Source organism: Wyeomyia smithii, chromosome 2, assembly GCF_029784165.1.
Source record: "Wyeomyia smithii strain HCP4-BCI-WySm-NY-G18 chromosome 2, ASM2978416v1, whole genome shotgun sequence".
Lineage (NCBI taxonomy): Eukaryota > Metazoa > Arthropoda > Insecta > Diptera > Culicidae > Wyeomyia > Wyeomyia smithii.
Window position 1 is genome coordinate 226,726,916 of NC_073695.1, and position 133,114 is coordinate 226,860,029.

Sequence of the window (133,114 nt, forward strand, 5' to 3'; positions counted from 1 at the left end):
AGAAGTGGCGCACCTAGCGGTCGAAAAGGTGACTAACGCTTCTGTCATTTTCAATTTGTCTTCATAATTTCACGTAAGTGAACTATATTGGTATTTAATATATTTGGGATTAGTGAGGTAAACCGGCTCTTCCAATTCTTGTATTCAGAAATTGCTCAAACCGTAAAGTCGGCTTATTCCCGAAGTCTCACGATGAAATAAAAGTTTTTTTTTGGAGCTAACAGAGGTAGAATGAATGCCAACAAAGCCTTACGATACGTTTTGTTAGACTTTTTTTTAATATGGCCTTTGAATAATTCAATAACCAAGGGGTCGAGTGTAGTATAAAACCAAATAAAATCTATATTTCATTATCTTTATTTTAAATCTGTATTATCATCATCTAAGCACTCGTCGAGCATATTAGTAATTGCACTCAATGCATTTTCAAAGAATGCATTTTTTCTTGTGGCTCTGGTATCAGCAAAAACCTTATGCAAATCAATGTTTGAGAATTGATTGATTCAGTATTACCAACCAATATTCATGACGTTCTCGTACATACATCAATGCTTTATCTTTACTAACTTGTATTAGCTCAAGCTTAAAAAAAGCAAAGCCTTGGTGCTACATTCCGATCCGGAACTCAACCTTCTGTTTATTTTATACAGACTGTCTGTATTAGCACAAGCTTATTTTGCCTTTATAACGTAGAAAAGTGGGCGAAAAACGATTTTATTGGTTCTACCGATAAATACATTTCCGTTTTGAATTGCCTAATTCCTGCAGAACGGTGTACTTTTGAAATCATTCCTTTATGAGCATCTTCCGGTGAAATTTTTTTCTAATGGTAATTTAATTCTCCAAAGGGCACATTAAAAAAAGGCTCAACAAAAAGTATCACGTGGCTTTGTTGACATTCCTTCATTCTCTTGTTGGCTCCAAAAAATAACCTCTCATTCCATCGTGTAACTTCGAATGAACGCCGAGAGTAATTATTTTACGATTTGAGCAGTTTCTAAATATAAGATTTTGAAGAGCCTGTTTACCCCACAAACCCCTTCTCCTTTCAAATTTTGCAAACTATTGCATTAGTGCATAAACAAACATAACCTGAAAATTAAAGCTCAATGAAAGAACAAGGACACAAAACGGAGTTTCGCTTCTCGCACAATGGGTTCGAAATGTTGGGTAATAACATGTTATAGAAAAAAATGGATTTTCTCAGGCATCTTTATAACGGCGCATTTTTTAAATATGTCTAATGAAAGCTCTTGATTTGCACTACAAAACGTATTATTTAGATTTTAATCCTAGATCTGTTGGCAAGAGAAAAACTGCTGTGAAAATCACCTTATTTTTTTTTAGAAAAATGCGAATATCTCATCATGTATTCTCGATAGCAACTTCCAATAACTCTCATTTTGTTGCCTTTATAGAGTAAAATAAACATGCCAATTTTCATGACAATCAATTCAGTTTACACAAAGTTATAACAATTTTACGTTTTTAGCATTTTTTGGACATCAATTTATGACGTGCTTTTTTACCCCACTTACCCCTTTTCAAAAAATCTGACATTATGCAAAACATTGTTCTATTATATAGATAAACAAACCACGAAAGTTTCAGTCCGTTCGGAGAACCTCGATACAACCTCCCTTGTAAAGGTGGTTGCGGTTCTCGCGAACTGGCTCTTAAGTATTCGACAGCAACTGATGTGCCTTATCTGCAGATTTGTTTGAATTGAAAAAGCGGAGCAACACTTTCAATCGAGAATAAGTTTATGATACGAGCAGATAACTAAAAATGTTCCTATGCAACAATATTGACAGATGTCCACGACTAATTTTAATCAATTCTGTTGAATTTGTATCGTTCAGCACTTACCCTTAGAGACATCTACTGGAAAACGGTGGAAAAAAAGTTGTACGTCTGATATATCAGAACATCTTTGCATTGGCATAACTGATTTGTATACGTGTTGTAACATACTTAATATCAATCAATATCAACAGAATCTGCAATTTTAAGTGAATAAGCTGGTGAGACACTACAAATTTGATTTCTTTAAAGGTAAATCAGTAAAAATAATGAACAGGTTTGTCTTTTCTTCCCAGAGAAACACTACCGTGTAGGAGTGCTCAGAGCACATGCTTAAAGAGAGCAGCGAATCTTGTGTGTGTTTTTGAGGACATTTTTGCCCTATAGGGAACAGAGACGTAGCATTCCTTGGGGGAGGGGGTGGGGGTTGCAGTTTTGTGATGAAATGTGACGAGGGGAGGGTAGGGGGATCAAGGCAAGCTACGTAGCAAATATGAAACTAAGAAAAAAAGTTGGGTTTGCTCTAGTTGTTCCTTTTAATTACTGTTTTGTCTGTTTAGGGTCATTTTTAAAACTTTCTTGTCGTTGCTTTTTCAATGATAATACAATGAATGTTCTTGATAATAAAATTTTGCAGAAAAAAATTTGTCCTGTGGAGAGGGGGAGGGGGGTGTTGTTATAATGCTACGTCATTATCCAGGGTGGTTCTGCTACGATGGGGCAGGGGGAGAGGAGATCCAAAAAAAAAAAGCTACGTCAATCAGGCATGCTCCCATAGGCGTTTTTTACATTTTTCTGACTACACCAAAACTATCAGGGATGCCGTATGTTTTTGGATATATTGCAAACACCAGCATTTTTTTACCAGTGTTTTTTTTTCCCCAAGCGAAGGAAGTTTTTCTAGTAGTACGAGCACGGTATTTACAATCAATCAAACGGTTCCTCCGGATGCACGTCACTTTCAATGCAAGTTCCGTTTTGATGACGATAGATGAGAGGAATACATCTTTTTTACGAATTTCAATACTCGGCGGTCATTCCTAAAATTAGTTTTATTTTCCACCCTCGTTTTTCTGATTTCTTCTGGCATTTACCACATTTTTTAACTATATTCAGTGAGCAGTCGATGGTTTTTGCTATTTTTTGAAAGTTTCACCTTCATTTTGTAGTTTTTGGTCAGTCGTTTTGTGTCAGGGCTGAAATGTTTACCGCGACCCTTTACCGTCAAACAAAAAGTAAAATTATAAACCCAACTTATAAAATATTAGTTTATCAGTATAGACTTACTGTTCTCACTTGCAGAATAATAAGAAAATTGTATTAACAGTCACGTCACGATGTATAGTCTACTTTAAACCTATTATATTTTCCACTTAAAACAATCCTCAATGACAGTTCTTTACGCTCACGGACAAAATACCATGAATTTTGGCAGATAACATTTTCCTATTCATTGCCTATAATGTAAGCGATCTCACACAGATATTGCGTTCAAATATGTCTTATACATTATAGGTTAAAACGCGGATAACTGTATAAGCAATGCTCACACCTATTATGGGTATTCATGTCGAGCTCGTAAACAAATACCCAGCCGTAAAAATACTCACCTCCATTGACGAGTAATGGAAGATTACGGCTGAGTATTCGTATACGAGCTAGATGTGAAGACCCCTATTATTTTTTCCCACCATTGTATATTCGTTGGGTTGCGTATTTGGAGAGCAAATGGAGTCGAGTGGTTGTCCAAGAACGTTTATGTTTTTTTGACGTAATGTGATAATATCCCATCTGGTAACAACACATACTCTTATCGGTATGGTTTTTTGGAACAAAGAGAATCATAGTTTCGTTCAAACATTCATTCTGGTATACATTTTGATTGACAGCCAAACCACTAGGCTTGAATCATGACTTAGACAAAAAGAAAAGTCCTTTTACTCTGACCGGTCTTCCACTACCTTCTTGGCGAATTTTTGTTGAGGTTTTCAGGAAATTATGCACAGCCGAAAGTGAAAGATTCTCGCTTCCAAAATGGTTTACCGTGACCTTTTCGCCAAAAATGTTTTGCAGGTCATAGCGAACTGTATAATGCGCTTGCGGAATGCTCCTTGTTTCGATACCATTTTCAACAGAACTAAGCATGCATAAACAAAGCAAGAAAAACTGGCATAAAGAGGAGAGAGAGCGCTTTCATATACTTACTCTCATTTCTCTCTGAGCGTGTTTGTTGTGAAATAAGACAGCCTCAAATAAATTCCTTGTAACTCACCAACCATAAGCACAACTGGCACTGTTTCTGATTGGGCGTACCTTAACACTTCGATAAGACTATCGAACTAGATTTAGTCTTCAGATGGCAACTGGCATCGTTGCCCTCTGGCCCATCTTAGGAGCACTTTGTAACGCGCAACGCGGTTATCGGATTTATCCGTAGTGAAATATCATAATTCGGCACAGCAAAGTACTTCATTTATTACTGAAAACTCTAGTTTATTATTTCTAACAACGTTAACTTTATTCTCGTCTATCTAGCGCCAGTTAGATAGGCCGAAGATTATTCATTGAAGATCGAACTAGAACTGACTCTGTGTACCAGCGGGGTACGGCATAATAAGCCACTAGTGGTGAATTCAGCACCCGACCTTGCACGATCGAATGTTGATTGCTATCCTTAGGGACCATCCATTAATAATGTCACGCAAAATTTGGAAAAAATTAACTCACCCTCTCCCCTTTGTCACAACTTCCTTGACCCCCCCCCCCTTACCCACTTAATTACGTCAGGTGTTTATAACCGCCCTCCCCTTCTTTGGTTATAATTAACTGAAAATTGAGAAATTTATAAAAAATGCATTTTTTTTCAATTAGAACGATTTTGCTAAAAGAAAAACTGAAACTAAAAGGAAAAAAAAATGCAAAAATTATTAACTGCAAATTGAGAAATTTGTAAAAAATGCATTTTTTTTTTAAATTAGAACGATTTTGCTGAAAGTAGAACTGAAAGTAAAAGGAAAAGAAGATTGAAATAATTACTAAAAAAGGCGTTGAATCGTTAGTTCAAGGATTCTGTTGATGGAGTCGCATATTGACGACATAGAAAGCCGAGGCAGTAACTGCAGCATCATTGCTGATTTCTGAAAGACCATCCATATTCAGTTCCTCTTCTTCAATCAACTCGCAACCCAAATCTTCTCCACATGCTAGAAGGATTGAGAGAGACTAAAAAATGAATGAAATTGCGCTGTAATTCATCACAAACATGCACGGTCAAACAGAACTAACGAACATTATGCTTTTTGAGCGAAAAAAAAAATGTGATTTATTTTAACCTAATCAAAGCTTAAACGATCTTAAACGGCATCGTAGAACTATGAATGATTGATGCAAGTATCATAAATAATTCTGAGTTGAACTCTGTGGTACAGGCATGTGTCTTCTTTATTTATTTTTTGAGTTGAAATGTTATGTCACACTCGAACTAACACCCCTTTCCCCATATGTCACAAAATATCACAATAATCGAAAAAACCTAAAACCTAAAAAAGCTACGTCATTTATGGATGTTCCCTTATCGAAGAACATATTTCAATCACCCTGAATCTTTAAAGCAGTTTGCATCTGTTTTGCAGGGCATTCTTTCAGCACCCAAATAACGCCTGAATAGCGGCAATTTTATTCATTTGATGGTTTTTCAAAGATTTTTCTGTGTTGAACGGTATTTTATGTATTCGTAAGACAGCTAGTAAATCAGAGTTTTCGTTATCATCATTGAAATTGTCGATATTGATCAAAATTTAGGAGATTGAGGCCCGTTTATTTCGACTGATTAAAATAGGCGCCACTGCATAAGCCGTTCCTCACCCTTATTTGCTATATGTACCTGTGTTAATTTTGCATGTTCGTGAAAAACCAAATTTAATTTCTACAGTTATTACAAATCAAGGTAACGAAAGATATGAGTTATTAACACCAGTGGATGTGAAAGTTAATAATCTATCTTTCATAAAAAAAAACGAAATCATTTGAAAAAATAGCTGAGCAACATCATTTCAAATCGCCTGGAAATACGCGAAAATTTAATCGACCATTTTTGATTTGAATGAAACTTTGCACACGTACGGCTTAGCAAACTGAGCATTTTTCACAGGTGGAGAGATTTTTTACACCCATGAGTTACATTCTAAAAGGGCGTATGCCTTTTGGCATAGGTTTTATTCAAAGCATTGTAGCCCAGAAACCGTTGATTGTATAGAAGAACTGTCTGAGAATGAGTTGTAGGGAATTGAAAATGCACCATAAAAAAAATATACACTGTACAAAAAAATTTTTTTATGACCAAAAATAATTAAAAATGAACATTAAATTTCAATTTAAAAAAAAAAGAGTTGAATTTTTTTTTATTTTTTTTTTTAAAGAAACTTGACGTTAATACGCAACTTTTAAAAAAAAGTCCAGGATGGAGAAATGAAAAATAATTTTTTATGGTAGATTATTTTTTTATAAAAATTCTAATTTAAACATTTTTCTAAATATTTGTATTCTGATGATTTTAAAAGATGCAGAGAGTCATTTTAAACCAAAAAGCTCTTGGTAGTAAACATTCTAAAGGCATTGGTTTTCGAGTTATTTCTAATTTAAGCTCGAAAAATTATAATTATTTAGGAAGATACACGTTTCTCTTAATTTGTCCTTAGTTCTCCAGCAAAAACCATACGTTCATTGGAATGCTTCATCAAAAATATACAATTCATTCTTTGACAACAAAACGATTGGGCGAACGGTTCTCAAGAAAAGAGTTAAATGTTCTAAGTGATATAAATATATATAAGAATCAAGTATTTATTTTCGAGTTTTATTATCTTAGGAACATTTTTTTTATGACATAGTTACTTTACAGTACTAGTTTCACCTTATATTTTATAATCATCATAAGTAAATCATCTTTTGAAAACAGCTTCGTTTGTATCTTATTTTCTGAAATCGGAACAAAAGAGTAATACTTTTGTGTGGCAGCTATTATTATAGATTTTTTGAAAATATTGCTCCATTCTGTTACTCCTTGTTCATATTCTTCATATGATACCCAACTAAATGACATTTTTGATGAATTTTTATTACAATCATACAATTCTTTCGCGCTTGTAATGGGATGTTCATGTTCTTTAGCTAAACTTGCATTTCCTGCCATTCGTTTTAATATGCCACCAATTGCATCGCATGGGCCTTTACCATGAGAAGTCGCAAAAAATGCCACTCTGCATCGACGTTATATTTTGTTGCAAAGTTTTTTCTATTTTTATATTGTGAGGCAGCTCCATCAGACATTAATATCGCTTTTTTCAACTCTATTGTTGTTTTCAAAAAACTCATCAATTTGGCAATGAACACCTGAACCGCAACAGTATCATGATGGAGTACTTCCGATTTTATGATGAAGCTGATATTCTTAAGTGTTCCAGATTCTGAATAGTAAACAACGAAGGGATGAATGGTGACTTGACTATCATTCCAATAACTACACGAATCACAAATTGATAAAGACGTATTAAAATGAGCTTGACTGTTCAATATTTTCAATTTTGCAATAACGTTTTCTTTTAATATGCGTAAGCTTGATGAGCACCGATGATCAGGAAAGGGTTTACAGCATTTGGGCTTGGTGTATTCCATTTTCACTTTGTTCATCTTCACAATATGCAAACTGTTACTAACATATCTGGAGTAGTGCAATCGTATTTATATACGAAAACAAATATTATAGGTGACTCAGTAGTTATTGGTTGCGTACTTCATAAACAGTTATTATTAGTAAACAAGTAGGTAGTGTTGCACGACAAACATATTATTTTATAAAACATTTTTATAAAACATTCGAACAAACTTATGATGTATATAAAATATAAGGTAAAACTAGTTCTGTAAAGTATCTATGTCATAAAAAAATATGTTCCTAAGCTAATAAAACTCGAAAACAAATATTTGATTCTTATATATATTTATATCACTAAGAACATTTAACTCTTTTCTTGAGAACCGTTCGCCCAATCGTTTTGTTGTCAAAGAATGAATTGTATATTTTTGATGAGGCATTCCAATGAACGTATGGTTTTTGCTGGAGAACCAAGGACAAATTAAAAAAAACGTGTATTTTCCGAAATATTAATAATTTATTGAGCTTAAATTTAAAATAACTCGCAAACCGATGCCTTTAGAATGTTTAATACCAAGAGCTTTTTGATTCAAAATTACTCTCTGCATCTTTTAAGGTCATCAGAATACAAATATTTTGGAAAATGTTTAAATTAGAATTTTTATAAAAAAATTAATCTACCATAAAAAAATATTTTTCATTTCTCCATCCTGGACTTTTTTTTAAAAGTTGCGTATTAACGTCAAGTTTCTTTAAAAAAAATAAAAAAAATTCAACTCTTTTTTTTAAATTGAAATTTAATGTTTATTTTTAATTTTTTTTTGTCAAAAAAAATTTTCTTTGTACAGTGTACATTTTTTTATGGTGCATTTTTAATTCTCTACAACTCATTCTCAGACAGTTTTTCTATACAACCAACGGTTTCTGGACTACAATGCTTCGAATAAAACCTATGCCAAAAGGCATACGCCCTTTTAGAATGTAACTCATGGGTGTGAAAAATCGCTCCATCTGTGGAAAATGCTCAGTTTGCTAAGCCAAATACGTGTGCAAAGTTTCATTCAAATCAAAAATGGTCGATATTCGACCATCGGTGATTTGGCGCGATCTTGCTCAGCTGCCTATGCCATTTAACTGATAGTTTCACTCGAATTGATACGATTCCTAAGAAAACAAATGCGAATTTTTATTATTGCAACCCTAGAACGTGATTCATGGTGCAAACAAATAACATGAACTTACACATCTCCGATTGAATAAGCACTGATTTCAGCTACTCACAGCTCGAATGAGTAACGCTTGAAAACTCAATTTAATGATAATGCTAACAGAATTGCGCAATGTGCATTCATCCCAATTGTAATACATAAATGTATTGAAAAAAAAAACCTAAATTAATCCACCTAGCGGTCAGACCCAGCCTTTCTCATTCAAACTTTTATTTGTAAAAATAGATTTACATTAACGCTTCAACCCAATAAATGTATATTAACTCTTTAGGTTCTTAAATATTGATGTTGTAATCTATACATATAAAATTCAAAAACTGCCGAACCGATTGACGTGAAAATTTGTGTGTAGGGGTTTTTGGTGCCGATAAAGGTTCCAACATAAATTTCTGCACAACTTAAGAACTAACCGAGTAAATGGAACAAAATTAGGCATGTGAATGTTTTTAGAGGAAACAAATATGTGCATAATGGTTTGACACCCCTCCCTCTTCTAGAAAGGAGGGGTTCCATACAAATGAAACACAAATTTCTGCACATCTCGAGAACTAACCAACTAAATGGATCCATATTTGGCAGGTAAATGTTTTTAACGGTAACAAATGATCGACCTCAGGCAACATTTTGGATTGTAAGATGGCAACTTCCGGTTTCTGGAAAACAGCCCAAATGGCCGATTTCCACCCAATATAATAATATTCGGATCTAGAATGTTACACAGGAGCTAAAATCGATCGAAATTGTCTTCAAATACCATTAAGAAATCCAAAATGGCGACTTTCGGTTTCGGAAAAACAGCGATAAACGACAAAATACCACCCAATATGGGTATTTCCGGAACCGTAATGATGCACTGGAGCCACAAATCGACTTCAGACAACATTTTGAACTGTAAGATGGCAACTTCCGGTTTCTGGAAAACAGCCTGAAATGGACGATTCCCATTAAATATGAGTATCTCCGGAACCCGAAAGATGGACAGAAGCTTAAAATTGATCACAGATACAATCAGATACAAACAGAATTTTAAGATGGTTACTTCCGGTGTCTGGCAAACAGCCGGAAATGACCAAATACCATTCAATATGAATGTTTTCGGAACCAGGATTACGCTCAGATGACAGAAATTGATTTCACAGGCGATTTAAAAGTCCAAAATGACGACTTTCGGTTTCTGAAAAACAGCCCAAAGTGACCAAATACCACCCAATATGAGTATCTCTGGAGCCAGAATGTTGCAAGAAGCTAAAAATTGACCTCAGATACTATTTTGAATTGTAGGATGGCAACTTCTGGTTTCTGGAAAACAGCCAAAAATGGCCGATTCCCGTCTAACATGAGTATCTCCGGATGATACACAGCAGCTGAAATCGACCACAGACCCCATTTTGGATTCTAGGTTGGCGACTACCGGTTCCTGGGAAACAACCGAAAATGATCGAATAACACCCAATATGGGTGTTTCTTCAACCAGAATGACGCATAGAGGCCAGAAATTATCTTAAATACCATTTTGAAATCCAAAATGGCGACTACCGGTTTGTGAAAAACAGCCTAAAATAAACAAATGCTATCCAATATGAGTATCTCTGGAACCAGAATGATGCGAGGAGCTAACAATTGACGTCAGGCACCATTTAAAAATAGTGTTTTCCGAAAAATGACTTTGCCGTGATCCTGATTGCGGGAAAACTACTGAACCGATTTCCTTCATCTTTTTTTTTTAAATCTTCGTTATTAAATTCGCCGGTCCTTGAACGATCGCTTTTTGAAACATACAGTTACATTTTGCCGCAAAATAATTTTTAACGCAATTTTTAGCGCTCAAAACGTGCATTTTTTGGGAAGAACGTTCCCGTTTGCACTGAAAACAAAATACTCATAAAAGCGATCGTTCAAGGACCCGGCACACTTCTAAACTAATGAAACAATTGAGTTTTTTGATTTCGGTTGACCCGCTGAGTCTCTATCAGGATCACCGCAAGCCTCTGCAAAAAATAACGTTTCGGGAACACGGCCATTAATCCAGTAATAAGTGGTATATCTCAAAATCAAATGTATTTTTTTGTTGTTGATAAACTGTACTTTCAGAAAAATACCCCTTTGATGCAATGAAAATGGTCCTATACACTTTAAAATAGATTCAAACTTCCCTCATTTTTCTCGACCAAAAAGGTATATAACCCCTTAAGTACGTCGTCATTATAAATATTTTCCAAACTTTCATCCAAAATAATGATTATTATTTTATTGTAATACTGTCTTGCTTACTATGCATTGAGTGTTATGAAATATGGAAAATATAACATAGTTATTGATCAAAGAGAACGTAAACAAAGAGAGTCTCTCAATGTTAGATAGGCCCTCTTGAAAAATTACGCGAGAATTACTTTTGAATGTTGTAGGATTCCTGTTGCTCGAATTTTCTGGATAATACAGTTGAAAATACATGGCCACTATTGAAAATAAACATCTTAGTTTCTCTAACTCTTGAATTTCTCTATAAAATTACCTAAACCAACATATCATTATAAAGGGACAAGATAGCGCCTTCTTTTGCAAGTATCAAAGTGGATGGTCGCGATATTGGATTTTGCCACCATTTTGTTTTCTTTCAAAAACATCGATTTTTGAATAGGTGCCCACCCACCTACCTCAAATTTTTTTCACTCCATTCGAAAGATCATTCTTTTTTACATAAAATATGTTAAATTAGAAATGCATGTTGCCCTAAAACAAAAAAATTGTAATTACCAAAACATGTTCGACTCGACCGTTTGGGTTTTCGTTCATTCTTACCTCACTAAAAATGCTGCAACATATAATATTTTCATAGAATATTTCCAACTAAGTGTATTTTTTTTGGAAAGACAAAATTACTATCTACAACTATGCCGAAGACGTCACACCGATCAAACAAACCGTTTTGCCCTAGAATTATTTGCAATCATCAATACCTTCCTAAAATAGCATTTTTCAATAGCTTCTCAAAAATGAGTCGTGTGCCGAAAAATTAAACCAATAGCAAAAAATGGCATCTTTTGCCTATAGAAACGTCTATGTAGAGTTTCAGCCAAATCAAAAATGACAATTTAAACAAAATAATAATACTGGGCCTGTTTTGGGGGACTGCCCACAGTGAAAAAATGAAATATTATAGCTTTCTAACTATCCTATGAATTGGTCCTGCCAAAAATAACTTTTTTCAGAGACTGAAATGATTTTTCCCGTGAGCAAACGTAGAAGCGACGAACCCGGCGAAAAATTACTTTGTGGCCTTTTGACAAACTTCTGCATTCACCCGGAGCACCAAAGTTCACAGGAATGATAAAAGAAGGTATGAACTTTTCAGGGAAACTTTCTGGACTCTTTTCGATTTTGACGAACAGTGTAATGTTCTAGAAATTGCTGATCGTGCCATTTAAGTTTTCGGTCGAAGGCGAATTTTTCTCCACCTGTGCTGTCTTTATCATAAATCATGCAACGCAAAGTCCCCGAATTTTATTGAATTCATAAGAAATAGTACCACCGTATCAGATAGGGTAAGAACCGCATGAATGACTGGTAAAGTTTTTTGGCCACTCGCCATCCACAAGCTATATCGTCAATGCATTTTGGCTGTTTATCAAATCTAAGTTCGGTCCTAGTCGTGTATGACGTACGTAATGAATTGTCACCATTTTAAAATCCGGCCCGCACGCCGCTACCCAGAACTCGAACTAGTGGTATTGCTGTGGCACCCGACGAATGCCAAAACGTTCCGAGATTAGTCATAGTCCTACTTGCTACAGCAGGTTGTTTTCTACGAAGGGACTCATGTTTTGAGAATAATTGCCACCTAGCATCAGACAACACAGTCGCCTTTTGTATGATCATGAATTACAGTACCTAATAGCTTTGCATCATTATTTTTTACGTCAATCACCATAAATTAATGGTGTCCTTTGGAATACTCATTAAGTAATGATTTGCTGTACCAACTGTCTGGACGCAGGCCGCCGCTGACCTCCAGACGGAATTTGTCAAATAAAAAGCGATTGGTACCAAGGAACGAGTAATACCGCTAACTACCGCTCCTGGATTTTGTATTGATGAGTGCTGCATTGTGTTTCTATAGCATATGAATAGTCAATAAACATCATTAGAAGAGGCCAAACATCGTGTGACTTTGAGGCCAACGGCGATGGCACGGCGCTGCGTTTTCATCATCGATGTCTGATCTATTTCCGTTAGAAGACATTTCAACCGTGCTGACGGTTAGTGTGGGAGGATACTTTCTTGAGCCGCCCGCCGTATAGGCGGCTCTAACCTGTGAACATATAAAAACACTCTGAAATATTGCAACATGCAGTGAATAGAGACATAAATCAGCGCGCTACCGAGCGCTGCACAAGTCGTCAGCTTTAGCTAAACTGTAGATTTTAAGCTGGTGGAAAAGTGACAAATTTTTGATTTTATTTTCCGCGATACTGACGGGCGGGACGCTGACCGAACGGAAACGACCAATTACAAATATAATGGGATTTTTCTTCGCGGTCAAAAATGTCGCACGAACGAAACTGGCACCTCGCCAGGGTGTCGATTCTGATGAATGAATTTACTATCAATGAATCGCTAACCCACAACCGGAAGGGTAATTTTGTGCATCCAAAGTAGTCACATTGTTCCAAAACGAAGCTTCAACAGTTCCGCCGTGATAAATTGTTGAATAAATCTGATTCGAAACAACCAAAAATAAGTAAAGACGCTTTAAACCTACGTTCAAACTACAACCATAGCTGCTGAGTAAAACTATTTGACCCACTTTTGCGTAATTAGCAACAGATTTACGGTTACAACCTATCTACTAAAAACAAACAAATATTCGAACAGTAGCGAACCAAGTGTGGCGAGATTAATCAAACTTCCGAAACAGTCAGTTGCTGGATCCTGCACACTTTGTCTCCACGCGGTTGAGTAATAAATATGATTGTTTTTCACAGTGGCCTCGAAACATACTCACCAACTATGCAGTTGAATTCGACAGACGTTTATGATTTTCAACTAGATCCAAACACAAGCTTTATCACTCTTTTTACTTTATTTTCAGTTACAACTGAAAAACAAGCCAAATCCATTGGAAAATACCACTCACCTGCTAACAAACATAATGTAAACTCTATGTAACTGATAACGACCAATGGGCTATGGGTAATTCATCACTCGGACAGGTGAACGAACGAAAAATGTCATGGTCAGGGCGTAAACAAAAACGATCGAAGATAAACAAATCCCAAGAATATTCCGCCTCAACGTTGAACACTATCACCGTTTACTGAGTAGAAAGAAACAACCGGACAAATAGTTACAAACTTCTTCCGCATTATTACGCACGCGAACCCGTAAGGTCATGTGGATGATCACTTACCGCTATCGTGAACGGGGACCTTGATGTAAGAAAAAATACTAGTTTGTTTTGCTAGGCGCGCTCCGTTATGTCCCTCCGTATGATTTCGGCAATTTAGTAGATGAAAACATTTGTGCCACTTCGAAGCATGGCTTTACGGACGAAGGAGTTGCTAGTTTGTTCTTACTCATGTAGTGTAAAACGATAAAAACGAGCGGGAGTTGAATGCGCTAATCAATTGTTCAAAGTAGCAATAACATACTACTACTGTATATAATAACACAGATTTACAGACGTGTCACTCGGTATCGAAGTCATCAACCCAATGTATAAATGGCTGTTATTATTTGAATTCAGTAGACCACTACGTTATCGGTATATTACCGAAATTCTGGCAGCACGATCACGTAATAAGTGCTATACAAAATAAAGCAATTTATGTGTAACAAATGCTGTAGTAAATAAGTGTATAAAATTTCCATTATCTAAAATTTAGTAACACGGTATCATTCCCACAAACGAATATACTTGAATATTACGAGACAGCCGTTGTACGTACATATTAATGATAGTTTTCTCCCCAGTAAGGGGATGATTCCTGACCTAATGTTTATTACTAAATGAGAATTTGCGTTGCTAGACTAAAAACTTGAAAGAAAAACTAAAGAACTGTAGACTTTGATACGTTTTTTCTCTGAAGAGCTCAAACGGAGATAGAACTGTTTCGTCCCACTAGATAAATAGAGGCATCCTAACTAAAATTCCATATGGGTCATTCCATACGAAGTGACCATGGAAAAGAATAAACTTGGACACGACCATCACGGATTTGGCTCAAAGCTGGGGGAATTATTCATCTAGGTTCACTATGAAAAAATCCCAATTTTGGTGCCGATTGGAATACCCCCGTTCTGTGGGACCCCCCTCTTTGTGACAAAGTCAGGCAATTTTTGTTCAAAATTCCGTTTTTCTTTTTCTTACAATTCATAGATGTAGGACGTCCGCAAAATACTGATAGATGATTTTTAAAGAAAATAAACCAAGGAATCCAAAAAAATATAATTTTTGACTGGAAGTATTGCCAGATATATTATTTTTGTATTTGAAAACTGAATTTAAATTTTTCGGCAAATGCAGCCATTTTTATTTTAAATTTGATAATTTCATCGTGTTCCTTGGAAAATTTCACGTAAGAAACAACTATCATCCCGGGGTAATATGAGCCAATCTCGAGATATAACATTTTTACGAAAGGAGTTGTAATTTTCGTAATTAATTTATTTTATAGTTTATAGCCGTAAGACACCCGAAAAATAGTGATAGGCGAATTTTGAAGAAAATAAACCAAGGAATCCAGAAAAAATATTATTTAGGACCGGAAGTGTTGCCAGATAGATTATTTTTGTATTTTAAAACTAAATTTGCATTTTTCGGCAAATGTAGCTGAGTTTATTTCAAATTTGAAGGTTTCATCGTGTTTCTCGGAAAATTTTACATAAGAAACACTTATCACCCCGTGTTTATATGAGCCAATCTCGAGATATAGCATTTTTACGAAAAACTAATTACGAAATTTAAAACCATTTTTGTTATGATACCCAAAAACAATTATTCTGGAGCTCTTTCCATTCCAATATCGACATTTTATGTTTTTCTAAGACTGATTTTGGGGCTATCTTGGACAATTTATTTTTGCCTTGAAAGGCTCAAACAAACTTTATTCAAGCGCAATTATTCTTTTTCTCTCTATTTACCTTCACACGCTCTGACGAAACTACCCTTGCAGCATCAATCGTAGTAACCTATGAGTCATTAGAAAAAGTTTGACAGCTCTATCATTTAAACTCTAACCGTGGTGGCGAAAACAATGAAGAAGTGATATGCATTCAAAAAACGGTACCCCTCCGCGTCGAAAACAGACATCGTGTGGCACTTTGTGGACGTCGGATATGCCCGTTCCGGCATCTTCAACTTCTTGGCACTATTGGGCAACAATCAGAGCATCGAGAGAAAGCCAGGTTCCGGACGGCCGCCGACCCTGAGATTTCTCTCAGCAGCTCCGAAGGATGCTGAAGAGGAAGTGCGAGGGAAAATATTTACATCGCTGCGTGCGCTTAGCCGGGAGATCGGTGCAACCGGCCAAACAGTGAAAAAGTAACGGGTGAACATGGACATACATGTCAGGAAGCGACAGTCCCATCCACTGGTTTCGGAGCTGCAAGCAATGAAGCAACGGCAGCGGTTGAATAAAATGGTCAAGTCAATCTTCCTGGCGAATCGCGACGTGGCGGTGAGGATGGATGATGAGATCTATCTCACCCTGGATGGCAACGACTAGCAAGACACTTTGTGTTTTACTTCCCCTGCAAAGGATGTGATGATGTGGTCCCCGTGCCGTAGTTCTGTGATTAGCGATTTCAGTCGGTTATCTCTCTCACACACGGTTGTGATGTCGGATTCGATTCCCGATTAATATATACCGAAAACAATATCGATAACGAATTCTCTCAACTAATCTAGTTGATCGAGACCGCTATTAGCCCTCCAGGCTAGCGTGCGATACTGTTTATTGCAAAGGAAGTGAGCTCTGATGTGAAGTTCGTTTCAAGTTCCCCAAGAAAGTGCTGCTGTGGCTGACAATAGCCGAGTAGAGGATGTGTCCGTAAACGGGAAAATTTATAGTGCGAAGTGCCTACCGGAAGTTGCGTCGTTCATCAAGAAATAGTATAAGGGCGAAGACGCGGTGTTCGGGCCAGATCCTGCGTCGGTCCACTACGCGAAGCGATTGCTGGAGTAGATGGAGCGTTTGAATACCGCACTGAAACAAGTCGACATATATTCTCTATTAAATTTGTCCAATGAAATTTACCGTACCAAAAGATCTCCTAATTATAATTGATTCCATTAGAAATCCATTTGTAAAAAAAAGTGTGATACAATAATTTTAACGAATCGCACAATGAAATAATAATTATCGGATTTTCACATCCATTTTATTTGAAAATTCATTTTCGTCTAACACGTGACGCAAAAATTTAAATTTACCGGCAATATTGCGGAATACATTTATAAAGTATGTAGATATATAAAACCGTCATGTATCGAAACCAACATATAAATCTTATTGATAAATCCAATAAAAAACACTCGTCGCCGTGACTTTGGACTTTTTGTCAGTTTACCTGTGAAGTTTCGTTCTGACGTTTGGATTTGGTTTCGAATCATCCAGATTCAAAATGGCTACACCACGAAAAGACGGCGTCTTATTGGGTGATTGGAAGAATATTTCCTAATCTCCAATACTAACTTTTATTTGATGTCAACATTTACTAGATTTGGGCAGATAATGTTCAAAAAATATATCATAACCACAGGTAAATCCAGTACTAAAGTCTACAGCGAAAGGTGGAATCGCAACTTTGGACAGTTCGGAAACACCAATTGTACAATACCAGAGGACAATACCAAGGGCACTAATGATGCCTATGGTAAACATAACTCAGGGTCAAACAATATTGGTCCCATTCTGGTCCAAAGGGGCAACTCACGCCCATCGTCAGACTCTGGAAAACCTGCAAACGCTGCTGGTCGATCAAAAAGCCCTGAAACTCCGGCTGGGGACATGATTCGAATAAGCACACATACATTTGGAAACCATTCCAATCAGAGGGATAAATTCAAGCCCCTGAAGAATGGAAATCAAAGTAACAATGCTGAAAAAAATAAAGTTTATTCAGGTGAACCTTCGCCACGCAAAAGGAGCTAGCAGCGTTCTTTGTAGAAGGTTCACCCGTGAAAATCTGGGCGTAGCTTTAATTCAAGAGCCTTGGTCCAACTACAATAGAGATAAAGGAATTTCTACACCAAATTGTAAGCTTATTTACGACAGTACACAAACTAGTCCTAGAGCAGCAATTCTAATACGGGAAAATTTAGCTTTTATCCCCGTTACTGAATTCATCAGTAGAGACGTCGTGGCAATTCAAATGGAGGTTCCAACGACCCGAGGGATAACGGAGATCATCGTCGCTTCGGCCTATTTCCCAGGAAATAACGTTGAGATTCCTCCCAAAGAAGTTGCCGCGCTTGTTCAACACTGCAAACTGAAAAACAAACAGCTCATCATAGGATGTGATGCGAATGCCCACCACACGGTCTGGGGTAGCAGTAACATTATGTTAGAGGTGATTGTTTACTTCACTACTTGATTTCACATAACATGAACATTTGTAATCAAGGTAATGATCCAACATTTGTTACCAGTATTAGACAAGAAGTTCTTGATCTAACGCTTTGTAGCTCAAAATTATTTGGTATGATTGAGATTTGGCATGTGTCAAAAGAACAATCATTATCGGATCATAAACAAATTTTGTTTAACTACGTTTCAGGTGAACTGGTGACTGAAAGATTCAGGAATCCAAGAAAAACAAATTGGAATAGCTATCATTCCACACTCTTAAACAAGAATTCTGTTTCAGTGGACGACATCTCTTCCACCGAGCAGCTTGAAACTGTTTCTTCATCTGTTCTAACCAATATAATAGAAGCCTTTAAAGAAAGTTGTCCGTTGAAACGGAAAACTTCTAGTAAGGACGTTTTTTGGTGGAACAATAAACTTGAAAGGCTTAGAAAATCATCCGGAAGGCTTTTCAACAAGGCCAAAACTACCGGCAATTGAACAGAGTATAAAAGCTGTCTAACAGAATACAATCGAGAGATCCGTAAATCAAAGAGAAGAGATTGGAAGCTTACATGTGAGCAAGTTGAAAACCTGCCTGTTGTAGCTAGACTCCATAAAGCCCTCTCTAAAGATCACACTAACGGACTTGGCCGCTTAAAGAACGAAAACGGTCAGTTCACAACAGATTCTCAGGAAACACTTAGTATAATAATGGATACACACTTCCCAGGCTCGACTCAATTGACTTCTGTAAACGCACAGGACTTCTATATAGCTCATCCTAGCTCAATTCATGACAAGGTTAAAGCTAAAGAATTAGCCAGTGTAATATTCACGACGTCAAGAGTTGGATGGGCAGTGGATTCCTTAAAGCCCTTTAAATCGCCAGGGCCAGATGGGATTTATCCAGTGCTTTTACAAAAAAGCAAGGATATTTTAGTCCCCTCTCTGGTGGAGATGTTCAGGGCTAGCATGGTACTAAGCTACATTCCTAGTAAATGGCGAGAAGTCCGCGTCATATTCATTCCTAAGGCTGGAAAACGTGACAGGACAAGTCCCAAAGCATACAGACCAATCAGTCTAACTTCTGTCATTTTGAAAATGATGGAAAAATCATCAATCTACATATCAAATTATCATATTTGAACAGTAGACCATTGAGCAAATTCCAGTTTGCCCACCAAGCTGGTAAATCAACTGAAACAGTGCTCCACACGTTGGTTTCAAAACTAGAGAAGTCTTTTGATGCTAAAGTAATCTCACTGGCAGCTTTTCTTGATATTGAGGGAGCATTTGACAACGCTTCCCATGAATCTATAAAGAAAGCTATGGGTTTAGGGTTTTACATGTGCATCTCGAACTGGATACTTGCTATGTTAGATAATCGGTTAATCACAGCCAATTTAGGAACATCAACTTTAACGACAAAACCAACAAGAGGTTGCCCGCAAGGAGGGGTTTTATCTCCTTTATTGTGGTCTCTTGTAGTCGATGATCTTCTTAACAACTTTTCAAACCTAGGATACGAAGTCATCGGGTTCGCTGATGACATTACTATTTTAGTTAGGGGTAAATGCGAGTCTACTATTACTGATAGAATGCAATCCGCCCTAAACTACACACTCAAATGGTGTAAGCTGGAAGGACTAAACGTCAATCCTTCCAAAACAGTCATAATCCCATTTACAAGAAAAAGAAAATATAATATTGCAACTCTTAAGTTGGGAGAAACACAGTTGGTGCTATCCAAGAGCACTAAGTACCTGATGTAATGCTCGACCAGAGGCTCAACTGGAACGACCATCTAGAGTATGCAATCTCAAAGGCAAACAACGCTCTTTGGGCTAGTAATACATTTGGCAAAAAGTGGGGACTCAAGCCGAGGATGATCCACTGGATATACTCAGCAATAGTGAGACCCAGAATAACATATGCTTCGCTAGTGTGGTGGCCCAATACTACGCAAATATCAGCTCAGAAGAAGCTAGATAAACTACAACGTCTGGCATGTCTGGGAGCAATGGCCAGTGCACCATCCAAAGCCTTAGAAGCTCTTTTATATCTTCTACCCTTGCATCAATATGTACAACTTGAAGCCGAAAAAGGTGCTCTTAGGCTCAAACGTGTTAAATTTTTTCAGGAAGGAGATCTACAGGGACATTTACGAATCCTCAAAAATTTCCAACTGAACACCTTAGTTACCATGAATGAAGATCGGATGGACTCTAGGACTAACTTCAGTGTTCCTTTCAAAGTGATTGAATCCAATTGCACCGAATGGGAAGAAGGAGGTCCTAAAATTCGTCCAGGATCAGTCAGTTTTTATACAGATGGCTCTAAAATGGGCGAGTCTACAGGCGCTGGGGTCACTGGACCAGGAATAAATGTATCAATTCCAATGGGACAGTGGCCCACAGTTTTTCAAGCCGAAATAAATGCTATTTTAACATGCACAAATATTTGCTTAGCTAGGAAATATAAATATGTCAATATCTGTATTTTCTCAGATAGTCAAGCAGCCCTCAATGCATTAAAAGCACACAGTAAAGAAAATTTACATTACGTTAAATGCACATAAATGGAGCATTGGAAACCACGTAATATTCCGTGTGGCATTATATTCACATGCAAAGTTAAAGAATATATTGTGAATTTGCATGCATATTTATATTCGAAGCTTTAAGTTTATATCAATTAACGTACAAATTTACATGTCTTAAAACGATTCTGTATTGTACATTATTTACGGTGTGGAATTGTATATGTTTTTCACTTTATGTACTAGAAATCGTTATGTGCTTTCATTTGTATTAGTTGTAAATTTCATTTTTTGGTACTGTGCATATACATGCCAGTCGAAGTTGGTATGGGATTGTATTCAATCCCTACGACAACTAACAGCAACAAACGTTTTTAATCTATACTGGGTGCCTGGTCACTGTGGTATAGAAGGTAATGGAAAAGCCGATCTCTTAGCAAGAATTGGTTCTTCAACTGCTTTCGTCGGGCCGGAGCCATTCTGTGGGGTATCTTCATCTTGTTTGAAATCTGAGCTCAGAGGCTGGGAATCAATGATGATTGATGCCAACTGGAAGGCTTATTCCAAAGCTAGACAATCTAAACTATTCATTACACCATGTAAAAGAATCACACGGAACCTACTCAGTATGAATAAAGCTGATCTGAGTACGTTAACTGGCCTACTGACTGGACACTGTCCGAGTAGGTATCACCTTAAAAAATAGGTAAACTGACAGATGACATATGTCGTTTCTGTAATTCTGAAGTAGAAACCTCGGAACACTTATTATGCCAGTGCAGCGCATTGATTCAGCGAAGACTGCGTATTCTTGAAAAAGGTGTCCTTACGCCTAAAGAGATATGGTCTGCTGAACTAACGAAGGTAAGGAACTTCATCAAAGAAGCCATACCTTGGGGTGAAATGCAAAGTCTTGGGGCGACTATCTTTGATACCCATAGTGATGGAACGAACTGACAGTGCTGAACTGAAAGTAACGCGGAGTATACCACAATATATCTAACTAATGGTAGCAGTGGTCATAGGCTCCTACAAGGGAAAAAAAAATCTCCAATAGGTAAGTTATTTTTCTATACTTCATTTGAGTTTAAACTAACCTAGATATTCACAACTATAGATCACACCGAAGAAATTGACACTTTTAAAATCGTATCATCGGGCAAACAACGAACAGACCATCAAGTGGCCAACGTTGAACCGGTAATTTCCTTTTTAATCATCATTTGTCAGGAAGTCGGTAGTGAAATCTCTCGAAAGTTGTGACCGCCACCGACCGACGTAGTTCATTTTTGCTTTAATTTATAGGATTGCTTTATTCCGATAAGAGATATACGGGCAACAATTTTTTCAAAATCAATATTATTTTTATAATGCTTGTATTTTTCATAAACAAACACTTCGATTTGTTTTCATGTACATATCATATGAAAGAAACAGTCCCTTTAGTGAAGTTATATCTATAAGATAATAACAAGGAATGCATGATATTTTCCTATGGAATTGTTATTGTATGTCAAGATATAAATTATGGCATTTCCAATGAGTCTAATCGATTATATGTTCTTTAGTTTTTAAACGATTTGCTTATCTATTTTAAAAGCTTGGTAATAATGTGAGTCTATCCTATATAGAGTCTAGATCCTATATATAATGCATGACACATTTTCGATCACATCGTTTTGATTGGAACTTCTAATAGTGTAAATTTATAACACTCCCATATAATCTGAACATGTGAGATTATTTCAGTGCGATGTGGTACTCAAGTCGGTAAGCCAGCCCAACCTCTGCGTCCCATCGATAATGTTTAGGTAAACCTGAAGTATAAGATCTATTCCAACAATGTTGTCGCGAAAAGTGAAATACACTGGATTCTCTTTTAGTAATTATCGGGGAATAACTCTTCTCAATACCGTGTACAAAATCCCGCATCATGTTCCATCGACTGAGGTCGTTGCAGGAAACCTTTGTTGGCGAATACCAATGAAGTTTCCGAAGAGAACGCTCCACTACGGACCGAATGTTCAGCTCTACTCGCAGACGCACCATCTATTCATAGATTTTAAAGAAACGTACGACTCAGTTAAGAGAAATGAGCTATGGTAAATTATGATCAAACATGGTTTTCTAACAAAACTACTCAGACTGATTCGTGCCACGCTTGAAGGGTAACAGGTGAGTTCAGCAGGCCGGCAGACTTATTGTTCAACATCGCATTGGAAGGTACTATAAGAAGGACTGGCATGTAGAGGGATGGCACTATCATGACGAAGTCTCACATGCTCCTAGGTTTTGCGGACGATATCGACATCATTGGTAGTAACTGTAGAGCCTTGGACTTCTGCATAAAAATCATAATCAAGAAAAATCCAGACTACTGGAAAAGTGGATTGCAAATATCAGTATCAGATGTGTATGATAATTTTACAGGATTTTTCTTGATAGTTACATCACAGACAAACAGACGTGCCACTCGATGATGATTTCATCGACCAGAAAAATAACGATTATTTTGAAATGTTGCTTAGTGGGCAATAATGCCGCTAGTGTCGCTATAGGCAAGCGTGCACATTAATTATCGAAGACAAAACCGGTTACATATACAAATTTAAAATGTAAAATTAGCTACTTTAAATAATAGTAATGTGTTCCTGTTCAATTTCGGTTAGATCATCAAGTTGTTTAAACATGGTATAAAATTTCGTATCTTTACCTTGGATGAAAAATTCTCATCGCCAAAATTGTTCCAAAGCGCAAATACACTAAACGACGCAGTACATCTCTCGATGGTAGGTACCTAACATGGTTCAACACGTGTTAAAACTAGTCTCTCAAATGTCGGAAGTATTTATTTTTCTTTCAGTCGATTACTGCACCGGTGATGATTACGGTGGCTACGACGACGGTGGTGAGTCAAGAGCGTACCACGCGCTACACTAACAGACGACTACAATTTATCGAATGCACGAGGGCAAACAACCACCTACACCGATGTTTACACTGTCCGGTTAACGGTTCATGGAAATGGTCAAGTCAAACAGCAACCGTATGGTATCAGCTGTTAATGGCTGTCAGTTCCAGTGCACTGGCATTTTGCAATCTGTTATACTCTTCCGGTGTTCGTGACGCGGTTCGTGACTTTTCTTAGGTAATTAGAACTTGAAATAATACTGATATTGCGAAAAGCTATCCAAGTCAATACTTTCTAAAACGTAGGAAAATAGTTGGAGTTCATACCGTGCTATTGAGAACACTGACTTATTTGTATTATTTCAAACATACCATTGTTACAAGCTAACCAGTTACAATTGCATGCCATTGCCATGAAGCATTGAACAACAGAAATTTCCAAAAAATTAACACGATCTCTTTTCAATTATCGCTTTTTTGCAAAACCTGTATCTAGATATTTTTGTGCGGATATCAATTGACAGTTCGGACTCATCCATCGTCTGCCTGGTGGATCGGTCCGTTAGTTGAAATTATACCTTCCTGTAGAATTCAGTTTGGGACAAGCTGGTCACGAAATTATTGCGTGACACAATTATGCATAATTCATTAAAGGAAATAAGAAGGAACTCTTCAAGGAACTTAATTTTTGCATCTATTATCCATTGTTTCAAGAGTACTCAAACTAACAAGAAATGTCTCAGTAACTAACGAGTACAGTAATAACTAGAGGAAGATCTAAATGACAGTCGTCAAGCGGCTATAACGCATCAGGTCAACGATTACTAGCGCGAAATACTGTTATCATCCGAACCATAATTTGATCGACAAATTGTATGAAGTGATACGTCTACTGGTCTGTGATCCAATTCAGGATTTTATTATTTTTCAAAACTAAATATCATAACACAAGCAAATTTGAAGCCACTTACTTTCATTTTAATTCATGAATGTTTTATCAAAGCAACAATTTTTATCAATAGTTCGTGATGACTCTCAAAAACTTTCTCAAGCCTAACATATACAGAAAAAGTTCTTGATTTATTTATGTTTTATTTCAAATTATTTGTGGTTTTATTGGTTGGACGATAATATTTGAATATTTCATATAGCAATATTTCATATTGCTATTCATTTTTATTTTTAATTATTAGTTTGGTGCATTTTACTATTTGCGCAGTTATGTCAATGTAGTCAAATCCTGTCTGTTTTTTTTTTTTTTATTTTACCAGAGTGAAGTGCTGCATTTTTGCTTTAGAATGATACCAAAAGAAGTGTAAGTGTATCAAATTTGAATTCGATTTTAATAATTATGTGAGCATACCACATTTGATTCTGTGGGGATATTCGAATTTTAATTGGCTTTATAACCCGTTCCCACTTCAGCGGATATCAAGTGATATCACCAATCTTGATATCAAATATCATACACCAAGTTTACCGTGAAAACTAGGTGTAATGGATTCTTCTATCAAAATACGCGATATCACAAGATATCCGCTTTAGTGTGAACAAGACATTATGTACTTTAACTTCTTGTTTATGTACTATTGAAAAAAACACGTCAACAATAATGTCCAAAGTATAAGCAAAATTTTAGCTGTTGATCAAAATATTGGTGCTTGGAATTCGTTCAGTTGCATAAGAGCAGCTTACTGTTAGGTGTTTATTTTGATCTAGTTCTACGATCCATCTAGAAATATTTCTATATAGCTTTGTCTACACTCTCTCCGGTTTCTTTGACTTTCGGTTGATAAATACTCACAGCTAAAACATTTTATTTCATACCCTTAAAAAATTGTTGATGTTAAAAAATTACTTTAGTTTTTCGATGTTTATGTCGAATCGCCAATTGATTTGTTTGTAAACAGCCCGTGAGTTGCTTTTTTACCGTCTCGTTTTATCATCATCTTTCTTCATAACTTAAAAAAGATAACCTCTGCGAATTCCGGTTCATAGCAGTTTATCAAACAACGAGTCAAGTTGCTGTTTGTAAACACTCGCTGTAAATTCGAAATACGGCGCTGCATTTGCGTTATTCAACCCGCAAAAGTTAATTGTGTTGACCATCGGTATTTTTTTTTTTTGCACGGCCCATCAGCTTACGCATATATTTGCGGTTCTACAAAGATAACTTTTTGTTTACTAAATACAATTTTGTGGTTTGTAATAAATAGCAACTGTTTGCTAAATACTTGCTGAAGAGGCAGAAAAGTGCAAACGGCGGAAATTCCCAAACGTAACACATAGCATACAACAATTTGTCATATCAGGCGATGATTTCGTTGAAAGAAATGCGGGGGCGCATCGCGAGTACCGGAACTTGTTCTCAAAAGTCGAATTCGAATTAGCATGAAGCGAATCATCAACACGATTTGGACTACGGTTGCGACTTAAGTGTCTAATTCCATTACCCAATTAATCACTTTTGACTGTTATAACCGACACAAGGTCGTCGTGAGGAATTGCGCAATATATACAATAGAAAGCACATGCGAGTAATTCGGTCCCTAGAAATCTACCACTTTATAGTTGCTTTTCTACTAGTGGAAGGTTGATTTTTTTGTGGTCCAAACATGTAGTTCTACAGTTTAAATAATTTTTATGCAAGACTTATGAGAGTAGCAATCACTCTTAATCTTACTGACGCAAAGTGAATCGTTCTATATCTACACAACCTATTGTCGACCTCGAAAAATAAAGACAAAAAACTAAAATAAAAATAGATAATAAAAACACTGAAATTTGTTCTTACAGAAACTAGACCTATGTACGTTAAATGCAATTCGAACACATACGAGCCGAAAACAGTACCCCATACTCCCGTGATCTTGGCCCGAAGACACTTTTGAATTTGTTTGCTATACACACAGCGGAACACGCGACAACAAAAACGAGACACAGTTATTACATCCACCGCAGGCGGCCGACTACGAGATTTAAAAATAACAATTCGTCCGAAAGAATAAACGATGAAACGTGAAAGTCAACTTTGGTTACGAAATTGCTGTTTTTATCTCGGTAACTTTTTTTTTTTAATTTCCCAACGTTCATCTTGATTATACTCGAAATTATACCTTGCTAGTTCCTAGTTCACAAATCCCTAGTCTAGGTAATTTATGAGATGAACAATACGCTGTTGAGCGCTGCTAATTGAAATTTTAAACATTGATGTTTACTGTTGGTTGCTTAAATGTTCCGTATAAAAACGACAAGAATTTTAAATAAAACACCATTTAACGAAATAGCTTTGCAATGATTCAAAATAGTAATACATACGGTCAACGCGAGTACCTATCTATAAAAGTAGAGCAATGCTATCAGCGCGGAATGTGCGGTTGTTAAAGGTTCTCTAGTACATGAATCAGTTATACCATAGCCATAATTTTACCTGACCGCTTTACTGCCTATAATCGCATAATTGTAACATTTGCAAAATTGGTTGTTCGAGCAAATGACACTTTTATATTTTGACCTTAAATGCATTGTTCCCAATATATTCTTGCAATTAGACACTTCAACTAAGCTTAGTATCATGAAGAAAGCACTACTTTACCCTATGTATTCATTGATCATCACTTTTGAAATCAAATTGGTTGGAATTTTCGCAATGATACTGTCATGCCATCACTTTCAAACAAACATTAGCATATTTTTTCAGATGTAAAAAGTACTTACTATTTTAAGTATTTTCCAATAAAAAGCGCGAATTTCATAAAATGTCGAATGTTACAATTATGCGATTACAGGCAGTTTTTATCCCTAATAAAATGCTAAAAGAATAGTGGCCAAGATGATACCTCGGTTTGCTCCAGGTTTTTTGCTCCAAACGTGATTGGTTGATTTTGACAGCACGCGTGTGTGACAATATTCAAAAGGGGTTCAGCTTGCCGTGTTGCTAAACAGCTGGTGTTCGACCCAATCATTGAGTAAGTAAAAGTGAAATATTGTGGACACAATTTTGTTTTCGTTGCGACAAAAAAAGCAAAAAAGAATTTGAATGAAGTGCCAAGAGTTTGGTCGTAAAATTTTATCGATTTCCCAAGAATGCAGAACCTTATCGACAGTGGCTAAAAATATGCGAAAAATCTGAAAGATATTCCAAATTTTAAAATCTCACGCAATAGTCGAAAATGCAGTGAAGGTATTTCTGTTTATTATTTTGTTATTTACTTAGTTGTTCGTGGTAACGTGAAATCAAGCTTTTCTTGAAAACAAGCAATTTTCCCCTTGATTTTGCAACAGGAATTAAGTGTTTCGCCAAATATTTTTCATTCTGCTCTCTATAAAAAGTCCGGAGAAGTCAGAAAAACAAAAAAAAAGTTTAGCAATGGTAGTATGATGATATAAGTATGGACGAAGTTTTGCTGTTTTGTTTTATATGTTGTTTGTAATCCAATTTTCATTGTTGTGTTTTTTGTTCAATAAAAATATCAAATAAATAAATTTTTCTGGTTGCACTGGATTTTGCGTATAGACCTTTTTACGTACGAATGTATTAGTGCACCTAGTTGAGGAAAGTATTTACAAATCGCCTTTTTGTTTGCTATGCTATGTTTTTGGCAGCTGGACAAATATTCAGTTGAATACTTATTATAAGTTCTAAACTCGTTTCTGAATGAATTTCTCATTCGTGATCATGAATCGGGGAAAGCTGCTTAACATTATCGACCAAAAATGGTAAAAAGTGATAAAAAGTCGGTGCAACGAGATGCGATGATTTACATTTTGGAGGAACAAAAGCAACTTTACATGAGTTTACACGTTCATTAGTGTGCGTAGGTGAAAAGTCACTTATCTCTATAGGCAGACGAAAATAATGTTCAACCGGGGATATGTTTCATAGCAAAGAAGAAGAGAAAGAAGCCACTTGGCCACTCTTCTCTTAGATAAAATGCACTCTTAAGGTGGAGAGCGACTATTAAGTCGAAACCCGGTAAACCGAATCGTCACATAAGAGAATCGAACGTTGCAAATAGTGCGCTATAATATTATACAGAGCAATGGCTCAAATATAAAATGGAAAATTCCGTGTAATTGATAAGACAGCCTTCTGTAATTTTCTGCAAATAACGTTCTGTACCTTAAGCACTCATTACAATTCACTTAGTTAACATTGAATAGATAACACACGGCTTCCAGGAAATCCATCGCAATATTTCTTGATTGTTCTTTATTTAAAAAAAAAATGATTAGGATGATAACAGTACTTCACGTCAGTAACACCATCTGCTGCCGTCTTCGCTCTTTCTTCTGATTTGACAGCAGCGCTAGACTGCCGTGAGATGACAAAGTGACGTAAGTGCCATTTTCTCGAATATGAGTTTTTCATGTCAATTTGTTCTTTATCCGAAGACCTATTTTTTGGTTTCTTCTTTTTCGTTGTTACTTATTTGTACGTTGCATAAAATCAAAAAAACAAAGTGACGTTGGCACACATTTCCATACAAAAGTGACGAGAAATTCTTTCGTTTTTGGGCCGTACTGACAAACTGATCACTTGGATCTACGTCACAATGTCATATCACGGCAGTAGAGCATACGTGCATGTGTCAAATTGGGAGCCGCGAAAAATGTAACGGCTTACGTAGCAGCGACTCACACGGTGTTGTCAAGCGACGACTTTTTTTCCTTTCTCGCTGTTTGGCGCAGACCGACCGGTCCATATCAGCGACAACTTTTATTGCTGGTCAAGTGGTAACCTAGAATACAGCGGAAAATAAGAATGACAACCGCAGCTACCAGATTGAAAACACTGATGGAAAATTCTATGGCAAGTACAATTCCTTCTGTCGAAACGCCTTTTTTATCATCTCCTCAGCAAACAATTTTGTTGATTCACAGCCTGTTAGGCTGTTATTGAGCGCCTAGCAAGTTATTGAGCCTAGCAAGCTGTTACTCACCAAAATTGCTTTTTAGGACTCACTGAAGAAGTGATTGACTACGCATGATACAAATTAATTCGTTTGTTCCTGTTACATTGTAAATAACTGTTATTCTTTTTTTGAATTGAAACCCTTACAACTATCTGCAACTCTTTTTAAAAAATCTCGCTAAACCTTTGTGAATGATAATATACAAAATATATCATTGAATAAATATCTCCATGAAATTAAAAGACCGAACGTTTGTTTTAAAACTATCAGCACGATTTACTCCAGTCATAACGAATGTGGCAGCTGCGGTTGTCTTTTGCGGATCTACCATTTCCGACAGATTTCTCGCCAAACGTGTGAAAAGGGCCCATGTGCCATATGTAAACAAGCCAAATTTTCTCGTTTTTTTGATCAATACAAGCGAAATCTGCTCTTACCAAAAAGATTTATTGATAAAAGAATTTACTCTTAATCAAACAATCTTATTTGTACGAGTAGATTAAGCTTGTATTCATTGAAAAACGTGAAATTGTGGCTTGTTTACATATGGCACTTGGGCCCTTTTCACATGTTCAGCGAGATTTTAATTTTTCACCGCTCTGGTAATATTGTCCTTTCACAAAAAATTAGAATGCAGGGTATTTTCAAGAAAAAGAAAAAGCAACACCCGCAACTGTCAGACATCTCAAACACTGGTAAAAAAGTGCTGTAAGAAATAGCAATCGATACACGTTCAATTGGGGATAGTAAAATGTTCGTAATTGAAATACAAAAATATCCGAATAAGTTTTATTCTCTACACCTCATTAGTTAATTAGAGTCTTCTTATTTGTTTCTTAAGCCTGTATTACACTCTTTGACCGAGCGTCAAATATTTGTCATTTTTTGACAGATGAAAATTTGGTCAAATATTATTGTTTGTCACTCTCCAATTTTAACATGGGGCAAACACGGGCAAACAACAATCATGATGTCAAATAAATTTGACCATTATGTCAGAAGGTCAAATATTTGACCATTTGACAAAGAGTGTACTACAGGCTTTAGGTTTTCGTTTGTCTTGATCGAGAAAAGAATATCATATTCATCATCAAAGGCATGTACGGTTTATTGCCATCAGCGATGGGCACCATTTCGCCTATTTTTACTGGTTTGTTAAAGTTCGCATGCTTTTGTCGATTTGATGTATTTATCACAACAATGCCATGTTATATAAAATAATAGTCGTGGGACAATTATGTCTAACATGTTATGATAGTAATAACGCTACATGTTATGATAGTAATAAAGCTTATTTTTGAAGAGTCAAGAAACAGACATAGAAACGATGCGCTGTACGCTTTTGCGGTACTGGAAAACATTTATGTTATCAAAGGAAATAAATTTCCAAAACAAGACTTTCTGGAGCTTAGGAATTCTCATGCTGGAGCCAATAGAAGTTATGGGGAAATTAGGCCTTCGAATTTCGTTTAGCGGTAGGGTTCAGAAGCTTCGGATTTTCGCTAGAAGTAAATGTTAAACATAAAAGAAGATGATGTTAACTGGTAATTTAAGTGATTTTAGTTCCGTGAACAGTGAAAAAATAATGTGGTATTCATAAGACTAATTTTTTTGGCCATGGGCCAAACGCCAAAGTTACGTGACAAGTTGGTTGACCTCGAAATTAGAGCGGAGGCAACGCCATGGGGATCATTAAATATCGAAACAGTATTTTGCAAACAGCTCCAAATGGCCGAACTATAACAATACTAACGAAGTCCGAAACTTCAATTCGTCGAAGCACGAAAGTTCATTTTTTGTGAAAACTATGTTATATTGCATACTGTTTAAGCAACATCAAATAATGGATTATAACTAGTTTTTATCATAGAACATTCTGATTGCAAACCATAATGCGGCTCTGCTGCATAGTCAAGGGCAAGAAATCAAGGCGGCACTAATAGCGATTTTTTTTATTCCACCAGCTCACCTCGTTTTGACCCGGAAGCGCACTAACTGCTGTCAAAACCCTTCTTTATTCGCTCGATTTTCACCCAGTTTTGTCCTGCCGTGCTGCCCGAAGCGCACTGTAAAATTTGTCAGCTTCAACCCACTTCCGCACGTGCTATGTTCGTAAACAGTTATCTGACATCTATATCTTACTTGCGTCTTAAATGGCGATGACGTTTTATTATTCCTCGGCAGTTTTGCCCGCACACAGTGGAATAAAGAAATTCGCTATAAGTCAATGCTATTCAATTTCAATTGAAGTAAATTAAGAGTGCATACGCTTTGACAAACAAGTTGTTGAGTCGCATTTTTATCGGTGCTGTCTGAGATTGTCGTTTTCAGTTGTCAGTTGCGGTTGTCAGTTAGAGCGCAAAATTCTAATTTTTCTCTGAAATCACAATATTTCACTGAAAATTTTAAATGATTGTTTTTTTTTCTAGCGATAGAGCTAGATTTCAGTGTTACGCTTGTTAGTATGTGCTATTATCTTAGGATAAATGACCGAATGGGAGTAATTTATTATGAGATCAACCATCAATGATTTAGAACGAATGTTAACGGGTGAACATGTGAACATTTACGCAAATGAGCAGGTTGAACACGAACGGAATTCATGAAAAAATTGTGAAATTGTGTTCGCGTTTAAGAGATAAATTACTTCGTTTCGGCAGTGATTATGGTGAGTCCAATTCTCACAGCTTCCCTTCTGAGAGCCGTAAAGACCTCTCCAACAGCTCTACGGTTAACACCATTGATATCGATGTTATCCGCGAAGCCCAGAAGCATGTAAGACTTCGTGATGATAATGCCGCTCTTCTGCACACCCACCCTTCGTATTACACCGAGAGCATGTCATTTTGTTTCAGACCATCTAACGTCCAAAACGCGTCTGAAAATTCGCCCGCTGTCCTGACGCTTGATGTGAAACCGTCAAGCGTCACACGTATCAGTATAATCAGTTTTGTTGGAAAACCAAGTTCAAGCATAATTTGCGACAGCTCGTTGCGTTTTATTGTATCGTACGCCGCCTTAAAGTCTATGAACAGATGATGTATTTGAAAATTGTGTTCTCGGAACATGTCGAGTATCTGTCTCAAAGTGTACATGTTAGCCTATGCTTGCTCAGGGGTAAGGGGGGGGGGGAAAGAAGGCTGGAATCAGATCCGATGTGAGCCTTAAGCTTCTTCGGTATCCACCACGCTAATTGTCTTTCTGCAACCAGAAACCTAAGGAGCACGAAACAACGAACGAACTTCGAACGAGGTGGAAAGCTTTGCCAGATATTCGTCTTTTCCGCGGGCTCAAAAGCTTCAACTTTGAACACTTTTTCTATGAGACTAACTAGCGACGAGGGCTGTTAACTCCGTTAAAGTACTTTAGATCGTAATTTTTTGTTGGGGGGTGTAAACTAGCGTAAATTTAAAAAATTGCCATTCTACAGTTAAATTACAATCTTTTGTATTCATAGTTTTTGTAAACAATATTATGCTTAACCTAGGTTATTTGCGCTTCGTTTTGCCAGTGTAGCGATAGATTTTCTCTCCCGAACTTCTGCGAGTTGGCCTCGCTGTAATTTCTCTCTGAGTTTTTGCTCCTGGGTTGGATACGGTGCTATCCTATCACTGATCGGGTTCCCGGGTTTATCTTCGCTCGTGCGCGCGCCTCAGGACAATGGCGTACTCAGGTCTCACGCCCCAACTGATGGTGGGTATTGTTGGCCCAAAATAGGATGGCCACCTGGCATGCACTTCGATGCACTCCGTGATCCAGCCTGTGAAGTATAGGTTCTGGTGGAAAACCAGGGTAAAACATAAAAAGGCCCCCAAGGACCTGTTCGGGGAGATTTAACATTGTTTCCGATTTTCTTAAACCTATGCTACACCAGCGCTTTATGGTATATAACCCTTTACCTTTTTTTCTTGTTGCACAAATAGTTTTTTTTATCTTTTACGACACAATTTTCTTCCAATAAATAATTTTGTTTCTTCTCCACTCGCATAAAAATAGTTTAAAAAAAATTAGAATAATTAGGCTATTTTTTTTACACCATACTTTTTCATACAATTAATTTTTAACTCCACTGACTCTCCCTTTTTGTTTAGGGACAATAACTTTTCTAAATACAATGACTACAATGAATTTTAGCCTTTTTGATTTTTCCGCTTTACAATTTACACTGCTTTACACCGTTTTGAAAACTCTTTGTTCTATTAAATATTATTACGCGCGCACTTCTAATTTCGCTGGTTAATCAACGTAAAAAAAATCGCTCAACAGTTCAGCTGAGCCTTATAAGCCTTCTTGAGCTACCCAAATTGTGACGTTTTTCTCATCTATACCTTGGCAACACTTTCCTAGGTCATTGGTGTTTAATGGCCCAAAACCCTTGTGGCAAAACATACCTAAGTATATCTGATCGCGGACCGGTATGAGCGACCCCTCCATCCCAGACGCAAAAGCACCAGACGTGGAGGGATATCACCCATACAGAGTGAAGTAGTCGTGGTTTTACCGAAAAAGCTTTCCTTTTGTGAGTGACCCCTCCGTCCCAGACGCTCAGCGCCAGACTTGGAGGGATATCACTCACCTAGCGGGCGTTATTTCCAAGATCGTACTAAGGGGGTCTGAGTCGCAATGGCTATTTCTACGGTTGGCAAAGTCAACACATTGCAATTGGAACTGAAGGTTACATACATCTGGTCCGTTGTAGATCATTCCGCTCGAAAACTACATTGATATTCTCCAACAAAGGCTTCCTGCAACGGCCTCAGTCGCTGGAACAGCATACGGTAGAGAATTTTATAAACGGAATTAAAGAGGGTTATGCGTATGCCTCGATAATTACTACAGCCAAGTCTTTGTCCTTTCTTGTAGATAGCGCATATGAGTTCTTCCACCGAGTCCGTAGAAAGCTATTCCTAAGACCGTGCCCTTCAGATAATCCGGTGAATTGCACTACACAGTCACTCGCTTTCGGTTTTGAAAAGCTCGGCCGGTGAGCCGTCCTCTTCAGCGGCCTTATGGTTCTCCAGCTCTGTGCAGGCATTCTTCACCTCGTCCAAAGTTAATAATAATCGCGAACAACAGCAATAAGTGTCTTGTCTGATCACTCGTCGTGTTCCGTCTGCGTTCGCGATTGTTGTGCTAGTTCTTACGTTAGCGTTAAATCATTGTAAAGTCCAAAGTTGATTATTTTTATTATTATTTATTGATTAATTCATCCGACAGTAGTCTAAATAAATAAATAATAAACTATATGGCAGGGAAAAACCACCTTGAAAGGCCGTGAATGCAACTTTCAAGCTGGCATAAAAACCCAAACCCAAACAATTCATAATATACAAAACATGACTAAAAATTAAAATTTGCGTAGTATCGATTGAAGAGCACGGCCATTCGACGAACAGGTTCATTCTGGCCGTAGTTCGTGCGGTGCGAACTCGTTTGCAATAGGCTCTGGCTTCGACGAGGACGAATGGGACAATACAACTGCAGCAACGTCAGGATGGCTGGACAATCATACCGGCTTGTCAAAATATTGTGAGTCATTCTAGCAATTATTTCCTTGCGGCGCTGTTCGAGAGGGGGATATAGAGGCTTTTGTAAGGTGGCAAATGATCTGAATCTCTTCATGGCAAAGTACGGTAGATTCTTCTAACAAAATTTTTTTGTAGGCGCTCAATTCACTGACTCTAAAATTCATAATGCGGGTCCCAAACAACTAGCGAACCTATACATTAGAGAAATGACAAGACACTCACCGTTAAGGCAACTGTCAACATCAAAACGGGCGAGTTGTATCATTTTGCATTGCCGTTATCCGTTTTGATGTTGACAGTTGCCTTAACGGTGAGTGTCTTGTCATTTCTCTAATGTATAGGTTCGCTACAAACAACGCAAGCAGTTTCCAGAAAAGAGCGCAATAATGAACATAGAGAGCCCGCATTATGGCACCATGCGGGCTTTCTATTGTTCATTATTCAACAAACAACAAACTCATTTCCAATTCTGAATATCAAACCAAGTTGACGATCAGCTTTGGTGATGATCATCGACAAATGCTGCCTGAATGTTAGTTGAGTGACTAACAAAACACCCAAGTCGGTGGCGACATTGGTACGTTGTAAACATGTCCCGGCAATGTGGTAATTGAGCAACTTAACGGCGATTTTACGATTACGCAAGTACGAGTCTAGCCATGCCATCATTCCAGTTGCAGTTCCGTTGCAGTCGCACTTGACACAAAGTAGGCCGTGATCAACACGATCGAAGGAAGCTTTTAGGTCCGTATAGACAGCGTCGATCTGAAGCCCCGATCCATGCCGCGTAGGCACAATGATGTAAACTCTAATAAATTAGTTGCAACAGATCTACCTATCTATCCTGTCCCCCCCCCCATCCTGTTGGGGGGGGGGTCAAAATAGTTTAAAACTCTCTGCAACAGCTCTTTCCGCTGATAACCTCTGGATGTCCATACGTATCTTCCTCGCCGATCTCGATTTTAATACATTGAACAGCCGGGCGCTTATTTTGCCTACCACGAGATAGTGATCCAGGTCGACGTTTGGCCCTCGAAAGGATCGCACATCTATGACGTCTGAAATGCGCCGGCCGTCGATCAGCATGTGGTCAATCTGGGAGCAGGCTCTCCATTGGGATGTCTCCATGTGTGCTTCCGAATGTTCAGACGTGCAAAATGGGCACTACAGATGCCCATTCCCCTAGCCGCGGCGAGGTTCACTAACCTCGAGCCGTTGTTACTGGTGGCAGCGTGAAGGCTTTCCCTATCAATAACTGGACAAAAGAAGGCTAAAGGTTACGTTTCCGAATGTTCAAGTAAGCCATCTTGTCCATCGTCGAATCTCCATAGTTTCCGTTCCATTGCCATTGAACCATACAACGGCAGATTGCCGCCACCGTGTTTAACCCTCTAGTGCCCAATGCCGCCATTTGACGGGCTTCAGTCGAAGTTCCGAAAAGCTTCAATAAATACTCAAAAAGTGTTTATAATGATTCCTAGTGATTTTACCGAAGCCCGTCTAGAAATTAACTTGGGCACTAGAGGGTTAACTATTTCAATAGTCAACCAAAGGCAGAAAAAATCACAGTATAAGCAACTTTAAATGTTGTCATTACAAACTGACAAAAAATTGTACGCTTTTTCTCAATGAGCATACTCGTGCATACTCTGATCTCCGGAGAACTCACCGATCGAATAAAATTCGTCGCCGCACCAACTTGGCTATCTACAAGATACTGATTAGTCATTCAAGGTCATAGTCTATAGCTTAGTGACAACCCGGAGAAGTTGGTGCTGTAAATCAATCCTACGTACCCTCCGTAGACTGCAGAGCTGGCAAACAGCAGCCATCGACCGGAATGGAATGGAGACGTTTATTACGTACAGCAAAGTTTATAAATCGTTTGGTAAGTTAAGTTTTTCGTAATGATGTTTCTTACAAGGTTGATTTATAATTCAATATATATCCAATTTATCAATATATTACACCTGGCCGAGCAGATTAATTTTCTAGCTGAAGTTTCGGATAATCGGCAACAAATAAATCAATTATAAATTTTGGCATTAAACAGTGCGACATAACGAATAAACAAGAAGTCAGATTTTCGGCTTCATCTGTACTTTCCCGCGAGCAATTTCATTAGTGGAACATACGTGTTATTATAGTGCAGCTAAATTTGTCTGTTTATTTGTCCTTTTGGATGTGGCATCTAGTAAGAGAACATACTTGACGTCTAGAGCAAGAAAACACTCGTCGCTTTTCGGCGGTCCGCGCTCGGTGCAATTATAGAATAGCATCAAATATATACCGAATTATACCACTTGCGATTCACAGTCCGTTTATTTATCATTCCTTTATTATTTTTGCATCCAAAAATACTGCACAACAGCAGCCACTGTAGCACGGATTGTTTCTTTTTTGGTGTGACTTCCTGGCGGACTCATCAAGAGAGCCTGTAACAGATGGCGATGCATTGCAGAATGTTTAAGCCGAAACATGTATTCTCATGACTCTAGACGAATATATCTTTTATTGCGAATAGTTTCTCTAATCTAATTTTGATCAGATGTGGCTCATTATAGAAAAAAAAATAAACAAGCGAAAAATATACTGAACCTACGCAACGCAGCGCCGTGCTCAGAAATAGAACCCTAAAAAAAAGTTGCGAACAGTTGTTAAAAACCAGCAATGTTAAGATAATGAATCATAGCATGATTTCATATTCCATTCATTCAACCAAAAACAGATACAGTATCCAATGTAACCGCTGCGTTGGTATTCAGCGTAAATTAAAGCGGTACCGACAAAGGTCAGAGAACCTGTTCGTCCAGACCCATTACTATGGATGGTCCGGCTTAAACCTTTTTTGTTTACTCTCTTTGCCGTCTGAATGATATGTCCTAGATACCGGGCGCTAGTGGGCGCAACATTATTCACCCATTTTCACCCATCTGCAGATGACGTCATTGTTTTCCATCGTTTACCCTTTGAACTTTGGAAAATTCTCCTTGATAGGTTTCCATTACAATTATAGCACCCGGTAGAACTGATTCCGTTTCATGTGTTTTGCATGCATAAAAAGCTCGTACAAACTGGTGCAATGCGCAGGTCAATATCAAAGATATAGAATAAAATTACAAACAAACAGGTGTGTTCTTGATTAGTTATCATAATGTTGATCATTTAACAAACAACTTTTTAACTTCAATTTAACGTGTTTCGTTAATAAAAATTCAAAGAGCAATTGGGTTCCTTAAGTATTTACGGATTCGTGATTTTTGACGTAGGACTACGTCTATCTGGAAATAAGAAAATCTAGTAATTCAACCAGGGAAAAGTGGTCAGGTTTTGAGCGCTTATATTTTAGTCATTTATACTCAGGTTTTCGAGGTATTGGCATCAATCGATCGGAAATTCTTTCACGGTTAAATTCGTGTAACAAAAACAACCTATTGTTTGTGATACCCTATTGAAAAATTGATAAATAACATCGATCGTCTAAATCATAGCGAGCATCCAATCACTACCTCTCTTCCAAAGCACAGTCGACACTAGCGGATACAACCGATCTGACTTTGTAAACGATTTGTTGTTGTTGTTGTTGTTTTACTCGAGGTCACTTTCTGTTTTCGATGCTTTTTTACTTTCCTTACCATTCCCTATTCTTCTTAACTCCTCCCTCTTTCCAAATAGCTGACGAAACCTTGATATATAAGATACCATTCGAGGATTTCACCCCATTATTTAAATTCCAAACCGTACCAGTAACATACGGACGCTAGGTGCTAGCCGTTGAAAGGAGGAAAAGTAAAATAGTACCTGTCATCTCGTGCCAGGTTTCGCCCGTAATGCTGGCGGCTGTCAGTAGTACATGGTTACTGCAAAAGTACTAAAATTGCTGGAATTCTGGCCGGAATAACCAGATTACAAGAATCATCGGCAACTGCCACCTTTTGGTGCCTCAAAGTGTTGTTATTGAACGATGCTGATAGAGGGGAAAGCCTTGCAAAAAAGCATATTTTTCTTGGTGTTCATTTTCCGACAGCGGCCGGTGCAGCCTTCAAAAATGTTTTACTTCCCTTGTCATTCTCTTCTCTTCGATGTGCCACCTTCTTTCCAACTAACTGACGAAACCTTGATATAAAAGGTACCATTCGAACATTTCGCCCCATCATTTTCATTCCAAAACCGTACCAGCAGTGGCGTAGCTATGGTTTGATGGGCCTGGTGCGGTAACAAAAATGTGGGCCCCCAATGAAAATAACTGGGCAGTTTTTGACGTGGGACACGTCTTTGTTTACTATACTGGGATGCATTCTGTAAAATTGGAAATGAAACGGGCAAATGTTGCGTCAGATTTCAAACGCTAATAACAGCATAACCACATGATGGATAACAATAACCAATATGTTGTTGGATAGATAAAATGTATAACAATTTTGTAATGTGTTAATTATCACTCTAATTTCATTGCTAAGCGGTAAAATTGATAATAATTTCAATAACAAATTTACGCGAATAATGAACCAATTACATGCGAGCATTCCTAGCACAGACGACGTGAATGGACACCATCCGTTCCCTGTGATATTCCCTGTATCAATTTCGAAATAAAAATTGACAGAGTCTCCCCGTCCCAATAGGTCAATTTATGTTTGCTTCCATGAGCTTAGACTAATATGATGTCTCGAAGGTAAAAGTTTTCCTAAAAGTTTGAAACAATACCCATCCTTGAACAATCTCTAAACCTGCGTGTTAGGTACTGTAGAACCTAATAAAAACTGATGTCTTGAAGGAAAACTTGCTAGTAAAAGCAACAGTACCAGTGGAGTATAGAACCGCAGGTCTCTCGTCGCCTATGATTGCATTGGTACTCTTCTATTCGTACTGCAGCAGTACTATTCGTATTGCAGTGGTACACTTTTGTTCGTACATTTCTATTCGTATGCAATTGAGGAAAAACTACAATGCTGCTGTTGATGGTGATTGAAAGTTTATTTCATAAATATGATTGCCATGAATTACTCAACAAGAATTGTAAATTTTTGCAACGGATATTTTTTTAATTTTATCTTCTATATTCACTAAATAATCGTGACCGGATAGTATCGAAAGAGTAAATTCCTAAATATATACATTTATAAAAGAGTAAGAACCTGCGAATGCTTGTGATTTTTTAGTTTATTTAGTAAGATTCGTACAGAATCTCTTTTTATATTTCAAAATTGTTAGATGATATACTATTATTCTAAGCTTTACCATAATAACCGTATATTTCCTGTCTTCGTAATACAGCGAATGTAGTTGCAGGCAAATGAAAAAATTGTCAAACAAAAAATAAAAATGTAATTGTGGATTTCTACGATTTTTTGCTGGAACTTGTTAGGAATTTTGTTCAAAATATTTTCTTATGTTTTCCAATTGATGAACCTTTGTAAGGGCTTCCATATTATTTTGAAAGTAATATCCATACTATAGATTTGATTTAGTTAGAGTTAAATAAGACAAAACCATTCATTATGTTAACGTAAGCATTATTGGATTTGGTTTTTGAGGATATAGAGATAATTCTGACTTTGACGCATTATGGGAAATTCTTGGTGCTTCTTCAACAAGCACGATATGCTTGTGCCTTGTTAAATACATATTTTTTGCACAAAAAAAAAATACTAAAGGCATAATATCACCAAATATAAATGAAATTTCCTCGAGTGTTGTTGAATATATTCCAAAAATTGATTTCCAGGGGAGGCTGAAAATAAACACATTGATTCTGTCTGCAGACTCTGTATATTTTGAAACAAAAAATCCCCTAATTACAGTGTTTAGTCCCACGTCACCATTTCATACAACCCTAGGGCTGTATACCTTGTAGTATTTTATTTTATAAAGAATTGAGACAAACAAAAAATTTAGGTTTTTCTTCTTATTTATTTCGTTTTCCGCAAAATTGATATAAGGGTAATTTAGATACCTACTTTCCGTGCTTTTTGATTGGCAAAATCAGAAATTACAGATTCAATATCAATGGAATCAGCAGTGGTGGGCATTATTCCGGTAATTCGCTAATCGCTAATTAGTGGCGCTAATATTCAGTTAGCGATTTAGCGGCTCATTTTTGAGCTGATTAGCGGACTGTTAGCGTCGCTAAAATTTTGACCTTCGAATCGCTAATTCGCTAATTTTGTAGAGAAGCGACAAAAAAACTATTTTCAAGAATTGTGAGTCGCTGATGGCGTACATAAATTGTTTCAAATAATGAACAAACCTTACTGCAAAAGTTACTTATGGAACAAATGTTTCATACGAACAAATTTAATTGTGAGCATTATTTACACACTTAAAATTTATTGCCGGGTCCCTGTAATTTTTGCCGAGAACGGCACCACTGAGTGCTCGGTTAAAAAATTTATGACAGCTGTCACATTTTTTCGTAAATTTCGGTTCACCTAACTGAAATTTCGGCACAAAATATCCGTAATCTCGGTAGTGATAGCTGGTTATTATTTTGTGCCGAAATTTCAGTTAGCTTGAGCCGAGATTTACGAAAAGATACGACAGCTGTCATTAATTTTTCAACCGAGCACTCAGTGGTGCCATTCTCGGCAAAAATTGCCGAGACCCGGCAATAAATTTTAAGCGTGTAGAATTCATTTCTATACAACACAAGTGCAAGTCAGTTTTTTTACTCTAGAATGGGGTTCGAGTTCTCGTAGAAGCTTCAGGAGCATTCTGGAGAACAAGATCAAGGTGATCTAGATTAATTTTTTAGAATGCCAAAAAATTCTGCATATTGCCATGCGCAACTTCGGTTCTCCTTTTCCAATCAGATAATATTTGAGATTTTAAAAACATTTGTATTACATACTAGCAGAATCACTTTCCCAAAATTCTCAAGTATGACTGTTTTGTGAATTTTGAACCTCTTTTTGTGAATAACACTCAAAAGTAATTATTTTCGTATGTTTTTATGAGCAATAAACATATCCATATGACAATCTATGTATAAATAAGTTAGCGATTAGCGAAAGTTCTGCTAGTATGAATTTAGCGTTTAGCGTTTAGTGATTATCGAGCTAAGTTTTCCAGTTAGCGAATTAGGGATTAGCGTCGCTAAATTTTTAGTTAGCGGTGCCCACCACTGGGAATCAGTGTTTTCACGTTCGTTTGATAAAATGGCAAGGTTTGTCAATCTCAAGTTACTCATCGTTGACCTCAAATAGTGCTTGATCAATTTTAGAGAAACTTCTTTCGCAAGCTGCAATACTAATTCCCATCGTTAAAAAAAAAATCTGAGAGCGATTTCTATGTTTGGTACCGAATCGATCAATTTATACCTATGAATAAAATTCAAAGCTCTATTGCTCCACCTAGATGAATATTGTTGAATTCTGTTGAAACCGAAATGTAGTCTTGGAGCCGTTTTCGTTCAATAATGAATTCGTCTTTATAGGTTTCTCCGCAACAGGATCCAAAAGAATGTCGAGTGTTGAAAAAGCGTATTTCGCTGGGAGTTCATTCATCTGTTGAGATCTTGTGGAAATTTTCTGGATAATCCTGTCAACTGATGATATCATTTCTCATCCTAATGCTTTCTTATAGCTTAGTCCAGCGTCTGTGCTTCTTCACCTGGCATTCTCTTCTTTCAAAGAACACGTTTTTGTGGGTCTGGGTCAATATCTAGTACAGTACACTTTTTTCTGCATACTTTAGAGCTCATTCCACAATTTTTTTGGCGCTTATTGGTCAAAAACTTATATAATGCCATTAACTTGTTAGCACACTCCTGTATATTCAGACTCTTTTGCTGCAAGTATTTCTGAGTATCATTGATTTTGATTAGAATTGAAGCCCAAAAACCAAGAAGATGGGCATGTTTACCGGTTCGGTGTTCGCAAGATTTTTGGGCCCCTTTGGGTGGTGGGCCTTGTGCTTACCGCACCAACCGCACCCCCCTAGCTACGCTACTGCGGACCAGTGACATACGGACGGTAGATGCTAGCCGTTTAAAGGAGGAAAGACAAAATAGTACCGGTCATCTCGTGCCAGGCATCACCCGTAATACTGGCGACTGTTAGTAGCACATGGTTACTGCAAAAGTACTAAAATCGTTCTGGTCTCAAATACCAAATAGGTGCGCATTTGCTGCCTACACACTGAGATGATGATGATGATGGTCCCACCTCATGCCCCTACATCGGTTTGAGCTGGTCGATTTATCTAAGTAAGATATTATATAGAGTCATACAATGTAACCAGTTGGCAAACAAATAACGGACTGGTTATTAATACAAACATAGTAACCCTTCAAAAGAATACCAATAATTTAACAATGAGTATAAAAAAACGATTTTCCAATACCATCATGGATCCAAGGCTCATCCAGAACGTTTCCAACCCGAAAATTATCTGGACTTGGTTAGGAATTGAACCTAACATTTAGGAGTGTTAACTAATCAGAACTGATTCTGGATAACGATCCAAAACTACGAGAGAGATCCTGTGATACTATAGTTCTCGATAACGAGCTTTACAGTCCACAGGCGAATCCAAGCTTTTTCAGTTTTTTCTCCCAACCCTAGTTCAAAATCGTAAAAACAGATAAATATCAAAAATCAGAATAACAGCATATATGCTATTTCATACCAAAAAGCAACTTTCCAACCCGATATGCTTTTTGTTTCAATTTCAGGGGTTTATTCCTGATTTACTCAATATCCAGATTGTCTATGTCAGTCTACGCGCGCGTGGCTCAAACATGTGTAGTCGACTCTTTTTTAAACTCTACTATTAAATATTATACAACTAATTCAAACAAAAATCCATTATCATCAGTGAACATAATAGCTTAGTTTACCCAATAAATTAAAAAAAAAATACATAAATTTTACAATCTTCGTCATTAATTTACAAAAAATTCTATATAATCTGTCTACAAAACAGACTTCATGTGTGAAATACAAAGCCTTTTAAACTCCGCCATTGTTGCTGCACGTTTTACCTGTCTTGGCATCGAATTGAAAAAAATTATTCCTTTGTACAACAGAGAGTTCTGTGATCTTCCAAAAAGAAAATTTGGTGTTCTAGAATCATCCGCGTTTCTAGTGTTGTACCTATGAAAATCACTTCCCCTATCAATTCGATTACACAAATATCGAGGCAGCATATTATTAAAAATTTTATATAGAAACACCATTGTCAGAAAATATACTCTTTGCTTCACAGAAAGCCATTGCAATGCGTCCAGCATAAAACTCGAGGAAGTGTATCTATTACATCTTAATATTAATCGCATAACTTTATTTCGTAAGCGCTGCAGTCTCAATATTTGTGTATTGTTTGCAAGGAATAATATGGATGGGCAAAAATCTATATGTGGTGAAATGATTGACTTATAAAGACTAATTTTACTACTAACAGTCAATTCATTTTAAACGGCACAGAAATCCGTATTTTTTTGCCATTTTCTTGATGACATTGTCAATGTGAGACTTAAAAGTTAATTTGTCATCAATAATCACTCCAAGATACTTTATTTCGTTTATGCGATCAATCGTCTCACCATCAATTGCAATATTTACGTCTGGTCTGGAGTTGGCAGAAGAAATGATTAAGTACTTTGTTTTGCTGATATTTATTTTAAGCTGTTTAAATTTCAACCAATTCGCCAGATAATGTAAATTTTGATTTAAAAGTGCCACAGCGTCATTAGGATTCTTAGCCGCAATGAACAGAACAGTATCATCAGCAAATAAGTTGATATCGCAAAACCGTAAAACTCGCTTCATGTCATTAATATAAATAATGAACAAAATGGGCCCTAAAACACTTCCTTGCGGTACACCAAGTGTATTAGTAATGGAATCCGATTCAGAATCATTAAAACGAGTCTTCTGAGTTCTAGCACACAAATAGCTCTCAAACCATTTGTATGCTGTCCCTACGATACCAAAGCGCTCCAATGTTTGTAACAATAAGGGCCTAGAAATTGTTTCAAAAGCGCGTTTTAGATCCAAAAACACCGCAAAAATAGTTTCTTTAGCCTCGATTTTTTCTTTCCATTTTGCTAACATCAGATTTAAAGCAGACTCACAAGAGTGACCCTCTCGATAACCTGATTGCTCTGGGATTAGCAAATCATTACTATTTAAATAATCCATCAGCTGGCCTTTCACAACTAGTTCTAAAATTTTCTCTAATGTGTGCAACATATTAATGGGGCGGAACTCTTCGGCTTTATCCGTCCCATTAATCTTGGGGATAGGAACCACAAGTGATTCCTTCCAAACCTGAGGCACGTGCCCTGTTTGCAGTGATTCATTGATAAGGCCCAGCAGATCGTGTCCAATGACATGGAAGCAATCTTGTATTACTTTTGCGTTGACATTGTCGATACCAGCCGATCTCTCAAGAGAAAAACAAATATCTTTCAACTGTGCAAAAGTAATAGGGTGAAAACCAGAAAAATTACAGTTATTATGGACCGGCTGTATTATTTCGAGAGGTTCGTTGACCAAATCAATACTCTGATTGATCGATTGAACACTATCAACGAAATAACTGTTGAATTTACTTGCAACCACTCGCGCCGAATGTTCTTCTAAGCCATTAAAAGTTAAGGTTTGCGGGCAACTATCTTTACTTTTTATTAATGATTTTAAAATTTTCCATAACTCTTTGCTATTATTTTGATGTTGATCAATCTTCCGTTGTATATATTCACATCGTGCCTTTTTCAAGGTGCGTGAGTATATATTCCGCGCAGCGGTGTACCTATTCCAATCATTGCTATCATTACTTCTGCAAAAATTTTTGTTCTTTTTATCTCTTTTACGTTTTAAACGCAAAAGTTCTAAAGAGTACCAGCTGTTCGAATTATGCAATTCAACACACTTTTCGGAAACTAGGCTATTGGTACACTCTATTAGCGTGTTAGTTAGAACAGCTGATTTATTGTCGAAATTCCCTGTTATTGGCTGAAAATTCAGGCTTCTCGAAACAAGCTGAGACATTGCTTGCTTCGAGTATCTTTTCCAACACTTAATTTTTACTATATTATCACGGTTTCGATCATTCTCAAGTACAACACAAATTGTCTCATGATCTGTGATTTTATAATCGGCCTCAGTGAAAGAATGAACATTATCAAAATTCGAAAACACGTGATCAATTAATGTACGAGAGTGTCCGGAAATTCTTGTTACTTGAAAAACCGTTTGTTGTAAATTGAAAAAATAGATAATAGAAAATATCACCGAGTACGGTAAAATGAATTACCGAGATTTCAACAGCTGAGGTCTCGGAAAAAATCTCGGTAGTACATCAAAATACCGAGATTCTGTAGAACCAACAATTGACAACTTGTCAAACTTCAACGAGATTCTCGATCATATTTTACCAGGATACTCGGAAGTCTCAACTGCCGAATTATTATGAAAATTTCGGTAAATTTACTGAAGTACGCATTTTGCGGTTTTTCAGATAAATCCAGGAAATGATGAAAAGATTGATTATCCGTATAATTTTATTAATTATGTTGTCAAATGATTCGACTTATTACAGCATTGGTAGAAACAGGAGAGTTGTGTTGCTTCCTGGAAATAAAACAACATCTATCACTGCAACTTCCATCCTGCGAAGCGAGTCGTTAACCTACAAAATTGAGTAAGGAAAGAATTAACACGAACAAAACTGATAGTGAAGCTTTCGCTATTTTGACAGTTCTATATTTCGGTATCTCGGTAAGAGCTTTTTTGGTTCAACGAGATCTCGGTTAAATGATGTCAAGATTTCCAGATTCGGTATTTATGTTTACTGAACTCAGAAATTTGATGTTTCACGGATTTTTTCGGCAAACAAATTTACGGCATTCCGGTAAACACATTCGGTTTCCTATTTCTTAGTAATTTCATTTCACGGTAAACGAAAATGTTTTCAAGTAGTTCGGTATTTTACTTTACCGAGAAAACATTATGCAGTTAAGTGTGGGAATTCGTAGATTCTAGGAGTTTTCTAGGATTTCTAAAAATCATAAATTCATCATGGAATCGAAATTTCATTGAAAATTGCTTACACACAATATAAGATATCCATTGGGGTAGCTGCGTAGCCGCAAGGTTACAGAGTCCGCTTTGTCAAGCGGATGGTCTTGGGTTCGAATCTTAGTAGAACCAGGCCATCCGATGTCAAAAAGGACTTTAAGCATGGGTTTATTCTCAGGCCCCTCACCAGTTACCCTTCCTTTACGCTGAACTCTACAATACCTTTGCGTGACTTCCTCTTAACAAAAAATAAGTCCCTCTTATCAATAAAACTGGCCAGAAGGACGCACGACGAAACTTCTCCAGGGAATTATAATTGGTGATATTTGGCAAGAGGAACGAGTATCGGTATAGTAGAACGGTAAGCGTGTAAGGAAGAGTATCACATTACACACACAAGCACTGATGAACAATAATAATAAGCATGCCACTTCTCAATAGCGGTATTGCTCTTAACATAACGCGGGATACAGCAGACACCAATAGATCTACGATTCTGGTCGCAGTGAAGAAGTCCATACAGGAAAAGAAAAAAAAAGATATCCATTGAAAGTGCACATTGTACTGAAAACAAACCTTAAGTTTTTTTTTACTCATAAACAGATTTATTCGAAAATAGGTCATGGCAATTATGGGACGTTTGTTCTATTTCAGTTGTTTTAGGGCAAATAACTATAAAGCGAGTACCAGAATCGCTGGTATCAGAATCATGGAGTGGTAGATTGAAAATGTACGCAGTTTGACAGCCACACCAATCCCCTGAGCAGACCAAATAAAGCACAATGTAAAGGGCTTTACCACATACATAAGATATACGCACAGACAAACAGACGTGCCTCTTCGAAGAAAAATCCTGAAAAATCTTCGTCCTTATTCGAAACGTAACACTCGTGCGCCACCATGTGGGTTTATTGCCAACTAAATTATTTTCGTAAAACGGCTTTTGTCTTTGCTAATGGGTGTGCACGCTTGCTTAAATTAACACCAGCGGCATTACTGACGGTTTTAGTCTCTGTAAATGAATATGCACGCTTGCTTAAAGTGACACCAGCGGCATGGTTGGCCACTAAGCGAAATTTCAAACTAATCGTTATTTTTCTGGTCAATGAAATCGTCAACGAGTGGCACGTCTGTTTGTTTGTGGTTTAGGCTTCCATAAAACATTACAACAAGACATTTTATAAAACAGGCCGTTTCATGTCTTTTGATTTGTTGTGTGTATTGTGTGTATTGCTGCATGTCAGAAGTCCACTGTTCCAAACAGGGGAGTATAAACGTCCATACTTTGACTACCAAGCATGAACTCATCATGGTGTCGAAATTTCATTTAAAATGCTTAAGGCCCAAATACACACACGGCGTAATGACACCTTCTCCATACAAAATAGGAGGCGTGATCGCTATCCCGTCTTCCATTTCGTATGGAAAAGGTGTCAATACGCCGTGTGTGTATTTGGGCCTTTACACAAAATATCTTATTCATTGAAAGTGCACATTGTATTGAAAACAAACGTTGAGTCTTGATTTTTCACATCTATAAACGTATTTTTCTGGTGGTTGGCAAATGGCTGGACACGTGTAACTTGAGACCCTAATGCGGCCATTCACTTCTGTCCAGCAACTCCTATCCCAACCTTCACGTGGTGCCGACCGGAATACGAGTAACCTTAGCGGAGATCGGGTAACCAACCCCCGGTGGAAACTATGGTCATATGCTGACTGGGAAGGGGGTCGTACGCGGCTGTATCCCCATAGGGGCGGCGTACAACAGCGTCTGACCTGGAGCGGGTGGCTAAATTATGGAATACTGTATCTCGCCGGCTACACCTAAGATGCCCCATCAGCAGTATGTAGGTATCGCGACCCTGGTAAGGTAGCATACCGAAACCTCCCTTCAACCACGAACAACGAATTTAGAAATACGGAACGGATCAATCGGCAAAGACCTAGGCTACGAACACAGAAAAAGATTAAAGTAAAGGATTAAAAATTGTGTACTTGGAACGTCCGATCTCTTAATGAACCGGCGCGGGCTGGCTTGCTTGCTTGAGAACTACAGCGGCAGGGAGTCGAAATCGCAGCGATTCAGGTGGTTCGATGGTTGCACGCACTTCTTTCAAGTACCACATCTACTACAGTGGCGGCAAAGCAGCAGAACAGGGCGTCGGTTTCGTAGTGCTGGGAAATCAGAAAACAAGAGTCATCCGGTGGAGGCCGGTAGATGACCGTATATGCATGTTGAGGATTAAGGGCAAATTCGTCAACTACAGTTTAACCAAAGATGAGTTTTATGACAAGCTTAAGCGAATCTATGACGAGTGCCCAAAACACGACGTAAAAGTCGTCATCGGAGATGCAAACGCACAGGTTGGGAGGGAGTAATTCTTCCGTCCGGTCATTGGAGGCATCCAAATGGAGAAACCTGCTCCCAGATCGATCACGTACTGATTGACGGTCGGCACTTTTCGGATGTTACTGATGTTAGGTCTTTTCGGGGACCAAACATTGACTCTGACCATCATCTCGTGGTTTGTAAGATCCGCGCACGGTTGTCGAACGTGCTGAAATCTCGCACAGAGAGGACGACGCGTTTCAACATTCACTGGTTGAAAGCTGATGGAGTGGCAGCAGAATACGCCAGAGAGGTGGATCAACGGATCGCAAAACAGCAGAAGGAAGGAGTGGAAGATATAAATGGACTGTGGAGCAGCATCCACGGCGCCATTGAAACGACTGCGAGAGAGGTGGTAGGTACGACGCGTGGAAGACAGCCTAATGGCTGGTTCGATGCCGAGTGCCTGAGAGCGACAGATGAGAAGAACCGTGCCAGGAGCCGCATGCTCACTGCGGCTACGCGTCAGAACAGAGAAAATAGAACCCACCGTCGGAAGAAGCGCGAGTACGAGGAGCAGGTGCTCGCCAGCGCAGAGGACAGCTATGCTCAAAACGACGTGCGGAGATTCTATAGAACTGTCAACAGAGTCAGAAGCAGGAATTTCCCTGTGCCGGTCATGTGTAATGACAAGGACGGCAACCTACTTACTGATAAACCGACAGTTGCAGCCAGGTGGAAGGAGCCTGACGAGAGAGCCGCCAAAACTATCTTCAGTAGAGAACCAAGAAGAGGCCGTCGGCTCCGTGGTAGGCCTCGCACGTGGAGTTGCAAATTGGCTGAATGTATTGCTGTTATACAACTTGAATATGAATTATAATTTGAAATGATTTGAACAAACCATGTTGACAGTATAACAAAAATTCTCTGCGCCTGCTTGCAGAAAGCCTACGAGGTGGTCAAACTTTAAATGATATTTACTCGGAATAATGAGTTTAAGCGCTTGGTTCGGTTTAATTGCACGCCGAACAAATATAAGAAAATTTTTTGAGCCAAACCAATGGCATCAACTATACAGAACAGATGAACTACAATAATACAGTTCATATATAGCATTCAACTATATTTGCTTGTACAAATATTACTAAATTAATCAACATATCACGCCTTGTTTTGCATGCAGCCTTGCAACAGAAACAAATTAAAGGGCAATAATAAAACCATTGACTACCCAAGATACTGCGGCTCGCTTGAGGACGTCGTACACATCATGGTAGAAATGATTCAAAATGCAACGCCGCTTGCACTGCCAAAACTTAGAACCTAGCTCACTAGATTGTTTCTTGCTCAGAAGAAAACATTAGCTTGAACAATGTTCAAAAATTTGCGCAAACAAACAGCGCAGGAGATGTATGTTTGTATCCAATCATGAGAATCAAAGGCACAGCGAAAACATGTTTTTCTCGCAAACTTTGTTTGAAGTGCAACAACGAAGAATGTTGCTTACTGAGCAAATGACGCCATATTTCATAAAGATTTTGGATACGGAATTCGCGTTGACGGTGTTGCTGATACTTGTTTGGTTTTTACATGCGAAAAAGAAGGAAGGAAATATTTTCGCTTTTGTCATCACGCACATTTTGACAATTACATATGAGTGTTCACGTAGGTGCGAACAGCCTTAATAATCTCTTTCAACGCGAATAACCCGCATATTCATTATACGTCATACCCCTGGTTATGAACAGCTTCAGTGGAGAACACTTTTTCAGTGTACTTTTATTCACGCTCATTATTTGTTACTCTGAAGTGAGTTAGATATGACCCATTTTTGAAAAAAGTGGTGGTACCCTAATTTGAGTACTTTTACGGTTAGTCACTTCTGAGTAAGGGCGTCATACGTCAAAAACTGATTAGAATCTACTCTGTTTATGCAAACCAGGAATTAACGAAAATGAGTACAAGTTACCCAGTTTGCCCAAATTTGGAAATTTGATGATTTCTGGTTTTTGTAAATCTGACTCAATAAATAAAATAAATTCAGAACAATCAAAATCATAGATTTATTTTTTATCGAAACATTATAAAAGTTTTAAATCATTCACGTGTCTTTATATAATGCGGCAACCAACCGGTTCACAGTTGCCCGTGAACTGTGGCTCATGTTTTTGTACAGTACGCACATCAGAAAATCCGTCATCATCCGTCACCAAACACTGCGAAGGATTAAAATTGTATCGATTGCATGTATTGGGCACTTTCATCGATACAAATGTTTCCGTTCATTATCACGAATAAAAGCCCGACCTAAAACGGCATCGCAGGACACACAACATGCGGTTGTTCATTTTGAAGAGATGTTTTTTATGTTTTCAAATCCTCTGCAATAATGATATTGGGCTGAAATTGTTATGGAATATTGTTACATGTTGTTTGTAATGTAATTGATTAGGAAATTACTGATTTGATGAAAGATCAAATACTTACTGCTAGCAAACGAATAAAAAGCGACACCAATTGTTCTTCGGAAACAGATAATATCGCTGTTGAAAACTTTTGACATATACATATACTCAGGGGTGAGTAAACATCATGGATAATAACTCAAAACTGAGTAAACATGGTAATTATGAAAATTTGGGTAAATGTTACTCAATTATCCAGTACCCGATAACTCACTTTTTGACATTTCTCGCTAAACATGTGAAAAGGGCCCATGTGCCATATGTAAACAAGCCACAATTTCACGTTTTTCAATGAATACAAGCTTAACCTACTCGTACAAATAAAATTTTTTGATAAAAAGTGAATTCTTTTATCAATAAATCTTATTGGTAAGAGAAGATTTCGCTTGTATTGATCGAAAAACGAGAAAATTTGGCTTGTTTACATATGGCACATGGGCCCTTTTCACATGTTTGCCGAGATTTTGCATAAGAATACCAAACTGAGTAGATCCTAATCAAATTAGAGTTAAAATAAAGCAGCGTGTAGAGTTTTGCTATTTTGACGTTTACGAACAACATTCCCAGCTGAGTTATTTATACTCAGTCGATGTATCAGTATTCTCTAACGTGTATTGATTGTTTCTGTTAAACCTTCAAAACAAGATCCATAAACAGTCTGTTTATTTTATCTACCCTGGTAGTATTTCTATTCGTATTATTTTCCATTATAGTGCTGAAATTGTATAATTAACATGAATGAAAGTAAACATGCGGTTTTCTGCCGCCTATGCTTGGTGGAAACCCGGAATAGGGTGGTAATCTTCCCTGGAAAAAATCCAAAAGAGACCAAAGTCAGGAAGTTATTGGAGCTTGTCCAAATTGAGGTAAGTTTTATAACACAAAAAAAAATTCAACAAACAACGCACTCAAAGTACCGGTGTTTGCTACTTCGCAATATTTTGAATATCTATTTTATGACAGCTAACCAAACGTTACTCACAAAATTCTGGGAACTTGAGAATAACACGAATAGTTTTATTTCCCAGGTATGTCAAGAAACCGAGCCTGGTGCTGTGCTATGTTTTGAGTGTCTTGCAACGCTAGAAGAGTTTAATAAATTTAAAACGCATTGTCATGAAAATGACAAGCATTTGAAAAACCTTCATCGTAAATCAGACAAGGTGCACAACAAGCAGCACCATTCAAAAACACATTCAAGCAATTTAAAACCCATTGGCACGACAAAGAAAGAGGAAAAAGAATCCAATAAAACACCGAGAAACTTTGATATGCAGTACCAGAAGTTCCTTGGCACACAAAAAGATGTATCGGATAAAACTTGTAAAAAACCGCGCACAGACCTGTCTCCAAAAGATAAAGCATTTTCGAAGATACCATCGACTGTATCGGGAATTTCGGCGCTGAACAAAATGCTTGTTCTTTCTGAATCCTACGAACATTCTTTTCATTTTGAAAAAAGGCCGCGCTCTGTACACTTCAATTTAGTTTACAACGGAGAGCGTTTCAACTCAGCAATATTTACGGCACGATTGACTTACTGGCAATGCGTTCACCGGATGAAACATAACTGCAAAGCACAAGTCTGCTGTACGAACGACTACAAACACTTCGAAAGAAGACACCTTCACTCGCATGGAAAATTGCCAGAAAAAAGTGGAACGATCTATCAGCCAGCCCAGGCCTTACCAATGATATTTCACGTTTGCCGAACGTTTGTTGAGAAGGTAATCTGCGATTACGAAACCTCTTTTAAAATAATTTTGTGTTAATTTTTCCAGAGATTAGGAGAACGCTCAAAAACTGTAGAGGATGAAAAGACAGAAAACCCAGAGCCGGTCGTACCTGCTGGAAACTGCGATGATACACGCTTGGAGCAGTCTAACATAGAGTTAGAAGTTGATGATATATGTTTAGAGTCAACCGAGTTCGTTAACCTGAATGATGTTGACAGCAGCTATGAAATTGAAACTCTGGACGAGTCCAATCAAGATTTGTTACTTGATGTTGATCATGATTATTATGATACTGGTAAAAAAACAGATGGCACAGATGACGAAATGAATACAGACAGCATACCGCAAGCTAAAAAACGAACCAAGAAATATAGCGTGGATGTCATACCAACAAAGGTGACTCGTTTTTCTGCGACAACTCACGTAGATAACATGGATGTGGAGAACAAAGCAAATGATAGCACTCAATCAACCAAATTTCATTTTACCGTTGATCCAAACGTAGTGGGTAAAAGCGATTTTAGCGATCCAGTCCTTGCTGAGTCCTATCCGGAATATTTTTATTTCGAGAAAGGCTCTCGTTCTGTTTATTATACTCTAGTATTTTTTGGCGAACGTTTTAATTCTGCTCGCTACGGCGTTAACTACACATACTGGCAATGTTCAAACCGGAAAAAATACAGATGCGAAGCGATGTTGGTCACGAGCAACGATTACACGGCGTTCGAACGCAGGTATTACCACACACATGACCAGATTTCATTAAAATATGGAAGAACAATCTTCCAACCTCGTGAAGTGCTACCACAATTATTCAAAATTACTCGGAGTAAGTCTGCATGGGTAAGTAAATTTGTTGAGGCAATTTTGCACATTTTTTCATCCATTAACCTTTGAATACGAATCTTTTTTTTAACTCACAGAAACAACGTTGCGGAATCATGAATACTGAGTGCTCTGACAACGAACGCATTGAAGATAGCAGTCTTGAAAAAGATGACAAAACAACTACGGGAAAAAATACAAAGAAAAAAGCAAAAGTCAAACATCAGAACACCGTGAACATTCCGAAGGAATGCGAAGTACACAGCATGCCTACACTGGACAAAATGTTGGTACTGGCCGATTCATATCCGGATTTTTTCTATTTCGAAAGAGGCCCACGCTCGACATATTTTACCCTGATATACAAAGGTGAACGCTACAATACGCCTCTGTTCACGACGCGAAGAACTTACTGGCAGTGCGCACACCGAACCAAGTTTCGCTGTCCAGCTCGGATTAGTGTGAGTAACGATTATCGTACTTTTAAGCCAAAAAATGACCACTGTCATGATAAACTGGAGGCAAAGGAAGAAACAGCGTACAGTCCTGAGGAAGCTTTGCCATTAATTTTCGAGGCTTGCAGGAAAATCGCGTATAAAGTAAGACCTCGATCTAAATGTTCAAGTTTTTTTGGAACTGATGTTCTTCAATTCTTTTTTAGAAACGTTCGCATGACTTACTGAAACGACTCTGCGCAAAAGAGGCAATCGAGTTGCAAGAATCTAAAGATCAGGAGAATCCCGATTCATCGCATGAGGAAGACGATTTTCTAGGATTTTGTAATGAGACAGAATAATTTTCAGGCGTTACAAAAATTTATTCACCTTTCTCATATTGCGTCAAGGCAAACTAATACTTCTGTTCGGCCTATCACATTTGTTAAATGTTATAGACGGTCATTCTTTTGATGCTTTGTAAGGAAAGCTGGCTAGAGAATTGAGAGTTCGCCAACAACATAAAAGATAATAAGATTGACAGATAAACTAGATATTTTAAACTACAAGGTAAACTCAGAAGAGTAGATTAAGCATTGTCAAAGTGTGACAAAATCGCCTGAAATAATAATATGTACCTTTGGCTCATCATTTAATATAAGTAACAGATTTTTTTTTCGAAAGCTTTTTTGTGACTTTAATCAAATTCAAAATGGTTCAGATAAATGAAACTTAAAGACTAACGCAGTCACCCATAACAGTAAAAAAAATAATTCACTCATCATCACTGCTATCAAGATCTTCTACCACATAGTCATAATCATTGTTTTCGTTAGAATCGTCAACCATCTTCGACTCCTCGTTCTCCGATTGCATGTCCTCTTCCTTTACAGTGTTTTCTTGAGAATCGTCATCACTTTGTACGCAGTTAGATTGCTTTCTTTTATACTTTTCAAGTAATTTTTTTCGTCGCTGCGCTCGTTTCTAGAATTCAAAAAAAAAAGAAGACTCAATGCTGGCATTAGCAAAGTAGAAGATATAATTACCCGTAAAACCACCTCCCGACAGGTTCGAAAAATATCCGGTAGTGCCTGTAGCGGCGTGTACAATGTTCCCTCTTTGTCTCTTATGTCCTTATGCGTGTGATCGTATCTTCGTTCGAATGTTTGATAATCGTTTGTTACACAGACCTGTGCTGGGCAGGTGTACTTCTTACGGTGACTACACTGCCAATAAGTGTACCGTTCTGTGTAGAGGGCGGAATTGTACTTTTCACCGTAGAATATCATCGAAAAGTAGGTAGATCGATGACCTTTTTCGAAATAGAAGAAATCCGGATATGATTCCGCCAACACCTGCATTTCTTCCAACGCAGGCTTTGTCGCTTTGGTTGGTACGTTATAAGCGGCACATTCCTTTTCAATTTTTTCCATATCAATATCTTGGACTGGTTTTGGTTTTTTAGCGTTATTTTTCAGGTTAGCAGAACCACTAGCCTTCCTCTTTGTTCGCACATTTTCACTCGATTGGCTATAATCCGGATCATCCGGAGGGTTAGATTGTTCATCGTCTTCAGCGTAACTAACATCGACATGTTCCTGTTGTTGTTCATCATCAGAAAAATTAGATTCTTCGTCTTCGACAGGAATGTTCTTAACAAAATCGTCATTTACATGACACTGTTCCTTAAACTGGTGAAATCCTTCCAACGTAACAACGCAATCGTAACACACAACAGCATTCGGTTCGATAGTAGAATCGATCTGTAAATATACGTGTTGATTTAAAAGCATATGTTGGAAACATTTCATGCTGATCCCAAAAACATACCTCTATTTCTATTAATTGTAAAAGATGACTAACTGAATTGTTGTCGTCAAACACTGGAACTCTGTTTTGTGTTTTTGTCAGACACAAGCGACAGAAAGACGCAAGACGGATTTTTTTATCCATCGTTTTGTAATATTTCTTAATAAAAACCTACAATATTTCAAATTGTAATCAAACGAAATTCATTGTTTACGTAGAATCGACGACGAAATGAAGCGCCGAACAAGAATGACAGTTATTAGGGATGGGCGATACCAACGGTATCGATACCAGGAGCAAAAGTTTCGAGTATTTTGGCATCGATACTCGTCGCTAGCGATGAGTAGCGGTATCGATACTTTGCCAACGATACTTTGAAACAATACCGATACCACCGATGCCTTCTATTGGGGATAGGCGATATCAGTATCGATACCTATGGTATCGATACTTCCGTCAAAAGCATCGAGTATTTTGGCATCGATACGTTCTATACCGATACCACGATACTTGGTATCGTTTTGTGCAAAAGTATTCGAGTACTCAGGTATCGATACTTCAGACAGTATAGCCCATCCCTAACAGTTATAAATCATCCGCCGCCAAACGTGTCTTACACTGAAAATAATCTGCAATGGAGGATGAATTGCACAGAGGAAAATATAATGGTAGTTTCTACCGTTTCAGGAGTTAGTACGACAAAAATTAAGAGAACATAAAGTTCTCCAGGCGCGTGTGTATTAGTGCGATGTATAGGGCATTTGCACAGGGCATATGTATTAGTCATCTGTTGGGCAGGCAAAAGTGACAACTCCGTATAATTAACATGGACCAGCAAGAGCAATTTAATTTAAATAACTATTTTCGAATATTCAACACGCAAATCACGCAATAAATAGTTGTTTCCACAAGCTAACATGTTTGCTTACAACATAAAAAAAATGTTTCAGGTAATAAAATGCGGTATGGAACCACTCAAATATTACATAACGCGGAATTTGGCAATTTTCAATACCCACCCACCCCCATGTAACGCAATTTTACATGTTGGCCACATGCAATATAACGCTCCGCTGAATATCCCCCCCACCCCCTAGAGCGTTATGTATTATTTGAATCATCCCTATGCGGTAAAACTGGGAAATGTTGAAGTTGTGACCCAGGCTAACCCAAGTGGCGCGAATTTTAAACAATACATTTACCGAAAAATATTACATTTTCCGTTTTGGCAGAATATATTGCTGATAGAGACGTACTTTGTAAATTGTATGAAGGTTTCAAAGAGTATAGATGAATTGGGAAAAATGTCGGTTCATAAAATTCGGATTTTGTTTTGCTTTCGTTCGGATAAAATATTGATCATTATTCATTTTTTTACGTCTAAAAAGTAGTAAATCTTGTTAATTTGTTTATAACTTTCTATTTTATTAGTTGACAATATCTAGAAGTAGGTTTAAAGATTGTTTTTCGCTGGACTCATGATCGTCGAAAAATGCATCATTCTAAAGATTTTTTTTACAAAATGATAATCATCACTAATTGTAGCTATTCGAATTTGTTTACCGCAAAAAGAATTAATATCCGTCAAGTAGTTGATGATTAAAACTTGAATCGCCACAACGGAAACAAATGGTGAATCTGCAATGTGTGCCCAACAGATGCTATGCATGTATGTGTAGCTATTCGATTTTTCATTGTTAGCTGTAAGAATTTTTCGTCACCTGTGAGAACTGTCATCTGAAAGAGAGGATAACAAAAGAGGAGTTTGATTCACACTCTCACAAAATTCAATATACAGTGTAGAGCGGGCCGTGTCGTAGTGTTCGTGTGTTTTCGCTTGAAGATCTCTATAGTTATGATCTGGGAGGGAGAAACGAATACTACACTCAAAACAGAGAACACGCACATGCGCCGTTTTTTGATAGCGTGTAACTATCTTCTTGCTGTAACGCATGCATGACTCAAACGAAGTTTTAAGTAATATCAGGAATACAGAATTTGCAATTTTGTCTGTAAAACACAAATTTTTCGAGTCTGTGTTTTTTAAATTTGCCGTTGTGTAAAAGATCCTTCAGAATTTTGAGTGTATATTCCTATATTTGCGCACGAATATTTTCTGAAAATGTGTGCGAGAGCATAACATGTGAGGCAGATTTTTCGGGGCTTCGTGCAGTTGCAAAAAATTTACAATCTCACTATTTCGTGAAACGAGAATCAACATTCGACCGTGATGAAGTGTGTTCGAAATTGCCTTAAATCCAGAAAAGCGTAAGATTAATAATCGAAGTACGCTAGCATAATTATTGCTGAAAGCTTATGAAATTTATTATTTTACGTGAAAATAAATCAAAATACGGGGGATACATGCCGCGTAAAAAAACCGCGTAAATTCCGGAATCCGCGTTAAAAAAACCAGCGTTGATTCTGCATTCCGAGTGAAGGGAAACCGAAATCCGCGCAAAAAAATACCTCGTAAATTCCGAAATCCGCGTAAAAAAACGCGTAAACTCCGGAATCCGCGTAAAAAAAACCGCGTAAATTCCGGAATCCGCGTAAAAAAGCCGCGTAAAAAGCGACCTTAGTGTATTTTGTAAAACGACAATAAATACAAAAATCGTTTGCGATGAATATTTTTTACCTTTCAGTTATAACAATACTCATAACAAAAAAATGCTTTTTCCCTTGGTTCAAATTGACAGTCAATGACATGACAGCTCATTTTGGTTCATTTTGACACTCACACAGCTTCGTATCCGTTTCTCCCTCCCAGGTTATGATTATCAATCATTTTCAAACAATTTCATGGTCACTACAGCAATTCCAAAAAATGTAAAATAAATTCTCAAGAGTTGAGATAACTGAGATGATTTCATATTATAAACCTCACAATCACAGAAATGCCTCGCAAAGTTTGCTGTTGAACTACATGATTCAATTATAAATATCGAGAGTTCTAGTTCGTTTGTTGCACCCAAATCTCAAAATAGTCAATATTTTGAACATATTTCACAATTTCATTTTAAATAATTTTGCAAACATCGTGGTGAAACCCTCGAAAATTAAATAATTTGCTTTAAAGAGTATAATACCAACCAATTTTTCAAAAATGGGTAGATTGCGTGCAATTGAAAACGAACGTGCTAATTCTCACAATTTTGGATAATAAAATGATTTCATTCTAAGCTGATGGGGGTGACACCCAGGGAGAAACCCAAAACAAATGGAGCCGACAACTGTCAGTTCCGACCAGAAGAAAAAGAAGAAGAATAGATTCATTTGCACACAAAATACTATGAAAAGTACATACATCAATCTTCTCTTCATTTTCTTCAAGTTATCTGAAGTTATGACATCGAAAAACCGTTGCGGAAATTTAAACCATAATTTTGCCAAAACTGCCGAAAGAATTGCCTCTTTTCCGGACCTGGGAAACATTCACAAGACGAAAAAAAATAACAGATCAATCTAGATGATTTGTTCCAAATCTTACACACCTAACCCAAAAATTGATCCACTTGATAACCAGAGCAAAAGTATGGTCCCTTTTTAATAGTTTTCAGCATTCTATGCAACTAGAATTTTCATACGATTACAGAATAACATTTGATACCAACAAATAGACGAAAACATCTGCATGCCACTTGCAAATTTTGCAAGGCAATTTGAGAACCTATCACTCTCGAGACTTGCAGTTGTTCAAAACCAACGAAGGATAAAAAATGTTCACGTTTTGCTTACAAGTGCTTTACACTGGTATTTATATACCTACAAGTGCATAAAACAGTTTTTATTTCGAATAAAAGGTGACAGAAAACCCAACAAGAGCGAGCAATCAAACGTAAGAGTTTATCATCATTATTTTATCAATCTTCATCCGTCTCAAACAAAGGGTCCTCAGCCTGTCCTTCAGAAACTTGCAGTTGGATAGCCTCTTTAACGTAATGCCGTTTCATGATTTCATACGAGCGTTTCTGAAAAAGTTAGTGAATATCAGTTTAACAATACCTATGTTATGTTCATGTTCAATCATACCTTGTATGCAGTTTTTTTGCAAGCTTCGAAAATCAATGGCAAAGCTTCCTTCGCGGTGTACACCGTTTGATCCTTCGCCGGTAACTGGTCGTGACTGTGATCATACCTCCGTTCGAACGAAATATAATCATTGCTCACAACCACCTGAGCCGGACAACGATATCTCCTGCGGTGTGCGCACTGCCAGTAGGTGTGCCGAGTCGTAAACAGAGGCGAGTTGTAACGTTCATCTTCGTATATTAATGTAAAGTATGTCGAGCGCGGACCTTTCTCAAAATGAAATGTTTCCGGGTATGAATCGGCTAGCACCAGCATTTCATCCAGTACGGGCAAGCTTTCCACAACACATTCCCCCAGTATATCAACAGTGTCCCCCTGTTGTTTGCCTTTCGACTTTTTCTTGGTTGGTTGTGTACTTCCCTTTTTCGCGGCTTTTTTATCAATTTTCTCAATACTGGAATCCTTGTTATGCTTCGATTGTTCCAATTCATCATCGTCAGAGCATTCTGCTGTCTCGTCTGGATTTGGCCGGTCCTCAGAGCGAACCAGATGTTGTTTGGCTACACGTTTCTGTGAAGTGATGCGATGTTGTACGCTTCTTTATTATAGAGTAAAAACATGACTTACCCAATCAGCATGGCCCCTAGTTATTTTAAATATGTGCGGTAACGCTTCGTGCGGTGAGAAGTAGATTCCTTCTTTTACCGGAATCTCCTCATGCGTGTGATGAAACCTCCGTTCAAATCCTGTAAAATCGTTCGTCGTAACAACTACGGCATCGCAGCTATATTTTCTACGATGCGTACACTGCCAGTATGTATAGTTCACTCCATATTGGGCCGAATTAAATCTTTCGCCATAGAATACAAGACTGAAATTAATAGAACGGGGACCTTTTTCGAAATGGAAAAAGTCCGGATATGACTTATAGAGAACCGGATTGCTGAAATCGGATCTGCCAATTACTTTCGGATCAACGGTTAAATGGAACTGGGGTGGCTCTTCGTAATCATTTTCTGTTTTACTCGTGCTTTCACGGGCTTTTGCTAAATTTGAAGCAATTTTCACAGAACGTCGAGTTACTTTTGGCGGCTTGGCTTCTTTCGCATGATTGCTGTTCCTTTTACGACCTTTAGTTGTACGTTTTACTACCTTTTTAACCTCTGCTGTGTCATCATCATCATCGTCATTAGTGTGCGACTCAATTGCTTCAATCAAATATACATTTCCATCGGGTTCCAGTTCCACATTATTCGTAGAGTTTGGAGTTTCATCAAATTCTGCTTCAGACTCGTTGATATAGTGTTCAACTGTATCATTTGCATCTGAACTTTCCATTGTTTCATCATCTTGCTGCTGTTTGCTCTGAAATAATTAGTTTTTTTAGTTGCTAAAGAACCCTTTTTTTAAATCGTAACAATTTACCTTATCAGACTGCATTCGACAGAATGCTTGATATTGTTTATTAAAATTTTTTGGTGAAGCATCGAGTTTGTTTACAGTATTCTTTGTAGCGTTTTGCTTCCGAGATTTGGGACCGTTTGTTTTCTTATGGAGAGATCTTATATGCTGGTCGTTCTCATGGCATTGTTCCTTAAATTTGTAAAACTCTTCAAGTGTTGCCAGGCATCCAAAGCATAGCACAGCTCCTGGTTCAGTATCGGGATTTACCTATTAGCAAAAACATAAGGTAATAAATTTGTTTTAATTTACTGTGGTATAGCATATCTTATAATTCATCGCACAATATAATGAATATACCAAAAATTCAATTCAAAATTCTGAGTAATAGTTTATGCTAATTATATAAAATACTGACCAATATTTCAACAAGCTTCAACAATATTGTGACTCTGTTTTTCGACGCACTTTTCTCTGGGAAAATTACCACTCTTTCCCGGGTTTCAACCAAGCACAAACGGCAAAACGCGGCGAGTTTAGTTTTACTCATGTTTCAACATTCAAATTTAACACAAATCGAGAGAAAACCCGCTTTTTTAGCAAAATTTTTAACGTGTTCTGCAACCACCGCAACCACCCGACGCTGCTTCTAGATGTCTGTTTTTGTAAAACGGAGACGGAGAAAGAGAAACGTTGTTTTCGATGATTTGACGTAACAAATATTTTGTGTATTGCTTACGGTGCTTACGAAACTTTACGTGAGTGAGAGCGTGAAGGCTGCAAAAACCAGGAATAACAGACAAGAAGTAAAAACGGCGAAAACTCAAACGTAGCTAAAACGAGATGCTAGGTGATTTTTTCAATGTAGCGTAAAACAACAAAAAGGTACAAAGAGCAAGAAAAGTAGACCAAAAAACAACTTACGAACATGCAGGCAAATAAAACGAATCATATTCAAGTATGGCAGGGAATAACAGGACATAAGTTATTTGGTAAAACAGTCCCATTGATTTTCAGCAAGAATGACAGTGTTGATTATTTGAACTATCCATGCCTATGAAAAGCCGCTATTTTTGCTTGACCCAGATATTTATAAAACTTTACACAAGTTTGGAACGTAGCTTGGTCTTTATGGATGTATCATTTGTAAAAGCTGAGTTTTCTAAGTAAAACGTGATTTTAAAAAATAGATAACGTTGTCTTTCGATTTTTGAATCCCGAACTGGAGCTGTTCGAAATTTACTCGAAATCGCTCGAATGACGATTTTTTCTTCATTTAAAAATCGAAGGACAACGATATAATTTTTATAAAATCTCGTTTTGCTCAGAAAATTCTCTTTTTTGTTGATATTTTGCAACCAGAAGCGCATTTTCAGATATTCTCTCGGCATCCATTTGCAGCCATTGATTCAGCCTTGAGTATCACAGACAGTAGATATTATATATCTTTGTTTATATTAGGTATGTGTTATGCACTTTTTAGTCGTTTTTTACTAAACCTTATGATTATTGCAATGCTAAAACGCAGTTGTAACATAATTTTCAAATAGCCTTCTGTTACCTTATGTGAGATGTTGAAAAAAATTCCACTTATCCTTGCGAAACAGTACGAACTAAAATGCAAATATACTGACCAAAACAGAAGATGAAAAGTGGAACAGAAACGTCAATTCGTGCATCGCTATCAGCTTCTGTTGTGCTTCGACTTTTCTTCGTTCTTAATTTGTTCGATTATATATGGTTTTCATCTAAAACTTTAATTTAAAAGTAGATATTGCACAGATGATCAAATACAAACGAAATACTCACTGAAATACCTCGGCTTGAGCATGTCTAATTATCAGTTGAACGCAAACGAAACCAGCATCTCGATCCCTCGGATTATCGCTGTTGACGGTGTAAGCTACTATGAAGTCATGATTAAGTGTGGCCACGTTATGTGGACTGTCAACAGGCGGTATCGTGATTTCGACGATCTGCATTGCAAACTGGTACAAGAACGCAGTGTTGCGAAGGATAAATTGCCACCGAAAAAGGTAATCGGAAACAAAAGTCCAAGCTTCCTGAAATTGCGCCAAGAAGCACTAGAGCAATACCTGAAGGAGATGCTAATCTTTCTAAAAGTGACGATGCCGAAAGAGTTTGTTGAATTTCTCGAGTTCCACCGGTATGACATTGTATTCATCGCTCAAAACTTAGCAAATTCGTTCTTCCTGCGGGGAGAAAACTTTCTAGCAAAGTCCAAAAAGTACGGGTTCTCTGTACTGGAACTGCACGCCATTAGTGAACGACTGAAGCTACCCTGTCCACAAACAGAGGTTGTTGATGGCAGCTTAAACTTTTCCCACATAATGGATTTTTGCTCCCAGCTGGAAACGGTTATAGTATTACCGACAAAAAACAGCCTTCCGATGATTCTGTACGACGATGATTCCGAAAAGTACATTCCGCACGCTCTACACAAACCAATCGGAAGCAGTAACCTGATACCGTCTCAGCTTCGGTATGAACTGAGTGTGTTCAAGGGACTGAAAAATTTAATTATTTATGGTATTTCGACAGAGAATGTAGAAAATATAGGTAATTATCATATTTTTCTGAATCGATTTGTTACTTGAATTTTGTAATTTTACTGATAGGTGGTCTTCGTGAGGGATTAGTTCGAATCGAAATCTACAAAAGCGAAATAAAACACATTCGGCAAATTGCGCTGTGTGACGATATCCATAAAAACAGCGTGCAGGAACTTGACCGTTCAAAGGTAACTTAAACAAATCGGTTCGTACCCAAACGTTCATTTTCTCATTTTTTTAATTTAATATAGCAATGGAGGAATCTGAAGCACGCGGTATTCAAAGAGAATCAGCTTGCCGATATCGATCACACTGTTCGGTTGTTTCCTAACTTGAAGGATTTAGTGTTGGACAAAAATCAAATCGAAAGCATTAGCCATTTGAGCCACTTGAACAATCTGCATACTCTAAGCCTACGTTGCAATCGATTAACGAAGTGTCACAACTGGCACGTGCAACTGGGAAACCTCGTGAGTCTAAATCTGTCTCAGAATCGAATACGTCAGCTCGACGGTCTATCCAAGCTGTACTCGCTCGTTAATTTAGATTTGAGTTGTAATCTCATCGATGATATCAATGAAATTGATCATATAGGAAACCTGCCTTTACTTGAAAATTTGCGTCTAATGGGAAATCCCGTAGCTGGGAGTGTAGGTGAGATTTTTATCCATTTTTTCATTTTCCGAGTGATATCCATTGTTTCCACAGATTATCGTGCCCGAGTTCTGTCTCGCTTCGGAGATCGCCTCGAGGAGGTCTATTTGGACAATGAAAAAGGTAACCAATCGGAATACGATACTGCATTGGTTCTATCTGCCTTGCGTATATCGGCTCAAAATTCTCAGCAAAAACTTCATAGTTTACTGGATACGGTTGCCGACGGAGAGAGTTGCCCGCCTGGCGCGAGTGGCTCTACTGAAACTAGATAACATCTGCAATCGTGATAATACATTATGTTTTGTTCTTCCTTGTGTAGTCGATATTGCTCGGTAATCTTATCTGTTCGTGTTACAAACTGTAGCGAGTATAATTGTTTTACTCTTTACGATTTTATTGTGCGATTCAGTATGGTGCCACCGACTGAAAATTATATTTTATTCGATTCTACTTGTTATTAATGGTATTGAAATAGGTTTTCTGTACTGTATGTAATGTTTATTATATAATAAATCGGAACGTTTAAAATTGATCCTGACTTTTATAGATGAAGAAAAATTGATCCTGACTTTTGTATTTAATTTTTCTCTGCAAATCATACCTACAAGTATTTATTCAGCCTACAGTTAACAGCTGCGGAGTGAAAATCCTAAGCAATGATTTTTTCACTAAACTAACGCTTTCTCGAACAAAAAAAACTGGCAGCTTCCGGTCCCAGACTCCGAACCGGAACCGGAATGGAGTCAATTGGACTGGAATCGACTCCTTCTAATTTTCAACCGAACCCGGTTCCTATGTCAAACACTATGTTTTAAGGGGGATTTTGCTTGTAGCTTTTGGTTCATAATAAGTTTAGGGTTGAAACACTCCCAGTCTTTTGATCTTCAATTTTTTTTAAATTATTAGGGGTCTTCACATCAAGCTCGTATACGAATACCCAGCCGTAAACTGTGTATCTTCCATTACTCGTCAATGGAGGTGAGTATTTTTACGGCTGGGTATTTGTTTACGAGCTCGACATGAATACCCATATTATTAGCCATTAAGCGTCGTATACAAAATACGTAACGCCAAAAATCCAGATTTCAGACCCCCTGCCCTCATATGTAACAATGAGTAACGTTTGATATGACAACCCCACCTCCCTCCCACCAGCCCTTTAAAAGTACGTACGTTACGCTGCGCTACGTGACCATCCTCTAAATTATAAATTTGAACAAACATCACAGTAACGTAACTGTTTCAACTATTTATTCAAAAATGTTATTGGCAGCCCTGTGTGCGAATGTTATTCTATACAATTCAATAAATACCATTTTTTTTCGTGTGCGCATAACTGCCATCCAGAGTTGCCAATGAAATTTTCGATTTAACTGGGAAAAGGCTAAAGAAAAAACTGGAAAAAAACTGGATTCCAAATAAATTTTGAAAAAGCAAAAAAATGATTTTGAGAGAGCTTTTCTGTAATGGGAACTGAATCTAGTGTTAGTTTTGAATATAGCAACTAAAGACATAACTCTTCGCAAAAAAAATACTCATTTTAATCAGTACTGCCTTGTTTCGGGCTTACATTTTGCTGAAATCTCAAAATTAAGAAAATAGAGCTTTTTCATTTACTTTTGTCTTTAAAAAAAGTATTGACGCAACATTTTCTTCCGTTACATAAGTGAAGTTTGAATTTCAATTATTTCTGACTTTGCTATCTTTTGATATCTAATTCTTCTAACAATAAAAATAAGATTTTTTTCAAGGTTTGGTAAAATCTATTTGTTTGGTTTTATCTCAACCATGTCATGCAGTCTTTAATTTGACCGTGTTTTGTGCGAGAAGATAGAACACTGAAAATTCTGTTAAAAATTAATTTATCAATCTACAAAATTTACGTTTTAAAAATATTTCCGAAAACCAATAAGAGCTTGAGTGAATAAAAACTGGATAAAACTGGCAAATATCTGAAAAAAACTGGAAGATTTTGGGAATAAACTGTTTGTCTGGATCACTTGAAAAAAACTGGAGGAATCCAGTTTAAACTGGAACATTGGCAACCCTGCTGCCATCGGCTGGTAGGTTTTCGTGGTGCGTCGAGTGCGTCTTATTATTAAACTTTGGTGTTTTCGATTATTCAAATCAGTGGAATTGGTAGCAAATTGTAACGGGTGTTGGATATTATTGTTTACAATTGAAAACGTGGTTAGGTCGTTCGGAATCCATTGAATAAAGTTTAGGCGATTTCTGGCATATTGAGTTAAGAGGAGTCAGTTTTGTTCCATCCGCGTTCAGTGCCATGGTGTGACCTCCAGTGGAGAGACGAAAGAAAAGCGAATTGTTGCGGATTTTCATTGGTTTGAGCCTGTGTATCCAAAAGGCCTAGACTTTAACTCTAGGACTTTAGTGTATCCGTGTATTGTCCGTGGAAATTAGAATTAGAAGGTTGAAAATGGAATTAAGGCTGATACAAATTTTGACCAGTTTCCAAGGTTATTAAAGGGTAGGTGACATAGAACAAAAACTAAATTTGTTACGGTTCAATTATGTAGTGTAAATTGACAAAGAAGATATGGTTCGCTCGCAATTTGCATACGCTGTCATTTTTTACCAGCTGAACTGTTGGGTTAGCGGAATCAGAGTGGAAAGCGGTGAAGAGGGTGAAGAAAAATGCAATCACACTTCTACAAAAATCACTGATAACGTTTTCGGTGCAACTGCAAAATTGTTGCTCATAAAACCATGGCCGCAACTTCGAGGCTTCAGCCCCCCTAGAATGCTTATATTTGACATATTTTTTTGTCGCTCCAATCCAACAGTTCAATTTTCCCTTCCAGCTGGTTCTATTGTGGGCGAGCGGATCGACGTCCAGAGCGAACCAGAAATATTCTCTCCGGCCAAGCCAGACAATAACTGAGGTACGTAATAACATAACTGTACCGCTCCAACGATGCAAATTTTAACGTCACAAGCCGTATTTCAAATATCAGGGAGTGTAGAACCCGGAAAAACCTGGGAATGTCAGGTAATTTTTTTTCAACTTTCGGGATTAGCATTTTAAAAATTACAAAATGCCCAAATGTAACGTTAATCGATCAGTTTATATTTTTCCTTTTCATTTCAATTAAACGAATATTCTACCGGGATTCACAACTTGCTTTCTCTTCAAATGAGTCGTCTACAAAATTCGACGATTTGAGCTACCTGGAATCTGGAGTCAGTAAAGACAAAAGACAGACAAATTTTTTAGTTTACCCTGCCGCTAATTTTCGCTCAATACCGGACTACGGGAGCAACGTGAATGTTTTATTTCTAACGAATACAACAAGTGGCACTCTGCGATGCAAAATAAGTGCAATGAAAGATTCGTTAATTTCAAGTAGACTAACAAATTTTTTACAGTTTTGATTCAGCGTTGCCAGGTATCCAGATTTAGCTGGATTATCCAGATTTTTGAACATGTATCCAGGTAGACAGCTTTGATGTCCAATTATCCAGATTTTTCATCGATGATCCAGATTTTATCCAAATCTTATTTTCTCTATTCCGCAAAAAGGTCATCACTTCAATTTTGGTGCGAAATTTTGCAATTTTGACACCTCAAATTTTGCGCACCCCAAGACTTTTATTCGAAAAATTAACCTTGCACCCCACGAAATGACTGCCAGATTTTTATTTTGCCTTTTCCAGGTTTTTGAAAATGACCTGGCAATCGAAGCAAAAATTGCAACAAGACGACAAAATAACAGATCATATTACCGTGGAATGTGGTGAATGATCAGTGGGGTGAAATTGATCACCTGAAAATTTGTGATAAAAAATACTAATCAAAAGATATTGCTCTTACAACACTAGGCAATGTTAACGTGTCCTTAAACGCAACTTTTGCATGATTCACATACCTGTCAAAGTTAACCCTTGCATACCCGGTGCAATTTTTCATATTTCCGAAAAATTCTAACTCAGTCAAAACTCAATCAAATTTGATCAAACAAGTTTCCAAATAACAAAAAAAAAGTATTGAATTTACTTAAAGTAATCTTAGTTGAGGGTTAATTACGATAAATTTGGAAAAGTGAGTAAAGTTTGATAAAAGCTCAAAAAATTTAGTTTTCAACAATGATCAAAGAAATACTGATGAATTCGCAGGAAACCGCAAAGATTTTAATTTCCGAGCTAGTTTTTGAGCTTTTGCAACAAACCGAATTGAAATCGGTCTAACGACGATCAAATAAGAGCAAATTTAGCAACAAGCAGTTCATGAAACAAAATAAACAAATTTTAACCTGAAATATCATTATTTTCGTATCCAAACTAGCTGAAAATGACATTGTTCAGTACAGAAATCATCATTTATCTTTAGCATATCGAAAAAAAGCACATTGCCAAAAGAATGTATGGATTTCAATGGTGATCAATTTCACCCCAATTTACCTCATAGTACCTTATAGAATTAACTAAAACTATCTTAGAATTAAAATCTACATCGCCCAAGTACTGATCTAAACTTTAAATTCATTTAAATCAATTTTTACCAAACAACCAAAATAACATTTTTAATTTATTTTGGCGATGCTCGGTTTTTTTTTTGATTTCGAGGCTTTGTGAACTAGTAGAAGTTACCTATGATCGATATCGTGTTTTTTTGAAGTATAGAGGTCGCTGCATCAAGTTTCAACCGTTACAGCATTTCTACAGCACGTGTTTACTCACAATTTCCATTTGTTTAGTCGATCAGCCGTTCTCGTGTACGTTCTTTGTTTGAGTTTTTCTATACTTTTAAACTGTGAGTTATATTCAAAAGTACTTAAATAAGAGTAACAAGTTTGAGTTTTGCATGAGATCGGACGCCAACCGCGTCAAAGTCGCTGAGCATCGCATGTCTGATATCACGAAAGAGGGTAGGCGCAGCCTTACATCAGATAAAAAAAGGAAGAAGAGGAAAATAAAGTCCAGGAAGGACAACTTTACGGCGCAGGGATATCTGACTGAAGGTAAAAAAAATATTAGGGGCAATAATAATATTGCGATTGTTAAGATTTATAGCATTTTAAAATTTTAAACGCGTTCTTCTCAAAACCATGTTTTCAAAATCGGCGAGCAGTAGAACTGAAAAAGTTTACATCCAATTGACTTGAAATTTTAACTGTAGCTTCTTCATTAGATTATCTAGTGACGTACTTTTGGCAACGCTGTTTAGTTTGTTTACATCGCCGCGATTTAGCTCCGTTATTTTGATTATTTTACCATATCACCGGTTGTTATTTTTTCGGCTTTTGTCGTGCTAAAGTGTAGTATCTGAGTGCCTGCAATCTGAAGATAGTGAAATTTACTGTGTTTGACTAGTCTACAGTGATTTTTTGCGTTGTAAAATAAGTTGCACCAGCATAATTGTCCGACTCTCGTTACAACTCTCGAAAGGGTCTAAGCCAGAGGGGATTCACTGCTGTCAAATTTCATATATGTGTGCGTTATCGCAGATCAACTCTGGTCCATGACGTTTGTTGGTCCATGACGTTTGTAACTATGAACAATAATGGGGGAAAAATCACTACATAACACATTCATGAAAGTTTTTCGCGGTTTAACGAGTTTTGATTTAAAAACGTTCCGGTTTTATAATTTTTCACATCGATCAATTTCATCAACAAAAAGAACGAAAACCAAAACAAACGCCATGTTGCCGAATATGTTGGTTACACGATGTTTGACAGATAGATCCCCCCTGGTCTAAGCTTTGATTTTGAAAGGCGCGCTGCAGAATCCTACTCTACTTCTTAGAGCGACTCTATCGGTTGTTCTTGTTTGGTTCTTTTTTCGCAAATTGTTTTAGTATGTCTACCGTTTGTGATCATTGTGCTAAACCGGTAAAAGGCGATGAAGAATCCATCTCATGCATGGCTTTTTGCGACAGAATGATTCATTTAAAATGCACTAGCACGAAATTGAACAAGGCATTTTTGAACATCGTCCATGCAACCCCAAATTTGTCCTGGATGTGCAATGAGTGCGCTAAACTGATGAAATGTGCGCAATTCAAATCTGCAATTTTTTCGTTTGGTAGTGCGATTAATTCTATAACAGAGCGTCAGGTAATCGCACAAGCTGAACTCAAAAACGAATTAACCAAGCAGGGTCAGCAGATTGTTCAATTGTCGAAACGAATCGCATCTCTCCCTACAAACATCGGACCCGGTGACTACAGTCGTCCACCACCTCAGAAACGGCGTCGTGACGAAGGTTCACCTATGATTAAACCACTCATTGGAGGTACCAGAGCGGTAAGTGATGGCAATGTTTCGACCGAGATCCTGACCGTTCCGGAGCCAGCTGAGCAGTTTTGGTTATATCTCTCACGTATTAACCCCAGTGTCAAACCGGAATCAATCGAAAAATTGGTTAAAGACAGTTTGAAATGTCATGGTCCTGTAAAACTAGTACCACTGGTGAAAAAAGGGGCTGATATAAGCAAAATGAGCTTTATCTCATACAAAATTGGGATGGATCCAACCTTCAAAGAAATCGCGCTTCGCTTCGATACCTGGCCGAAAGGAATTTTGTTTCGTGAATTTGAGGACGATTCAAAAAACGCTTGGATACCTCGCCTGAATACACCTTCCATCCCGGTGCTGCCCGTTCCGGGGTCTCACCTGCCTTCAACACCCTTATCCGGAATTTGTTAATCCAGGATTCGCCAGAACGCATTGCCTGTCGCACCATGGGAGACCCCAACCCGCTCGATCCAGTCCCGCAGTTTATACTTCGACGAAATTATGTTTCCCGCCATTAGAGTCGTTCTGGCGCTGCGCTCGAGTTTGAGGAAGGGGCCTCCCAACTTTTATCCTCAGGCAAGTATACGATTTTTAGCAACTCTTCCATACCTGATCAGCTTCCGTGTTCCAGTTTACCACCTGCCGACTTTTCACCCGACACTGCACTACCTACTAGCGGAACACTGGGATGCTCACGTACTATGGAAGTCTCCGACCCCCCCGCCGTAGTCGAGCCTTTCCTGCCTGCGTTCATCAGTCATCCCGGTCCTACGGGCGGTAGCGGGGAACGAGACTTCCAAAACGCTACTCACGGCAAGTACAACTTCGTAACTTCAGTTACCTCCGCTGATCCGTACTGCACTTTCAGTCTTCGGCAACTTGACGTCCCGCCGCCAGTGTTCGCAGAACACAACACATCAGCCTTGCGGCTGATAACCATTCCTCTGGACTTCGGATTTACTACCAAAATGTTCGTGGACTTCGTACCAAAATTGACGACTTTTTCTTGACGGCTACTGAATGTGACCACGACATTATTGTATTAACCGAGACCTGGCTCGACGATCGTATTGACTCCGCACAACTTTTTGGCAGTTTATTCACTGTCTATCGCTGCGACCGTAATCGTCATAACAGCTGCAAGTCGCGTTGTGGTGGTGTACTGATAGCTGTATCTAAACGCCTTAATAGCTGTGTTGACCCGGCTCCAATAAGTGACACCATTGAACAACTCTGGATTAGAATCTCAATGCCAACTCGCAGCATTAGTTTGGGAGTAGTCTATCTTCCTCCCGATCGTAGATCCGATATGACCGCTGTCGAAAACCATATCAACTCTATCAGCTCCGTTACCTCTCGCTTAGACCAAAATGATCTATCGTTTCTATTTGGAGACTACAATCAGCCGGGCGTAATTTGGAAACGTGGGAGCGATGGCATTCCTTCAATTGATCTGATTCATTCACGGATATCTGTTGCCTGTTCCGCTTTGCTAGACGGGTTTAGTTTGAACAACCTGACCCAAGTGAACCACGCTACTAACGACTACGATCGTTTACTAGATCTGGTGCTAGTGAATGACGCCACTTCATGTGAACTCACTGAAGCGAGTGAGTCCTTACTGCCGCTTAATATGAATCACCCTGCATTAGATATAACGATAGATGTAACTGCACCCATACAATTTGAGGACATTGGTGACGTTCCATGTCATGATTTTTGTAGAGCTGATTTTGAGTCGTTAAGTATTGCTTTCTCTCGCATCGATTGGCAATTCTTGGAATCCTCCCCACCTATAAATGATGCTGTTGAGTACTTTAACTGTGCTATCAACTCAGCAATCCACCGTATTGTTCCTCCGCAAAGACCTCTAAGAGAACCCGCTTGGTCTAATCCTCGTCTTCGGCATCTCAAGAAACAGCGTTCCACGGCGTTGCGACATTATTGTAAAGCGCGTTGTCCAATTTCGAAGCATCGATTCAATGAAGTCAGCAAGTTATACAGAAAATATAACCGCTTCCTTTACAAACGGAACACCTCCAGGATGCAGGGTAACCTCAGACGGAATCCACGATTATTTTGGTCGTTCGTGAATTTTAAGCGTAAAGAAGATGGTTTACCAGTAGATATGTTTCTTGGTGATTGTCACGGCAGCACATTGCTTGAAAAATGTACTCTTTTTGCCCGTAGCTTTCAGCACAATTTTCATGAGCATACTGCTTCCGATGCCCAGGTTGATACTGCTTTAAGTTACCTTCCTAGAGATGTTATTGATTTCAATCTGCTTGAAATAACAAGCCGTCACATTACTACTGCCATTGATAAACTGAAATCATCCTTCGCTGTTGGCCCTGATGGAATTCCGTCATGCGTTCTGAAACGATGTGCCTCTGTTCTTATTCATCCGCTATGCCTGCTGTTCAATTTATCTCTTCGACAACGCGTGTTTCCAGTTGGGAATCCTCCATTATGTTTCCCGTGTATAAGAAAGGTGATAGACGTGACGTGAAAAACTACAGAGGCATCACATCTCTCTGCGCATGCTCTAAGGTAATGGAAATAATCGTAAACAACGCCCTATTCGACAGCTGCAAACATTACATCACGTCGGACTAACATGGTTTTTACCCGAAACGCTCTATTACGACTAATTTAGCCGAATTCTCTTCAACTTGCTTGAGAAATATGAGTAACGGTGCTCAAATAGATGCAGTATACACCGATCTGATAGCGGCGTTCGATCGAGTAGACCACAGGATACTTTTGGCTAAACTTGGAAAACTTGGAGTTTCATCTATTCTCGTGCAATGGCTTGGTTCCTACTTGATGAATCGAACACTCTGTGTGAAGATAGGAAGTGAGTTTTCTGCACAGTTCACGAATGTCTCTGGAGTCCCGCAGGGTAGCAACCTAGGACCGCTACTCTTCATGATATTCATCAATGACATTTCTTTGTTACTTCCGGAAGGTTGCCGTAAATTGTACGCCGATGATGTAAAACTCTTTAAAGTCGTGAGAAATTATGCGGACTGCGTTGAGCTCCAGCAAGTGGTGAAAATTTTCAGCCTATGGTGCTCTAGAAACCTTCTTTCTGTAAGCGTTCAGAAATGCAGTGACATCTCCTTCTTTCGGACAAGGAAGCCAATCTTATTTGATTATACTATGTCCGGTCAGCCTCTATCTAGAGTGACACAAATTCGAGACCTAGGAGTTATTTTGGATACTGCGCTATCTTTCAAACTGCACTACAACGAGATCATCGCTAAAGCTAATCGACAACTCGGATTCATGTTTAAGATAGCCAACGAGTTTCGTGATCCGTTTTGTCTCAGATCGCTCTATTTCTCTCTAGTGCGGTCTATCTTAGAATTCCGCTCCGTTGTATGGTGTCCATTCCACAACTCCTGGATTGCCAGAATTGAATCCGTACAACGTAAATTTGTACGATATGCGCTAAGATTCCTCCCTTGGCGCAATTACTCAAATCTGCCAGCATACACTGATCGCTGTCGGCTTTTAGGAATGCAAACTCTTGAGCAGAGACGATTCGAGGCGCAAGCTGTATTCATTGGTAAAGTTCTTTTAAATGAAATCGACGCCCCGGAAATCCTCGGCCACCTGGATATATATGCCCCTGAACGATCTCTCAGACCAAGATCCCTGTTGAACCTGCCTCAACGCAACGCACAATATGGTCAATTCGACCCAATACGCTTTATGTCGGCCAGCTTTAACACAGTAGCAGATGCGTTCGATTTTAATATAACTGGCACAGCTTTTAAAAATAGAATTCGCGTTAGGTAACCTTTTGTGATAGTTTATTGACATTAGTATTAAGTTTTTCATTAAGACACACACTCTGTCAGATAACTTTTAATAAATTATAACAATAACAATACACACGATTTTAGTGATGGATTAACAAAAACAAAAGTTATAAACAATTAAAGTCGATTTTTTTTTGTTGCAAAGCAATTGTTTTCCCAAACCGTTGCCATTTTGCGAGAAAAAAATCTAAAAATATAATCATGTGTACTTCACTAGCGATACTTATGTATATCATGAAAAAAAATTTTTTTTTGTTATAGGTGGAGCAAGGCACGACTCCTACTGTAGCCGCGGAAAAATTTTTGAAAAAAGGGTTTACAGCAATTGCTGCACAACCGCTACGCCATTTTGTTAAAAAATAGCAATTATTTTTTTTTTTCTATTCTTCAAAAGTTTCTTAATCCAACGATGTATTATATATATACCTTACATCTCAAATGTCCTTTAACGAAATCATGAAAAAGCCTTGTTTTTTGAGCATTTGGAGGATATTACCCCTTAAGCTTCGTTAGCTGCTCTACAGCTAGGAATGTCGACAGCTTAGCGGATACTATTCAGCGATTTATAACTGAGCTAGGTTTTGTTGAGGCTTGTATGATGGCTCAGGTGGTGCAACAGTGATACGAGGTGAACATAATAGTGTACAGAAGCTGATAAGAGATTAACATCCTGAAGCTATTTATGTCCACTGCCTGACTCATAGTGATCATCCAGGATGCTTGTAAGCAGTAGAAGAGAGCTGCTTCTTTTTTCAATATAATTGAATCTATATATATTTACTATAATAAACCAAGCACTCACGCCGCTTTCGTTGAAATCCAAAAAGAGTTTTAAGGTTAAGGTAATTGGAAGTTATCCGCCCCGGGTGTCACCCGGTTACGCTACGCCATTGTTTTCAGATAAGTTTGATATTGACCTGCAACCAGCGAGAGAAGGTTGTAAACGAATAAAAAACGAGGCCTTTGGTTGATTTTGCGACGAGTAATAACAACGATGAATTCTCCGATCCGAAAAGAAAGCAGAAGAAATTTTGTTGCAAAAAAACTTCAAAAGCTTATCCTAGAGGGAATAAAACCATTCGTGAACATTTCCCAAAAATTAGGCATCAATATTGTTGATTTAATATCAGAAATTCTAGCTCAAAAAAACTATCTTCTATCGCTGAAATCTGAAACAGATTGGGATGCGGAATTTATCCAGGATAATACCGACAGGTAAAATGTTTATGTTCTAATGTTTTTTTTTTGACAACGTTCAAGTATTTAGCTAACTCTAGAATTAATATACAACATTCTTATTTCGCATTCTTCATTCGCTTCGTACGGTCAGCACTCAGGATTGATTTTCAAACCTAGCTCTCCTCAATATCGAATCAGCTTTGCTGAAAGAGGTTGGCGTTGACGCCGTGGCCGAGATAGTAAATACATCTCTTCGGAGATTCGATCCCGATTAAAATTGTTTTTTCTACTGCTATGATATCATTTTATACGTTAGTGCATTTTCACTCTTTTTTTTAATAAAATGTATGAAAAATAGACTTGCTTAAAGAAATGTTCCTTAGTTGCATCCATGCATAAAATAGAAGTTAGTAAACCCCTTATAAGGCCGTGAAAACTACGCAAGGAATCGACATTAACTTCAATAAAACGTATTCCTTACAGAAGGAACAACACAAATGTACCTTTGTTAAAAAATTCACTATTGAATCAATTGAAAAAATTGGTGGCAATATAGTTTCCACTGCCCGTTAACCCCAAAAACATTGGTGGCAATATAGTTGTCACTGCCCGTTAACGCCACGATGTTGGTGGCAATATAGTTGCCACTGCCTGTTAACCGCACAAACGTTGGTGGCAATATAGTTGCCACTGCCCGTTAACCCCAAAAACGATGGAAACAATTTTTTCGCAGCTGCATTGTAATCTTGATTTTTGTAATTATAAGAATTGAAAAATCATAGTTATTAGTATGTAACAGTAGGACTTCGTTTATTTTGCATGCAAAAGATCTTAGTAAAGGATTTTTCAAGTGGTGTCCAGAAAAAAAAATTTAGGAAGAAATTTGAAATTTGTCGTTTAATACACCATGTATTTTAACGAAAAAACTGCGTAGTCTAATACAGTAGGTCCTGAATAGAAAGTTCCTGAGCATGAGCATGAGCATGATTGACCGCCCGCGGTTGCTACTCCGTTATTGCCAGGTTAGCTGTAATTACACAGAGAACCAATGGATTATGCTTGGGACTAACATTCATCCTCAATGTGTAAAGACTGGTGACCTCAATCTTTATATTAGGCAATACCAGCGCCGGCCGCATCCGAATGCAGGTCAAAGAAGGAGTGTGTATAGGAATATGTTGACGTGATACTCGCTTTATTGGAAGCCGAGAACACCTCTGCACTTCCACGAGAAATCACTGGGATGTTGGAGAAAAGGGTAAGGTTTGCAGCAGGTTTCGTCTTGGTAAACGATGCGCTGAGTTCGAGTACCGGATTCATAATAACAAATATCGCGCGTACTAGTTCATTATACCTTCTACGAAAATCATAACGCGATCCGAACTCATTCCGTTTGATGATGTTACACCGCAAAACTAAAGCGCACGCGAGGATACCGGACCTATGACTCAATTAGGACAGACTAAAATATTCGAACATCTGTTTATGAAGTCATTATGCAACTACCGAAACGTGTCTCTCATTGATTTATATCAGCGGACTACACAATGTTACGAAAGCTACGAGAGTTGAATCCACGCTACACCTCGCCACTCCTATCACTTCTTCCTGAAGTGACCCTCTTTATACCGAAAATTATAACCCGGGTATAACCAATCTGTAGAAAATACGACCTCATGAAAGATATCGACGCGAAGTCTCAAGATATTCTCAAGATAACAGGTCGACTAACGACGTTTCTTGTATATTGTTCGTTTGTTCTTAAAAAGCGTTTTCCTGATTAGAGACCAATTTAAGGTGAAACTCCGTGCTCGAATTTTGTCCAAATTTTACAAGGTAATTTTTTCGAAAATCATTAAGATTACAAGTGTAAAACTTTGATCGATTGTTTGCACTACCGACGCATGCATAGAGTAGCAATTCGGGCCCTATTTATTAAATGGAAGCTGAGATTTTTACGCTCAAAATCGTCAAGTGACATGAAACCTAACCGGAAAATTGTACAAAATAAAGCCACCGTCCAGATTCACCTTAAAGCAAAATTAACAATAGAGTGTTATTAGGGTCACGCACAGGTGTGTGTGGTATATCCTAGTGAAACGCAAAATGTTATACTACACTATGTGGACTATTTTAACTAACATATTATAGAGTTGGGTCACTACATTTCGAAACCATTTATCTGAGCAGAACTCTCTCGGGCCGGAGACGCGTTTGCACCGAAACATTATGCACGACCGCTCAATCCACGCCTACCGACGGAGACGCTCGGGAGCACTATATTTTACGCCGATTCTCTATTAACAGTCGATGCGAGTGTTGCCTATCAAATAGAAACATTGGCAAAGTTTCATGCATCCAAAGCCCCAATATTTTAAAAAATGCAGATATGGAAATTGACCAAAATATATATTTTAAGTTTGTTTAGGTCCTGAATAGAAAGTTCCTGGTGAAAAACTTACCAATTTGTTGGATTTTTACCAAATTAAAAATGAATTTCCTAAAGACGGTCTAAAATCGCGGTTTGTTCACATAAAAATGATCCCAAAATCAATATTGAACACTTCTAGCAGTCCTAGAAAAAAAACTGAAGTGTTCTAAGACACCTTTAGAAGTCTTTGGTTAAGCCAAATTTAAACACAATATTCTCAGTGCAGCGAAAAAAATAAATTTTGTTGGTGGCAATATAGTTGCCACTGCCTTATAAAGGGTTAAGAGTTTCCTTGAATGCAAAATGAAACCTGTTTCAAGCCGTAAAGCTATAAAGCGTAAGTTTAACAATCGGAGTACGCAAACATGATAATTACTAAAGGTTTTGAAATTTTATATTTTACGTAGAAATAAACCATAATGTTTTGGAAAACCACTAGGTTTGAGTTGAATATTTTTTCAAGCAACGCGATACTTCTCAGTTATAACATTACTTATTTCTAAATAATGCTTTGTTCACCTGGTTCAAATTGACAGCTCATTCTGGTTTATTTTGACGCTCCCACAGTTTGGTATCCGTTTATCCCTCCCAGCACACAGTTTTTATTTCGTTCGATTTAAACGGCAGCAGCCGAGCTAGAGAGATTAGGTTTTTGGGGCTTTGGAGAGGCCGATTTTAGAATCTTCTCGCTCGATCATTGTCGTGTATGCACTGCACAGTGGGATGACATCGGTAGGATGTGGAATGTTTGTTCAACGAATAGATTGTAATACACTACTTTATACACCCAACGTTCTCGGTTGCCGTTTAGGCACCAATTGGTTTGTTTTTTTTTTTTTTTGCAGATTGTTTTGTTGTTTGTTAGAGTCTATACTCGAATAGATATGATTGAATTGTGCTGTTTGTCCCAATATGTGAGGCGCTATAAAACCTGTATCAGACTAGCCGTTGCAGCGGTTGACCGCTACCGTTCCGTTCTTTTTCGACCAATCAGAGCACAGCGGTCGACCGTCGCTTGTTGTTGTTGCAAAAAATAGAATCATTTCTATTTTTGCCGCCAACCGTTCCCAACGGTTGGCGACTGCTGTCATTGTCATGGCGAAAGCAAACGTGCCTCTTCACACCTACACAAACTCACATTTAGAGACCTGTCAAATAAAAATGTGTGCTTCTCTTTTTGGCACACAAGACAGCCAGTCAAAACATTGATAGAACCGGCAACGCTGGTTGGCGATGTCAAATTTCGACCAACGCAAAAATGTCAAATCTTAAGTCATTTTTTTGCTGATGGCATCGATATATTCGAAACCAGAAAGCTGTGCAATAGGCCTTTAGATCCTTTAGGAGAGTTGGGGCGAGGTTGGGAATCATCAATAAATTTATTAAAACAAAGTAAATGGTAGCTGGCAGAGAACGTTAAAGTGCCAGTGGTGTTGGTACTGAGGTGAAGCTAGATGGAAAAATCTTCGGAGTGGATGGAGAATTCATATAGCTTGGTACCCTCTTTTGTCATGTGACAACGACGTGACCCGCTAATTCAAACGACGAGTTGCAGTTGCAAATCGGACTTCCTACAGACTGGCACAAAACTAACGCTTTGTAGAATGCTGATCCTCCCGGTTGTCTTTTACGGTCATGAATCAAGGACGCTGAAGAAAGCTGATCGACGAGTACTCGGGGTTTTTGAGCTGCGTTCAATACTTGACGGCAAGTTAGAAAATGGAGTGTGGTGCAGACCCATAAATCTATACTAAAACCTAAACTATACTCAATAGAGAAGCAGGAAGAGGCTTTAGACCTACGTTAGATCCCGTGTCCGGTGGTTGTGCACTGTCAAGAAAGACGCGCGAGCTACTGGCTTCCGCGGAGACTGGAGAACGGCTGCTCAAGATACTATTCTTTCGGCGTTGGACCACTAAGAGTACTGTTGCCAAAAAAGTAAAGCAAATCGGTTGGAACTTTTATACACTAGGGAACACCGCTGAGATTGAAGGGAATGGTGATAAACGACTTACTCTACTTAGAAGCAATACAATATCTTTAAATGTACTGGTAATACCATGCATGTATTGTTTATTTCATTTCAATTTTTCGATTTTACCTGGAAACACGTTCCACTGAATAAAAAATCCAATATTTTAACCTACTAGACTCGATAAGATTTTTGCTTCTATCTATTATACATCGTTTACTGTTTTTCCATAAACAACATTCACAATGCTGCACGCCTCCAAGAGTGCACTTGGTCGGTAGCAGCAATTGGAATTCCATACACATATATATTATAATTACAGCAAATATCATTCTTTTCGGTTGTGCTTGTACTTTCCATCGCTTGCCACTTACGAGGTTTCCTGTCGTCTTTATGTTCTCCTTTAGCGAAAAATAATATAATTTAAATTACAACATAGGGTTGGGGCTGCCCTCAGCCACTGTCGCGCGAAAAATAAATAAATAGTTTTTAGAGTAATATTTATTCACTTTTATATTGATAACATAAAGTTATTGTAGCTTATTACCTTTTCCACACCGACAAGTTTTCTCTCTTCTACTTAGTTAAACTACCTTTCCAATGTGTTTTCGCATTTTTTTTGTTTCTTTGCTTTGTGTGCTTTTCATGTTTGACAATTAATCAAACGCTTACAAAATTGGTAACATTCTTAAACAAAAGTGGGGATAAACGATTCTAAATTGTACAAATGTTGTTATTAAAACAATGATAGAATTTTTTGTGCGTTAGTATTCTACGATTAATTTTGAGAGAAAAGCCAAATACTCAGGTTCATTAACTTGTCAGATCTTACTGATGAAATGCGTTTGGTTTATGTCTTTAGTTTTATTTTCGGTATACATACATGTGTGTAAGTGTGCGGTTTATTCTGTTCAAACGCTACTATGAAAGGGCGGTTCGTTGTTAAGTACGCGATGTTCTTTGATTGCTTCTTGTGTAGCGGCGAGATTTTCCCGCTTTGCTCTGGAATTCTGTTCCGCAGGTGTACTGCACTTAAGTCTGTCTGTTTCGTTATTTACATAATAAGTTAAAGAAATTTACGTTTATAAAACTGAAAATATTTGGCCTTAAAGCATGCATCATCGTCTCTCAAACCCGCAATCGAATGAAAATGTACAGGGGAACCTAACTATACTACTATTCACTATAGAATTTGTTTCCTTTTGTAAAAGCTATACCATCTCAGCTCCCTGGTTTTATACTGCAGAAGATACAAAGTCTTACGGGCTACAGTGTTGCTCTCTATTATCCTATATAGATTAATCAGTTCGTCAGGATCTGTTCATTTCTATTAATTCGAATATTACAAACATTCGCGATGCAGGAACAAGTTTTAGGGTTGCTATACAACGTCGGGCGGGTCATTCAGAGCCCCTACGACTAAAAATACACAATCTATTTTTTTTCTTTCATTTTTTCATCTTGTCATTATTAAGGTTTGGGGGAAAATAGATACTCAGAAAAATCAATAGACATTCGCTACTCTATAATATAGATAAAAATAATACTTTCTTCTTTTGGAGGAGGAAAAACAAATAAATAATTGTTACGGTTACGCTAAACGAAGCTAAAGAAAAAAAAAATCAAGGAATTGGCCTATTTACAAACGTACGAACGAACACGCGAACGGACGTTCTCTAAACCTAGTAGCTTAGACGGTTGTTCCGTCCGCTACACTTTTGGGAACATAGTTAGCTGCTACTATTTCCGCTACTGCTACTGGTGCTGCTCGTTCGAACCATCCGAGGTGCGCCTCGTCCTGGAGTTACCAGCTCCACCTTAATGTTGGCAGTGGCGGTAACCTTTGTGTTCTGATGATCACCACCATGATGATGCGTTTCGACGGTCACTTCTGGCTGTAGGACAATACTTTGCAGCTCTGGTGCTTGATTGGAATAGTTGATAGTGCCAATATTGCTCTTGGATTCGTGAATCGACGGAATAGACGATGCGGAGCTTTTCCACGACTGTGGTTCCTCGGTGATCGTGGTCAGCGAAGGTTCGTTGTTCAGATTTACGTTGTTGTGTTTGTGATGGTGGTGTGATTTGGAGCAGTTCCTCGCTGACGAAGATGACGAGGAACGCTTGTTGTTCAGGATATATGGTTTGTTCGATATCTTGTTGTTTCGCTTTGGCGGCGGCGATGGTGTCGAAATTCGGTTTGCATACTGGAGGGGTATGATTTCCGCTCCTGGACCTACCATGCTTAGCAGGATTGGGAAGAAGAATAATCCGTTGATTGCTCCGATTATTAGGACGGACAGCAAAAGCCAGAAAAAGTGTCGCACAACGAATTCAAAGGAGGAAGTAGACAGCATCAGCACGGCCAGAATCGATGTCATAACGGCATGAATTACAGGCGCTAGCGAGTGTTCCAGGGCCAGCTTGATTCGACGATCGCGATTGCCGATTGCGGTGATAAAACCCTGTTAAAAGAAAAAGTTACTCAGTTGAAAAAAATGCATTTTTAACAGGCAACTTTGCAACTTACCAGTGAAACATGCACGGTGAAGCAAACCCCAGAACCGACGCTTGCTATTAATATGACGGCCGGAATAGCGGACAAGTTAATGCCGAGCAGGATCATCACTCCTAGCACCTGGATCAACATGGTCACGATACTGAAGACAATTAGAACAGAAGCCCAAACGGAGAACAGCAAAAGAGCAACGAGACAGAAAGCAGCGACAAGGGCGCACCCGATGGCCTTCAGCAGACAGGGTCGTAGATTCATATATTGTTCCCAGAAAAGGAACGGAATACCTGCCAATTTGAGGAAAGTTCGGTTATTTCGATGAATGAATATAATTGAAAAAAAAGGGATCATACCTGAGGGATAGTTGGGTAATCCGCGATTTTCGAATCGTCTGCTTAGATCACGAATCTGTCCAATCATTTCTTTAATGTCCTGCGTATCACTTAACCCATGCAAGTAAAACGGCAACTGTGTGTAGGTCAGAGGAGCACTCTTGGGAATTTTCAACTCATATTCTTTCGGCACGTGAAAATATTCACGAGGTTCGGGGCGCAAATTTCCCTGAAAAGAAAGTGTCAATTAAAAACCCTTTCAAGGCATTTTTTCCGTTTCATGTTGTACCTGTGATGCACCATACGCCAAAACGTCGTTCCAAGCCCAAGCTGATAGATAGTTGTAGAATGCTTTCGGGTTGATTATTCCCTCGGAGTCGACTAGTCGCATCTGTGTTAGTAGAGTTTTGTCGATCGGATTGTCGACATGACCGGTTTGGACCAGCAATTTATAGGCGAGAATCGCGTCGTTGCTCGTATTCGCGTACCATCGTTCCGTGGTGATTCGTCCCTCGCGGTAGTCTCGATCGAATGCCTTCTGCAGGTTGATTAACCAATCGCGGAACAAACTGAGCCAAAAGTCAGGCAGTCCACCGTTGTCGTTTTTGATTACGTGTGAAACCCGGACAAACGCTTCATGATAGTCATGCAGCAGTTTCTGGTTGGTTGGATATTCGAAGTCACCCTGCGTTACGGCAAACATACTGTAAAAGCCAAACAGTTTCCCCTGCACACTGAGAAATTTGTGCTCATTGGTGTTCTGCGGAACCAGATCAGTCAGTTCGAGTCCGTCCGGAAGCTTCATCGATGCGAATAGAGACACTCCTAGAACACCGGCGAGTAGCAACATGGCCAGAACCTTAACCGAGCTCTTGGTAATGAACGGCGCGTAATGCTTCACAGCAAACTTGGAGATGGAAAAACTGAAGCAAGCTTTCGCTGGACAATCAATCAGCGAATCATCTTGTGATGGCTGCGATTGTTGACGTTGTTTCACATCCTGGTTGCTAGTCGGTAGTGTTGGAAGGCAACAGCACAAAATGTCCGCTCGACCGGCTCGTCTTCGTCGCAGATCCAGTGAGACCATTGCGGGGAATACGAGAAGCACTGCGGCAAGATTGAAGACCAACAGAATTGCGCCCTGGAAGCAAAACACTCGAAGAGCCGGAACGGGAATCAATGCAGCCGCAAAGAAGGATCCGGCAGTGGATGCACCACTAAAAAGTACGCTTAGTCCTGCTTTTTTAAGCACCTGACCAGTTTGTTCATTGCTGTCCCGTTCTGCGTACGCGTGAGTCAAAATGAAGATATGGTCAACGCCCAATCCTAAAGCCAGGAATGGAATCACCTGAGTTGTGGACGCGTTGAATGCAATACCTAACAAAGCGCAAAAACCAAGCCCGGCGGCGGTTGTTACTCCGATCAGTAGAACTCCAGCTACCCCCACACCACTTTGACCGTTTACGGGATCCTTCCATCGCAGTAGTGTCAGCGCGGAATAGATAAGAATAACTGCAACGCCGACCCCTAGGCTTACAGGGTTCGGATTAGAGTACTTGCCCAGAATATCATCGAGTGTTGCCGATGAGAAGGCAAATACCTCGTAGTGAGACAATGGTTTAACCTCCGTTTGCATGATCTTATTGACCTGTGGAATATGAAAGTAAATTAAGATCACATTGAAAGCAAATCGCCATGATAGGAACTTACCTCAGCGGAGAATTTCTTCTGCCACGCGTTCAAAATTTCGGCAGCCTTCTGCGGATTCCAGCCGATATGGTGCACCTTGTAGTGGTTGTTCCAGTATTCGTACATTTCCCGTTCACCCATCAGTTGAATGACGGTTTGTAGAGCTTTCGCGGTTTTCAAATGCTGCGATCGGTTGCGTGTAGCGCCTCCTACGATCAGTTCTTCCGGCCAGTGCATGTACTTGGCTGCGAAACCATAGCAACCACCAGTTAAACTTGACGCCACATCCGGAATCTGTTGACTCATTTTGTTCGGTGCCGTCTCGGGACACTGCTTGTCCTTTGGATTAAGACAAGGCTTCTCGGTGTATCCGGTTCCGATCCCAGCTCGCTTCATGTATTGTTCCAATGTATCAAACGGAAATTGATAGTTCTGAGCTTTTATGTCTTTCAGCAGATTCTGCGGATTCAGGGAGGTCCATTGGACTTTGTTTACCAGATGCCTGTTAAGGGAGGAGAAAGAGAGTGCGTTATTATATGTGGACTGATGGGATAATCCATCTAACTTACGGGATCACAACAGGATACTCCGGTCCAAGAAGTTTGCTACCCTCCCAGAAGCAGTCCAGTGGCGTGATTATCGCACATGGAATGATGTTCTCGAAGATTTGCTCAATAAAATGTGTATCGAAGTTTGGGATGTTCGGCGAGTAACACATATCTTTCAAGCTCCACTCGATGTCGTACAGGTGCACCCGGACCGATATAGCCTGTTTCACCACTTCCAGATGTGTCAGCAATGCGTTCGGATGCAGAATGGAAGCTTCCATATCTTTTGGCGTCTGTATCAGCAGTTGGTGCGTCGAAGAGTCCATTTCACCAAGCGATTTCTGCGTATAAGCCAGTTCGTGCTCTAACGTTCCACCTTCCTGTATCCACAACTGGTGCACTTTCGAATGCACCGTCGCAGATTTGAGGCCCACGCAGAATGTGCTTAGAACTAGTATTGCCACGAATAATACTTTGCCCGCGTGTTTCTGTATCGAACAGCCGAGGTTGTAGAGATGGGACTGGAATAAGGATCGCATATAGACCGCTGACCGCCTCCCTCGCGCTTTACCCTGTAAAAATTAAACGAAAACTCGGCGTAAGCATAAACGGCTACATTGTTCCTGTAATTGCTCGCTATTCTATGATTCAACTCGAATTACAACACCCATTTGCCACTATCTTCACTCAAATTTGTAACATAAAATCTAAACCCTCCGAAGACGGCTTGCTTACATCATACAGCTACTGCCGATCCTACAAACCCATCCGTTCCCAGAAGGCGCAACTAGCTGTCACCCGAATTACGCGGGTTCGCTTCTGGTTTTCGCAAATATGAGCCAACAAAAAAGATATCACCCAAAACATCTCATCATCTACCAGATGTTGTGATTCGGAAGGCACAATTTGCCATTTATTCTTTCGCTCCTACACCAATTCGCAACATCAAAACAGTGTCGATCTTCTGCGCCTCCGATCTGTTTCGTTTATCGGCTGTTCTGATTTTTTTTTTATTGGAATAGTTACGGACTGCTCCGAGGATGAATCTCGGGATTCACCGTGCTGTGCATGGGCATGCTGTGAATCGTCGAGTAGGTGCGTATAGAGCTAATACAGTTGTAACCCGATCGCTAAGGCGACCCCTTTCCCGTACCTCCCGTAACGCTGCTGAAGTAATAATGGTGGGTAATTCGATCGACGTTTGCAATACCTACGGGCGGTGTGGTCCCCTTTTAGTGAAACCATATGTTAGCAGGCAGGGCGATTTTCCGGTCGAGTAAACCCAATCACGGAATTTGTGCTTCCACCGTACCTGCCGCCCGCTGCGGTGGGCTTCGGGGCGAATGGAATTCGAAACTGGTGAGTGTCCCCGTCGTTAAACTCCTCCCCGGTTCCGCTAGGCATGTGCGATCGGAGCCGAGGAAAGTTTCACATTGTTACCGATTGCAGGCAGGCAGGCAGGCAGGCTATCGGGGGTACGCACGGAGTGAAATTTGAGATCACCGTCGCACGCCCTACCTTGCTGGCGGCTGTTGAGCTTGAACGTAGGTCTCCGTGAGCAGTGCCAACACAAACATTAAAGCCAGTGTGGCAGTTAATTTTGTGGTTGTTTAACTTTAACGCTCAATTTAGTGGCTTCACGCCCCAAGCGTGTACGATGTGGGAAAACCGGGGAAAATTGCGGCTGCAATGATACAAGCCTAGCCGGGAACGGTCGCGGTTTGTATCGAGAAAGACTCCAACGCCTCGCAGGTGACGAACGGTGTCGGTTTGAGATAAATTGTAGCACTTTGGTTAAAGCGTAGTAATTGATTGAATTTTTTTGATTGAATCCTAGTGAAGAATATTGCATGAATTATGGACTGGAGGAGTTAATTTCAATGTCTTTGATTTAACCGGTTATGCCGAATTGCTTTTTTTTGGCCTATTCACTAATTTTTATTATATAAAATGACGATCGACACGGCGAATGTTCGAATGCTTCATGAGCTATAATAGCTATTTTTGAACCTTCTACCATCTACTTTGATAGTTGATTGATTCTATAACATTGCCTAGTATTTTTTTTATTTATAGCTTTGATTTGAAGGGTAAACCTTTGGGAACTATTTTCAATAGATTTTAGTAAGACTTAGAATGACATGTTTCGTTTTAGTTAATAACGTTCCTTTTTGTCTTAAACATATTCGTAGAAAAATCGGTTTTAAACTTTATGTTTAATTAACTTTAATCATAGAATTGAAACAAAAAAAAAAGAATTCTCAAGAAAGCGATACAAAACGACAGTAACCAGTGACTAATTGAAGCTATCAATTTACAATCACTTCCCAAAAAATATCTGCGTATTCAAATACTTGCAATCAGTTTGAGGAAAATTCCTAAAATTCTTTAGGCTTAAAACATGATTTATTGCCACGTTGATCCTCGAGCTTGACGAAACAACAGGCTCAAATAGAGCCGAAAGTAATAACCGTAAAATGCACTATCCTGTATGCGAGAAGATAAGACAAACAAAGTTTTACAGCTCAACCTTGGCTGGGCTGGCTTCGATTGCAGCCTCTCGGCGAGAAATCGTTTAATGGTTTTATAGCTGACAGGTTACTCGCTAGGATTCCAGAAGGTGACAAGGTAGGAAATTGTTATACGAAGGTCATTGTCTAACAGAATTCGGCCTCCATCATCGATGAGCAACAGTTTGGCTAGGTTATGCACCGAGGATCGGTGTATCACCGCGAGTTCCGTTCGAAACTGGAAGGGGGCGTGAAGAGCAACACATCACAAGCACAACGTTGGCGGTCGCCGGATGGCGGCAATCTTTTTCAACATCTTGATTAATGAAATAAATCATTGCCGGAGCTATTCTTCAGCATCTGTCAGGTGCTGAAGAAGCGATCGTCATCTGTATACCAGACAGACACTGTGTGAGTTCCGATGCCACTGATGAAGCCCGCGCCAGTGCGGAGGTGCAGAATTATATTAATTTCTTATTTATTGCTTCTATAATGTCTCAATCAACGGCGACGGCGAATTCGAGTTGGCGGGTGATCCACGACTAGTCCTGCTGTGTGGCGTTATTAGCCAACATTAAAAGATGGTGCTTGCAATCTGGGATCATGCTGATTGGAGAAACAACAGCAAGCGGTTCGTCGTGTCGTGGGTCGCAGTACACGCAAACTTGAAAACTGCTGGTTTTTTTTTCTATAGCGCCGATCGGCCGGAAGGGAAACATCACCACCGTTATAGAGACATTATCAAGCATTGTGACTGTTTCCACCGGTCGACGAACGTGCTGCAGACTTCCCAAAAACAACTTTGGCTCAATGTTCGAAGCCGCGCATGTTATGGGCGTTCGAAATTTATTTAAATTATATCTCGTGATGAGTTATTCTTAATGATCCATGTCAGGAAAACCGGAGTCTGGAGGCTGCTGCTCGTGTTCGTTATTGCATCTGCCTGACCGAAAATCGAACAGCGCACATTGTTGTTCCTTGCAGGAGATATTAAGTTCGACTGAATGACTCACTTGAACCAATCCAGAAACATGCACAGCAGTAGCAGCAGTGCGGACTGGTAAAACCGGCAGACTCCGTTCGGGTCGAGCAGAAATGTAGCCAAGGATAATAAATCAGCTTATTGATAATTATCATTCATTATGGCGCGCCGCGACGTTTAGGGCGGAGCAGGATACCCTGGGACCCCAGATGAGATAGTGGAACTTCCGATTTACGAGAGCAACTGTTGGTGAACAACGAAAGAGGAAAATGAGGGACGTATGTGTGCGCCAGTAATGACCGGTTGAGAACTAGAAATTCTGGTGAATGTGCAGGGAGGTCTTCATAACTAAACCCTCGAGTTTCTCGGTGGGAACGGAAGCCAAAACCGATACTATTCCGACGAAGTAACTCCTCGTTGACACTGCCCAAACGAGCGACCAACGCGAGAGTTTTTGTTGATAAAGAAAATGTGGGGAAAGGGGACGATAATATATGATTTATATCCAACTGAAAGCGAAACAGATATCCGATAAGACAACCGTAAGTTATGCGTCGTGTGTCGCAGCAGATCCACTATGGTTTTACGTGCCTGAAAAGCAACAACAAGTCCCCTGTAAGCAGTATTGTGCCTGGTGACCTTCGGTTCTTCTGTGGTAATAGTCCATTCCCGGTAATACGTCCACGACTATCCCCGAACTTCGACGTAACATTAGACTCTGGCACACTGATCCCGGACAGTCGTCACACGAACGCTGACTTGTTTATTTACATTTTACTTCACCGCCTGCTTCTACGCTTTCTTCAACAACGATCGCCAGTTGAACTCCGGTTTCTGCGAGGGAGGGAGGTCGCAGCGGTATCGTTCCTCCCTTCTCCATGAATCGCGCTCGTACCACGAACCCGGGCAGCAATTTTATTTATAGTTATGTCTTTAGTTTCCATCTTTCCCTTAATGCGGTTTCCTTTAATTCGATTAATCTCCAGGAAATTGTATGCACCGTGCCTAGACCGACTGCGACCAGGGGGTTTGCTCGAACGCGTGTGGTAGTGCAGATTAGGTATCTAACATGTCTGTATGCCGCGTCTCCGTCGTGTTGATCGACGGTTCTCACAATGCGCTACAATGTAGCGCTGTAGATGACAGACAACGATGATTGAAACGTTTCGCGGATCACCCGCGCACACGGTCGCGGGACCGGAATTGATTGAAATGTAAACATTTGTTTTAATTAACTTGTTTTAAGGTGTCGCCCCGTACCCAATATTTGGACCCAATTTAGCACACTTTTTGGTGTCAAATAACTCAGGGTTTGATCAGTTGCGGTTCGTGAAAGGTTTAACTAAAGTTGTTCAGCTACGATCGATTTTGAAACTTGTTTGAACGTACTGGAAGTAAGTCGAATTTTAATTAATTTGTTAGATCTCGCAGTGGTTTCAAGTTTCATCTTCTGAAAACCCCTCCGTCTGTCGGTACCCCTGCCAATAAAACCAATAATTCACTTTCAAAAAATCCCAACATTCCAGTGTCAAAGCTGCAAGCGGGCAGAAAAAATAAAACCTGGCAAACCGCAAGCCAAAAAGCTTAGGTCAAACCCGAAAACTAATGATTTATTGCACATTCTTTAGCACGTCCCGTGAGCTCTAAAATGGCAAAAAACTCGATCTAAACCATTCAGGTGGCTAACGAGTTACCACGCGGGTATTGAGTAAGTTCTGCGGGACGTTCGTGTTCGTTTTAAATGCAGTGGAAGGCACCGGAGAAGATGATCATGAGGAGTAGGAGCAGCAGAGAAGAAAGATACGACCACCCCACAGTGCGATGCCACCCCTTGCGTGCTCGTCCCGAAAATAGCATTTTTATGTTAATTGACTAAGCATGTTAATATTAATGTCTAAACGAATGGCTCTCGCATGGCGCTGTTATAGTAATAGGTTTAGGAATCGGATTTAAACTGTTCCATCAACAATCTTTTTGCTTAACGGATAGGTCGACTTGCCTATCATTTTAACTTGTCTGCAGAGAACAGCGAGAGAGATACGTTGCCACCAACCTGGTGAATCCAATCCGGAGAAGGGTATCATCGCAGGTACGTACCTGGCACAAAACCGGGGTGAAAAAGTTACTGCGATTCAGCCGGGCGGCTGTGGTGAGGGGTACAAATGACGACTTCATCTCCACAGTGAAGCTATACGGTTGGAGGAAATTACACCGAACTGTCAGGTGGTCGCCGTTTCCCAATAGATTACGAAGACACTAACAGCTCTACCCAAGCTGTAAGCTGTCGGCTGAATAGTCGTATGAAAACACAAATGAAAAAATGAGACATAAAATGCTTCAAGTGTATTCGGAGTCCAAGCTCTGCTTTCTTGAATTTGTGTCAAATTCTAGGAATTTAAGTAAATTTATACATTTTACCTAGCAATTAGTTTTTCTCGTTAGCCGAGTCTTTCGTTTGGTCCCTTTGCCAAATGGGTCAGTTTCGAGAGGAAAAAGAGGCTGCACCCTCAAATTCGCTACGGATGTTCTTATGCGTGCGTATCTGACGAAGGAACATGGAAGAAAAGAAGCCCAAAGGAGATCTTTTTCAGGGCCGACCCAAGCCAGCTACATGCTGAGCGACAAAGTAAGCGAGGAAGCGTTACACGTTTGTATGTCGTACGCATCACAGCTTACTGTGAATGTCGATAAATCGCACTGCCGACGATTGCAATTGCACTCACGACTTACTGTGTTGGACTGCAGTAATTGGTGTGCATCGAATCAACTTCCGAAGTGATTTGATTTAAATTCAATTGTATGATGCACATGGTCTCATATTCAACCCTGAATTACAAGAAAACTCAGCCGACAGCCCCGTTTTGGGTGATGATTCAATACATCAGACGAACAGCCAATCCATTGCGCCTGGAACCACAAAAAGTGGGAGGAGGAAAATTAATCCCTAACCTAGAATCAACCCGAACTAATGTACGCTGGCTGCCTTTGGCCAGCTTCGTAGCACGCCAGCCTGTGTGTCAGTCTGCCGGACCACACCGCCGGACCGGAAAAAAAATATGTAATACCCGGCGAAAGAAGTGGCTCTGCCTCAGCTGCGTGCATTCCGTGTATGGAGGAGAACCCACGGCGGCATGGAGGATTGGTCGGCATGGACGCCTTTAAATTATGTTCCGATAATTTCTCAATATAATTTCTGACCTGCCGGGACGTTCCTTCGCCGCTTCATCTTTGTGCCACTATGTGTTTCATTTTATATTTTGTTTTGTAGGCGTACACGTACGGCTTGTGTTTTTTGGGTTCCGATGGTCGTCTTCATTTGTGGCGGCATGTTGCCTAATATTTACCCCGTAAAGCTCCCTGAACTGGCGTCTCATAATGCTGGGTATTATAATTATGTTGTTTTTTCCTTCTGGGCACTAACGTCGCCATCGAACATATGCTGTGTGCGAACGATCGCGCGCGTTTGTGAGTTTTATAATTTGAGAGGTGGTTTTTACGGTATTCCACCGGACGACAGATTATTTATGTTTACTTCGATTTTTTTTTCGAGGAAAATAATAATCGTTAACGTCATCCCCAGGTTGCACAGTGGGTAACAAGCACCACAACGTCGCGCTTCGTTGACTATTTTGGTACTTTTAATTAGATGTGATCACCTTCGTCTATTGGCACTTCCCACACATATACACACCATATTACCAACGTTTTCGGGCGTGATTTACGTTCGCACCAAAAGTTGGCTAATCAAAAGGCGCACATCATCTCTCAGGTATGGCACTATTGGTGTTAATGAGCTGTATGAGGGATGTCACCTGCACGGAATGAGCTGATTGCCGTGTGACCTGCTGTCATTAGCGCGGATTTGGAACGCGCAGGTTGATAGCCTCATTAGCGTCGAACGCTTGCGCGGTCTCAACTAGTAGTGACGAATTAGAATTACAATAAAAAAAGTTGACACGGCACATTTGCATTTCGGGGAATTCGTTGAATCTTCAACAAAGCTACGAAACATGTAATTAGTTCTGGGGGAAACAATACTCGGATTGAAGCCTCAAATCAAAGTTAATTCAGCAATAAAAAGCCATTTTTCGCCAAAAACTCTTACTACATTTTAATTATTTTTGCTAATACATAATGTCTAGATATAAACTGCTACATATTTTTTTTAGAAAATCACTCATAGAATTTTGAAAATTAATTTTAACGGGCAGTGTTGCCAGATATGTTATTGTATTTGTGTGATTAAGTTGCGGCTTTTCTGCAAATGACTACATTCCGATTCAAAATTTTACAATTTCATTGTATTTCTGATAAAATTTTACATAAAAAACATTTATTATGAGGTGGTATTAAAAGCAAACCTCGAAACTACATTTTTTGGAAAAACGGCGAATTTGCTTTGATTTCTAATTTCCATTCTGGTTTTGCTAATTTTTCTATTTAGACTATAGACTTTCGCAGTGGCATAGATAGAAGTTCCGTCTGAGGGTTTATGAAAATGTGAATTTTGAGAATAATATTGAAGAGATAATAACCTAATACAATGACTATCATGTAGCAAAACGGGTTTTGAAACAAAAAACAGGGATTCAGCACGCTCATATCACTCATTCTCAATACAGGTTGCATTGTAGTAGAGATATGAGTGCAGCATTGAAGAGAGAATACGAGAGAACAACATAAAAGATTAAGTTTTTTATCGCTATCTTTAGCGATACCGCTCACCGTGCAACCCACGTGCTGTTTAAATAAATCGTTGCGTAGTTTAATCATCTCGAGAACAACATTGGAATTGTTGTTTATTACATGACATAAACAGTAGGGTGTCCATAGAAAGCGACTTTTTAAATTTCGTTTAGTGGTAGGCCTCAAAAACTATGTCTTCTCGAAAAAAATCTCGTGAAAATTCCAGCTTATTCGTGCAACAGCTTTCTTCCCAGCACCAGATATAGTTACAAAATTTCATTCCCACAGACAGACAATTTTGAAGTATCCTTGCGTAGTCTAAAATAATATATTTTCTCAATATAGAAACAATGACGGCCGCATGTTAGTAAAATAAGTAGGTGATAAAGTTTCCTCTCTTGAAGACTGTTAATGAGAGAAAAACTCCATGAATTAAAAAATTAGAGAATGGAAAGGAGAACAATCGGTGAAGAGAATTGTTTCCGTTGAATTGTTGTTGAAATATTACCGATTCTGTGTATTTTTTCATCGGTCAAAACAGTGAAACTTCGACCAGTTTGAGACTCCACAGCCTAAAGTCCGATTGAGCTGAAATAATGCCTGGAAATTTAATTCGAAAAGACGAAGTTTTTTAACCCTGTTACTAATCGAAATTCTTAGGTAAAGTCTCCCTAATAAACAGTAACGCAAAACCCTAAAATTAAAAATCAAAGGCTTTGGAGAGGGCTTGAACCCTAAAGCTTCCCTCCCCATGGCTACGCCAATGGACAGTTTGAATCACGCAATTTAAAGAAAACTTGCCAAGGCATTTAGAAAATATATAAATGTTGGCCGTAAATGTTGCCATTTGCTTAGATATCCATGAAAACCTGCTTTTTTTCAATAATTTTTATATTTTTGATTCTAACTTAAACAAAGGTTTTTTCTATTTAATAATGAAATTTCCTTCTCGAATAGATTTCCGAATTTTCGTAGAAGAATTCTGTTTTTTTATTTCACTAATTATAAGTAAATATTCTATTGAAGATAAATGAACATTATTATTCAACAAGCATAATTGACAATACTACCTCAGAAAAAAAATGTTGTGATCTGTGGAATTTTTTAATTTTTAATTATCTTTGGAATATACCATAAAGAAAATTAGAAAATTTTACCGGTAAATAACTGAGGGGTGAGTGCCGAAAATCAATAACTTTGTGGTTTAGGAATGTATTTAATCATGAAAAAATCTGTTCAAAGTTTTAAAATTCCAATTTGATATAAAAAGTTGTTTTTTTTTTAATGTTTATCTAGAGACCAAAATTATACATTTCAAACTTTCAGTATTTGCACCAAAAATTGTGAATTTTTTTGAAGACGGATATATGATTAACTTTAGCCGAAAACGGAAAACGTGATTGAAATGAGGTCGATATCTTATACCGTTTTTGAGTAATTAAGAAAAGCAACCCGGGTCAAAAAAACGTGTGATATAAGACCTTACTGTAATATTTTTATCGTATATCAAAAAATAACCTGAACACCCCTCATTTCAAAGATGTGTGTGTATAGGGGTCCCCGTGGTTTTTATGGTTAGCGATGTCGGTCGGCTAGCTCTCCCACACGGTTGTGATATCAGGTCGACGATCTTTCCGAGCTGGAAATTTTCTCGACTCAGCACTGGGGCACGGTGTATCGTTGTACTTATCCTACAACATGCAAAATGTGCCGAAAACAATATCGATAATGAATTCTCTCCCTTATGTTTGATTTTGACATTTGCTCTTCAGTTGTGAAAATGACGTCGAAACAAGAGAAGCAACGCATCAACATTTTGCTTGCGTATCGCGAAAATAAGAACCACTGGCACGTCAAGTTGACAAAATTGTCATCAACCGTCACCAACAAACGTTTGCGATGAAAAAAAGGACAAAAATTGCTGATTTCCCATGGGTTTGCCCTACCGCGCGCTGAAAAAGCTACCAATGCAGCATCAATTATAGCAACCCATGAATCAGGAAAAAAAATGACAGCTCTATCAGTCGAACTCTAACCGTGACGGCGAAAACAGTGAAGCTACTCCGTTCAGAAGTGTGTGCGTTCAAAGAACGGTACCCCGTGACGTCGAAAACGGACATCCTGTGGCACTTCGTGGACGCTGGACGCGCCCGTTCCAGCATCTACAACAACTTGGCACTATTGAGCAACCATCAGAGCATCGAAAAAACCCGGTTTCGAACGGCCAACGACTCTGAGCAACAAGAAGTTCCAAAGGGTGCTATAGAGGAAGACTGAGGAAAAAGAGGCTACATCGTTGTGTGCGCTTGGCCGGGAGGTCGATGCAGCCGGCCAAACAGTCAAAAAAGGCCCGGCGAACATGGACATTCATGTCAGGAAGCGGCAGTCTCGTCCACCGGTCTCGGAGCTGCAGCGCCTGAATAAGATGGTCAAGTCGATTTTCCCGGCAAATCGCGACGTGGCGTTAGTGATGGACGACGAGATCTGGCTCACCCTGGATGGCAACGTTTGGCAGGGCACTTCGTATTTTACCTCTCCCACGAAAGAAGTGAGCACCGAGGTGAAGTTCACTCCACACACCAAGTTCGTCAAGAAGGTGCTGCTGTGGCTGACAATCACCGAGAAGGGGATGTCAAGGCCGCGTTTGTCGACTGCCAGGAAGACAGGATCGGGGGGAAGTCGAAGCAGGTTTGAAGCAGAATCACAACCGCAAGCAGGCTGAGAGTGCCGTCTACAACTGTGAATCGAGCTATATAACGAGCCGGGCTGTCGACTCACAAAAAGGTAGTGACTGCAAATCGTGACGATAGGCAAAGCAAGTCGGCCAGACAACGATCGCGAAAGCTGTACGTGAGGATGCTGACAAAATTTGATTGTGTGGTACAAGATATAGAAACTTACGTCTAGGCAGACTTTAAATAGCATCCTGGACAGGGAAATAATACGGCAACATGTGGCAGAGATTTTCAAACACAGTAAGCTGTCGAAGTTTGCAAAGAAGTTGCTCGTGTAGCAGGCCATCTGTTTCTGTGGTTTGAAGAACAACATTTTTATCGCAAAAGGTATCGTCAACCAGGAAATTTCTATGCAACCCACCTGTTGCTTCTCCTCAAGCAACACAGTTGTTCCGTTATGTGCTGACCGGTTTTGGCATCTTGCCATTACGGAAAAAATGGAGTGGTATGCTGCGAACAACGTCCAGGTGATGCCAAAGGACATGAACACACCAGAGCTCCAATCTATAGAAAAAGACATTTGTCAATTTTAAAGATACTATGGGCAAGCTAGTCACTATTGAGCCTTTTTACGATCGGACGTTTACTTTACTCTATATCGTATGCATTTAGGTAATGATAAATTCAATCATTGTTTCTAGGTGTTGAAGTAGTAAAACCCGTTTATTTTCACGTTCCGAAAAATTTCACAGACACTTTTGATTGATTACACTGGTCGACAACAGCGAAAAAAAATGCTACTCTAAAGCTCGAAATAGTTGCCCTAGAAAGATTATAGCTTTTTAACCATTCCCGTGAGTTTTGGTAAAACAATATCGCACGCTTAGCCTTGGGGCTAATAGCGGTCTCGATCAACTAGATTAGTTGAGAGAATTCGTTATCGATATTGTTTTTTGGCACATTTTGCATGTGTAGGATAAGTACAACGATACACCGTGCCCCAGTGCTGAGTCGAGAAAATTTCCAGCTCGAAAAGATCCTCGACTCGATCGGGAATCGAACCCGATATCACAACCGTGTGGGAGAGTTTGCCGACCGACATCGCTAACCACAGAGCAACGGGGACCACGTGAATTTTGGTGCCCCTAGCTAATACCAAAATGCGCCAACTTAAGTGAGAGTTCACGAAGTAGTTTCTCGCCGGGTTCGTCGCTTTCGAGAAAACTCATTTAAGTCTCTGAAAAAATGTTGGTATCAGTAGGCATCACAGGATTGGCTAAAAAGCTATACCTTTCATTTGTTTCTAGTCTGAGCTTTAGGGTCACACCTGCGTTGTCCTGTTGTTGATGTAAAAGATTGCTTGGTTAAAGGAATTATGTAAAGCTGATGTCTAAAGCTTGATTAAAGGAATTAATTTTTGTGGATAACGATAAGATGACTATGAAAACTTATACTTAACTTATAAATTTATGCATTTGATCTCATTGATTTTATGCCATTCGTTTCTGAAGTGCATCGGCCTGTAGAATGGCCAAATACCATTTAATTTTTTTTAACCCGAAGACACAATCGAGAATCTGAATGATGGTCGAAGACCGGAAATCAAGTCCAGATGCCATTTTTGAATTCACGATGGCAACATACAGTTCCTGTGAAACAGACTAAAATGACCAAATATTATCCCATATTTTGAATTCGACCTCAGACATTATTTTGAACTCGATGATGGCCACTTCCGGTCTCTGGATAACAATCATAAATGGTCAATTTCAATTACCATACAATATGGGTATTCCAGAAACTGGGATAAGAGACACAGGCTGGGAATCAACTTCGGACGCCATTTTGAATTTCTACATAGTACTTCAGGTTTTTGAAAAACAGCCTAAAGGGCCAAATGCTACCCAAACAGAAATCTATCCGGAACTGAAATGGTGTCTAATGGGAAATCAACTCCAGACGCCATTTTCAACTCAAGATAGCGATTTCCTGTTTCTAAATAACAGTGAAAACGGCCAGATACTATTTAATTTCAGTATTTTCCAAGCCGAGAATTAACTCTAAACTCTATTTTGAAATCCAAGATAGCGATCTCCGGTCAGTCAATGCGGGTATTCCCGGCATCGGAATGATGTCCAGGAGCCAGAAATCAACTACAGATAAAATGACCAAATACCACCCAATATGGATATTCCAAAACTAGGATGATGCTCCAGAACCGGGAGTGAACTCATTTTCATTTCATTTTGAAATCTCAAATTGCAACCAATATAACCAAATAAATGCCTTACCAATCGGAGTGTTCTAAGAATATTTATATTGTATTTGAAGAACAAAATGTGAAATTTGACGTAATATTTGCAAAGTGAATCTACCTTTTTAAAACAGGCAGCAAAATGGTTCTTAATCTTGAGAACTTAAGTCCCGAGCAACACCGAGAAACTTCAACTACTTTTATATATTTTATTATCTTGTGGCAACAGAAAGCTACAAAGAAAAGTGCATGAAACGAAAAAAAAATCTTAGGATTATGGCATAGGAAAGCAAAAGCTTTACTCTATGTGAAAAAAATGTTATTACTAAATAGGTGAGATTAATCTGCTCATCAAATTTGCCGACGCGTTAAAATCAAACTCGCTGTAGAACTAACGACCCTAGACAGCATTCCGTTTGAAACCTTATATCTTCACCCATCCGCCTTCGACGAACATACTTGTATATCTAAACCATTCATCTTGCTTACGACTTTCCTCCCGGCGACCGCGCTGCCATAACTCATCCCACTTCCGGACGCAATTGCATCTTCTAGCGGCAGTCTGTTCACGGACTCGAAGAGAATATATTTATATGCACAGGAAGTAAGGCAAAAGGCATCGAAATCTGATCCACTTGCCTGGCCCCGACCATAACTGTTTACTTTGATCCGCGCTGCTGGCCGCAAAAAGTAGGTATAGATTCTATCTTCAAGCAATTTGAATTCGACCGGCAAAACCGAAGAAGTCGAATGCGACTAATTAGTGAGAAGCCGAAACAAAACAAACAGATCCACATCTGGGTCTGGATGTGCGCGGCTATAATGCAATATTTTGCTTTCAATCATCGTCAGGCCGCCGCTGTTGATGGGTTGCCGCCGCGCTACTGGCTTAAATACGTCTCTTTCTCTCTCTCTCTCTACCGTCTACGGTTCGTAGAGATCGCACTGATCGTTGGAAGTGGTTGCCAAGCGATACTGCGCGTATTGAGTTTTGTTCGAAATGTTTATTTATTTTAAGACTTTACTCTTCTACCTCTGTATCTCGATGGCTTTCTTTCCACCGTTCGGGAGCTGTTTGCTCAATGCAAATTGAGGTACGGTTAAGAAGGTGGGACGCTCAGTGAAGCAGGCTGGGAGTGATGATGGTAGTAGAGCGGATACTCTTGACTACTTCATCAATTCAGGTAGGTATGAACGTTTTGTTACGGTCAGTGCGAGTACTCTCCGACTGGTTGACTGAGTTCGCTTGCAATGATCAAAGGGCTGCTGGCTTTTGAGTGGTAAACTGAATCAAATACTTATTTCATGCCGTGCTTAATTGAATCATGATTGTAGATGAAAGTGGAAATAGGCTGCACTGTACAAGAAGTGAGTCCGGTGGCACGCAATCATTTTGGTTCTTGGTTAAGTTGAACAAAATTAGATTTCGAAGGCTCGTTTCTCCGTCGACACTGAATGACCTCTCCAGTCGGCCAGTAATTTGTGGTGCTCGTCCTGGATCGCATGCTTGGTATTTCATGTTAAAACTCATCTCAAGCGAATCTGTCAGTTTTTTGCAAGCGGATCAGATTGATGCCAATTATCGACCTGCACGCGATGCTGTACAGCCAAACACAAACTATGGGAACCCGTGGAGATTTAGCATAAGCACCAAGACGCCTGCCAGGTAGGGCGCCATCTTTGCTACGTACGGCCATCTACGGATCATCATTTGTTATTATTCCTGCTTTTCCATTTTAAATGAAAAAAAAAAACTCAAACGAAACGTGATCCATATTCAGTGTTGTATTCGCATTTCTCCACTCCATCCCTGCATGCATGATGGCCTGAATAATCACTTCATCATCATTAACGAAAAAAAAACTAGAGAATAGCACCATGCGAGTGGGCGGCAAGTAATTGAGCAGGGAATGTGAGAATCTTCATTAATCTCGATGACGTAGTAATTAGTGCTTGTCTTCGGTTTCCCCTTCCTTCGGCCAGACATGGTTCGGTTCTGTTCTGTAACCGTTAGATACTCGAACTCCGCATGGCATGTGTAAAGTGCTTTCGGAAATGTACCGTGACAGCTCGCGGTCGCTTAGGGCTCGTAAACCAAGCATGGTTCCAAATTTTTCTTTTCACCAGATCACGTTTTTTCTGTCGGTTTTGTGTTTCGTTTTGAAAAGGGGATAGGAGAGCAAAAATAGGAATTGTCAGTCTTTTATGAGTTTTTTTTATATTGCGTCGGTTGCGGAATCATGCGCACCGGACGGATTATATGGGCATCCTTGACGCACGCATATGCCACGTGTTCAACACAAGCAGTATATCAACCAACCAGAGTCGCTTGTCATCCGGCAGAGCGAACTCTCTTCAAAGGTCAACGCAATGCTGAGAAATTTTTCGAATTCTCCGAATTCCTTGAACAAACTGATAAATAAAGCTCAAGTGCTTGCGAGCACTTCGGGCCAGTTTGCCTAATGAACTAGAGCATTAGCGGTCTACTCCAGCAAAGCCGGATCCCAGTGGACGGACGGACGACCGTACTTCAAATGCAGCCAACCGTGGGTGCACTGCACGCCGATGTGGACCTGGACAGAAAGGCAAACAGCAGCTACGCTTGGTGCTCCCACTGTTAGCAGAGTAAACATACTCAGGAAACTTCGGACGCGGAGATCGGAGCGGTCGACAGCGAAGCAGGAATAAGTCATGTTTACTTTTTCATTATAAGACCTTTATAAGACCCGCAGCTTTCAACGTCACTGACGTATGTGTATGACGACGGGTTGCATCGGGTGCGGTTGGCTTCCGGCGATGTTGCCGCACAGAGCGAGACCCACTCGATTTGAGCAAGGATCCGTATGTCATTTGGCAGAGAATTGCGAAGGACTTTAATTGTGGCAATAGAATTTTGTTTTGGAATGAACAAACGAATCTCAATCTGAGGATGCGGGACCTTTTCACCGGAAAACTGATTACGTTGTATTTTGTTCGATATAATTATACTGAGAGATTAATTGTAAACCATTTTAGAGAACATCGGGTCGTTTTATGATAGAAAAGAGAATAGCTTAATAATTCTCGCTATTATAAGCGTTCACGATCGGTTCTGAAACATTGTGTGAAGCGAAAACTGCTGACGACTTGAGTGAAGTGAATTTCGAATGCATAATTCCAAAAACACTTTGAGTATCGGAATCATAATCGAAAAACCTGGCTAACAATTCGCTAACCTCTAGTCTGAATTACGTAACTCCTATCCAGCGTCAACCCTGGTTACCCAGATAACAACACTACGCGTGTATCAACAAATTCCGACAGTGAAACCGATTCTTTATTCATTGGCCATAATTTATGAGCCCATAATAAGATGGTGGGAATCAAATTTATAGCTCGTTCAATATTTTTTATTTGCTGGCTCGCGCATTTCTTCGCTTGATTGTGAAACGACGAGGTGAGCCTGAGGAGCAGACGACGGTGGAGACAACATTTTGTCACATGCATCTTTTATCCTTTCTTTGTAAGTTTTCTGTTTTTATTGCCTCTTTAATTGCTGTGACCTCCTTTTGCGTATCCAACCTTCCGGTAGACCCATCAGACCGTCAATCACCGAGCATCAGTCGGGGGGACGATCGCTGCACGATATGTATTCAAAAGGTGCGAAGATTTTAATTTGCGTCACCCATTACTGTCGTAAATCATTGCGAAGGTGGTGAATTACTGATAACCATCCCAAAGATTTTATTGTTGCTTTTATTGTAGTTGACGCTCTGTCGAGTGAATCTGTTGACGGGTTAGTTTTCGAAATGCTGTATAAAACGAGTTGGCCCAGATATGGAGAGGTTACAGATCACTTAAGAAACTTCTGCATTACACAGGGCAAAAACTATCCTCAGCTGAAATGAACTATAAAAACTCCCACTTCCTTTTCACGGAGAAGTGAGGGAATTGAGACATTATAATCGCAACAGTAACAGCGGCACATACAGAAAAAAAACGAACTCCAAGAAGTGACCGATCAACCAACCTACCGAGCGCGCGGCTAATGAAAGGGGGTCCGCAAACCCGCAGCTGCCGAACGGTCGTCGGGCCTGAGGCAGCAGTTCAAGACGAAGAACTCCCGCTGCCGCCCCAATGCCTGCCTTCCCGGCGGTAGTGTAGGTCTTGTAGCAGTAGTAACAGCAGGGGAAAGAGAAAACCCCAATAACAACTATGTGGCTGCCGGCTCTCGGTGGTGCTGTTAAAGGTTCGCCACAGATGAAGTTATTATTGCCCGCTGACGGCAACGTCGAGACGAAGCTGGGGCAGCACAGCAAGTAATCTACGATGGCGCGGCAAAAAGCGACGTTCCCGCGTACCTTGCGGAGACTCACCAAGAGATGGCGCAACAGCAGCCGCCATCGTCTCCACCACCTTAGCGAAGAATAATACGAAGGAAGACCCAAGTGGAGATGCAGAGATAAAGAGGCTGTAGCGGCGGGAGATTCAACGCTTTCGTCGAAGGAAACTTATGTCTCAATTGAAAAGTATAAAGTTGAAATTGAGATATTACAATGGGAATCGTATCGGGAGGTAGATGATTATTATTGGTTCGATGAAGTTTTTATTAGCGAGCGCAACGGAGCCACCCCACGGGGACCCATTACGTGCAGATTTTTCATTTGTCGGTTTTGTCTAGAGTTCGATTTAGGTTATGGTTGCAGATGAACCCTCTAGCCTAACAAGACTGTGGCCTATCGAAACGACAATTATTGTTATGTAATGAGACACAATTCAACCTAGGTCGAAATTTTGGTCGAAATTGATACCCTAAACCCGGTTGCAATTCGGCGAAGGTCGTCGGGTTTCGAAACAAAAAACCATTTCATATCGAATTTCAAAGAATTGGCCTACTTCTGTGAGTGCATTCCAGGAATTCCATTCATTGAGTGATTCAGCTGTACCGGAACATCTACGGCGTCGTCGTCGTCGGCATTGGCTACTGGAGATGATCACGCAGTTTTCCTAAAGACAATCACTTTAAAGCAAAACGTCAATTTTGCCTGCCGGCCACATACAGGGTGATACGAAAAATCATTTTTTAGTTACAAAAAATAAACAGTCAAAAAAGTTTCATTGGAAACTGGTTACAATGCTTGAGTGAAATATTCATTTTAATGTTGGAATCCAAATCGAAGTTTCGAGTATCCTGATAGTTCAATCCACCCTGTACACACATATGTAGATACCCCCTCAACGGGTGAAGTTGAAGTTGTCGCCGCAGAAAAGTACGAACGATGAAAGAAGAAATAAAACATAATTAAGTTGTTTGGTTTGTTTTGAAGCGTTTTTACTGTCTTTTACGCTGGCTTTCATACCACCTTGGTTGGCCGATCGTCTTGCGACTATCCCGTTGCTGAATCCGCAAAGCCGGCCGCTAGCGATAGAGGAACCGACAGCACGGAGGGAAGGAAGCGAATGAAGGAAAAGTTGGAACCAAGAAGTGAATGATAATAAATCTGTTATTATAGTGGTTTTTTGTTTTCCCTTCCGCCGATCGTTCGCCGTGGTGACCGTGCGCCTCAATTTACTCAATTCGCCTCGATGTAAATCAGGAAATCATAGTTTTTTCTTTCCTTTCTCTCTCTCTCTCTTTCTCTGGTACTCCCTAGTACTTTCCGCTGTTTCACAAAGGACTTTTGCCGCTTTTTTATTATTTTTCTTTCAAACGTTTTACTTTATCGTCGGTTTCCATTTTATTGCAGTCCGCGCGCGTTGGTTGCCTACGATAATGACTTCTTTAGAAAAGAGAGTCATGCAAAGCTTGAGCCGGTGCCCTGCCGTCGCCGCCTTCGTTACAAGAAATTTATATGCAGCAAGACCGGGCGAAACGATCACGATTGATGGTTTGCGCGCAAGCTTGCGAGCGCATGTCACGAGGTTCAGCAGCAACGACGGCGGCTCCGGCGGCCACTATTGATTGAGAAACCCACTCACCTCGCAGATTTCTAGCTTTGTCAGTTCATACTGTGAGGCCTGTTTCGAATTAGATTACAATGTACCGGATCGCTGTGTTTTTGCCTAACTAGACAAGACACGAGCGCCACACCGAACAGAAATCTGATCGAGGTAGTGAACCCACGATGAAGGTGGTCTACCAGAAGATCACAACGCTTCGATGCTCTCTTCACAACCGTCGTACTCTAGGCTACATGGTCATGTTAGAATTGCCAGCGGTATCTCAGATATCCTCAGGCGATGAAAAACCTTGGCAAGGTTGTTCGGTTCGGTTTCTACGCGCAATATCGTCCTCCTTGAAGCCCGACGCGGAAGGAGAAAAATGTCAAGGTCAAGCACAGCCAAGAACGAAGTAAACAACACATGCACCGCGCTATCCGTTCCGGAGACTGGAACGGTACGGTACGGTACGGTTCGGTTCGCACGAACTCACCGCCGCGGCAGGAGTGATATGCAACCGCGTAGAATATGTGGATGTAAAGGAGATACGATGATCGTGTATATATAGTATTTATTTTATCCTCCTTATATAGCGAGAATCGGGGGCCAGCCCGTGCCATCCAGGGCCAGTTGGCTTTTGGGTGGGTTGACTTTCTCATGATTTCCCGTGCTTGACGCACAATCAGTCGTTTCTTTGGAGGGCGAGCAAGAGTTTTAACTGTGAATTTCTCGTCTCCGGGAGCTTACAACGGGGTCTATAAATGTTATGTCAGCATCCGTTGAATAACCGGCGTACTGCCGAGTGCCGATGTGGGCAGCTTAGCCCGATCGGGTGTCAGATCGGGTGTCCACGGCGCGTCGAAACCATTAAATAACTTATAGCCTAACGAAGTACCATCCAAAACCATCGAATGATATCAGCTCGAAAAGAAGAATCTATAACAGCCAATTCATAACTTTGAAATACATCATAAAATTTATGGTTCTTGCGACCGGCATGATAGTTTCGGGCTACCCCTCGTTACAACACAGCATAATTCCGTGCGTTGTTGATTACAAAGTTAAAAAGTTGATTTTCTTCTTCGTATTTTTTACGCGCGATCGCGCAGATATGTGGAATTGTTTAATCTGATATTCAGACCTACCGCATCGGCACTGGATGCCGCGCGGCCTGCACCCAAAGGTCCACCCGCTCACTTTGTTCGTCTTTTGATTTGATCGGCAATGACGAAAAACAAGAGAGAAAGACAGAGAGAAAGAGCGTGAGCGAACCGTGGAGAGTAGTAGGCACCGCATGGCTGTATCGTGACGTATACTTGTTTACGTTCTATGCAATATCCACAAATACTATGATAGCAGCAGATCGAGTTTGATCACCATAGTGACTAGACAAGAAGAGAGAGGGAGAGAGAGTCAAAAACTGGACCTTGCACCAACACCCGTCCAGTATGGACCAATAGTGGTAGTGAGATCGAGCTTTGTCGCGCTCTTTGGAACTCTCGCAGCGAACACTACTTTAGCAGGAAAATGTCTTTATTATCGCAGTACATTTAGAATGAAGAAATCATGAATCGGGGTGGTCCAGTGTGCCAAATATGGACAGCACGTCGAATGCGGCCGCGGTTGCGGGGCGCACCGTCATTCCTTGAGAGGAAGTCCCGCTCTACAACTATATAATAAAAACAATAATAATATAAGCAATATTATAATAAACCAAACTTTTTTTTTTACTTCTTCCACGCGTTGGGGATCGCCAGTCTCCGTCGTCATTCAGTTTCGCTCCCTCTGTGTTGTTGTTGTTGTCTCACTATGCGGTAGACTATTTCCCGTGTGCGCCAATCACCTGGTGCCGCGCGTCTGCAGCATTCCTTTCTCCTCCCCCAGCGACTGAGATTCTTCCCTTTCTATTTTGTTTGGTGAACCAACGTCGGAGCTCAGTGTAATTGCATAATAAATATTTATTTTAATTATAGTCCATTCATTTCTATTACTGTCGCTATTGTCGACGCAAGAAGTCACGGCACGGACCAACAGCAGTAGCCGTAGCTTCCTTTCACCGCGCCGCCACCGATCGCGGTGTCTGTTTTGCGCCGTATGTGTGCAGAATTAATTGTTTGTAGTACAGTAACGATCACTGACCTTTTTTCAGCAAACGCATCGGTGTTGTGGTGATGACGCACAGTGGGTCAGTTCCGATAAGCAAGTGTACCGAAAAAAATCTTATCAATGATTGTAAATGATGAGCTGTAAACTCTATCGTTTACACCATTTTTTGATCGTAAAATAACATTATTTAACCCACTGTGCCAGTTTGCGTAGAGGCCCAAGTGCAAATTCACGCAAGGAGACAGGAATAAATGGTATAGCGCCGGTTTGTGACATTCTCGATTAACGTTTAATAGCGGAGTAAATAGCGTTCCAAGATCTCGCCGATCTTTGCCAGCTCACAGTGGGAGCTCGAAAAAAGATACCATGATCCATCGGCTTATCCCGGTTCGGCACGTGGCTACGAGCTTTGAACCTGATCTCGATCTTCCCAGGGATCATTAGACGGAATTAGCAGCAATTGTTCCCCTAACAGGCCAGCAGATAGAACAAATCGGACCGATTAGGTAGTTATTATCTGCGCACAAGTGCCAAGATTACTACTTCTAATCCCTCTAATGAGCTCAGTTTGTCGATGAATACCAGCAGACGGTCGACGTCGGTCTCGTAAATTGACCAACAGTTTAAACCGTACGTTGTGGTTCGAAAGAAATTGATACTATTAAAAATGTCTGCGTCAGCAGCATTAGCCGCCAGGGCGGAGTCAGGCAACATGGAATAACCACCAAGGCTGCCACCCCACATAGCTGCGCACGGTTTAGTTTGTTCATGAGATTACCCCCTCCGGGTACCAATCCCGCGAATCACGCAGGGGGGGAAATAAGTCATTTGCGTTATCTGAATTCTGCCATCTCATAAATTGCTACCGGATTTCTCAAGCTCAAATATGCTTTCGTTTACTGTGTGTGCGCGGCTTGTTTAATTTTGCGTCTTCTTCGCCGGTCCCTGAGCCATCCACCAGCACCTGGGAGCAGATCGTACGGGTGTTTTTCAAACCCCGTCCGTTGGTTTATTTGAACTTTGCGGATATTTATGTTTACTTTTCCTTCAGTTATGTGTTTATTAGTGTCGACTGCTTCGAGACCAAGGCTCTGCGCGACGGCGGACCGACGGCATCGAGACGTCACCCGTTTGTACGAACATAAATTTGTGATTATGACCATTATTTAGCAGAGTAATTCGGCATGGACGTGCCGCTGCTGGCTGTCTCTATCCGTTCCCCACTGCAAGTGGCAGTGGCAGCGGTTTTACTCGGGGAAAAAGAAGCTTAATTAATGTTCATTAAAGAGCGCGCGTTGTTGCCACCATGCCGGCGTGCGTGCGTGTCAGTTTGATTAAATGTGTGCCAATGTTTTTTTTTGTACTGCTAGATGACCAAAATGACTTTTTTCCGGGGGATCTTTCTTAAATTTAACTCACAGATCGGGAACAAAATATAACCCTGAAATTATTTTCGGTTCAGGAGTACTGATATTATTTATTATTATTAAAAAAAATTGAAAATCTAAGCAAAACACAAGACTGATTGTATTAGGTGTAACTGGTCCGCCTGCCTGCACCCCGGTGCTAAGTGGGTGGCTTAAGCGCCACTCTCATGCGAGAGTCACCCACCACGATAACGATTGCCCGACCTGAGACCTTCGGGAGAAGGTTCCTTTTTTTTAATCCCTGTCCTAGGGAGGGGAAGCAAGTTGGCAGACTCAAAACTCTCGCTCTACTCCGCATACACCTGCGTCGGAAAACCTGACTGACGCGACGACTTGGCGTCCTAACACACGATTTTAGATCTCACAGATACTACACAAGGGGGTTTTCTCATCCCTGGCAAAGCCTCAACTTCCCACTCGACTGCCTATCAGCGAATTGGGAGTTGCCTTGGCTGATATCGGAGTCAGCCTCTCCAGTAAACTCATGAAAAAAAAAAAACAAGAAGGTAAACGAACCGAACAGCATGAACAACCTAACAGAGAACTGTGATAAAGCGCATCAAAACATCTCAAATGCGCTAAATAATAACTTTTATTCTATTTGCTTTTCAAACCATGATTTAACATTTATTCCATCCTGTCTTCTAGCACATAACTAGTTCTCTATTCCCTTTTCTCTATATCATTCTAGCTAGCTCTTATCACGTGCCCCGTGCGGTTTCAGTTTCACCCACGATTGGGGGAAGGGGGTAAGCGGTGGGCAAACTCGCTTGCTTCTCACCCTCGTTTAATTATGGAGACATTTAGTATCGCATGCGCATGAATAAATCGAAAACAAGCTACTCACTCAATACCCGGGGTTTACTTGAGAATGCTTTCTGAGGGCTGCATCGCCGCTCGCTGCGTCCTGTCCGTTGCTCGCTGTTCCTGGCGTCGATTAGTCCGATCCGCCCACGCGGATCCCTTTTTCTCTGCTGCTCGTCGCTTTATTCCTTCACGGTTGTCGTTGGCTGCAGTTGCCGATCCCTGATCGGCCTATAGGTGGTTGTTCCGGGCACGTGGTGTCGTTGGCCCTCTTCCGGCCTTTTGGCTAGCCGGATATCTGTCCGACTGTCGGTGGGTTGACGGTTGCTGGCGATGTGGTTGAGTGTCACTGGTGCGCCGTGCTGATTATAGCTTTTTATATAAAGGATAGCCACACGTGGCATTTTAGGCAAATTGCCTTCCGGCCGAGAATGGGCGGCTCACCTCATGTGTTTTAAAAACACAGAGAATTTCTACCTTCTGAGCACGATGAGGTTCACGTCCTCTCACACGGGCACAACCTGACTATCTACGGAAAGGGTAATTATCACTAAGCTAAGTTAAGTATTTCATGCCTAATTCACCTGTTCAAACTTTATTCCTATCACGACCGATCTATGAAAACCACTCCTACCTCTACCACTAGTCAGACGAAAGTGAAAGGTCTCAGCTTTGAAGTCCTCAGACAAACCGCCTTTCGGTAACTGCGTTACCGGAAATTAGTATCGCGAAAATCGTCCAACCGCGCTGAGAAGCACGAAGAACGTCTTGTCTAGGAAAGATGATCCAGCAATGATTTCTACAATTTCTACAGTTAGGGATACAAATGCTGAAGCGCTTGTTCAGCTATTTTTTTTTTTTTTTTTTTTTTAAGGGGGGATTTGTTAGTAGCTTAAGTATTTATGATAAATATTAGTAAATAATGAGTATGTGTGTCCAATCACAAATGGTGACTTCTCAACACTGTTAGAAATTTGTAATTTTCATTATTAGGATTTGTTTGCTTTCGCAATTAGGATAGGAAAGATGATCCTCTTCCAGCGATCGTTCTTCATCTCGCCAACCAGTCCCAGCCCAAAGGATAGAGCGCAAAAGTGTCTCGCTCAGCAGACGTAATGGTCAGTGGACTTTTTCGGCTAGGTCAAGCATTTCGTCGCGTCGGTGGCATGGGTGGAGAAAGGCAATTAGAGAACTCGAGCACCGGAGATCTCATTCTTTGAGTTTTTATGCCAATTACTACTTTGACCGTGATCTTGCTCGCGGTGTTTGAGTTAAAGATCTTTTGCAAAAAATATCAATAATAATTTAAACTCTAACTTTATTTTGGAAATTATGTTCGATAGCAAACTAAGTAATTAATAAACATTTATATAGAAGAAAAGACGTAATATGAGAAGTGAAAATTGTATATTTAAATCATATGTGTACTTGTTACATAGGTTTAATAGATGGTAAAATTATACATAAAATAGTACTGACTTGTGATTTGCATGTTTTAAACAAGATTCAAGTCATATAAGGACATAAAACATCAAAATATTTGGTTACAATTCAAAACCTGGCGTTTTTAACTTGGAAGGCATGATGCGTTCACACGAAAAGCGCCTTATTTGCTAGAAGGTGAAGCTAGAAGGTTCTGGTTAGAAGGTGTCCCGACGAAAGGCGCGATCACGCCTTTTATTTTGTATGGAGAAGGCGTCATTACGCCGCACAGTGGGGAATCGCTGGCCATCAGCCAAAAAAATTTTTTTTCGTTAGCTGTTCCATGATATTTTTCCTTGATTGCTATAACATTCAAGTGTCTAAATCCAAAATTTAGGCGCAATATCATGTAACCCTCCCAGCTGGTCTCGAGGTACGATGCTGGCCTAACAAGCCAGTTGTCGTAGGTTCGAGTCTCGGCTCGGGAGGGACTGTTAGTCTTAGTAGGATCGTAGCGCTGGCCCCGCAATTGTCCTGTACACTTAACAGTTGGCTGCGAAGTCTGTGTATAATAAACAGAAGGTCGAGTTCCGAATCGGAATGTAGCACCAAGGCTTTGCTTTGCTTTTATCATGTAATCTGAATTTTTTATGACTTTTCAAAGCTTGGTGAACTGACGTTTTTTGCCTTTTTTTTGAAAAAAAGTACATTTCTTTAAAACGCTCTGTAGCTTAAATGATAGCTTGAATTTTTTTGACGTCAAAGCAATAGTTGTTGTAATTATTGAGCAAAACAAAACCTTTTCGTTAGATATTGTTAAATTTGGTCATTGTAGGCTTGACACTAGAAAAAATTAAAAAAAAGTGATTTTTTGTAGAAAAGTAACCTAAAAGTTTAGTTGCCGCAGTTTGCCACGGTTGTGACTACATTCAAAATTTAGGTAAAAACGTAAGCTTTCAAATGCATACTGTCCGCTGCTGCGCAAAACTGCGCAAATTGTCTCTTTAGTGAAAAAAGCGATAGCGGTTTTTTCATTTTTTTTTTTTTTGAGGTTGAAATTTCATCCAGGATTAATTTTAATTATAACCATGATACCCCATTAATGGAAATTTATGATATCAAACTTAATCCGTAAGAATAAAATAAAGATTTGGGCAAAAATTACAAAATTTATCAATTAAAAGTTATAAAATAAGTGTTAAATAAAAAAATAGTAAACAAATCTTTATGAAACTTTTAATTATGTCAAACTTTATCACTTTCTGAAAATTTAAAACAATATTAAAAACATTCAGCCCTTTTCAATTTATGATCATGAAATTCGCTAAACTGATTGAAGTGTTAAATACTAGCAGCAATTCATACCATCAAACTCCGGCTAACAATAGCCCGTTTGCTTTTGCTTCGCACTCGTTTGCATACAAAAGTAAAGCACACATTTTGCTTTATGAGAAAAAAAAACAAAGAACAGTCGTCGCCCTCCGCATCTTTTCGTATTCATTAACAACGTTTTGTGATTTCAGTGTCTTGGTTTTTAAATTTCTAAATTCGTTGAATTTTATTATGGAGCCCTCAACTTCAGCGGCACCACCTAATTCAATGTCTAGTAAGTTGTCATTCATGGTGTTATACGTGTATTTAAGTGTCCTCTTTCAATCATAGAAACCGGATTAGGAAGATAACATATATATGAAACAATGAAACATCGAAAATAACAAGAAAAAATGAAAATTGCAGCGAAAGACATTTTTCCTGCTGATAAGTATAATGAACTTAAAATTTTCTGGAAACAATTCAACACGAGATTTAAGTGATCACAGCTAAGAGGCTAATGCTGATGATGATTTTTTCAATTTGTAATTAGTTTGTATTACCTATGTTGTTTTAGTTTATAAAAAAAAAAAAGTTTATATTTAGGCAAAATTTGTTAAGTTCGAGGGGTCGTCCATACATTACGTATTTTTTCAATGGGGAGGATGCCCGGTGACACTACTTGTGGTCAAAGATTATATAATTCTATAAAAAAGGACAAAAGTGCCGAAAAATATTAAAAATTGGATTTCGTGCTTTATGGACGGCCCCAAACAAGAAATTGATGCCAAATTCGTGTTCAGCGCCCCAAAATTATGTATATACCAAGTTTTTGTCACATTTATCGAAACTTATTTTTGCTTGGCCAGCCTTTGTATAGAGTCACCCCACTGTGCGCCGTGTGTGTATTTGGGCCTCAAGGAATGGTAGATAAATTTTTAATATGCGATTAGAGGTGACGAGGAAAAAGTTGTGAAGTCACAACTGTAGTTTGCGTTCGACGTTCATTAAGGATTTTTGTTTTAGTTTCTACCGTTTTACGGTTTACAAAAAAAAAAACCTGTGCAGTAAAGTCATGTGGTGTCTCAGTTTATTAGGCCAAAAAATTAAGCAAACATGCTTCTCCCAAAAATTCTAATGTGAAACTGCCAAATATAAATTTTCAGTCTTGCACTTTAGAGAAAGTTGTCGTACGGTACGTTTTTCTAACTTTTCTTTTTTTGGGGATTCAACATTTTTTATTCGACTAGTCCTCAAAATTCGATTTTTTAAATATTTAAAAAAACTGTAGCATTTAGAAGCAACAATGTTCAGGTTACATATATGATATAAATTATATAAAATCATTCAAAAGTGCAGCTTTAAAAAAAATCAAAAAGATAGCTTCTACATTCTCTTCAGCAACATTGCAAAATATAAAAATACAATTTAATTATTGTAGCAATGCAATAGACGATACAACATTTTTTATTCGAAAAAGACCTGCTGTGATCAGTGACCTGGTTAACGTTTTGACGTGTGTTGCCATCGACTAAGTTGAATAAAGTTGAAGTTTGAAACAAAACTAAGTCGACGAAAGTTCTGGAAGAGACAAACGCTTCAGTCAATTTCGTAGAGTGATTATGATAATAACTAGAGATGCACCGAATATTCGGGACGAATATCAGCAAAAATTGGATTTTGCCGAATATTGGGCCCGCCGAATAGTATGTTACATTATTTGGATAGGCCGGACAAGCCGAAAAGTGGCCTATGATTATCAGAAAATAATATAAAAGCGCAGTGCATAAAGTTCCATGAACGGGGGTAAAGGAGAACTGAGGATGTGACTCAGGTTCAGAGAGGAATATACTTCATTCAGGCGGAACTTGAACCGCAATCTCCACGCAACGGTCCATGCCCCGTTTGGATGAGATATATTTTTGCCAAGTCGAAGTCACATCTTCAGTTTTCGTTCATTGTTCATAGAATTGCATGCACTGCATACTTTGCAAAAGCACTGAAAATGTAGTCGTAACACAAAATTTGCAATAATGTTCACGAACCATAATCCTCAAAAACCATTATTTTTAATTGACAAGTCAAATAAGAACAAAAGTAGGTGCGATCAGCGTGCTCCATTCAATATGCGCAACATTATTTATTTATAATAGCTCGAACAATTTTCAATCATTTTTGCACATGAACAGTTAAAAAGCGAAACTAACAATTTAAACTTCAACAATAACCATTTGGTTATTTTGTTATCAAACGATCAACGATGTGTTCAGCCGAATACTCTGCCGAATATTCGTCTCACCAAGTAACGAAAAAAATATTATTCGGTAGATTGCTATTCAATGCATCTCTAATAATAACACTGATCTAAAAGCAAAGCAAAGCCTTGGTGCTACATTCCGATTCGGAACTTGACCTTCTGTTTACTATACACAGACTTCGCAGCCAACCGTAGTGTACAGGACAATTGCGGGGCTAGCGCTACGATCCTCCTGACACTAACAGTCTCTCCCGAGTCAGGACTCGAACCTACGACGACTGGCTTGTTAGGCCAGCATCGTACCTCGAGACTAGCTGAGGAGGCTAACACTGATCTACTAAAGCGAAAAAACAGTTGTCCCAAAAAGATTAAAGCTTTTTAACCATTCCTTCGAATTTTGGTGCTCCAAGTGAATGCATGAATGCAGAAGTGAATCGAAAATGGTACATCAATAAAATCAGTATTTGGAGTGTAAATGATAATATCATTATGAAGTCTCGAAGCCAGAAATTATTCATGTAGAAAAAAGGCGATAACGTCCTGAGATGTCAAAAAAATAAAATTACACAATAGTTAATTGCACTTGACGCGCACATTCTCCAAACATCTTGGAAAAGACAAAAAGGTTACGCTCCATGCGTTATATCTGTCATTTTACGGGTAAACCCCTCGACACGACATGCCTGCGCTATTGTGTGACGGAACCTGTTTCGATAATCCAAGTAGGTCTCTTCATTCTATGCAATTCCGTCTTGGTGCTAGTCGTGTTTCCGTGTGGTTTTCTTACAATTGAAATAAAAAATTAGGTACTACAGATAATCGACTGTAAAGTTCTAAATAATCGAGTCTCCTCCGAACAGTCAAATCTCCGGGTAATCTTGACTCCGAAAAATCGAGTCTTCAGATAGTCGATTGTCCAGAAGATCAAGTATGAGTTGTTTTTTTCTTCAAAAGTAATTTCTCAATGGTAATTTTTTTTTTCTAAAATTGAAAATATTTTACGTCTGTTTATAAAAAAAAAGTAAAAAAATCTCTTCGTTGTAAATATCTAGTTTAGTCTACACTAACACAGCCAGTACTTGAAAGGATCCTGGAAAATGATATCCACCATTTTAAAAAAAATGGTTTCCATTCATTTTTCTTGTCAACGGCCAGGCCTATTCTGTAGCGCAATATAATACAATATAATCTAAGAACGGAGACAATCCGTACCGACCGATCCGTATGTAAGAAGTAATATAATTTGTTGGGAGTGACAAAGCTAAGAAAGTACACTCCTTTGTTGACCAATCTCCTGAGATGGAACATAGGTATTCCCTCCTTATGTTCGGTTTAAAAGAAACTAAGGATATAGCGCCTTTACTCGCTTCAACTGTTACGGTTGGAACTTGAGTACTAACTCTAGTCCTAACATTTTTAGCTTATATATGAATATGAACTAGGGAATATATTTGAGTTCAATATATGCTAAGAGTGTGTGTATATCCCCTGTTTCTTAAGCAAAATTTATGGCTCCCTTCGCTTGTGAACGATCACATGAAACGAACTCACCATCCAGGATTCCGTTCTTGTCGACGTTCGCTCTTGACGGACCCAAACTGCCACTGAAATCGAAACCAAATATGCTTTGACCTTGAACGCCCGCAGCGACAGCGACGAAATGATGGTGGTCAATCTTTTTGATTTCCTATTTTTTCACAGTTGTCACTATCACTTTTTCCGGGACAGCTTTTGCTCCAAACCAACTCGATTCCGATCTAGAAATTTTACCAAACGTGGGGCTTTGATGCTACCACGAACGCCTGTTTCTACTATTTAGCTGAAGCTTATTATGCCAGATCGATCTGGGATGGCATTTTTTTTCATTCCTGAGAGAACACCTCAAGCACGTAACAATAAAACACCATTGCACTACTGGCAATTAAGAAAATGTACCACGAAGAACATAATTTGCGAATTTTTATAGTAAAATTAAAATCACGTCAAAAATTAACGTCTATTCTCTTGGCTTGCTGCGATCTCTTCGTTGTAAATATATACTCTAACTATAATTCACATCAGTAATAATTTAAATGCATAAATTTTTTTTATGTGTTTCTCCCAATAAAAGTACTAAAAAGATTTACACTCATCTAACGTATCATCGAACGTAATCATCGAATCTCCTGGGGTTTACATTTTATTAGACACACTGTATTCTGAACTGCCATTTTGAATTCAGATTTAAGAGAATAGATTTGTAACAGGACTTTTTTCAAATGACGAATGTCACCCTTCGAATTCGTTTCAGAATTGCGAATCACTTACGAAAATTGATTACGTACTTTTTTGAATTACTTTATTTTTTTATATAAAAATCTAAAATATATTCAACTTTGTTAAACAAGACTTTCAACACGTTCCCACTGTTTTATCAAATGTTATATTCTTATCATGAAATGTTTACTTTCAAGTCACAAACGAAAAACGTGAGAAATACCCAAATTATTTTTCCTAAAATGAACATTTTTTAGGGGGCTGTTTTATTTATAGTTTTTTTTTTCAAAATTGTAGAGTGGAAAACTAGTGTCGAGCATGGTTGTAACACTAATCTACACCAACAAATCTGTTTTATAACACTTCGTATAAAATAGAGCTTCTCTCATAGTGAGAAGGAAAACAGATTGTATATTAGAAAATTTATTAGCAAAGATAGAACTCTTGCTGGAATCACAATTTACAAAATAACACAACTTATTCTTGAATATACAACATAAGGGTTTGTTACATTTAATCGAAGAAATCATGACACACCAACATCTATCCGTACTGAGCACAGTTTGTAAAAAAACGTGACCTTTACAATTTTCTACCGCTAACACAACCCAACAACAACTGAGAGGTGATAATTGAAAATTTTCTTCCCTGGCACGATCACCGGTTTTTGAACGAACCTTCATTTATTTTTAGCTCCAATAACTTTTAGCTGCTGCATCTAAGCTAGCTCCTGCCGGGGACAGTCGAAAATCCAACCCAAACATCCATCAGCACGCGGCAGGGAGTACAGGACCGCCTAGAGCGTGCCGGAGAAACACTCTTGACCTATTTGCAGAAAGGCAAAACGATCAGCGCAGTCAGTAACTGCAAATGCCACACACAACGTCGAATGGCATTTCGCTTCATGCAACTTGGCTTTCCGGCTACCCTCTGGGATCGCAATCAACGCAAATGGAAGCAACGGCCGTAGCAGGGTGCGAGCTGACGGAAGAAAGGATGCTTCGTCTGCCGGAGCAGTCGTGATTCCTGGTAGGTACAATTTCCAGCTGGGTGAAATTGGCAGATCTCCAAAGCGGAAAACCTTGAAACTTCTGTGAGTCGAGGAAAAGTCACGTATCCGTACCGTTTATAAATAGTCAAAACAAATGATAAACACACAGCTTGCCAACGCTGTATTGCGGTTTTTTATCCCAGGATGCAGGACAATGCGAATGAAAGTGTATCTTAAGATAGACCACCCAAGCTGGCTAATCCTTTCAGAAATCATCGTTCTAGTTGCTATTTATTTTGATTTATTAGTAGATATTTATGTGCGTCGCTCAAGCACGCCATTCATGAGCTACAACGCAAGGGCACTATGAATGAATGTTTACAGAATGAGTGTGACCGAAAAACATGAATGAATAGACTTCACTATCAGCTCGAATGCCATGCTGATATTGGAATTGGTGCACCGAGTAGCAACACTGATAGCAATATCAGCTACGGGAAACAACAAATGGTACCCCAGCCACAGCCCCAACGCCAAAAGTCAGCAAAACGTGGCCGGAATATTGAGGATGGCCATTCAAACTTCACAGAGCTTACGAACGTTGACAACAGCGCACCGCGCACGAGCTGCTGGAATCATTGCCTATGCTTGCGTTCCTCGATCTGCCAAATATGGAACTAGGTGCGGTTGCAGTGATCAATTGTCTGGCCTTTATTTGCCGTTCCGTCGGGGCACGTCCCGACAGTTTTGCTATGACTACTTCGGGGACTAGAGCACTTAATTGGACCTCCAATGGAGACCGTCTTGATTCACAATACCACCCACTTTTCAATTATTTCTGCAAATTATGGTTGGCAGTATTAGTAATCGAGATGACTTTTTAAAAAAATTAAAATCATCGAACGCTCCTGTAAGTATTAATCGTGAGCCATCCTAATCTATCCTCAAAATCTTCATCGATTAGTCTAACGTCAATCATCAACCCCAGAATGATGTACAGGCCATTGTCGCGAATGACAGTCAGCAGTGGAACTTTTTTCACGTTGGTGCCGATTTTATGCAGACCTGTGAAATGTGTTGACCACGCCGGGTGGTCTTCACCACCAATAGCCACATCGTCGTCGCGGTCGCAGTTGCCGCCGATCGTTTCGGTGTAGATTTGCGCATTTCATGTTTTCGACATTTGTGATTTTCTCGATCCTGACCGCGCATTGCAAGTAATTCAGGTAGCAAAACCCGTTTTTGTGCTTTCTTACTCTTTCTAGAGTTACACGACAACAACGTGCGGAATCCAGTGCCGAAAAAATAACATTCAGCAGCGATATATTTATTCAGCTTGAAATTGGACCGTAAACCGACATCACTATAGCGGGATCTCCGTCACAATTTCAGCATGAAATGGCCTAACATCTGAATCATCCTGAGCAATGTCGTCGTCGTCGTCGTTATAGACGCCGTCATCGTGTCGACCGTGACTGATAGAGCGGTCACAAAACAATTTTTCCAATTCCTTCAATTCTCGACCTTCTCCGGTTCAAGTCCCGTGAGCGAGGCGATCGTTCGTTTTGCCTTATTTTTTCGTTTTCTTCGATGCTTGTTTTTGCCTTCTGCGTTTCGCCCCTTTCTGGGCGTCTTTCGCCCCCTTGAGACCGACGTCTTATTTTCTTCACTCATGAACCGCTACCGTTCAATTGGAGAGAATTGAGTTGTAACTGGCTAATGGAATAAATCTGTGCTTGGATGGAAGAGCGGCTAGGCTAGGTTCCAACCCTCGCTAAGCATCCGAGTGAGGTCAAAAATACAACCGATGGTCGTTTTGATCTTTCGGTATGCATGGACACATTTGTTTTTCACAAGTTTTCAACCGACGATTCCTCGGACAATTCTCTGTAAAATATCCAATTTCATATGTTGGAAAACTTCAAAAGTTGGCGAGTCAAACGACAATGATGACGATGAAAAAAAAAATCTGTTATGAATTTAAAAGTTCGATTGACGAAACTATGAATGCACCGGATTTGGGCCTTCAGTAAATTAATTATTTTGCACAAAATTTTTGTTCGATATCAGCGATGAATAATAAATTCACAAACTTAAAAAATGAATATTTGAGAGATTGGATTTAGCATTCATTTTACATTTTCAGCTTTCCAACTGATGTCAAGGCACGATGCTAGAACAAACTAGTTGTCGTGTGTTCGAATCCCAGCTCAGGAGTAACGATTAGTTTTAGCTGGACACTAAAAGTCCAAAATATTTTGATTGAATGTCTAGCTAGTAGAATGTCTAGTCGTTGAAAGTTGAAGTTGAAAACTTATGAAACAAAACAACAAAATGAAAATTACTCCGCCAAATGCTTGTCGAATAGGCGGAAATTGTTTTTTCATTTTTGATAGCAACACGTATATTAGAGAGAATCGTAGATATTACCAGTACCTACCTTTTCGATTTGATCCAGCGCGATCGACGCATCGAACCAGCTAGTCCTAATGTAGAGGTCGGAGAAAACTTTTTCGTCCACGGTGTCACCGTGGGTGTCAGGTACTCGCGGCAGACTATCCATCGTGGGCACTACCATGTTGTATGCTGCGGAACTGGAATTTCGTTCACACTTTTTTCCTTCTTTTGCGTAAATAACTATTTCTTCGCCGTACGTCGCTGCACGCGATCACCGAAATCAATTCGAAGTGCTGTTTAATTTTTTTTTTTCGACTTTCCTAATATCACTTTATTCTAGACCGTTCAAATTTTCCATTTTCTGCCGACTGTATTGTTGTCACTATCGGTTTATTTCCTTTCCTTTATATCGATTTTTTCCATCTCACAATCATCATCACGCTGCGGAACTGGCAGAACATTCTCCCCCATCAGAAAGCGGCAGCATAAATCAGCGGAAACTACATCGAACTTATACTCCCACACACGTGCCTCACTTTAACACTATTTCTAGTTTCGAGACCTTCCTACGTTATTTGAATTTTCGGCTCTTCCACAGCTAGCTTCTTTATGCCCTTTATGCCTTTCGTTTCGTACCGCGCTCTTTCTATTGGGTTTTTATTTTTTTTTAGAAATGAAAACACGTACATAGATCAGCATACATGAGGATCAAGGGTTTCGGATCACAGAGAACTTCCGAGAATGATCCTTGTTTTGCCTACAGAGCTGCACTGTGGGTCGACTTTTAGCTCGAAATAACCAGCCCGCAAAAAGATTCTGCACCATTTAGCCACTGAACCGAAGTTATGTTTCATGACATCTTAATTTTTTTTCTTTTTGCTCACACATCACTCGTTGACTGGCTTAAAGGACTATTCACCCTGCTGTTTCCCGACGACTTCGAATTTCAATTACGAGCAATCAGGCTTTCGGTGCCATTGCATTAATCACTATTTCGACATTCGAGAGATTGTTACTATTTCGAAATAATATTCCAGCTTAAAACTCGATCACCAGTTGATCGTCGTAAATAAAACCAATCTTACGAAAGTTGCCAACAATTTGCACGGTTGTCGTGAGCTTTTTAGCCTGGCAGCACAGCAGTGATCGGTTCGGTGGTCTACACTAGAGTACGACTGCTCTCTCAACTTGGGTGGTATTTCTTCTGCTGATGGCAGAGTCTTCGAGGATCGCACTCGACTTTGCGTCCGCACTTCGCGATTGTTTTCGTTCAAATAAAGTCGGCCATCTTAGCCTTATGCTGTGTACGTACACGACGACCCTGTCCACCCTGGCCGAAGCAAACCAAGAGAGAGAGCGAACGGCAGGCGATCCTCTCACATTGCGAGAATAACAACCACACCTACAAGCAAAACTAGCGATCGTGCCTGCAGGCTAGTCGAGCACATTGATGTTGGTTCGGTAGGTGGTTTTTATGCTGATGTTGGTGGGTCGCGCGCGCAGCTTGAAGCAAATTTCCAACTAACCGTACGGATGGAGAGCTGGCAAAGCAGTTATACGAAACATTCGAAAAGGCAGATGGAGATATCATGCACATGCGAAGGATGTGGCACCGGGCACCCGGGGAGAAGATGGGTGGATAATGGTTGTGCGCGGCAGATATTTGGTAATAGCAGCAGAGTGAGAGTTGAAAGAAACTTTTATGTTTTTTTTGCTTGCGCTGCTGCTTTGCCCGCACGGTCGGATCACCAACGACGCTGCTATCTCGGGTACGGGATGAAAACAACAAGTCAGTGCTGCCAGTGAGGGAGAAGAGTTTACAGTCAATTTTATTGTCCTTTTACAGGCATTTGAGGAAACATGCCTAGTAGAGTAGAGGTCAGCGAAATATTGGCTACCCCCAACATAGAAATAGAACATGGATTGACTTCGTAAGTAAAAAACAATATTGTGACCTAATTTATGATTCATATTGTATAATTTAAAATGAGAATATATTTTTGTTAACTTATCCGTATGCAGTAAGAGGACTTAATTATCCGAAATATCAAAAATAAAAATTCATTCCAGATGATCGAGTATTCCGAATTATCGAATCACAGAACATTATTCGAAATTGCAATTAACGAACATAAAATGCATATTTTTTTGTTATTTTGCTTGTATGATGCAGTGGCGTAACCAGAAATAATTTCTGAGGCGAAGAGGGGTAAAATCTTAAGAAGCAAAAAAAAAATTGGACATGGATTATTTTCACTTAATCCGGGCATATCCCAAACATGCCGGAAGTGACATAAGCGTTAACATATATTCCAGATGGGATTGTAAAAATTTCGGATAATCGAATCCCGGATAATCGAGTCCGACTTATCACAAAAATGTATTAAAATAACTCTACCAATTTCACGCCAATTGCTTATGAGCAGTTCACCTAATCTTCTTGCTGCCAAAAAGCCAAAGCAAAATAACCGTATTTTCGTAAATCATTGAGATTTTCCAACTTTCAATTTGAAATATCTCGAGTACGACTGCTTTTAGAAAGAAAATCACTGTATGTTTTGTGATTTGAAATAACCACTAGAATGAATTACACTGATCGACAAAACAAAATGCACTCCATAAGCTCAAACCGGAGCAAATGAAAGATTATAGCTATTCAACCATTCCTATGAACTTTGGTGCCCCTAGCCATTACCAAAGCACGTCAACTTACGTGAGAGTGCCGTATAGAAATTGCTCACCGCGTCCGTCGCTTAAATGTTATGTTTACGAGAAAACTTCTTTAAGTCTCTGAAAAAAAATGTTAGTGGCTAGGGACACCTAAATTCACAGGAATGGTTGACGTGTTGACCAGTGTAATTATGATCGAAGAATAATTATTCCTAAATAAAGCTTGAGTTTAAAAAAATCTCTAAAACTTTCAAAAAATATGTCTGAGATTTTACATCCTGGACCTTTTACCAAAAATTTTGTTATAACTTCGTGTTTTGTAAGTTCCTTACGACAGCCTTAGAAAATGTACAGTACTACGACAGCCGTTAGACGACAGGAGTGTTTTTTTCTCAACGACAGTAGTATGTTTGAATTGAGATCGGAGGTAAGAACAATTCTGAGTGACAATAATTTTGCACTGGGGAGTAATTTTAATGATGATCAGTGGCTCATCAGGTTAGCATATTTGGCTGATATTTTCCATAAAATGAGCGATCTGAACCCTTCACTGCAAGGCCAGATGATAACAATCTTTAATACAAATAGCAAAATTACGGTCATCAAGAGAAAAATAAAATTCTGGGCAGAATCGTTAAAAAACGAAACTTCGTCAGCTTTCCAAATTCGAAGAACACCCAAGTAAAAATTGTTTCAAATATTATGGCTTGAAAAAGTGCTCTGCCGAGTAAAATTTCTGGGAACCTCTGGTCTATACAAATAAAGATATCTGAGCTACAATTCTTCAAATTAATAGTATATTTAAAATACATATAGCAGAACTGTACAAATTCTGACGAATGACAAAGCTCCAAAAATTATCACAAACATTTGGATAAAACCATAAGTTTTATTTGAATAATTCTATAATATTTTACTAACAGAATTATTTTCCATAGCACTTATCTATCTTAAGTATTTTGTAAGTTTTTACTCCAGTGCTTTCAGTTTGTAATTTAGATTCAGGAAACAATTACTTGATGGCATCACAATATTAGTTACATATAAACTCACTAACAAATTAATGTTATAGACAAAACTCAAACATTAAATATTCAAAAAAAACTGTATTTCTCGTCAATAAAAAAGATTGGTAGCAAACTTGTGAAGTTTTTTTTTTTTATTATTATGCAGTAGATTCAGTACTTTTCGGAGTCATGTTTCATTCCAGAGCAGCTTGCCTGAGCGTCTGTTCCCCAGGTTAGGGGCGGCTCAAACAGCGACTGATCCGGAGCGAACGGCTAAACTATGAAATGCGGTGTCTCACCTGCTACACCCAAGACGGCAGCGCCGTCGCGAGACTAGGCATCGCAGCCCTAGTAAGGCAGCATGCTGAAATAAACACACTACGGAAAATCTAGAGAATGATACGAATCGGAACAATCGGTATAGACCTAGGCAAACGAAAGAGGACAACGATTGGAAACTTGGCACTTGGAATGTTAGGACTCTGCTCGAACCGGCACGCGCGGGTATCTTGGCCAGAGAGTTACGGAAGGCAAAAGTGGAGGTAGCAGCCATAAAAGAGTTGCGTTGGCCTAAAACTGGAGAACGTGAATTCCGGGCGGTTCACAGTGGTCGGAGGCCGGAAAAAACCTCGATTTTTCATGTCAATATTTTTTATGTTTTGCATTTTCCGAAGATTCTCAAACTATGAATGACTTTTTCATGAAGTGTCATAAGACAATCGGTTGAGATATCGGTTTTTGGTTGCACTTTGAATGTTGCTATATGAGGCAATTTCGACGATTTTCATGTTCGAAAATCACAATTTTTAGCCTAACTGCAAATACCTGTAACTCCCTTAGTCTTAATCCGATTTTGATACAACTAGTTTCATTTTAAAGGGAAATTTATGTTATTTTTGGTAGATTTTCAAGACTTGTCAAAAACACAACCAATTTGTCAATCCAGGTAAAACTTATTGCATGGAAGCCAACAAAATCAAGTATTTCTAAATTCGTTTCTACCGTACAATCTTGTGAAACGGTTCGGAACGATCGGATAACCAATAGCCAATGGGAAATTTACTGTATTTTCCAGATTTTTGTGTCCCGTTTTGCACATCGATGCTCAGAGGGAGCTATTTTGAAATTTAAATATTATGGAGACGTATGGTGGTCAGTTGTAAGATATTCAGATTCGTATACTTAAACAAAATGATTGACTGGGAAGCATACATGTAGTTTTTTCAGTAGTCTCAAGCATTTTTCAGTACTACAAGATGTATGAAGAGAGGACTAATTGAATTAATAAGAAAAAAATATATCGTCTTTTATATTTCAAATGACGTCAAAATAAACTACCATACGATCTCATATTTTTCCCTAAAAGACCTTTAATTTGTCGTAAGATCTTGAATCGGTCAAACAGCTTAAAAGCTACAATTTTTATAAAATAAAGTGAATTCAAATATGTCGTATTTTGAATCACCCTAATTCACAAAGGAGTTCCCTAACACCCAAACAAAAAAATACGAGTCTAAAGTTTTTCGATGAAGGACAAGTAAGGAATTCACTCCGATATTCATCCTAACACCGATGTTCTTCTCATCGCTCTTTTTTCGCTCTTTTTTTTCTTCATCTAAACTTATTTTGCTCTTCTCATCGATCTTAACTTTCTGAACTGAACCGTGAGGTGAAATTGAAATTACTTTTACTTTAAAAAAAGGATAATTTCATAGTTAATTGGACAAAAGAGCAATGAAATAAATATAGGTGTTGAGATGAATAAAAGAGCGGTTCCCCTATTAGAATTTTAAGCATGATCGGAGCAAAAAAAATCTGATCATGAGAAAGGCCTTACGGCACTTTAGGTGCGTAAATTGCTGTTTTCAACATTTTTTGACATCAGAAATGAGTTCACCACCCCGAAATTGCAATAATATGTAATTTCCAGTCATTTAAAAAAGACTTAAGTTTTTTTCCGACTTTTGTTCAGAGACCTGCCACTGTGCGGTTGATCCGACCGCGGGCACTTCTTTCAAGTAGCACATCTACTACAGTAGCGGCGACAAAGCGGTACGGGGCGTCGGTTTCGTGCTACTTGGAAACCAAATGAAGCGTGTTATTAGGTGGAGACCTATTAATGACCGTCTAGCGTATAGAGGATCAAGGGCAGATTCTTCAATTACAGCCTTATCAACCTGTACGCGCCGACAAATGATAAAACCGATGACGTAAAGGAGGAGTTCTATGAGCTTCTTGAGAAAACGTATGAAGAGTGCCTATAGCACGATATAAAGATCGTCATAGGAGATACCAACGCACGAGTCGGACGAGAGGAGTTCTTTCGTCCCGTTATTGGTAGGGAAAGCCTTCACTATACAACCAACGACAACGGCTTGAGGTTAGTGAAGTCCTTTCAAGGGCCAAACATCGACTTGGATCACTATCTCTTGGTAGGCAAGACTCGCGCCCGGTTGTCCAACGTATTTAAATCGAGATCAGCGAGGAAGATACGTCTGGACATCCAGAGGTTATCAGCGGAAGGAGTTCCTGCAGAGTATACTCGGAAAGTTGATAGACGGATTGGTGAACCAGCTGGAGTGGACCTGAACGAGCAGTGGAAGCACATCCATGATGCGGTCAGCGAAACAGCGCGAGAAGTGATAGGCATGACAACGGGAACCACGCGTAGTGGGTGGTTCGATGCTGAGTGCCTAGAGGTGACGAAGGAGAAAAGCCAATCGTGTAACGCGTCTCATGCGGGAGAAATACAGGAGGCAAGAGCTGCCGAAAAGAGGCTTTATCGCCATAAGAAACGTGAGCACTACGATGGCGTCCTCGCGGAGGCGGAGAATTGCTTCACCAGGCACGACACGAGGAGCTTCTATTGAATGATCAGCAGAATAAGGAACCGGACTGTGCCAGTACCTGCCATGTGCAATGACAGGGAGGGGCACCTGATTACCGATAAATCGCAGGTGGCCAGGCGTTGGAAGCAACATTTTGGAGTGTTGTTGAACGGTGAGGAAGATAGGAGAGTCGTCGAGAGGAACAGGATAGAAATTGGGGAGGACGGACAAGCTGTGGACCCACCAACATTGAACGAGGTGAAGAATGCTTGCAAAGAGCTAAAGAACCACAAAGCCGCTGGGAAGGACGGCTTACCGGCCGGATTTTTTTAAATTGGGAGCGAGCGGCTGTGTAGTGTAATTCACCAGATTATCCTAAGGGTATGGTCTGTGGAACAACTACCTACGGACTGGTTGCAAGGACTCAAATGCCCTATCTACAAGAAGGGACATAGGCTCGACTGTAGTAATTATCGAGGCATAGCCTTCCTCAATTCCGCTTACAAAATTCTTTCCCGTATCCTGTTCCAGCGACGGCCGTTGCAGGAAGCCTTTGTTGGAAAATACCAATGCGGTTTTCGAGTGGGGCGATCTACAACGAACCAGATGTTTACCTTGAAACAGATTTTCGACATGTTTCGAGAACACAACTTGCAGACGCATCATCTGTTTATTGACTTTAAGGCGGCATACGACACAGTGAAACGCAAGGAGCTTTGGCGAATAATGCCAGAACATGGTTTCCCAACAAAACTAATTAAACTGTTACGTGCGACGCCTGACGGTTTCACATCATGCGTCATGACAGCGGCCGAATTTTGTGACGTTGGATGGTCTGAAGCAAGGGGACGGGCTCTCGAACTTGCTGTTCAACATAGCTTTGGAAGGTGCAATACGAAGGGCAGGTGTGCAGTGGAGCGGTACCATCATCACTAAGTATCACATGCTTCTGAGCTTCGCGGACGACATTGATATACCTAATTGGTGTTAACCGAAGACCAGTTGAGAAGGCCTTTACGGCTCTCAAAAGTCTGATCCTCCCGGTCGCGCTCTACAAACATGAATCGTGGACGTGGAAGAAGGCCAATCGACGAGCGATTGGGGTCTTTGAGCGTAGAATCCTGCGATCAATACTCGGAGGCAAACTAGAGAAAGGGGTGTGGCGCAGGCGCATGAATCACGAGCTGTACGTAGTATACAAACACGCTGAGATTGTCGAGCTGATGAAACACGGCAGGTTACAGTGGGCTGGCCATGTAGCACGGATGGCGGATGAGCGACCGGCAAAGATAATATTTAGTAGAGAACCGGATAGAGGCCGACGACTTCGAGGCAGACCGCGCACGCGCTGGATGTGTGCTGTCGACGAGGATGCCAGAGCAGCGGGTGTAAGGGGAGACTAGAGAGTAGCAGCCCAAGACCGAGTTTTGTGGAGACGTATTCTGGATTCGGCATAGGATCTTAATGATCTGTCGCCATAGAAGTAAAAGTAAAGTAAGTAAGTTTCATTCCAAAATAAAAGATTATAGCTTCCTAACCATTCCTGTGAAATAGAAAAGATAACTTTTTCAGAGACCTAAGAGCCAACATAGAAGCGACGAACCCGACGAGCAACTACTCTGCGATCTTTTAACGCACAAAACTCACAGGAATGGTTAAAAAGCTATGTTGTCTTTAGGGCAACTTTTTTGAGTTTTAGAGGAACTGTGTGGCCGGCCTTAGTGTGGTGGCCTGTAACAAAGGAGTGAAAACAAAGTTAGCAAAGCTTCAGGGACTTGCGTGCATTGCCATAACGGAAGCAATGTGCAATCCATCGAAAGCGTTGGATGCAATCCTTGTACCTGTTGCCTCTGCACTTAGAAACGGAAAAGAGCGATCTCGGAATCGTACAGTCGACGGCGAGTCGTGTGATTAAACGTTACTACGAAACTCAGAGCAGGAAGGAGGAATGCGGTCAGAATGGATGTTCTATTAGTGATCAAGATCACAAGCGTGTTGTGAAAGCATTTACGCGGACTCTTAGTGCTTCGGTCAACGATGTAACCAAAAAGTTAACTCTGTCTGGGTCTTTCGTTCAGTGAGCCGAAGACCGAGAGGGACTGCATACGTACAAATTGTACTCGTAATGAACGGCAAAATACGGTGGAAAGTCACGAGCCCAGAAACTACACCCAGATGCTGACGAAGCGTCATAGTCTCATCATGGATGATAACACTTACGTCAAGGCGGTCCAGAGCTACTGTTCTTCATTTTCGTACCCAAGAATATGAAGCCCCCAACGCACTAAACTGAACTAAAGTTCATCGAAAATACAGGGCCTTTATGAAGCAAGCACTTTGAAAGCATCCCAAGGGGGTAAACTCTGAGGGGAAAATGAAAAAAAGTAGGTTTCCGTACAGAAAAAGTTACAGCCAAATGTTGAACAAAGCCTAATGAGTAGAGTCTTAAGCGTAAGGTTCGAGCGTACGGTTCTGGCATTGGAGTTATATGAAATAAATATGCAAAAAGCTTACTAACGGGTTATATTTTATTGTCTGAAAATTTGAAAAGGATCGGTTAACTTGGTAATATCTACAGCGTTTTTTCCGTGATGCAATTTGATGTTGAACACCCTTTAACTATGGCGTGTTATTGGCTGGAGAGTCGTGGTTTCGATAAGGCTCCTTCCACTTGACAAAATATTAATCCTTCTTGGAACTGATTTAGCATTAAGGATATCTTCATGTCATTCAACAGAAATAATGATAATAATATGAAGTGCGGAGTACAGGGAACGCCTGGGCAGTATCACAATAGATCAATCGTTCCTGGTCGCAGTGATCAGTCCACACAAAGGAAAAAAGTCAATCTGTATTTGAAAATATATCACAATAACTGCATAACATATTGTTTGTTCCAACTAGAATTTTGTATACCGCGCTAATCGCGATATATAAGCGATATTCTTTTAAACAACGTGTGTGTAATAAATAAGTATCTATATAAAGTTTCATACAATCTGGAAATAGTCGGTTCAAGATATATACAGGTCGGACTCGATTATCCGGAAATTTATTCCGGATAATCGAGTTTTCCGGATAATCGAATCACAAAAAAAAAATTCAAATTTGCTTTCAACGGACATAAAAAAAATATTTCCTTTTTTTTATTTTACTGGCGTAACCAGAAATTATTTCTGAGGCGAAAAGGTGTAAAATCTCCAGAAGCAAAAAAATATAAATTGGACATTGATTATTTTCACTTAAATCGAACATGTCTCAAACATGCCGGAAGTAACATAAATGGTCACAAATATGCCAGAAGGGGATGGTTAAGGTCAAATTTCGGTATAAAAATTAAATACGAACACCAAAAAAATAAAATTCCGGAAAACTGAGTCTAAAATTTCGGATAATCGAATTCCGGATAATCGAGTTTCCGAATAATCGAGTTTCCGGATAATCAAGTCCGACCTGTATCGTCATCAAAACTGCATAAGAAGTAAACGGGTTCGCGTGCGCACATCATACTTCTGAAAATCAAAACTTATATGGTTTTCATTGCGCATTAAAGCTAAATTAAATAATTTGACAAACCTAAATTAAACTCAACCTGGCTGCTGCCAACGCTGCCGCTGTAAGAAGCAGATGATTATAGTGTCTGTAAAACTCACAACATCTCTGCGCTGATGTATCATACCAGTGGCACCAGGACTGTGTGTATGTTGAACGCTGTAGTATAGCCACGATAAGCTGCCATTCCGCCTCATCTGTCGTAGAACATAAGCAGTCCGTTGCGAGCGGGTCCAATCCCAACAGCATCTCTTCTCTGTAAAGCTTTCAGCTCTCCGTAGGATGCACCGCACCGTACGTCGGTATGGGTGTATGACTCAATTTATACCTACTATATTTTCGTTGGAAAACCTAAACGACGTCGGCGTCGAAGACGGTGTTTACGTCTTGCTTAAGCAACCATGTGTGCATTGTGGAACTGGAAGCAATACATAGAGAGCAATCGCTACATCTTCATCTTCATAACGCGGTCGTCGTGGTGGTTGCCACCGCCGTCGTCGTCGTCATCCCGGGCCGCGAAAGAAGACAACGACAACTGAAACTGGGGAGTAAAAAACAACTCACAGGCACATTTCTACGTTATGGGACCACCCGCATGCTTCCGCCAAGCCAAGATCGCCTCGTTGCCGTTGATGATTACGAATGATGACTACGACGTCGACGACGGCAGTGAAGATCGCCGTGTAGCCGCCCTCGGATCCTCGGCCAACTCTTCGCCTAGTGCGTGGTTCTCGCTGAGTATCAGGCTAGAAAGCTGCCAGGCACAGAAGTCGAATTTGAGAGTGGCGACGCTTGGCTGTTTTTCGTCCCCACTGACACTTTTCTCCTTCTTTTGGGTGGCTCTTTCGTCTTCTCGACCTTTCGTTGCCGGTGGCGGAGCAGAAGAAATGTACGAGCTTTTGTTTCCTTTCTTGTTGTTCGCAAAAAAATGTATATCTACCAATGGCTTTAATAATGTGATCGAATATAAATGGAATTTATGCCGTATTGTTTCGGAGTGCGTTATTCAATATGGCTCCAATTTTGGTTGTATGCAAATTCATCACAAAATTTGGAGTTTAATCGGATTATAATTTAAGACCGTATAATTTGTGACAATATGTGGCATTCATAATTAATAGCACGAATAAAAAAATGATTTGCTGGCTGGCTCAGTGATTCAGCAGCCATTTCGAAGATTTGCCATTGCGAGCAAAATATCGTGAATCCTGCAGGAGATTATTGTTTTAAGTAGTGGGAAAGTTTTTGATGTTGGTAATCACACATTTACATTGTTGTTCAAAAATAGTAGGATCATTTTTTGTGAAACTACAGTTGAATCGCTTTATAGCGACATCGCAAGGGACCGTCGTTATAGAGAAATTTCGCAATAAAACGAGTAATTTTTATGAATATAGAGTAGAAGGGATCATTGAGAATATCGTTATAGAGAGCTTTGTCGCTATATAAATTGTCGTAATAGAGGGATTCGACTCTACATGGAAATACATGAAAAAGGTTTAATTTTTAGTATAAGTATAAGGAAAGTATAGGGAATTGAAATATTTACGTCTAAGTACTGTGATAATCAGCAGTGTTTAAAGGATTTCATGAGTTTGAGTTCACTAGTCAGCGAGGACAATAAGCCTAGAGATTAAGAAACGTATTATTAGCGGAAGTCGTGCCTACTACGGGCTCCACAAGCAATTACAGTCAAACCGTTTGACCATCTTCTCCGTACCCTGCACACTACGCTATCCAGACCGGTTGTTCTCCACAGGCCTCAATCGATGTTCTTGAACTGGCACTACTAGTATTACCTATTGCGAGTCAAAATAGGATGCAATGGCCATAATAAAATGTGTTGACAAATTATGTCTGCGGATAAAAAACAGATTTATTCGTCATCTCTCAAGGTTGATACCCTAAACAAAAATCGAAAGCAAGATATAAACAAAGAAAAATTAAGCTTTCTAGAAGTTTGTTGGAGTGTTGGAATCATCTGCTTCGTTGGTATCACTCTGAAGTCGACGGGTTGCTTGTGGTCGTTCCGCTCAATGTAGTGTGGTGAAATTTTGTCCGTAACGTAACATAACGTAAAATGTTCAATATATTGTAGGCCCTGAGGATGGTGATATAAAAGAGCCGAAACGTCGGTGATGAGCGAATAGCAATCAGCGCATTTTATTAGACTGGAAGCCGAAATACCAAAACCCCCTGTACAAAACATGAAGTCGAAAATAACTTTAGTAATTTACAATTTCACATATGATATAATTTAAACACAAATTATAACAAACTGCAATATAAGATTACCATCTATTAGAAAGAAAACGTGGAAAAATTTTGCAAATAAAACGTGAAGATATTATATGTTAAGAAACTGAGGGATCAAATGAAGAAACCCGTAAAAAACAATAATGCAGAAAATGAGTACATCAAAAGTTCTGAAATATTTAAATAAGTATTCTGGATGGAAATTTGAAAATTCAGTAATAAAAAATACCAATAATTTATTGAATTTAACCCTCTAGTGCCCAGTGCCGCTTTTAGACGGTCTTCAGTTGAACCTCTAAAAAGCTTCAATCAATACTTAAAAAATGTTCATGAAGTTTCGGAGTGATTTTTTCGAAGTCCGTCTGAAAATTGATTTGAGCACTAGAGGGTTAAACTGAGCTGTTGATAGATTTTATGTATATAATAAAGCAGATACATATTTCAACTTTTATTGAAAAGCGCTCAAAAGCAGGTGGAAATATCGAAATATTAATATGATCAGAACAAAAACACCGATAAAACAGAAATCCGAATAAAAATGTAAAAAATCAAATAAATAAAAAATCTTGTCTAATAATAAAAGTGAAAAAGTCGAGAAATTAACGGATCCAGCAAACACAA

The 133,114-nt window shown here is 39.3% G+C and overlaps 4 protein-coding genes across 4 annotated transcripts; 2 read left to right on the forward strand and 2 right to left on the reverse strand.

Annotated features, from left to right (window-relative positions):
- Positions 1-52,598: 52,598 nt before the first annotated feature.
- On the forward strand, positions 52,599-55,644 carry LOC129723654 (uncharacterized). The gene is made up of 5 exons (XM_055677991.1): positions 52,599-52,832; positions 52,995-53,693; positions 53,748-54,545; positions 54,626-55,126; positions 55,189-55,644. Exons 1-5 carry the CDS (start codon positions 52,701-52,703, stop codon positions 55,321-55,323), a joined length of 2,265 nt encoding a protein of 754 aa, XP_055533966.1. The 5' UTR covers positions 52,599-52,700; the 3' UTR covers positions 55,324-55,644.
- LOC129720445 (uncharacterized) lies at positions 55,353-62,860 on the reverse strand. The gene is made up of 7 exons (XM_055671930.1): positions 62,622-62,860; positions 62,228-62,473; positions 61,430-62,167; positions 60,803-61,372; positions 56,792-56,941; positions 56,008-56,724; positions 55,353-55,945 (listed from the first exon to the last, which is right to left on the reverse strand). Exons 1-7 carry the CDS (start codon positions 62,751-62,753, stop codon positions 55,736-55,738), a joined length of 2,763 nt encoding a protein of 920 aa, XP_055527905.1. The 5' UTR covers positions 62,754-62,860; the 3' UTR covers positions 55,353-55,735.
- A 990-nt stretch (positions 62,861-63,850) lies between these two features.
- LOC129722276 (nischarin) lies at positions 63,851-65,965 on the forward strand. Its single transcript, XM_055675600.1, has 4 exons — positions 63,851-64,783; positions 64,843-64,964; positions 65,028-65,430; positions 65,485-65,965. The coding sequence occupies exons 1-4, from the start codon at positions 64,033-64,035 to the stop codon at positions 65,703-65,705; spliced, it is 1,497 nt and encodes a 498-aa protein (XP_055531575.1). The 5' UTR covers positions 63,851-64,032; the 3' UTR covers positions 65,706-65,965.
- A 15,209-nt stretch (positions 65,966-81,174) lies between these two features.
- Positions 81,175-121,473, reverse strand: LOC129723279 (protein patched). Its single transcript, XM_055677402.1, has 7 exons — positions 120,224-121,473; positions 86,205-86,755; positions 85,657-86,137; positions 84,236-85,594; positions 83,968-84,175; positions 83,630-83,901; positions 81,175-83,564 (listed from the first exon to the last, which is right to left on the reverse strand). Exons 1-7 carry the CDS (start codon positions 120,359-120,361, stop codon positions 82,830-82,832), a joined length of 3,744 nt encoding a protein of 1,247 aa, XP_055533377.1. The 5' UTR covers positions 120,362-121,473; the 3' UTR covers positions 81,175-82,829.
- Between the last annotated feature and the right edge of the window lie 11,641 nt (positions 121,474-133,114).

What these genes read in the sequence shown, in the direction of transcription:
- LOC129723654 (XM_055677991.1), top strand. Translation starts at nt 52,701, where the DNA reads ATGAATGAAAGTAAACATGCGGTTTTCTGCCGCCTATGCTTGGTGGAA. An exon ending in GCCGAACGTTTGTTGAGAAG is followed by an intron (nt 53,694 to 53,747) that starts GTAATCTGCGAT and finishes TAATTTTTCCAG; the next exon opens with AGATTAGGAGAACGCTCAAA. An exon ending in CTCGGAGTAAGTCTGCATGG is followed by an intron (nt 54,546 to 54,625) that starts GTAAGTAAATTT and finishes TTTAACTCACAG; the next exon opens with AAACAACGTTGCGGAATCAT.
- LOC129723279 (XM_055677402.1), bottom strand. Translation starts at nt 120,361, where the DNA reads ATGGTAGTGCCCACGATGGATAGTCTGCCGCGAGTACCTGACACCCAC. An exon ending in GAGTATCCTGTTGTGATCCC is followed by an intron (nt 86,138 to 86,204) that starts GTAAGTTAGATG and finishes CTCCCTTAACAG; the next exon opens with GCATCTGGTAAACAAAGTCC. An exon ending in TCACCGTGCATGTTTCACTG is followed by an intron (nt 83,565 to 83,629) that starts GTAAGTTGCAAA and finishes TTCTTTTAACAG; the next exon opens with GGTTTTATCACCGCAATCGG.
- LOC129720445 (XM_055671930.1), bottom strand. Translation starts at nt 62,753, where the DNA reads ATGAGTAAAACTAAACTCGCCGCGTTTTGCCGTTTGTGCTTGGTTGAA. An exon ending in GTCGAATGCAGTCTGATAAG is followed by an intron (nt 62,168 to 62,227) that starts GTAAATTGTTAC and finishes TAATTATTTCAG; the next exon opens with AGCAAACAGCAGCAAGATGA. An exon ending in GTCGGGAGGTGGTTTTACGG is followed by an intron (nt 55,946 to 56,007) that starts GTAATTATATCT and finishes TTTGAATTCTAG; the next exon opens with AAACGAGCGCAGCGACGAAA.
- LOC129722276 (XM_055675600.1), top strand. Translation starts at nt 64,033, where the DNA reads ATGTCTAATTATCAGTTGAACGCAAACGAAACCAGCATCTCGATCCCT. An exon ending in AGAGAATGTAGAAAATATAG is followed by an intron (nt 64,784 to 64,842) that starts GTAATTATCATA and finishes TTTTACTGATAG; the next exon opens with GTGGTCTTCGTGAGGGATTA. An exon ending in TCCCGTAGCTGGGAGTGTAG is followed by an intron (nt 65,431 to 65,484) that starts GTGAGATTTTTA and finishes TTGTTTCCACAG; the next exon opens with ATTATCGTGCCCGAGTTCTG.